The sequence below is a fragment of the Perognathus longimembris genome, chromosome 4 (genome assembly GCF_023159225.1).
Source record: "Perognathus longimembris pacificus isolate PPM17 chromosome 4, ASM2315922v1, whole genome shotgun sequence".
NCBI classification, from domain to species: domain Eukaryota; kingdom Metazoa; phylum Chordata; class Mammalia; order Rodentia; family Heteromyidae; genus Perognathus; species Perognathus longimembris.
The window spans coordinates 90,646,606-90,764,672 of NC_063164.1; the positions used below are offsets into that span (position 1 = coordinate 90,646,606).

At 40.6% G+C, this 118,067-nt stretch overlaps 1 protein-coding gene, 1 non-coding gene and 1 pseudogene across 2 annotated transcripts; 2 read left to right on the forward strand and 1 right to left on the reverse strand.

The window, feature by feature from the left end:
- Positions 1-23,969: 23,969 nt before the first annotated feature.
- Hephl1 (hephaestin like 1) lies at positions 23,970-115,218 on the forward strand. Its single transcript, XM_048345636.1, has 20 exons — positions 23,970-24,143; positions 43,355-43,599; positions 55,344-55,556; positions 56,210-56,389; positions 59,465-59,719; positions 62,217-62,385; positions 65,213-65,352; positions 65,487-65,618; positions 66,215-66,426; positions 69,205-69,355; positions 73,238-73,450; positions 74,170-74,383; positions 79,269-79,408; positions 81,673-81,813; positions 94,018-94,124; positions 96,091-96,313; positions 98,639-98,778; positions 113,793-113,955; positions 114,391-114,459; positions 114,556-115,218. The coding sequence occupies exons 1-20, from the start codon at positions 23,974-23,976 to the stop codon at positions 114,756-114,758; spliced, it is 3,480 nt and encodes a 1,159-aa protein (XP_048201593.1). The 5' UTR covers positions 23,970-23,973; the 3' UTR covers positions 114,759-115,218.
- On the forward strand, positions 54,459-54,565 carry LOC125350983. The gene has a single exon (XR_007210882.1). It is a non-coding gene; the product is annotated as a U6 spliceosomal RNA (small nuclear RNA).
- Positions 83,600-85,479, reverse strand: LOC125350782 (annotated as a pseudogene).
- Positions 115,219-118,067: the final 2,849 nt, after the last annotated feature.

Below are 118,067 nucleotides of genomic sequence, written 5' to 3' on the forward strand. Positions count from 1 at the left end.
CTTCCCCCCCTATGAATTGTTCAGTTCATTTACACCAAACAGTTTTGCAAGTATTGCTTTTGTAGTTGTTTGTCTTTTTTTACCCTGTGTCTCTCGATTTTGGTATTCCCTTTCAATTTCCTAGTTCTAATACCAGTATACACGGTTTCCAATATACTCAGATAAGATACAGAGATAGTGTAGGTACAACCACAGGAAGCGGATTCTTACACTTCAGCCAGCCTCAAATCTCAATCCTTCTAGTCTCTTTCTCCCAAGTAGGTAGGATTACATGCTTGAGCCACCACGCCCCACTTCAGATATTTTGTTGTTGTTGTTGGTGGTAATGAAGATTGAACTCAGGGCCTGGGCATTGTCCCTGAACTTTTGTTCTCAAGGCTAGTGCTCTATCACTTTGAGCCACAGTGCCATTTCCAGTTTTCTGGTGGTTATTAGAGATAAGAGTTTCATGGCCTTTCCTTCTGGGGCTGGCTTTGAACTGCAATCTTCAGAACTCAGCCTTCTGAGCAGCTAGGAATATAGGTGTGAGCCACTGGTGCCTAGCAAGATAATTATTTTTGCCAGTTCTGGGGCTTGAACTCAGGGCCCTGAGAACTATCCCAGAGCTTCTTTTGCTCAAGGTTAGTGCTCTAACACTTGATTCATAGCACTACTTTGTAGATAATATTTTAAAAGTAGAACTTGGGATAAACTTTATTTCTTTTTGATTCTCTGTGCTTTCTAATGTTAGTCTATTAATGTAATGTTATAAAACATTAAAAATAAGATGATAAATAAAATATACAAGTATCAACAATGATTTATTACTTTGTTTTTTCTCCTAATTTAAAAATTAGCATCATTAACTTTACATTTTTAGACTAATTTTTGGAAATTTCCTACTTACAGTCATGCTTTCTTATTCATTGGTGATATGTAAAAACAAGAGTGTACTGAACCCTGCAAACACTATGCTTTTCTTCTACATTTACATACTTAGGATAGTCTAGCTTACAAGTAAAGCACAACAGAAAAGTAACACCAGCTAGTTAAAAAGAATTCCCTGTACTAAAAACTTGTGAATGTGGTCTCTCAAAATATCTTGTAGTGTAATAACCTTTTTTTTTTTTTTTTGCCAGTCCTGGGCCTTGGACTCGGCCACTTGAGCCATAGAGTCACTTCTGGCAGTTTTCTATATGTGTGGGGCTGGGGAATCGAACCCAGGGCTTCATGTATACGAGGCAAGCACTCTTGCCACTAGGCCATATTCCCAGCCCATGTAATAACCTTTTATTTTCTTTCTTTCTTTTTTGCCAGTCCTGGGGCTCGAACTCAGGGCCTGAGCACTGTCCCTGGCTTCTTTTTGCTCAAGGCTAGAATTCTACCTCTTGAGCCACAGCACCACTTCTGGCTTTTTCTGTTTATGTGGTGCTGAGGAACCAGGGCTTTGTGCATGCTAGGCGAGCACTCTACCACTAAGTCACATTCCAAGCCCCTAATCTTTTCTTTTTAAATTTCCTTTTTCTCTTTTGATAGTACTGGGGATTTGAACTTAATCTACGGGTTTGCTAGGTAACTGCTTTCCTACTCTAGCTGTGTCCCCAGTCCTTTGCTTTTATTTTGTTTTTCAGATTTTTTTTTCTCTAAAAAGTCACTTTTTTGTTTCAAAGAAAAGAGCCTCTGATTGCTTTTGGAAATAAAACTCAATAATAATAATTCCTATTTAGAACCCATAAGGCAGTCCTAAGAATTTATCCCATTCAAGTATGCTGTGTTTGGGTTGTTTTGTTTTTATTTTTGTTTTTATTTTTTTATTTTTTTCTCAAATTTTTATTATCAAACTGATGTACAGAGAGGTTACAGTATCATACATTGGGCATTGGATACATTTCTTGTACTGTTTGTTGCCTTGTCCCTCATGCCCCCCTCCTTCCCCCCTTTCCCTCACCCCCCCCCCAGGTGTTCAGTTCACTTACACCAAACAGTTTTGCAAGTATTGCTTTTGTAGTTATTTCTCTTTTTTTACCCTGTGTCTCTCAAATGTTTTGTTTTAATTGGTAACTATTCACTTAAAAAAAAAGTTGAGCTGGGTGCTAGTGGCTCACACCTATAATTCTAGATACTCAAGAGGCTGAGATCTCATGATGAAAGCCAGGCTGGGCAAGAAAGTCTGGGAGACTCTTATCTCCAACAAACTACCAGAAAAATCAGAAGAGGCGCTGTGGCTCAAGTGGTAGAGTGCTAACCTTGAGCAAAAGAAGCTCAGGGAGAATACCCAGGCCCTGAGTTCAAGCCCCAGGACTGGCAAAAAAAAAGAGGGAAAGAAAGATAAGAAGAAAGAAAGGAAGGAGGGAAAAAAGAAAAGAAGAAAGAAAACTTTTAAAATGTGTCCTTCTAGTCACCAAAAGCTTATGCCTCTGTATTCTCCTAGCTACTCAGGAGGCTGAAATCAGATCATTGCAGTTTGAAGCCAGCCTGAAAGGAAAATCCACTAGACCCTTATCTCCAGTTAACCAGTACAAAGCTGGAAATGGAGCTGTGGCTCAATGGTAGATTGCCAGCTTTGAGCAAAAAAGCTAAGGAACAGTGTCCAGAACTTGAATTCCAGCACCAATACCAGCACGTGTGTTTGTGTGTGCACACGTGCACACACACACACACACAAAGTGTGGCCAAGGACCTTTGCTTAAAATTAAGAATGTAGAGGTCTCTTCACACTCATGCATGAATGCATGATCTAGGCAGCAAGTGGCTGTCACTTCTGTATCCTGACAAAGTTAAAGGGCTATGAATGGGCTATGTTCCCAGGGCTTCATCATCATGGGCTTCCAAATAGAACCAAACAGCTCCTTTGTGTCTCTTCTAGTTGCTATAGAGAATGTATGGAAAAACATCTAAGAAATTAGAGCTCAGTCTTCAGATACTTCCTAGTAAAGTTTGTTTTCATAAACCTTTTACTGGGAAAGAGACAAGAGAAGAGCACTGGTCATGAGTGTGCACCTTGAATTTTCACATAACGCATCTAGTCATTGGCTCTAGGGTGAAGAAACAGAGCATTCCTCACATTTACTATTGGTAATTTTTCCCAGCTTCCAGTTCCATCCAGGTTACCACCATCCTGTCTTCCAGCAGCATAGATACTTTTTGCTTGTTCGGAAATTTACACTCAGTTTTACTTCTACCCTTTTGTGCTCAGTATGTGTTTATGACGCCTGCTGTCATTGTGATGAAACATTCAGTTGAATGACTCCTACCATCTTTTGTCCATCTTCTGGCTGAAAAGCATTTGGCTGGTTTTGATTGTGTTATGAACACACTTTTTTATTTTTCCAAGTTTATTTATTGTTATTGTATAGGTGATGTACAGAGAGAGTACAGTTACATTAGTCAGATAAAGAATACATTTCTTTTTGAACAATGTCATCCATTCCTTCACTCTTTCCCAGTTTTTCCCTCCTATCCTAACCCCAAAGTTGTGTAGTTCATTTCCAACACATTGTCTAGTGAGGACCACTGTTGCACATTTGTTCATCCTTTGTCCCACTGCTGACAATTATTATTTTATATGATTAGTTATACATAGCTATTGGTGCCTGTGTAATCCTCTCCTAAGAATATCCTCCTTTGGTGAATGCCTAGAGACTTGCATAATTTATTATGTGCAGTATATATATTTTATCATCTGGTGTGTTGGCCAAAAGGGAACTCTACTACATTGTTGGTGGGAATGCAAACTGGTTCAACCACTCTGGACAGCAGTATGGAGGTTCCTCAAAAGACTAAACATAGAGTTCCCCATGACCCAGCAATTCCACTTGTGGGCATTTATCCAATTGACCATAAACAAGGCTACATTAAACCTACCAACCATGTTTATTGCAGCAGTGTTTACCATAGCCAAGATATGGAATCAACCAAGACGCCCCTCAGTGGATGAATGGATCAAGAAAATGTGGTATGTATACACAATGAAATTCTACTCTTCCATCAGAAAGAATGAAATTATGATATTGCACCATTTGTAAGGAAATGGAAAGGCTTGGAAAAAATTATATTAAGTTAAGTAAGCCAGACGCAGAGAAACATAAGGTACATGGTTTTCCTCATTTATGGTGTGTGTGTGTGTGTGTGTGTGTGTGTGTGTGTGTGTATTTGTGGTATTGGGAGATGGAACTCAGGGTCTTACAATTGGTAGGCAGATGCTCTACCACCGAAGCCACCCTGCCACGTTGGTTTTTGTTGGTTACTTTTAGAAGTAGGTTCTCACTTTATGCCTATGCTAGATTGGGCTGCTATCCTCCTAGTTGTGCTGCCCCATGTTTCTTGGGGTGACAGGAGCACACCACTATATCCAGCCATTGTGCTTCCCCTGTAGCTGGGATAACAGGTGCATACCACTGTGCCCAGGTTTTTATGGCAAGGCTATCTTTGAACCACTATTTCTAGCTCCTAAGTAGTTAGGATTATAGACTTGAACTATTGCACCCAGTTGATTCTGCTGAGAGTAGTCTTACTATGACTTAGGGATACACAAGTCTGTGCTTTGTGATAAAAGAATATGGAATTTGCCAGTGTCCATTCCCTTATTACTCTTAGCATTTGACACTAGTGAGTATGTTTAATAAAGTGATGCTGGAAACACACCATTATTTTTTAGAAAGTAATTATCTCTCTCATGTCCTTTTTATTTTTGCATATTATCCATTGTCAGTTTTGTAATGTTTTGTTAAGTAGGACTGGCATTAATAGTGAGTTGATACACTTCAATATAATTTAACCTAAAACTTTTCTCCATTAAGTAAAACAAAGAGTTCTCTGTATAAATACTAGCATTCTAGCAGCTGTGCCTCAGGTGTTAAGTCTGGGCTTCTCTGGCCATCAATCAAAATAAGTATAGATGGGCAGATCTTAACAGCTCTTGGTAATATGAGGTGACCTGCCTTTGCCCACAGTTAAGAGAAGAGAGCTTTGTGTAACTGAGATCTTTATCTGACCATGAGTCCCTAACTATCAAAACAGGAAAGACAGTCACTGGAGCTACAAAGAATAATACAGGGAAATGTGGGCTGAGTTAGAGCCTGTTAATTAAGCCCCAAACAGAAAGCAACTAACCACCTTGCCATGGGTAGTAGTTCAACAGGCCCATAGCAAATCCTTTACCAGTGACTTCCATAAGGGATCTGCCATAAGACTGAGGTGTTTGGGGTACAGCAAGCTGAAGCATGGGCCCTTTTAAATCTATAGCTTGAGGTCTTCATATGTACAAGTTGGCCTCTGGGCACATGATATTATCAACCCAATGTTGCTAGCATCCTGTTTCTCCAGCACTGTTTCTGGTTAGGTTACTGCTAATAATAATTGTAATAGATTCCAACCAACATTTAGTAAACACCTGTCATGTTCCAGGCTGAACAGTTGGGTAGGGAGAAAAAGATGATAAAGAAAACCTTCCTTGTCCTCAGAGAACCCAAACCATCTAAAGCCCTTTTTTCAGTGTTCTCAGGTTACCCCACATAATCCTTTCAACAACTTGACATCAGATCTTGAAAATGCTTGGGACAAAAACTTCATGGTTTGGATGTCTCTTTGGAGGTTGGAATGTTTGCACATACATAATGAGATTCCTTGGAGAAACCAAGTCTAAATATGAAATTCATTTATGTTCCAGTTATGCCTTATAGACATGGCCTGCTGGTAAGTGTGTACATTAGTGTGCCCGTGCTTTGACTGTGACCTATGACAGGGATCAGGTGTGGAATTTTCCACTTATTGTGTGGATGCCACAGAAAGTCCTGGAGCACTTCAAGTTTAAGAGTTTTGGATTAGAGGTGGCCAGTTTTTGTCCTCATTTTCACAACTAAGGAAACACTTAGACACACCTTATGCATTGAAAATTAAAGAATGCTAGGTATCATGTGAATAACAAATTAAGAAACGTAGCCAGAGGCAAAATAATAGGAACTGGTGAGATTGTAGTAAATAAGAATGTGTTCGCTTTACCTGAAGAGCCTTGGATCAAAGCAAAACAAAATAAAAGCAGCCTTTAAGGACCAGCCAAGAAGTTGAGCACTGAGCCCTAGCGGTTCACACCTGTATTTCTAGCTATTTAGGAGACAGATCTGAGGATTTTGTTTTGAAACCAGCTCAAACAGAAATGTCTGTGAGACTATCTCCAATTAATCACCAAAAAGCCAAAAGTGAAGGTGTGGCTCAAGTGGTAAGTGCCAGGCTTGAGTGAAAAAGCCAAATGAGAGCCTAAAGCCTACTCAGGTCCAGACCTAATATGTGTGTGTGTGTGTGTGTGTGTGTGTGTGTGTGTGTGTGTGAGAGAGAGAGAGAGAGAGAGAGAGAGAGAGAGAGGGAGGGAGAGAGAGAGAGAGAGAGAGAGAGAGAGAGAGAGAGAGAGAGAAAGCGAGCGATTGGGACAGTAAGTTTCTAATTACTACCACATTACTATCATAGTAGTCGCAGCCATCTAAATGATGACAGGAAAGAATATTAAAATTCTCTGAGCTAATCCAGCTTTCATTGTCCTCCTCTCTCCAAAAAAATGGGGCAATACTATTAGCAATGCTAATAAGGCATGTTACAAGTAACAGGGACTAAAATTACATAGCTTGGAATTCATTGATGCAATAGAACAGAAATTATAGAAGTTTAAAATTGCAAAAGAACTTTACAACAGTATAGACACAATGTTATATTAAGGAAGGAATTACTTCAATTTACATTTTGAGGAAGCTAAGTATCAATGGGGAAGAGAATGAACTCAGAACTAAATTCTTGAATAAACACTTTTTTTTTTTCCTTTTGCTGGTATTAGGTTTGAACTCAGAGCCTGGAGTTAGTTTGGCAGGCACTGTACCACTGGAGCCACACTGGCAGCCTTTGAGTAGATTTTTAATGACACTAAAAATGAATTACTTAAAAATACTCAGTCACAAAGAAGCTTGAAGGAAACAAATGAGCACAATCAAATACTATTGAGGACCAAGGTAAGGCAAAGAGAATGCTAGGATCTCTATGCATGACTATAGAGTCAAGCATCTATAGGAACCCATGGAAGTAGAAAGTGCTGTAAAATACATACAGAGAAGAAAATTATGCAAATTTTCTGTATAAACTAGCTTAAAGATTTGATACTATACTTTGAATGTAGTGAAATATAAATTGATGTTTGATGCTGATGGACAAAGCACAGTACCTTATATGGTAGGTGTGCTGGCTCAAGTCTGTAGTCTCAGCAACTGGGGAAGTGGAGATCAAAACGATTGTAGTTTAAGGTCAGCCAGGGGGAAAAAATTCATGAGATTTCATCTCAACTAATAAACAGCTAGGTACCATGGCACACACCAGTCATCTCAGTCACCTGTGAAGAAAAAATAGGGGATGGTGGTCCAGGAAGGCCATGACCTAAATGTGAGACTATATTAAAAATAATTAAAAAGAAGGGGGCTGAGGGTGTGGCTCAAGTAGTAGAGCATCTACCTGGAAAGCACAAGATCCTGTATTAAAACCCCAGGACTTAAAAACAAAAGGTGAAACGACAACAACAACAAATCCATGTTATCTCATCATATGATAAAATCAGCCTTGCTAGTAATTAAAACCAGGTAAATGAAAACAACCAAAGCCACAAAGCCAGTGATAACAGCTTATAATGACAACGCTGAAGGGATGGATTGATTGCATGAGAAATTGTGCATCCCTGCGGTCTCTTGGAGTCCAATCAAGCAATCTCTTTCAAGGACTATAAAAGTTTGCCTGCTTTGATCAAATAGCTCCTGTTGCCAGAAGAAGAGATTTCTTTTCTAATACCAAAATGTTTATAGGAAAATCAATTACAAAAAACATACAGATTTGGGGAGGGGGGAAGGTGGGAGAATAATGAGAGAGGAGGTAACATGTTTGATAAGAAATGTACGCACTGCCTTACATATGAAACTGTAACCCCTCTGTATACCTCTTTGACAATAAATAAATTAATAAAAAGCCATAAAGAAAAATGAAAAAATATGCATGTTATTGCTTAAAAGGACACACATATGAAGGATGAAACGTGAGCAGTCAGAACGTGGAAGTGTGTTCTCAGCTGACCACTGTGGCGTAGACTTGCACATGGGTTGGATGAAGTTGAGAGAGATGTGGGAGAATGATGAAAGTGGTAATATTAATCAAGATGCATTGTACTCATAGACTGACATGTTTAATTGTGACCCCCTTTGTAAAATTACATAGAGATAATAAAATTATACTAAAAACAATCAAACCCATGTATGAACATTAGTAGCTAATATGATTTTGAGTGATAGAGTTTGTTCAATATATAGAACACTGGCTAGTGACCAGGTATTCTGCTTGGTCCTTGGAAATAAGAGATTAAGATGTTTTCATATATACTCATGTAAATGTAAAAAGATTTGAATGTAGTGTTGCCAAAATAAATACAATGCCTAGAATGTAGGAAGTGACTAGCGTGTGTGACAGGCACCATTGTCAGCACTTTGCATACACCTTGAGTAATTGTCCTGGTAAGCCACGAGGACGAAATGATCACCATTTCATTTGCAGAGCAGGAAACTCAGTGAAGAGAGGGCAGAAGTTAGGATGTTCTGTGCTTGCTCCCAGCTTAGCGCAAAAAGGAACAAAGACGTTTCCAGGAAAGGTGGACCCATTCTCTGAGTCTGATGGGAAAGGAAGGAGATGGGCGGGGTTGGGCAAGGGATTCCCAGGAGAGGAATCAGGTTAACAAAGGCAGAGATGAGATGAGGAGCTGCGTGTCACTGTGAGTGCAAGGCCCTTGGGCAGAGGAAACTGTGAACAAGTGTGAGTGTACATTTCCCATGTGGGCCAGCATCACCTCTGTAGGAACTTAACATGCCATCAGAAAAACATTAGACTCCAGGTTATTGAATTTGGCTTTAAGAGTAGGAAGAGAAGAATTAGAATTTGTTATGTCCACGTGACAAATCTTATTGTATGTAGATGGTTAGTGTGATTATTGCAATTTTCTTCTTTCTATGGAGTTTTCTACATTTCTGTGAATCAGGAATCACAGGTTATTTTCCACAGGCAATGAGGTAGAGTATAGACAACATATCCCAATTAATGTTGACCCTGTAAAAAAAAGATGCTACCAGAATTAATATTTCATGTTTTGCATCATTAAACTGTACTTTATTTTTGCTCATAAGGATAATGGACAGTTGACTGAACAATCCAGAACACAGCTCAGAGCCATCAGTATTGAGCAATCAAGAGGAAATGAGGTCAGAGAGATTTTTTCATTTCCTCCCGAACATAGTATCACAGGAACTCATAGCCCCACAGAAGCCAGATTTCAATACACAGGGAGTGCAGGCAACATAGGCGATGGGACAGACTGGAAGCTGTGCTCCAGGAAGCTTCAATCATCTGAACTGCAGGCTCACAACCTCCTCCAACTCCCCGGTGGCCAATTCATAGGCAAAAATCCTGTCAGCTCTAAATGCACTTGCCCAGGTCAATTCTAAAGCCAGGTCCCCACTCAAATTCTGTATAAGAAGTTCCCATGGCTGTCAGAGATCTCCTGCCCTCTCTGTCCTACTTTGCTGTGGAAGCCCTGGCCATCTGGCTCCCCAGCCTTCAATTCTTCAGCCGGTCACGATTTGGCAGCCCACTACTGTGAGGTCTGGAGTCCTCAGGATCCTTGGTGGGATATTTCTGCAGTTCTCTATGATGACTCGAGACTGCAGTGATGGGAACCAAGGCCGCAGACTCCTTCACACCTCCTCTTCTGTCTCCTGAACATGCCTGCTCTGCTACTCCATAGCTTCCATCCCCTGCATCAGCAGAGAGCGCCCTTGTGTCCACAGCCCTGGAGCTGCTGGACAGAGAGGGCAAGCCCAGTGTCCTTAAAGACTTTAAACAATTATTTACTGTTATTGTAAAGATGATGTACAGAAGGATTACTGTTACATATGTCAGATAAAGAGTACATTCCTTTTTGGACAATGTCACCCCTTCCCTTGCTCTCTCCCATCCCCATCCAAAAGTTGTAAAGTTCATTTTCAACATAGTACCCAGTGAGTACCACTGCTACATTTGTTCACACTTTGTCCCTCCATTTCTGTGCCCCGCCCTCACCCTCCCAAAGACAGATAAATGAACAAACAAGACAAAAGGAAATGAAAACAGCAACAAGCTTAAAAAACCACCTCTTTTGTTTCTACTTTCTGGAGTTCATTTTGATAAGTATTATTTTGTATGGTCAGATACACATAGCTACTGCTCCTACGTGAGCCTCTCTCAAGAATATCTTCCTTTGGTCTCACCATGTGAATGCCTAGAAACCTGCATACTTTATTATGTCCAAACTATGTTCATTGCAGCATTGTTTCCCATAACCAGGATATGGAATCAACCCAGATGCCCCTCAGTGGGGCCCACAGCCCGCAACCAATGGGCAGACCTGGCTGCCCAGTGCAACCACCATGTCGACACCGCCAGAATTAATATTTCAACAGATTGCTGTTTTTAAAATTTATTTATTATTATAATTATTGTTATTTATGCCAGTAGTGGAGTTTGAATTCTTGCTTGGCCGTGTGTGTGTGTGTGTGTGTGTGTGTGTGTGTGTGTGCATGCTCCAGATTTGGGGCTTAAACTCAGGGCATGGGCGCAGTCCCTGCCTTTTGTACTCAAGGCTAGCTCTCTACCACTTGAGTCACATAGCTCCATGTTGGCTTTTTGGCGGTTAACGGGAGATCAGAGTCTCACCGACTTTCATTCCCAAGCTGACTTGCAGGCCTTAGATCTCAGCCTTCCTGAGTAGCTGGGATTAAAGGCATGAGCCACAAGCACTTAGCTTAAAGCATTTTTTATAATGAGAAAGAGATGAGAATTATATCTTTGTATTATTTATACTAGAAAAAAGCTTTCCCCACCCCTTCTTTCTTCTGTGTCAGTCCTGGGGCTTGAACTCAGTGCCTGGGTGTTTTCTTTGAGGTTTCTGTTTTGTTTTTGCTCAAGGCTAGTGCTCTACCACTCAAACTACAGTTCCACTTATGGGTTTTTTGTTTGTTTGTTTTAGATGAGAGTCTCAGGAGCTTTCCTGCTGAGGCTAGCTTCAAACACTGATCCTCAGATCTCAGCCTCCTGAGTAGCTAGGATTTGTAGGGGTGGACCACTGGCATCCAAATAAAATCTTTATAAATATTGTGTTGTTTGCCTTATGTTGTTCATTGGTTGACAGAACCAATGAACTACCTACCAATTAATTAGAACTTCAAATTCTCTCAATCTTCCTCTGATTCCACTTTGAGCAAAAGATAAGAAAGATCACAAAAAACTCAAAACAACAAAAATGAAACACCTTTTAGGTGAAATCCTGAGGTGCATAAGTGTGGGTTTGAGGTAAAATCAAAGCTGTGGAGGACGTTCATTGTGGGGATATGATGCAGGAAGCTTTAGCAGAAACCCGAGGAGGATTTCTTTCTTTGAAAGGAACTAATTCATTTATTTAACAAGCAGCTATTGTGTGCTCAACTCTGTTTCAGTCCTTTCCAGGAGCTGAGGCTTCCTTTGGCAGGAGGAAGTGCTTGCACTCAGAGGAAGCACGGGGAAGGGATGCATTTCAGGCTGCCACAGCCCACAGCGCCATGCTGGAGAGCCCCTGAAATCTCCGTGCTTTGTGGGCTTGAAGGCATTCATGGTGGAGTAAAGTTAGAAAGAGGCCTGGGAGGTGAGGCCGCATAGTCCTTGGTGGCTGGAGGATGAGGAGCCTTTTCTGCCACCGAGAGGGTTGGGTGAGATGGTTCATGAACACTGTGGATAGAGCCATGGTGGAGGAGGTAGGGTCTCCCCGCACCAGAATGACTGCGTCCAAGGCTTGAGAGACGTTGAAGGATACAGCGCAACTGTGCATGTGGCAGAGACGGGGGCTCTGCGGTGTTCTGGCCTGGGCTCCAATGGCAGCAGCTGTCAAGGGGGTGGATGTAGGAGGTGCACAGGTGGAGGCTGAGATATAAACGTAGGTGATAGTATCCCTAAGGTTACAGTCACTGTATCCGATAGAACTCGAGTTCCAGTGATCTTATAATAGGAGTCAGTAACAGTAGTGACTACATTCACCGGTCCCACTTCCTTCCCTTTAAAAAAGGATTGAACTCAGCTTTGTGCCCCTAGCCCCAGAGGCCCACTTTGTATTTCTAAGAAGGAAAAAGAGAGACTATTCATTTTTTCCTTTTAGTTATGCAATTAAAGTTTATATAATATAATTATATGAAGTTTATATATGATATATAACTATATAATAACACATATAATATACAATATGAATATATAATATAATAATATATGATATGTTGTAATTATGTTAAATATATAACATTATGCTATAATAATATAATGTGCCTTTACCAGGTTTATCACGCTTGTGTTCTTGGTGTTGACTCCGGCAGCAGGGTTTGCACTCAGGGCCTTGCGCTCACTTGGTTTCTCATTGACACTGTGCACCTGAGCCAGGCCCCCAGTATGGCTTTTTACTGGTTATTTTGCAGATGCAGTCTTGAGGACTTTATTGCCTGGGCTGGCTTTGAGCTGAGGTCCTTCTCTCCTGAGTAGTTTGGATTACAGGGGTGAACTGACAGTGCTCAGGGTCCTTTATTCTTTTTAAAAGACCTTTAGTGTATGTGAGTTTTATCTACTAGCATTTACCACATTACAAACTAAAACTGAGAAGTTAAAAATACTTATTTTCTTTTGATATAGTTTACATACATTTTGTTTGATTTGGGATAGGATGGTTAAATGTTTTTATATATCTTAATTCTATCATCTCATCATGGTATTTTCATACATGTACATATGTAATGTATTTTCATAATATTCACCTCAGTACCCTCTCTATCACACCAGTTCTCGTCCTCCTTCCAAATGCCCCCTTTTCTCATGGTTTTTATTTTTTATTTTTTTGGTGGCCTGTATGATCATAAAAAAATTAAATTGTTATCATAAGGGTAATCTTACCAATGGGTTACAGTTACACAAGTCAGATAAAGAGCACATTTCTTTTTTTTTTTTTCATGTCGTTCTTTTTTTTTTTTCTCAAATTTTTATTATCAAACTGACGTACAGAGAGGTTACAGTATCATACGTTGGGCATTGGATACATTTCTTGTATTGTTTGTTGCCTTGTCCCTCATGCCCCCCTCCCTCCCCCCCTTTCCCTCCCCTCCCCAGGTGTTCAGTTCACTTACACCAAACAGTTTTGCAAGTATTGCTTTTGGAGTTATTTCTCTTTTTTTACCCTGTGTCTCTCGAATTTGGTATTCCCTTTGAATTTCCTACTTCCAATACCAGTAAACACGGTTTCCAATATACTCAGATAAAATTATAGAGATAGTGTAGGTACAAACATAGGAAGGTGATACAAAACATTATCAATAATAGAAACTACACATACACATAGGACGTTGAAAGTAGTTACAACTGTGATATATCACTTGTTTCCATAACATGGAGTTCATTTCAATTAGCATCATCTTATGTGTTTCTAAGGGTATAGCTATTGGGCCTTGTGATGCTCTGCTATGGCTTGCCTAAACCTGTACTAATTATTCCCAATAAGGGAGGCCATAGAGTCCATGTTTCTTTGGGTCTGGCTCACTTCACTTAGTATAACTTTTTCCAAGTCCTTCCATTTCCTTACAAATGGAACAATGTCATTCTTTCTGATAGAGGCATAAAATTCCATTGTGTAAATGTACCACATTTTCCTGATCCATTCATCTATGGAGGGGCATCTGGGTTGGTTCCAGATTCTAGCTATGACAAATTGTGCTGCGATGAACATTGTTGTGCTGGTGGCATTACTGTGATTTTGTTTGTGGGCTTTTGGATAGATACCCAACAGTGGGGCTGCTGGGTCATAGGGGAGTTCTATATTGAGCCTTCTGAGGAATCTCCATACTGCTTGCCAGAGTGGCTGAACCAGTTTACATTCCCACCAACAATGAAGTAGGGTTCCCTTTTGGCCACATCCCCTCCAACAATTGTTATTATTAGTTTTCTTGATATATGACATTCTTGCTGGGGTGAGATGGAATCTCAATGTTGTTTTGATTTGCATTTCCTTTATGGCCAGTGATGTAGAGCATTTTTTCATATGTCTATTGGCCATTCTCATTTCCTCATCAGAGAAGTTTCTTTGTAAGTCTTTAGCCCACTTGATGAGGGGGCTATTGGTTCTTTGCAGTTTTGTTTTGGAAGAAGGTAATTTTTTTAGTTCTGCATATATTTTAGAGATGAGGCCTTTGTCTGTTGAATGTCCGGTAAAGATCTTCTCCCAGTCTGTGGGCTTTCTGTTTATCTTGAGAGCTATGTCCTTTGCCGTGCAGAAGAAGAGCACATTTCTTTTTGGACAATTTTACCCCTTCCCTCGCTCTCTCCCAGTTTGTACCTCCCCCCACCCCCACAAGTTGTATAGTTCATTTTCAGCATAGTGTCTAGTGAGTACCACTGCTGCATTTGTTCACCCTTTGTCCCTTGATTTCTGTGCCCCTCCATACCCTTCCAAAGACAGATAAACAAACAAGACAAAAAGAAAAGAAAACCAAAAGAGTAGCAAAGAAAAAAAGCTTCTTGTTTCCATTTCCTCAAGTTAATTCAATAAACACATAGCCTTTGTGTTCCTCTCCCTAGTCTCTTCCTTGAGGATCACATAGCAAAATAGCTATGCCCTTCTGATCATATCAAATAATATTTATAGAAATGAACTCCAGCAAGTAGAAACAAGAGGGTTTTTTTTTCTCTTTCTTTTTCCAAATTACTTTTATTGTCAAGGTGATGTACAGAGGGGTTACAGTTACATAGATAAGGTAGTGAGTACATTTCTTGTCATACTTGTTACCCCCTCCCTCATTTTTCTCCCACCTTTCCCCTTCCAATCCTCCCACCAGGTTTTTTTTTCTTGGTTGCCATTTTTGTTTTCACTTTCTTTTGTCTTGTTTGTTCCTTCATCTGTCTTTGGGAGGGTAAATGGGACAGAAAAATGGTGGGACAGAGGGGGAACAAATGCAGGAGTGGTCCTCACTAGATACTATGTTGAAAATGAACTATACCATTGTGGATGGGGATAGGAAGGAAAAAGTGGGAGGGAGAGAGAGAGAGAGAGAGAGAGAGAGAGAGGAGAGAGAGGAGAGAGAGGAGAGAGAGGGAGGGAGGAAAGGGGTGACAGTGTCCAAAAAGAAATGTGTTCTTTATCTGACTTATGTAACTGCAAACCTTCTGTATATCACCTTGACAATAACAATAAAAAAGAGGATTCTCCTTTTGTCTTACTGTGTGTGAATACCCAGAGTCCTTTTTAATTTATCATGCCCCAATGTATCTCATGTCTTTAAAATATTTTTATTGCTATTATTTTTAAAGGAATATAAAACTGTTTATTGACCACTGTTCACCATTATTTACAATAAAGTAAACAATGTACAGTTGGGTAACATTCTGATTACTACAAAGTTGTTTCTCTGGCTTTTGTGGAACCAGTAACCCAATACTGAAAACAATTGAGCATGGGCCTCAGGTATATCACTTGGGAGGTGAGTGCTAGGACTCAAACATATCCAAGTATTCTCCTTGGACAAATCAAGAATACATATATGTTGTTGAAGGAACTTCCATATGGAGTGAAAAACTGGCCCAGAATTCAGATGTCACAACTAATGTCCATCTGCAGGTCAGGGGTCCTGAAATGGTCAAGCAGACTGATGAAAGACGGTGAGGAGTGGTGGCTCCATGAGGAGCTGGAGGCATCATAGCCTTCAAGGACATAATGTTCTGACTTTTGGTGTGTGTGTTATTGGAGTCTTTTTTTCCTAACTCAGCATCTCACACTTGCTACACTGTCACTATATCACTTGCGCATGACTCCAACCTAGTTTCTTGCTGGCTATTTTTGTTTGTTTGTTTTGCCAGTCCTGGGGCTTGGACTCAGGGCCTGAGCACTGTCCCTGGCTACTTTTTACTCAAGGCTAGCACTCTGCCACTTGAGCCACAGCGCCACTTCTTGCCTTTTCTGTATATGTGGTGCTGAGGAATTGAACCTAGGGCTTCATGTACACGAGGCAAGCACTCTTGCCACTAGGCCATATTCCCAGCCTGCTGGCTATTATTTTTTTTTTTTGAGATATAAGGTCTCATTTTCTACCTAAGTGTATGCCAGAGCTTCAATCTGACTATTTTAGGCTTCCAGTGGTTACTGAAGTCAGACACCTGCCCCTAGGTTCAGCTTCCTTCCAAGGAGATGGTCTCAGCCTTTTTCTGCCTGGACCAGGCTACAGCTAAGATCCTCCAATGTCAGCTCTCACATAGCACAAAGGGGTTGCCGGGTCTGTGCCACTGTACTCACTTGTGAGATTCTCTTCTCTCATGAAAACTTCTCCCTAGACTGTGATTCCCCTGTTTTTAGTCTCTCATTACAGACATGAACTCCTAGCACTCAATTTTGCTTTATTTTTAATATAGGGTCTTACTCTGTAGCCTTGTCTAACCTCAGACTTACGTTCTTCTGAGTACTGAAATTGTAAGTGTATACCACCACTACTAGCTCCGACTACTATACAGTATAGTATACAGGTACAGTATTTCAGACCAACAACCAGGCTGTCCTGTGAGCTGAGTCGGGACTTGTGAAGGGGTTTTTTTTTTTTTTCTTCTTCTGATTCAAAGCCATCTCACTGGTACCTCTTCCTGAAATACAGGTGCCTCATGCTCTCTTGATTCCTGTTCTCAGCCTGAACTTATTCATGGGAAAAGACCTAATAAACTCCTTCACTGAAGGCAACCACACCAGTGAGAGTAACGCTGTGAGATACTTACATTTTTATAAGTTAGTTTTAAGCCAGAGCAAGGGTGCTCTGATGATAGAATCCATGCATTTGCGATCAGGCCGGGAAGGCTTGGCTGTGCTCCAGGATCCATGCCACATGTATCTACCTGCCTGAGCCTGGCAGCTGGGAGGCAAAGCCAGACTCACCAAGCCCTTTACTACGGAACGGGTGACAGCTTTGATCATCAGAAACACTTCTCCTGGGAATCTACCTCCCTAAGAGGTCTCAGCTAAGTGACTCCCACCTGTAGCTACAGCTCTCCTTTCTAGAAGAAATTCACTTCCTGCAGGCACCCATATCTGGAAGTTGGCTGCCACTGACAGCATCGTTGATAACATGCAACAAGGTTTGCTGAAGAGTTCTGCTCCTCAGGCAGGGTTTTGTTTTTGTTTTCTTTTTCTTTTTTAGAAGCATTGAAGTAGGATTCTGGTAAGTTTACAGAAAAGTGGCAAGCTCCTTTTGGAATGCCTTGCCCATCTCTTCTCCATTCTACGAATCTAGGCACTGAATGTGCACAAAGAACAGCTCTTGTGAGCCTTCACTGGAAGAGTCACAGTATTGGGAAAAGGAAGAGGGGCTTTTCCATCTCCTAAGAATCGAGGGAATCTAGAATCTGAATTGATTCCACCAACCTAGATACTGTCTTGACGTCCAAATGTCATCATCCAAACATCACTCTGGATTCTGTGGCCTCAGACAAGAATGTTCTAAGTCTCTGAGTTCTTTTTTGGTCATTACTGATTTTTTTTTAGTAGAGATTTCTCTGTAAGTATGAATTAGTAGTATTGCAATCAAGATCATTACAAAATAAGTTAAAAGGATCAGGGGAGACTCACTTGTTTTAAGAGAGTATTGAATACATACAATGTTTTATGACCAACAAAAAATCCTGAGAGGTCTACTGTAATGGAATCTGACTTTTACTGAACATCCAGGTAGCTGTCAGAACACTGCTCCCCATTTATGTACTTACGTATATATGCATTTAACCGTGAACACATAGGAAGTCTCAAGAGTTCTTGATGACCAAGTTTAGGGAAGGTGAAGCCACATTTTATGCACACAGGTTACAATGCAGCTGGTTGGGAGATGCGAGCAGAGAGGGTAGAAGGGCATATGTGGGAGGCTGAAGAGTAATCCTGTATCATATGGAGGAGTAAATGAATGTCTCACTCTTTAATCATGGCAACGGGTAGGAGGTAGGTCTTTGGAACCTTTCTAGTTTTTTGTTCTTGTTTTACTCTTTGAATAAAAAGCAGACTCTTGCCATAAAGGGTTCAAAAGTGCTACAATATGCCATGGGAACCTTTGCCTTTAAACCCCAATGCCAAAACTTCCACCCCATACCCTTCCTCTCACAAAACAAACCCAACCCAACCCAATTGGGCTTGAGGGTTAAATAGTCCAGATGTCTGGCTTTAGTATTGCTTGACCCAGGTCGGGCTGCTGGGCTAAGCTGCAGGGCTTGACATCCCTTTTTCTGATATCTTCCTCAAAGGTGTTTCTCTGCTGTTGTCTGAGATGATGTGGGCCTGGCAGTACTGTTAAAGTGGGAAACTCTGAGCCTTGGTCTCTCGTCTGGGATTTTGGGGGGATGGGTGGGTGGAGGAGAGAGGCAGTACAGGGGCCTGAGCTCAGGGTCAAGGCACTCTACCTTATATTTTGGCTCAAGGATGGAATCTACCACACCTCCACTTCTGGCCATTTGGGGGGGTTCTGGTTAATTTGAATGGGAAATTAGAGTCTTGCAGATCTGTCTGCCTAGGCTGGCTTTAAATGGCAATCCTCCATTCTCAGCCTCCTGAGTAGCTAGGATGCCAGGCATGAGCCACCAGCGCCAGGCTGGCCTCTGGTCTTGTCATCCTTTGAAGTATGCTTTGATCCTCTAGCTTATGTACAGGACTGGCCAGGTCATCCAGAGGCTCTACAGCTAGTGTTTAGGACTGTCCCAGGACACTGGCTAGCTGCCACCCTGCAAGGGTGGCCTTATGCCTGGGTAGTCTCTTCTGATGTTTTATTTGCAGGCTTGTGTAAGGTTGGATCATCATAATGGTAACTGGTAATGGTGGGAATACTCACATTGTTTATATGGAGCCCTGTCAGACCACACACTCCCTAAGACTGCCCTGCTTAAACTCATCACCAGCTCAGTCCCAGTGGCTCATGCCTGTAATCCTAACTACTCAGCAGGATGAATTCTGAGGATCATGGTTTGAAGTCAGCCTGAAAATGTCTGCGAGACTCTTATCTCCAATTACCAAAAAGCTGGAAGTAGAGCTGTGGCTGAAGTGGTAGAGCGCCAGTCTTGAGTAAAAAAGCTAGAAGGCAGTGCCCAGGTCCTGAATCCAAACCCCAGTAATAGCATACACATATGCATGCATACATATGGAATCCCCAGAACCAAAACAGCCATCAAGAGACACACAAAAGAGTAGTGGGGACTTAGACTGCCTCCAGAGACTATTGGTTTGTATGGAAGGAAGGGAACATGAGGAGTTTGAAGAAAGAGTGAAAGGGAGATGATTTCCTCTGCTTTTCATTATACCCATGATTGAAGCTTGGCTGTCATGGTCTCTGCTGCCATGGCTTGCCTCAGTCTACAGGGTGAGAGGGGCCATCAGGCACTTTTCCAGTGAGGAACAAATGTCTGAAGTGGATGCTCCTACTGGGCAGGATAGTGGCCAATACCTTTCCTCACAGGAGTCAACCAGTGTCTCTTAGGCACACTCTGGTATTTTTTTGTTCTTTCTTTTGATGACAGAGGGTGGGGTTTCTGAAGGTGAGACTCCATATGTTTTATTCTATCCTATAAAGTCTGAGTGAACTTCAGAGCCACTTCCGGTTACTTCCTCTTGCTCCAAAGGCTTCTCCTGGGCATGGTTGTCAGGTTTTTTTCTACATCATTTGGGCTAAACTTGAACTTCACTCAACTCATCATACTACTTAATTAATGTTTAGAATTTAATTATTATTTACAGTGTGTTTCTTCCAGAAGACAAAGTCTCTGTCCTCTCTTATCCCCAGTTGACAAGACTGGTGTAGCACCAGGGAGATGTTCAGTGGAGTGAATTCATTGTGGGGTTTTGACTAGGTAGAGTGTTTGTTTACATGTATTCTGTTCTGTTAACATTCTATGTCTTTATGTCTTGCTTGTGTTTAAGGAAACCTGTATAGTGCTAATGCTTCCTTCCTTAAGAGTATATGCTGGCCTTGGATTTTATTTTAATACAAGTGTTGTGGTTTTTCTTCCCCCCCCCCTTTTTGTGCCAGTCCTGGGGCATGGGCACTATCCCTGAGCTTTTTTCATTCAAGGCTAGCACTCTACCACTTGAGCCATAGCCCCACGTCCAGATTTTTTGGGAGTTAATTAAAGTCAAGAGACTCACAGACTTCCCTGTCCTAGCTGGCCTTGAACAGCAGTCCTCATATCTTCACCTTTTGTGTAGCTAGAATTACAGGCAGGAGCCCCGATTCCCTCTAATCCAGTTCTTTTAACATCTGTTGAGTGTAGTAGCCTAGAACATGGGCCTCTGACAGAAAGACTAGAGTTTTACCCTTGCTCAGATATTTTAAAGGTGTACAGAGATGATTGAGATGCCTCTTAAATCTCTTGATCTGGATAACAAAATGATGCAAGGGCAATTCCTGGGCTTGAGGATGAGGTGAGGGTGTCTAGAGTTGGGAGCAAGGGTACAAGGGAAAGGTAGCACAGGTGAGGCCAACTCCCAAATCAAGAAATAAGTCACCAATCCCCAAATGTGGAGCAGGGCTGAGACTATTAATAAAATCAAGAGTCCAAAGATCAAGAGCCAAAGACCAGGGGTTGGGAAGTGGAGGTGGGAGTAGCTTCCAAGCTCTGATTTTTTTTTTTTTTTGGTGCCAGTCCTTATGCTTGAACTTGGGGTATGGATGCTGTCCCTGAGCTTCTTCTTTTGCTCAAGGCTACGGCTACCAACTTGAGCCACACTCCACTTCAGTTTTTTGGTGGTTAATTGAAGATAAGAGTCTCACAGACTTTTCTACACCAGCTAGCTTAGAACTCAAATCCTCAGATATCGTCTCATTTGTCATGTGTAGCTGGGATTATAGGTGTTAGCCACTGGCAATTGACTTCAATTTGTTTTAACAAACCTATGAGATTTCACGTGTAGCAGGAAGGCTGTGTAGATGGCTGGTATGACACTTTTTTTTTTTAAAGCATTTCTAGCTTGTAAGAGAGTAAGTTGTAAGCCATCAATCATAAACAGAGATGGGTTGTGTGCCTACTTGAGAGGAAGCACCACAGAAGGAGTGGGCAATGCTGGGGGAGGTGGGGTGGGCATGGCAGGAGACTAGGAGCGGAAGATCCTAGGAGGACTGGGGGCACAAGAAGGTATTTCCTGGGGGAGGAGGGTTGAGACATAAAATGGAGAAGGAGAACACAATGGTGCATTTGGGTGCTGGTGAAGTTTTGTAATGCTCATCTGGACTTTGGGGGTTCATGCCCTTGGTACAAGGAGACTTCTCAGGCTCCTCCAATGAACAGATGCTTGGGAAATCTGAGCTTATATTTCTTTCCAGAGAGTGGGTCTCATTCCGTCAACTGAAGCAGATAGCCGTGGTCTCAGCTACCTTGTTTTCCTTACTGGCTTTGGAGACTTATAAAACGCCATATTTTACCAGTGGTAGGACAGTGAGAAAAAAACCACCTAACATTTCTAAGCCTCATCTTTCTTACCTGTAAAACAGGTCCCTTGACCCGTCTTGAACCATAGCTCTACTTCTGAATTTTGGGAAAGTTAATTGGAGATAAGAGTCTCGTGTATTTTCCTTCTTTGGCTGGCTTCAAACTGATCCTCGAATCTCAGCCTCCTGAGTTGCTAGGATTATAGGTTTGAGCCACCTGCACCTAGCCAATTTCTTTTATTTTGTGAACTTCAGATATCCAGCAAGTGGCACAGCAGTTTTGTTGTCTTAGAGTGAGGAAGACTTTAAGAAAGATTTCTAGAAATTATTTTTATTGTTTTATAGTGAGCTCCCCTTGCCTTTTGCTCCAAAGTTACCAACTCTTTGCTACAAACAGGAGGAATGGCTGGGTGCTGGTGCCTCACACCTATAATCCTAGCTACTCAGGAGGTTGAGAGCTGAGGATTGCAATTCAAAGTCAGCCCAGGCAGGACAGTCAATGAGACTGTCGCCAATTAAGCACCAGAAACCCAGAAGTGAGGCTGTGGCTCAAAGTGGTAGAGCACTAGCCTTGAGTGAAAAAGTTCTGGGACAGCACCTAGGCCCTGAGTTCAAATACAGTGACTGACACTTCCCCCTACAGCCCCACACCCCACACCAGGAGGAATCTCACATACTACAGTAACTGTTTCTTTTTCTTTTTGCTTGGTTTTATCTTCCTACAGATCTAATTTTGAATCAGAAATTGATGTCTCTCCTCAGTGTTGTCACAATACCGTTTTCATAGTCTGAGCAGCAAAGTGACCATTTTCTTTTTTCATTGGTATCATTAATATACGTTGTCTCTCCTAACTAAAGAATTTAGGTGGAGAATGTCCTAATGAATTTTTGAGTAAATCCAAAGCAACGTGCTCTCCTGGGTTATAAACAAAATTTATTCAGTCCAAACACTTCTAATTCATAACTCCTTCCCTTTTTTGAGGCTGTGCTGTGAGCTGTGGATGCCAACAGGCCAAACTCATAGCCTCTTAAGTCAGATAGATTTGCATTAAATAAAAATGTGCTATGGTAATTATCCCACCAGAATTTCTACAGAAAGCCAAATCAAGAAACCAAAGACTGTGAAAAAGTACATTCAGCATATCTTTTATTGACATTAAGATTACCTCAATACTTGTGTTATGGAACATCCATAGAGCAATATATGATTTAAAAAAAAGAATTTCCATACATGAACTTGGTGGGATGCATGGCCTATGGGAGCTGGGGAAGGGAAATAAAGCCAAATGCTACTAGAACTGCCCATCAGCCAATATGCAGGCTGATAAAGTCTCTTGGAGGGTGGGGGTGGGATGAGCACTTTGGCGCCTGCTGAGCACTCGTTCTGTTCTGGCACCTGTGGCAGACACTTGGAAGACATCACCATTTAAAATCATCCCAATAATCTCTCAATCCTATTTCACAGACCGAGACTCAGAGGGATTAAGTGATTCCTCCCTGGCATCAATTGGTAGGTGATGGGGCTAGGATTCAAACCCAAGTCTGTCTGACCTCAAAGCCCAGGGGACTGACTACTCCCTTCGCACAATGGCGATGACTCCAGAGCTCTTGTGGGGATCAGATTGGGTCTCTGCCAGGGTTGAACAAGGTCTCACTCAACATTGAGATTCTAGGTCACAGACAGGTACACAGAATAGCATTTCCTTCACCTTGTAATCCAAAGACTTCCTGTTGAAATTGGTTTTCGTGTGTTTGAGGGGTACTCCTCCTTTATCACTGTCACTATTTAGGGATGATGGCCTGGGCAGTCTCTGTTCCTCAGATTTACTGTGTGTGGCAGGGAGGTGTTCAGAAGACTGGGGGAGTTGGGGGAATGGTGTGATGGTGGGTGAATTAATGCAGTATTAGTGGAGCTTTATAGTGTTGTTAGGAACTTTATAATGTGACTTGATTGTTTCATGTAGCCTTATAAAACAAGCTGGAGGTGATTACATCACTCTTGCCCTCCTGACAGAGACAAGGTCTTCTTCAGTGCCCATACTCCTCTCAAGCCAGCCCACTTTGTCAATTGAAATAAGGTTCTACTGTAATAGGTGCAAAGGAGAGAAGAAGTGAGGGAAAACCATCAGCTCAAGTTGTTCCTGGGAAACATGAGGAATGACTCATGTCAAAGCAGAGCACCAAAACTTTCAGACACCGGCCTGTTTTGCTTGGGCAGTACATGAATAAGCCAGATAGACATTTCTTGGATGGCTGGCAAAAATGTTGTCGTCATAGCAACTCTCCCATCCACCTTGCTCTGCTTACACAAGTAGTCAACTCCTGTCCCAACCCCAAGCTACCAGAGGAGGAGGAGCTGGGCTTTGTCTATTCCTTATTTATAAGTAGCTGGGAGTGAGGGGGAGGGGCGAGCAAGGTTGACTCCTGTGCAGGCTGTGTGCCCAGGTTACATCCACAAATGCCTCGGAAACAGCTGGCTGGCTGCTTCCTTCTCCTCATACTCTTGGCTCTTTCTGGGCTGGCTGGTGCCCTTACCAGAACATACTACATTGGGATTGTGGAAGAATACTGGAACTATGTACCTCAGGGGAAGGATGTTATTACTGGGAAGAGTTTTGCAGAAGACAAGTGAGTGAACTTGGGGTTCTTACAGATTCCCAGATTTGTTTGTTTGTTTTTAACTCTGCATGGGAACAGTTGTATTCCTTGGGTGGTTATAATAGTGGTCAGCTAATTGAGAGCAAGTAATTCATTGGTGCTTGAAGAGTGGTAGCATGGGTAGATCTGTAATTTGTAATAGAAATTTGTCGTTCCATATATTTTTTTGAGTCATCTGTTAACTTTATGAAGAGATTTAGGCACAACTTTTTAAAAAAATAGCTGGTTCAAGAAAATAATAATTTTCACCAGTAACTTCTAGGAGGTTCTGGCCACTTTTTAAAAAATAAAATATATTCTTTATTTGCATTATAAAAGTGATGTCCAGAGAGGTTACAGTGTCATAAGTCCAGTTTTATGAAACAGAAAATTTGGGGTAAAAACTTGAGAACACTGTTAAAACAGTGTTTTCTTAATTGTATTTTTAGAAAGCATTATTATTGGAGATAACTCTGCTGTAGTTAAGTTTCAGGGTTTTTTTGGGGTAATGCTCAAAATTGAGGGATGATATAATAAATCTAGTTTGTCTTTAAAGAGTTTCTTGAGTCTACTTGGAAATGGCTCTTTCTGTGGTGAGAAGTTTAGACTTCCTTGGTTCATGGCATGGTTGGATGAGGTGGCACTGGAACATCATTGCCCCTGTGTTCTAATAATTTTTTTTTTTAGAAAATAGTCCTTCCTTCTTTCTCCCTGTGTGGGTATAGAGTCTTACGTATTTTAGGCTATTCCTCTGAAGTCAGTCACCTCTGTCTCTAGAAGCTGCCATTTGTATTTTTAGCTTGGTGGTTCTCAAACTCTCTTCTGAGTTGATTTAACAACCAGTGTTGAGTAATTGAATGCATGCTTCTTTCTTGATAGGCAGGCCCTTTGCATTTAGCATCCACATTCTATTTCCTGAAAGATGTGGTTTGTTGGTGAAACTTAGGCACTCCTGAGCACAGGGTCTGCCAATAGTTCTTGAAAAGCCAGCTCCTCCTGGAAGAAAGACCTAAGAGCTAGTTGGTTTGGCTAGACAGCTTCATTTCTAACAACAGAGGTGTTGTTAAGTAAAGAACCATGATGTTTCTACCAGCCAGTCTACCAAGGAAAATGTTTCCTGAGGCTTTATACTGGGAAACTTATTGCCTATAGGGTTTTTCTAAAGAAAGCCCCGGATTTCTGTTAACCTCCTATCTTCTAGACAGTGGATGGTAGTGGTTTTAATGTGACAACTGGATATTAGTAAACAATATCCTAAGTTTACTAGGCATAACTAAGAGAAGGGCTTTGCTCTCTCAGAGCATACTAGAAAGTGGTTAGTATGAGCCGCTATGAGATGTTAGAACATTCAAAATGTGTCCATGAGTACATTGAGTATAGTCTTCAAGATAAGAACGATATGGAGCTGCCTTTCTACACACCTGAGTAAAACCCACAGATATTCCATTCACCCCCCCCAATATCCATATCAGCATATCAGTTTGTAAGCATTTATTCTGACCCAGCCATTCCACAGGGACTAGTAATCCACCACTGTCTACAGATGCTACTACTTCCATTTCTCAAACTAGGAACCAGGGATAAATAGTTGCCTGAATTTATTGCATAAATAGCTGCATCAAACTTGTCTCAGGGCCATAGCACCTCCTTCTTTCTTGCTACACTACCTAATTCTTGACTAAGGTGACCCTTTCCTACTAAATTAAACTTTGGAAGAAGCCAGGGATTTCAAAAGAACTCCCTAGAATGCTGTAATTCTTATCAAAGTTACATGTAGTCTTACTTGTCAAATGTCTGAGAGGTGTTAAAAAAAATTGCTAATAATTTGTGGCCAAATTGACAATGTGTGTCTTTTATAGTGTGTGTATGTATGCATATACATATACACATATAATAATCATATATATCTAAGATATATAAATATGCATGTATGTATCTGTTTACACATATGTATCTAATATGATATATATCATATATACTAGATATGCACATATGTATGTAGATGTACAAAGGAGTTTCAATTTAACACGTCAGTTTGAGTACAATGCATCTTCATCAGCACTACACCTTTTGTCATTCTTCTCCATCTTGTCCAAGATACCCTAATACACCTTAATACTCAGGTAGTGCTTTCAGAAAACTACTAGATGTGAAGAACTTCCTCCTGATAATTTTATCTAGAAGGTAGTGTTTCAAAGGAAGTACAATATAATGTAGGGAAATTCTTATATTGATCAAGGAAATTAGCATGATGATGCAAACAGTTTCTTTGGCATAAAATGAGATGAGGTGGTTCTATGTGAGTGAATCCCTGGTCTTGGGAGCAGCTAACAAGATAAGTTGTCACACTAGAATGTCAGTCCCGGCATACAGAGGGACAGTGTTCTTACAGGATTGACTGAAGTCCCTTGAAAGGAAAGCTCAGATAAGCTTACAATGTGTATTAGAAGCTTCTAGTGGCTGTGCTAGGTTGTGGTATAAACCCTTTGATATTTGAGTAAGTATGGCCACCATAGGCTGCTGACTTTGCTTGTGGTCTACAGAATATCCATCACAGTACACAAGAAGATGTCATCAGGGAGGGCCAGATGCAGAGGTAGATTTGTATATTCTGAATTGTGCCATTTTCCTACGAGCAGGAAGGAGCCACTCACAATGATTTAGTCATGCCTCAGCTTCCTGCAAGATGAATTACTGTGTTCTGACAAAATTCTAGGTGCCTTGTATTTCACTATGAGTGGGAAGATCTTGAAATAGGAATCTGGTGATATGGCTTCTAGTTCTTATTCTACTTCAACATGCTTTGTGATATTAAGCATGTGTCACCATTCTCTCTCTCTGAATATCACCCTCCTTAATTTCCTTAATTCAACAGTTATAATCTCTAAACTCATGAGAAATATATTCAAAACATCAACATAATTTTTGAAATAAAAAACCAATCTTACCCTATTTGTTTAAAAAAATCTAGAAAAGATTTTTATAAATGGTGAATGAAAAAAATGAGAAGTGGTTTGCAAATGCCCGGTACTAGGAATTGAAGCTAGAGAGGAGGAACATGGCAATTTTTTTAAAAGTATTTTGTGTTTTTCTTTAACCATACCCTTTTTTCTATTCTTTAAGAACTATCTCCAACTCTCACTTCATGCTTAGAATTTTCCCCACAACTTATTCTGGTCATTTCCCTTCTAGATTGAGATCTCCTCATGAACTTGGTGCAGTATTTTTCTCCTGTCTTTATTACTCTCCAGTTGTTTGAAGACTCCACAGTTCAGCCACCTCCACAGCTAGGGTAGAAGCACCACAATGGCAAGTGAGAGGGTCCCGATATACTTAAGACCCCTCCCTCCCCACACACACATAGAAAAGATTCTATGTGTGGAAATATCCCATGGAGGATGGAACAGCAGGCAAGTATTTGGAATTATCAAAGTACAAATAAGTCACTTTATTAATTTAATTGTTTTGGTTGCTTCAGTTTTGAATAAGAGAAATGGCAAAAACTAGAAGAACAAGAAGGCAAATGTCAAACTAGAATTTGGCAATACAGGGGCTGGGAATATGGCCTAGTGGCAAGAGTGCTTGCCTCCTATACATGAAGCCCTGGGTTTGATTCCCCAGCACCACGTATATAGAAAACGGCCAGAAGTGGCGCTATGGCTCAAGTGGCAGAGTGCTAGCCTTGAGCAAAAAGAAGCCAGGGACAATGCTCAGGCTCCAGTCAAGCTCCAGGACTGCCTGCCCCTCCCCCCCCCAAAAAAAACCCAAAAAAACCAACCACAACAAAAAAGAATTTGTCAATACAAAGACCCTAGTAAATCCTGACTATACAGATGAGATGGAAAATAGCTGAAACCGTTTGACCAAGACTCTATAGCAACCAGATGGTCAATTTGACTTTCCAGAGTGGTATCTTTCCTTGGTTTTATTGTTCAAAACTATAATTCAGATGGTAATCACCAGTATTTTCTTAAAATGTTTTGTATTTCAGAGTTACATTCTATTTATAAATGTTTTCTCCAGCTAAAATACTCCTTTTCCTTCTCCTCCTCCTCCTCTTCCTTCTCCTCCTCCTCCTTTTCCTTCTTCTCACTGGCTTAATTGGGGACACCAGACTTCTGAGGATTGTGTCAGCGTTTTGATCCATTCATGCCAGTCCAGCTCAGGCTCATAAAGTACTTAATTAAGGTGTGGCTGCTTCAGTGGTAAAGCCTGATCTTTAATGGGACCTGAGTGGGGTCACTTTAGTTAAAGCCTTACAAGCAGGCTTCTTTTCAGTAAATGTAGGAGTGTGTGTGTGTGTGTGTGTGTGTGTGTGTGTATGTGTGTGTGTCCCTCATGTTCAGAACTACCTTTGAACATGGGTGGGAATGACCACTGACAGAACTCCAAGTTCATAGGATCTGTGAGAGTGGGTCTACCTTACCATATCTCTGCATCAGTCTAGTTGATGGGAAGGAGACGCTACAGTGGATATGAGAGAGGGACTCATATGTTTCTTTAAAGGAAGAAGGAAGGGCCAATTGAGGGGAAGCAATTGGGTGATAGAAGCTTCTATAAAAATATTTCCCTTTGAAATAAAGGGAAGGATATAATTTCATTAGTAATTGGTCTTAGACAAATGGTGACATTCAAATCTCAACTTCGTTTTACCAGTATTAAAATGTATGTGACCCTGCTGGCACAAAGGTCTCTTGGAACTGCTGTCATATCAGTAAGTGGTGGCTTGAGTTGCCAGAAGTGATTAAAATACAACAACAACAACAACAAAACAAGTGAGGATTTTGTATTTGTTTGAAACAAAATCCAGAGGTTCCTAGCTGGCAGATAGCTGTTATTTATTAGAGGGACTTAGGAGCTTTCTATAATTCTGACACAATCATGGTTTTCATCACGCGATGGTTTTTGAACTCCAGCCATTATCTTTATATTCCAGAAAGGAAGGGTAGAAGGGGAAAGGTTGAAAGAACACAGTTCCAGGTGCATCAGATCTTTCTTGGAAACTTTCTTCGACTTTACTCTGCCCACATCTCTTTGAATTGTCATAGATATAAAGGAGACTCTAAAATATAGCATGTTTTCAGAATTTTATCTTTAAAAAACAATGAGATTCAATTTTGTGACCAAGAAAGAAGATCATGAATATGGCAAGGTAGCTGACTGTCTTCCCTCCTTCCTTCTCCTGTTTTCCTTTGCTTTTTACCAGTCACAAGCACCTTGTAAGTCTTTTTCTTTTCCCACTTCCACAGAGAAAGGCCCCAAGGCCTAGTTGGTAGGATCTGGAGCACTGAGAGACATGTAATAGTTTAGTGCCCTGGAGTGCTTACTATGCTTCGAGCATTGTTCCAAAAGCTTAACTAATCTACTCCTGGCCAAGGACCCAGAAAACATAAGGCAGCATTCTCAGCTAAGTGCAATTAGCAGTGGTCCAACAGAAATACAAAGCAGTCCAGCTTGCTAGCCAAGTGGCGGGCTCTGGCACATCAACAAATTTAGAATTCTTGCTTCACTTTTTAGTCAAGTAATTGAAGCTCTCTTTGCTTTAGTTTTCTTAATGGGAAAATAATGATTATGATACTTGCCTCTGGGGCATATTACTTTGTGTGGCTGCTATAACAAATGACTACAAACTAGGTGGCTTTAAACAATAGCAGTTTCTTTGTTCCTAGGTTTGGGGGCCACAAGATATTGGCAGGGCCACACTCATTGGAGCCACTAAGAGAGCCCTCAGAGTTTCCACTGTCATATTCCTAGGCCTATGGCTGCATCCCTCCAGTCTGTTTCATTAAAAAAATAAAGTAGCTTTCCTATGTCAGTGGGTTTTGAGGATCAGGAGATTTGTTGGAAAGAGACTGTGAGCAGTCATTTTCTTCTTTGTCTAACAGAGCTTCACCAGAAATGATCATAAGTGCCATTGATTGAGCTCTATGCTCCAGGCACTAAACATGGAGCTCTGAACTCATTTAATTCTCATGATTGCTCTATCATGACCACTGGCTTACAGCTCAGAAATCTGGAGCTCAGGGAGCTTAAATCATTTTCCAAAATGGAAAAGTTGAGATTCGAGCAAATTCTATTTCTCCTTCCCTATAGGGATGTGGTTTTTTTAAAGCATAAATTGTATATATTTCTAGTGGCTTCTGTGGAAATGAAGTCCAAAAATGAAGGAACCAAAATCTATTTGGGAGATCAGGATAAAAGAATTTTACAGAAGTAACTAATAACCAACTAACCAAAGAAGGTATTGCTTCTGAGTTCCAATGTGCTATTTCTATCCTTTTGGTCAAGTGACATTTGTTCCAGAATTTTTCTCTGTGAGAAAAAGTTCCTTCTCTCAAGCTTAGATGGTGTTTTGTGTCCTTTATACACGTCTGCTCAAGCAACACCTTCTACTGACATTATTTTGCAGCTCATCTTTATCATACTACCAGACATTCAGGCTCTAGGTTGTATAATTACCACCTAACATAGGAAGCCTTGTCCTAGTATTTATTCTTCAATGCATATGGTTTGATCTCTCAACCAGATAATAAAACAGTAAGACTTGAGATTTAAATATCTTGGCTCCAGTCTCTAGTTTCATATTCCATATACAATAGATGTTCAATAATTGCTCCATGCTGAGTGCTGAGGAAAACAATCCTAGTATAATTTCCAGCTTAAAGATGGAAGGTTGCTGGTGAGGTAGGTACACACATGTGGTAAGCAATGGGCTCCAAATCTAACCAGGAAGTCTCCCCATATGGCAGACTCTTTCTGATTATGGTTAATTTCACCTGCTTTTGGAAGGTACTCCTACCATGTTATTGAAACTCCAGAGTTCCATATGTCCAGTTATGCTACTTGCCCCTGTGTGCTAAAGTAAGAGGCATGGTGAAGGGCAGAGAAAGATTGATTGTATAGCAGCCATGGAACATAGCACTTCAGCACATCTTCAGCCATCTTCAGCTAGCTGTCTTCAAGGATAACAACAGTTGCCTTAAGTTATATTGGGAGAATTAGGGTGGGAGCTGAGAAAGAACTCATAATTAAAACAGTCTCAGATCACAGGTGTGTTCAGAGATGGTTAGAGGTAGTGTTAGGTGGTCTGATGGGCCATTGTATAAGGATTGCTTGGGTGCCACCTTGTTAGATGAAGAGTCACTGGCACCTTGCCAGCATTCAGCTGCCTCCTGGCTTCCAGCCTGGATTCTAGGTGATTGAAGAGGAGAATGGCTCAGCAAAAAAGGCCTGGGCAGGCCTACCCTTTGTCCAGTTTTATGGGCCCAAGTAAGGAGTCAATGTTTCTCAGTAAAAGGCAACTTTTAAACTTTATTTGGTGCTGGTCCTGAGGCCTTGAGCTCAGAGCCTGTGTGCCGTCCCTGACCTTTGTTGTTCATGGCTAGCATTCTACCACTTGAGCCACAGCTTCACTTCTGGCTATTTTATTATTAATTGGAATTAAGAGTCTCACAGACTTTTCTGTCCCCATGTATTTGAATCTCAATTCTCAGATTTAAGCCTCCTGAGTTGCTAAAATTAAAGGTGTGAGCCACCAGCACATGGCAAAAAGCAACTTTTAAGCATCTCTTACAATTCAGCCATTTGGCTTCAGCATGTGAGGTCTAAATTTCTTTGCTGTCTTTAAGGAAGTTGCTAACATGAAACTTCCCAACTTGAACAGATTTCTTCACAGCAGGAAATGGACACTTCTCCATATTGAGCGAAAATGTAGTCTGGGGTGTTCCTGTGGGATTATGATTACTTTGTTCCTTACAAAGGTTGTACAAGTGGCTTTACTGTATCCCAATTGGTAATCTTTTGGATTACTGCCCAATGTGGTATAGACAGATCATAGGGTAGATCTCTGTTTAGATTTTTGAGGAATCTCTAAACTGCTTCCTACAGTAGTTGTAAAACCTTTTGTTCCCATCAACAATGTGTGGTGGCTCCTTTCCCCCCATGCCTGCATCAGCATCTGTTGTTGTTTGAACTTTTGATGAGGATTAGTCTAAAGGGAATGAGATAGAAACTCAATGTTATTTGATTTGCATTTCCTTTATGGCCAGAGATGTTGAGCATTTTTATCATGTATCTACTGGCCATTTTTATTTCTTTTTCCAAGAAGTCTCTATTTAGCTCATTTGCCTATTTATTGATTGGATTTTTTATTCTTTGAGGGTTTAGTCTTTTGAACACTTTGTATATTCTGGATAGATAGTATGCCATTGTCTGATGAGCTAGCAAAGATCTTCTGTCATTATGTAGGCTGCCTTTTCCCATGTAGAAACTTTTTAGTTTGGTACAATCTCATTTATCAGTTATTTCTTTATTTGCTGTACCCCTGGAACATTATTCAGAAAGTTTTTGCCTGTCCTGAAAAGTTTTACTGTTTCTTCTTCTTCTTCTTCCTGCAGTAGTACTATGTTTTCAGGTCTTACAGTGAAGTCTTTGATCCATTTTGAATTGATAATCATACAGGGTGACTGACAGGGATCCAGTTTCAGTTTTCTACATGTCGATATCCAGTTTTTACAACACCATTTGTAGAAGATGCTGTCTTTTTTTCCATCTTATGTTTTTTGGTTCCCTTATGAAATATTAGCTGTAGGTTAGTGAGTTTATTTCTGGGACTTATATTCTGTTACATTGGTCCTCAGGCTTGTTTCTGTGCCTATACCATGCTATTTTCATTATGATAACTCTGCAGTAAAGTTTGAAGTCTGGCATTATTATGCCTCCAGAATTACATTTTATTTTTGCTCAGGATTGCTGAGCAAATAGTTCCCCTCATGGGGGCAACTATTGGAAGTTTAGTAACACTAATGATTGTCCAGCAATGTGAAAAACAAGTCAACATGTAAGTCAGTGCTAAAGTATGTAACATATGTAAAAAATGCTCTGGGAAACCAGTGAACACTTTCTATCCCTCCAATGTTTCTTTGTGCCATGCTTGTGTGTCTTTCCAGATAAGTTATAGGAACATTTTGGGTGTTGGGAGTGTAATGAGGTCATGCCCTGTGACTCCTGGGATACATCCTCCTTAGAACAGATACACCCTGGCACTTTAATGAGGATCCTGAACCTTTGGCATTCTAGGGGTGATAGAGAAGTTTCTGGCAGGGATGAAGCCAGATTAAGAATAGCAATATGCTCATGAGGGTGTGAGTATGATGTGGAAAGTTTCCAGAATGCATTTGCATATGTATGTGTGTGCATGTGCATGCACACAAGTATGTGTTATATGTGTGTCTTTGGGACAATAAGGTAGAGAAGTGTGGAGGGCCTTCTTTCAGACCTAGTTACAGTGACCTATGAATATCTTCATTATATTTTTACCCATCAGCCTAGGCCAAGAATATGGCAATGGAATCTAATCCTTGCTCTGTTTCTACCTCACGGAGTGACCCAGTGTCAGCTATGAAGTGAGGCAACTCTGCCTACTCTGGCTGGTGCTAATTAGGCAGCTTGTGGATGACTCATGCCTTCCTCTGCCTTTTCCTTGTCTTTCTGGTCAGCTTGTTCAGTCAGAAGTTATAGTCAACTGCTTCTTAGCAGAAGACTATAAAATAGTGGTTTAAATATGTTCTTTTTTTTTTCTTACACAAAAGATATCTGGTTTCAGTAAGGCTTTTACCAAAAGAATGACTCTATAGTTCTGAGTCAAGATCATGTATGGGTGTACCTCCTGGGTATAGGTCATCTGTCATGGACCACTTTCACAAACAAATCTATACTGATGCTCTTTTAACAGGAAAATGACATTTTCCATTAATATCTGCTCTATAAAATTTAATAGAAATCTTTATTTCACGGTTCAAAGCACTGATTTAAACTTTCCAACATTAAATGATTTGTATTCCCCATTTAAATTAAACAACATTAAATTAGATTAAGTGTTGTCTTAGGTCTTAGCCTATTGATCTTATCCTCCATTTCAAGTTGAGAGTGCTTTAAATCTCTATGCAAACTAATTTGTCCATTTTCATATTCACTTATCTACTTTTCTTCAATTTGAAAGAGTTTATTGTATTTACAAAAATGTACAGATGGAGTGAGGTTCTAAATACTTAACAATTCTCTAAACATATAGTATAATTTTCATATAAATGAAACAAATTAATAAATTGTGTTCCTCTCAATTGAAAAAAGCAAAAGCGGGATCTAATCCTCAGGGTTCAAGGTTCCTTTTGGTGTTCCTGACCACCGATCCTCTTCTTCATTATGTCATAGTGTCTTCAGTCATTGCTTCTTCCCTTCAGTTATGAATAAAGGGCAGTAGCAAATGGCAAAGTCGTCACTGCCAACTATATACAGACAAGTGACATTGAGTGAGTTCTGTTTACATATCACTGTATGTAATCACCCAAAGCTACAAGTGAGGCTGATGAAAGCAACAGCTTCTGTTATTATACCTCAGGATCAGAGGTCTAGAATTTTTATCCTCTTTATCTTCTTTTGGAGAATGCAGGCCTCTGCCTTACAGAACAAAAGAGCAAGAAATTTTGGCTCAACTAAAAGTGTCCTGAATGTTCACAATGTGCCATTGTCTTACTGGGGGTCTTAGCAAACCAGAGGCTGAGTCTTGGTTCGTGGAGGTTCTGCCCTGGCAGAGATAGAGAGCTGATTGTACTTTGCGGTGCCAATTTTGTCTTCAGGAGGTGAAAATATGTGACTTATTGTTATCCTGCTACTATGTAAGTGAGTCCATGAGTACAGAGTAACTACTTCCATGGTAGAATAAACATGTTAGTACCTTAGTGACGAGACAGCCAGAGCCATCTTTCCAAAATAAAATGTGACTCATTGTTATCCTGTTACTATGTGAGTCCATGGATACAGAGTAGCTGCCTCCATGGTAGAATGAAGATGAGTCCTCTCAAAGCTGCCCTTTTCCTTGTTTCCCTGGCTACCTCTCAGATGTTTTCTCTGCATATATTAATATGAATATTGTTCAAAACCACACAAGAAGAAGGCTGAATCAGATTAAGGTACATTAAATACATGCACAGATATGTCAAAATAAAAATAATTGATATTAATAGAATGTAGAAAGGTATCCCATAAAAGTTTGTGTGTACCAGCTTAAATTTTTTTATTATCATTAAGTGGTTGTACAAAGGAGGTGCCATTTAACAAAGCAGTTTATGAATACAATGCATCTTGATCAGTGTCACCTCCTTCACATTTTCACCCACCTCTTTGACCCACTCCTTCCCTTACTTTTCTTAATTTTGTGGTAAATACAATGAATTATTGACTGCATTCTCTTCCCCTTCATTTGTCAACCTTTCTGCCTTTGACCCAACCTCTCCTCTCACATGTACATAATGGAATTTTACTCATCCATTAGAAAGAATAATGTACCATTTGTAAGGAAAAGTCTTTGAAAAAATTATGTTAAGTGAAGTAAGACAGACCCAAAGAAACAAAGGTTGCATGGTTTACCTCATTTGCGGTAGACAGAATGTTCTTACAAGTAAGCATGTTGGGTGGTATGCAAGTGGTTACAAATGTAAGCTTCTTATTAGTGCCTATACAACATAAAACATCATCATGTATTTACCTAATCAATACCAATTGAAAAACATTTCTATCTTTCAGGTGTTTACTGTTGCAACTATTCTCTGACATTTTAAATAGGATTCCAATCATGTTAATTTCCTTATGCAGGTTGGGAATTGAACCCAAGAGGGAGGAGAGCTTGGGGTGTACATCCTTTTCTGGCCAGGCACATTCTGGTTCCTCCATGAGGGTTCTGAACCCGTGTCATTCTCTTCTGACCTGGTAACTTCCCCACACTGACTTCAAATTAAGCATTAGGCTGGGTTGCCACATCCAAGTGCCCTGGGTAGATTAATAATCTGGTGCCTGGACAGATAAATAGTTCCAGGCTCATTCAACTTGTTCAACTCTCACTTATCAAAGAAGCTGAGTGCTGGGGCTGGGGATATAGCCTAGTGGCAAGAGTGCGTGCCTCGGATACACGAGGCCCTAGGTTCGATTCCCCAGCACCACATATACAGAAAACGGCCAGAAGCGGCGCTGTGGCTCAAGTGGCAGAGTGCTAGCCTTGAGCAGGAAGAAGCCAGGGACAGTGCTCAGGCCCTGAGTCCAAGGCCCAGGACTGGCAAAAAAAAAAAAAAAAAAAAGAAGCTGAGTGCTGAAGAGAGGAGATGACCGGCCAGTAGCAGCTCTCAACTACCCTTGGGCTGGAGCAAAAGGAGCTCACTCTAGGGTTCACTGGAGTAATCCCCTTGGGATAGATTTTGGTGACCACTTGCTTTAGTAGATCTTGGGGCCTTCCCAACTCAAGTACCTAACTAAAGCCTTCTTTCCAATCTCACATAGTACTTGTGCTGGAGAAATTCTGAAAGTTGCAGTTCTCTCAACCTTCAAAGTCATTTCTAGTGAATTTGCTGACTTTTTGCCTCCCTACCCTTCCCTATGATGCGTCTCACTCTTTGCTGATGTTTTAGGGCTCTTCGCAAGTGAGATCCAGCCACTTAACACCTTCATCTGGCTCAGTTGAGTACCCTTGTAGGTACTTGAGCTTCTGAGACCAAGAGTAGTTTTGTTACTAGTGAGTTTGTCCTTATGCTTGATTGTATTAGGTGGTCAGAAAAAGGCTGGATCCTGCTGGTTAGAAAGAGGGAGCTGGTTAGAGAAAGGAAAGAATGACTTTTTAAGCTTGATTTAAAAATCTTGCTGTACTGTTTAGGTGCTTTCCATTTTAATTTCACTACCTTGTAAACCTTAGTTTGTAAATTACAAAGGATGTACATCAAGGTGTCTGTAAACCCTATGTGTCAGCAGGTTCTTGGAAAAAAGCCAATAGTCTTTGGAAGGTATAACTAGCAAAGGTAGATTTATGAGCAAAGATGACTTATGAGAAACTTCTGAGCCGTGTGGTGCATTTCTGAGGCATGTCTACTGGTCCTTTTCTGATGGCTATGAACTGTATCCTGGAGCCAGGAGTCATTGGATACCAACCCAGTGATTGTGGATCCATTATCCATTATCATCAAATAATGCCTTGTGTCATTTGGTTCCAAGAGGGACTTAGTAAATGAACTTGAATAGATAATTTCCTAGTTGTTGCCACCATGAAAAAATAACTCAGTGTGTGTGTTCTGCCAGCAGTGAGGTATATCAGCTATAGAGAGGGCCACACCTAAAGGACTTGGACCATCACATTGCCTGGAGCACCATGGCTATCTGCAGAGAGTATGAAGGGCAACCAGCATCACACGTGCCTCAGGCCTCATTTATACTATAGCCACCTTGTGGGGATTACATCATTCTTCCCATATGATTGATCTGGATCCTGACCCCTGCACTAAGCAATCACTACCAATGATTTGATTTAGGATGCAAGATAAAACATGTTTGTTACTCTGGTTCTAGACAATATTCAAAGCCAAGCATGGCAGCACAGGTTTTTCTGCAATATAGTATGAAATATTATCCCAGATTTAACTTGCCAATCTGAGAGAAAAACTCATTATCCTTTTGTTTGGTTTAGAGTTCAAAACCATTATATACCAACTCACTTTCAGAAACAATTTGCAACAGGCTATTCGGTAATAGGAAACTATGCTGGGCATTAGGGAGGAGAAAATTTTTAGAAGAAGCTTTATGTTCAATAAACTCATAAACTAGAGATGTATGTATCTTCCCTGATAGCATAATTTGTAAAGGACTATTTCAAATGTATGTACAGAATGTATGCACAGGATGTAGTGAGAAGGAAAGAAGGAGAGCTTCAAGTGACATTAAAGAGTTTTTAGCAGGTGAACAATCAAAAAGATATTGAGACATGAGAAAAAGAATGTGTGGAAGTGTTAGAATGCTAAAAGCCTGAGCTTCAAGAACAGAAGAGAAATGTGAGGACCTAGAAACTGGGGCAAAGAGAAAGAAAATGAGGCTGGAAATGATCTGGGGCAGGTTTCTTCAGAGGAACTCTACTATTTTGGTTGAACCTCTGGATTCTTCTCCCACCTTAAATTCAGGCATTCTTATTTCCATCTGCCTGATTCTTCCGGAATCTGGGAAGATTCTCATCTGCTGGATGGATTCCTAGCTTCTTGACATGTTGATCTCCTCCATGTTCCGAGGTGCCTGAGGGATGGACAAAGCCTGCTGAGAGCTGAGCAGCAGGAAGTTTGGAGGCCCTTGTTTCTGATTCATGGGTATACACTTACATTTGACAGTCTCTGAAGATGAGGCCCCTAAAATATCTTTGACTTTAGGTCAATGGTGCTTTCCCCAATCTTAATGAAGATTCTGTGTTTGTTAATACTGAGGTTATCAGACTTGGTGTGGTGCCATCAATAGAGGCTAGGGCAGTGATTAGATTCAATGGGACAGGAATTGAGAATATGACATTGAAATAAAGGGAAATTATGAAATTTACCATATTGGCTAAAAAGGATCCAGATTGGGTATAATTGATGCTACATGGGTAGTAGGGAATGTGAGGTTTAGTTAAGTTCAGATAGCAAGGAATAAAAACCACCAAATCAAACTTAATTAAATGAAGGCTTGGTCAGATGCATAGGTGTAATGACTCAGTCAGTATACAGATGTATAAACATAGAAAGGGCTTAATCCAATGAGCAAAAGTAAATGGAAAAGAAAATCTTATGAGCAGATATGATAAAGAGAAGTAAGATAGGGAATCTACCCAAATTGTAGTTCTTAAACACCTATATGGTCAAATTTCCTTGATCAAGAACCTTAGAGACGGGCTGGGGATATAGCCTAGTGGCAAGAGTGCCTGCTTCGGATACACGAGGCCCTAGGTTCGATTCCCCAGCACCACATATACAGAAAACGGCCAGAAGCGGCGCTGTGGCTCAAGTGGCGGAGTGCTAGCCTTGAGCGGGAAGAAGCCAGGGACAGTGCTCAGGCCCTGAGTCCAAGGCCCAGGACTGGCCAAAAAAAAAAAAAAAAAAAAAGAAGAACCTTAGAGACTTTTAATTGAAATATCATTGCACCTAAATGTCTTAATCCAGCACCCAAATTTCTTCACAGTTCTACTCTCATCAAGTTTCCTGGCTATATAAAGCTTGTTTTCCCCATCTCTACCTGCTAATCCTCTCACCTTAGCATCTTGCTCAAGTTCTTCCTGCCACATGGAGCATCCATTGCCTTTTATTAAATCCTAAATTTCCAGAGCATGTTGTTCTGCTCTTAGGACTCTCATCACTCTCTTCTGTGTAAACACCAATGTTAGCCTCTTCTTGTTACCCATAAACATACTCAGGGACTGTATCTTGTTGCTTTTTGTGTCCTAAACATTTAGACCAGCACATTGTATGCTATGAGCCTTCATCTGTTCTTGAAAGTCAGGTAGTCTCCAGGCTTCCCCACTATAGATGTGAAGGGTATGCACACATGGTCCACTGGGAGGGTTTGTGAGTCACATTGTGCTCTTTTTTTTTTTTTTTCCAGACAAAGCCTATTGCAAAGCCAGGACGTTACACTAGTTTCTTTCCAGAGTAGTCATGCATCTTCCTCAAGGGCTTTCTCTGTTACAGGGACAGAGTCCTAAGTACCTATTGACTTCATTGGTTCAAGCATATGTCTGCCCCAGGGGATGTACCATCCCTGCTTCTGTCTTTGTGTAGAATGGAAACATGGTAAGGTCTCATTAAGAGGTCTCTGGATTTACAGCCTCTCTTGTCAGTGTCTGAAGTTGGGGCCTAGGAGAAGACAAGGGTAGCTGAATCAGGGCATCCTTCTAGGCTTCTGACTCAGAAAGACAAGTCAAAATGATGATCGTGCCCATGCTGAGGAGGATGAGGTGGCAAAAGTTGGCACCAGGCACTCTGGAGAAACCTGGGAGACTAGAGTAACAGTAGAACTCTTCAGGCTGCCATACCAGGGAACAAATCATTTAGGGACTTCTAGATCCAACAGGGTATCCTAAAACCACCCTAGTATTCATTGTGAGCCTGGAATGAGCAGACTGACTGGACTGCTCATTCTAGCACACTCAATTAAAGACACTAGACTTCCAGGTGCCAGTGACTCACACTTGTAGCCCTACCTCCTCAGGGGAATGAGATTGCAGTTCTAAACATGCCTGAGAAGACAAATCTGATAATTTTTTACACCCTAGTATCCAGAAAAAAATGCCAGAAGTGGAGGTATGGTGCAAGTGGTAGAGTGCCAGGCTTGAGTGGAAAATCAAGCAAGAGCACAAATCCCTGAATTCAGGCAAGAGCACAAAGCCCCTTCTCTGTGCTGTCACAAGGACACAACAGAAAAAATCACTGTCAGACCCTTAAGGAAAGGATGAACTACTTTTTTGTTGTAAAGACTTCAGAAAGAAAAGAAAAACATACAGAAAGGGTTTAAGGAGTACTAAAGAATGAAAAAAAAAAACAAGGGCTCACACCAGGTAGGTACTTTGTAACATTTTTAGATGAATTTGATGAATATTGAATTCTTTTTTTTTTTTTTTTTTTTTTTTTTTTTTGGCCAGTCCTGGGCCTTGGACTCAGGGCCTGAGCACTGTCCCTGGCTTCTTCCCGCTCAAGGCTAGCACTCTGCCACTTGAGCCACAGCGCCACTTCTGGCCGTTTTCTGTATATGTGGTGCTGGGGAATCGAACCTAGGGCCTCGTGTATCCGAGGCAGGCACTCTTGCCACTAGGCTATATCCCCAGCGAATATTGAATTCTTAAAAGTATAAACTAGAATAGAAACTATAAGAAATGGGAAGAATTCTAACTACTCAGGAGGCTGAAATTGGAGGACTGAGGTTTGAAGCCAGCCTGGGTAGGAATGCCCTTGAGACTCAGATCTTCAATGAACCACAAAAAAGCCAGTAGATCTGTGGTTCAAGTGATAGAATGACAGCTTTGAGAGATAAAAGCTAAGGGATAGTGCTCAGGACCTGAGTTCAAGACCCAGTACTGGAACAAAAGAAGGAAGGAAGGAAGGAAGGAAAGAAGGAAGGAAGAAAGAAAGAAAGAAAGAAAGAAAGAAAGGAAGGAAGGAAGGAAGGAAGGAAGAAAGAAAGAAAGAAAGAGGAAAGAAGTCCAGGTATAGTAGTGCATGTTTGTCATTTGAGCATCTGAGAGGCTGACATAAGGTTACAAACTTAAGACCAGCCTGGGCAACAAAACAAGGCTTTATCGAAAATAAAATGGGGATGGAAAATGAACAGGGATGTCCAATATGATAGAAGCAATGACATTTGATTAGAGGCAAAAAGAAGTGGATAGTAAGCTTCAAGCTAGTAGAGAACTGACAGTATTCCAGCATACTTGGGCAAGTGCACTCTTGACATTCTTCACAAGCCTCTAGATTCCCTCCAATTGAACCCTCAGCCACTCTGGCTATCCAGAATCAAATCATGGTAGTCTAGAGTGGGGGGGGGGTGAACAGTATCAACTGGTCCACCTGTGTCCCCTGACAGCAACTGTATAATGGGAACTTGGGGTGCTCATAGATTAGGTTGAGTCACTTGCTTCATCACCACACCTGAAACTGAAACTCCAACCAAAGCCTACAGGATGAGAGTGGGAAAGGGTGCTCCTAGACCAAATAGAGTATGGTATTGCACTGCCAGCACTCCGGAACATTGATCGCATTGGATTTCATTCTTCTTTCCTTGGATAATTTCTCTTTGCTCTTTGGAAGCACATGAAAACATTGATTGCACTAGTCAGTCTCCCTTGATCTGTCCAACACCCCAGATCAGATGTCCCCGAACATAATCTGCATTCTCACAATTCTCTCTTCCAGGTCACATCCCTTCTCTGAATTCTTAGTACTGAATACAAAGTTTGACAAGAGTAACACATGCAGAACCTGAGCAGCACGCACAATTGCAGTGTCCCACACTGGGCCTCGGCTGCTCTCTCCCTAGGAGTTTGCAGCTACACCTAATGGCAGCTCTCACAGTAATCAACATATTTTGTTCAAGCAGGGGCCAGTACTTGTTGGTTGGAGTCTTGGACTGAGTGCAGAAGCAGGCTTCACTTTCCCAAAAGCTGGTATGGCTACTGCCAAGTGCAGCCAGTGCAGCTTTATTCTCAGCCTTCCAAATTCTTCCACAGGTCAAGTCCTCCCTTCAACCCTGGGGACCAGAGCACACCTGCTCACATCAGTCCCAGAATTCTGCTTTTCCTGCTCCTTCCATTGCAGTCTTCTCTCCTTTTTGCCTTTCTTCTTTGCCTTTTCCCTTTATCTGACTCTAAAATTAGCACACCACTGTCATAAGAAAGATCTGTAAACACCAATTATTATTCCTCATATTATGAAAACTCCCAGTGAGTCCAGTTCCTTCCTTCTACCCTCTTTCTTTTCCTCCCCCTTTTTCATTCCTTTCTTGTCCTGTGCTAGTACTGAGGCTGGAAGTCAGGGCCTTGCACTGTTGGTTGGCTTTTCTGCTCAAGTCTGGCTCTTGACCACTTGAGCCATACTTTCACTCCTGGCTTCTTGCATGCTAATTGGAGATAAGTCTCTTGGTTTTACCTATTGGGTTGGCTTTGAACCATAATTCTCAGGTGTCATCTTCCTGAGTAGCTAGGATTCCAGGTGTGAAAAACCGGTGCCCAGCACCAAGGATGCTCCAGTGCTTCCAACAGACATTCTAAATTCTTCAACCTGGAATTACCGTTGTCATTATCCATCTACTCCAGGAATTTTTGTGTACTACCTTTCCCACAGTTCACCTTCTCAGGCCAGTGTCCAGCCCATAACCTCCTCCCACCATACCAGCCATGATCCTTCCCCTGTACCATCATGCTCTGTCCTTGTCTAGTGTCTACAGGTGTTCTACAAGCCTGCTTCTTACTTCCTGTTTTGTCATGGGGTGTTTTCTTACATCTTTCCACAGCTACATTTTCCTCCTTTGAATGATTATAATTCTAGAAAAGGTAAGCCTGTATCCCTCAATTATCAAACACATACTGCTCTGTGCAGGTACTTAATTTTCCACGCTTAGGTTGAAACTCTTTCTGCATCTTTCACACAGCACTTAGCGAGGTTCTGGAAAGGCAGCAAGTGCATAGTAAGAGTGGGTTCAATGAAAACGGAAGGAAGGTGTAAGGTTCGGGGAAAGGGCACTGCCACATGGTTCAGGCATAAGTTGAAGCCCCAGGACTGGCAAAAATTAAATAAATAAAATAAAAAATTTAAAAATAGTAAGCCATTAGAGTTTCTCTTGTCATCTCAACGATAAAATGCTTTCCTTTTTACTTTCAGACTTGCAACATTATTTCTGGAAAGAGGGCCCAACAGGATAGGTGGCATTTATAAAAAGGCTGTATATAGACACTTCACCGATGGGACTTATTCCACGGAGATCCCCAAGCCCCCTTGGCTTGGGTTCCTGGGTCCCATCCTGCGGGCTGAAGTGGGTGACGTGATTGTCATCCACTTAAAGAACTTTGCGTCCCGGCCCTACTCCTTGCATCCACACGGCGTTTTCTACAACAAGGATTCAGAAGGTAAATATCGATTCCCTGTCTACGGGGGTGGTACAACACAGTTGCTACACACGTTCATTTGCTTTCTTGTTCTTGCTCTCCAGGGCTCTGTCTCTTCTTTCTCTTCCTCCTTCTTCCCTTTTTTTCTCCGTTCTTGCAATTCTTCATGTTGACACAGAGATGTGGCTGGGACGCCTTGGCCTGTGTGCACCGTGCCAAGCCTACCGTGCCATGCCCAGAGCACATCGGTTTCCTTTTGTGTGTTCAGCGATGCCATGGGCGCACATTCCCTCAGCATCTTGCTCCTGCCCCAGTTGCAGCCTGGGCTGTGGGGTCGAGGCGGTCTGGCTGCTGGGCTCCCCTTCCTTCTGGGATGCTCCTTTGTCTTTCTTAAGCGTTTCCGTAAGGTAGCTTCTGTATTTTTCTCTACTTAAAGAAGTAATGTGAAAATCCCAGCACGTGCACGGTGTTCATTGGCTTTCCACCATTTTAACAAATATTCAAAAGAAATCCATTATTATAAAGGAAGAGGTTTATTTTGGCTCACAGCTTTGGAATTCGCCATCTGTGTCCCCCATTGTTCCGAGGCCCCCTTGTAGTGAGACAGAACTTTGCAGTGGAGAGCACACACGGAACACAATTGCTCCCCTCCTGGCTAAGCCTAAAGAGCCTGGCCCAGAGTCACCCAAAGGCTTGCTTCCAACTCCACATCTGTAAAGGTTCTAGAACCTCTCAGCAGCACCACGCTCCAGCTGTTTACTATGAGAGGAACACTTCCAAACCGGCCTGTGATTGGATGCAATGAGTTGAATGATGCTATACCAGCTGGATTGCTGCACCTGGGGAAGTTGCCAGGCACAGTACCATTAATTCTGATGCAACCACCTCAGTATTAATTAAGGAGGAGCTACTGGAAGTTATTGAAGGTTCCCAGGCAGCCAAACCCGATTGGCAGCTGCCCTACTAGGTCTGTGTAAGCAACCAGAGGAGGAAGCTCTTGAGAATGAACTTGATATTGGGGGTGCCCTTGGTCTTGACCCATTTCCATCACCACAGGGTGGCCAAGACTTGATCATTTGTAATTGTTGAGAATGAGAACAAGATTATCATGCTAGGCAAATCTGAAGGTTTGTGAAAAGGGGACTACTTTAGAGATGAGAACCAAAGGCGGAAGAGGAAAAAAGAGGGTAGAAGGAAATAATGCTCTCCTTTCCACAGTCCCCTGGGAGCCTCCTTCTTTACCTGTGAATTTGCCTCTTCTAGGAACCTCATATAAGTGAATCATACAATATTTATTCTTTTGGATCAGGTTTATTTCACTCAGTGTAATATTTTCAAGGTTCTTTCCTAGTGTAGAATGTGCCTGAATTGCATTCCTTTTTAAAGCATATTGTCTGTAAATATGAATTGAACTAAACCACTTGTAATAAAAATTTTAATTGAACTATCATTTTTATTTATCCTTAACTTTTTTTTTTTTTGCCAGTCCTGGGCCTTGGACTCAGGGCCTGAGCACTGTCTCTGGCTTCTTTTTGCTCAAGGCTAGCACTCTGCCACTTGAGCCACAGTGCCACTTCTGGCCATTTTCTGTATATGTGGTGCTGGAGAATCGAACCCAGGGCTTCATGTATAGGAGGCAAGCGCTCTTGCCACTAGGCCATATCCCCAGCCCCTAACTTTTTAATGTAGTTATACAAGAGGAGTTTAATTCAACATAGGCATTTAAAACATTTTAAAGCAAGTTTGAAAAGGGTATTGGGAGAAAGTACTAGGGGCAATGAGTGTAACCACAACACATTGTATGTATGGAAATACTGCAATGAAACTCATTGTTGTATTGTTAACATACACTAGTAAGATAATTTTTAAGTTTTATAAGCAAGTAGTCCGGTGCCATGGATCATTTAGAAACATGTTAAAATCAGTCACATTAAGTGCTTTCATGGTGTTTTGCCACCATCATTACTGTCTGTGTCCAGGACATTTTCTTATTCCCAAACAGAAGCTCTGTCATTATAGGATATTTCCCCATGCCCTCCTTTCCACAGAACCCTGGGAGCTTCCTTCTCTACCTGTGAATTTGCCTCTTCTAGGAACCTCATATAAGTGAATCATACAATATTTATTCTTTTGGGTCAGGTTTATTTCACTCAGTGTAATATTTTCAAGGTTCTTTCCTAGTGTAGAATGTGCCTGAATTGCATTCCTTTTTAAAGCAACTCTAGTGTACACATATATCATTGTTGCTTTTAATCAATTTATCTGTTAATGGATCCTTGGGCTGGTTTGGTATTTTAAGTAGAAATATGAACATTAGTTTATTAGAGAGCCTTCTGAGCATCTATGAAAGCCACGAGTCCTTTCATGAGAAAAAAATATATAGGCACAGGAAAATTGATCTTAATTTTAAGGGATTCTCAGATGTATGAAAACTAAATAAAGGATACTTTTAATGTTGAGGGCCCATGGAACCTTCTTTGTGTTCAGTCTTAAGTAAGTTTCTCCTACATTAAGAGTCTGTTGACATCAGTTTGATAATAAAAATTTGAAAAAAAAAAAAGAGTCTGTTGACTTTTTCTTAGTTACCTTTTATCAGATTGAGGAAGTAGCTTTCTATTCCTAGTGTGTTAGGACTTTTCAACTTGAGTACTAGATTGTGTTCAATGTGTTTTTGCCTCTATTTGCGATATTTGTCTTTGACTATATTTATGCATTAAATTATTTGATTTGTAACCTTAAGACATTGGATAAATCTCATTTGATCATTGTGTTTATTTTTAAGTATTGCTGGAATTTATTTGCTGACATTTTGTTGACATTTTGTTAAGAATTTTTATGTCTCCAGTCCTGTAATATTTGTCTGTAGTTTTCTTACAATATCTTCCTCTGACATTGGTATCACAGGGCCTTTGATATCTTGTCCCATAGAATGAATTAGAAAGTCTTTCTTCTATTTTCTTTTATTATTATCACTATCTTAAAATAATTGTACAAGGAAACTTCAATTTAACATATCCATTTATGTATACAATACATACTGATTGCTGCCTCTATCATTCTTCTTCCTTCTTACCCCTTTCCTACTCATCAAGTTTCTATTTTCATCTATCTATATTGAATATTATGACTGTATTCACCCACTTTTCCTCTTTCTATTCATTCACCTCTCCCATTAGCCCTCACCTCTAAACCAAGATATGCTTCAGTTTTCTAATATTCTTTTTATTAAATGTTCTGCTAATTGTTCAAAAGGGTTATATCATAGAATCCCACTTCTGTATGTGCCATACAGCAGTCATTTCGATCATGCATGTATGCATATGATTCTGCATGTGTTTACCTATATGTTTATAGTGGTCTATATGTTTATGTGGTCTAACATCTACATATGAGAGAAAACATGTGACCCTTATCCTCTGAGTCTGGCTTAGCTCAACATGATGTTTTTCCAGATTCATCTACTTCCTTACATATGACACAATTGCTTTCTTTCTGATAGCTGAATAAAATTCCACTGCATATATGTTTACCACTTTTTCTTGACTTATTAATTGGTTGTAGGACATTTGTGCTGTTTCCATAGCTTGGCTATTGTGAACAATGCTACAACAAGCAGACATCTGCAGTACCACTATTGCATCCTGATTTGCATTCCTTTGGATAAACAACCAAGAGTGGCATGGCTGGATTATTTTTAACTTTCTGTGTGTATGTATGTGACAGTCCTGGGGCTTGAACTTGGGGCCTAAACTGTCCTTGAGCAGTCCCTGGAGCTTTTTGCTCAAGGCTAGCACTCTACCACTGGAGCCACAGCTCCACTTCCAAAGTTTTTGGTGGTTAATTGAAGACAAATGTCTCATAGACTTTTTTTGCCTGGTGGCTTCAAACCATGATCCTCAGATCTCAGTCTCTGAGTATCTAGGATTACAGGCATGAGCCACCAGTGCCCAGATATTTTTAACTTTTGAGGAATCTCCATACTGACTTACATAGTCTATGAATTTACGTTCCCACTAAAAGTGTATGAGGGCTCCTTTCCCCCCTGCATCTTTGCCAGCATTTGTTGTTCATATTCTTGATGATGGTCTTTCTGAGGTAACAAATCTGAGGGAATCTTGATGTTGTTTTGATTTGCATTTCTTTTACGGAAAGGGATATTAAACATTTCTTCACTTATTTGTTGGCCATTTGTATTACTTCTGGGAAGTTTCTATTTAACTCATTTGCTCATTTATTAATTGGGTTATTGATTCTACAGAATTTAATTAAGAAAAATTTTTTGGTCAGTTGTGGGGCTTGAACTCTGGGCCTGGGCACTGTCCCTGTTCTCTTTAGCTCAAGGCTACCACTCGAGCCACAGCACCACTTCTGGTTTTCTGGTTTAATTGGAGATAAGAGTCTCATGGACTTTCCTGCCTGGGCTGGCTTTGAACTGCAATCCTCAGATCTCAGCCTCTTGAGTAGCTAGGATTATAAGTATGAACCACTGATGCCCAGCAGGATTTACATTTTTAAGCTCCCCATATATTATAGTTTTTAGTCCATGTCAGATATATAGCTAACAAAGATTTTCTCCTGTCCTGCAGGTTGTCTTTACAGCCCAATGAGTACAGACTTTGCAATACAGAAGCATTTTAGTTTTTTAAGCTTGAGCCTTCTGTTTTCTGAACCATTTTTACAAACAATTAGTATTATTTCTTCTTTAATAATTGATAGAATTTATACTTCAAACTACTGAGACTGGGTTTTTCTTTGGGGAGAGATGTTTAATTATTAAACGAGGTTTATTTTTTGACTTGTATTATTGTTTTTTACTTCTTCCTGAGTCAGTTCAAAGTCAGTATACTTTGAACAAATTCATTCCCTTCTTCATATACACATTTCTCCTCTGCACTTTCAAACAGAAGTTTAAAAAAATACATGTGTCTCTGGGCACTGGTAGGTCACACCTGTTACCCTAGCTACTCAGGAGGCTGAGATCTGAGGGTGGAGGTTTGAAGCCAGCCCAGGAAGAAAAGTCTGTAAGATTCTTTTCTCCAATTAGCCACCAAAAAGTGGTGGAGCGGTGGCTCAAGTGGTAGAGTGAGCAAAATGCTCAGGGACAGTGCTCAGGCACTGAGTTCAAGCCTTAGTATAAGCACACGTGTGCATGCGCACACACACACATATACTATGTGTTTAAGGATTTGCCACTTTCATCTCGTCTTATATTTGACACTATGTTGTTTCTAATATTTCCTTCTGAGCAATGTTATCTTCATTTGTTAGGTGTGTCCTCTCTGATTTTGGCATTTTGTGCATTCTTTCATTTTTTGCACAGAACAGAAAAAATTTTCTGAATTTCATTGATGTTTACAAGGCAGCTGTTTTGTTTACATTTAGTTTACATTTTTAATATTATAAATGCTTTTTGCTCAAATATCTGCCACTTTATTTATTCTGTTACCTTGACTCTAGATTTCTCCTGTGGTCTAGTTTCTTAAAATGAAAGCTTAGATCATTGTAAGATTTTTCACTTCTACTGTAGGTGTTCAAAGAGCTAAATTAACTGTTGCACCTGTATATCATAAGTTTTGACATGCTTTATGTTCATTTTAATTCACTTTATGTTCATTTTAATTTCACTTGTGTTTTCTTCTTGGATCCATAGATTATTTAGAGATGTAGTTTTATTTCCAAATATTTAATTGCTTTTAAATTGATTGATTAATGTCCAATTTAATTCTATCATGTTGGAGAACATATCTGTATATATCAATCCTGTTAAATTTATTTAGATTTACTTCATGCTTATCATGTGGTCTGTCCTAGAGGATGTCTGACATACTTTTGTGAAGAAGGTATATTCTGATATGGGTGGGTGGAATGCGGTGTAAGTCAATTAGGTAGTATTGCTCAATAGTGCTGCTCAAGTCCTCTACTTCCTTGCTAATTTTCTGTCTGGTTGTTTCATTGGTTATTGAAAGTAGAAAACTGAAGTCCAAAGCAAATCTGTAGTTGAGTTATGCTTTCTGCTTTGCTTTGACAAATCTCATTTTGTTGTGATTCTTTTAGACCAACTTAATGTATTTGTGGATTGTTCAGATATATATTTGGGTGTTTTTTATTGGCTAATTACTTTCTTCATGCCTTCTGTCTTTTTGTTCTTCTGGTTGTCCTTTACTACTTTCACTTTAGTGCACTATTTAAATTTTTCTGTTCATTTTTTAAAACCTAGATATCTTTTAAAATTATTTTTACTATCTCCCTCATTTTCTCCCACCTCCCCCTCCCTTCTTCCCTCCCCCTCCCCCTTCCCCCCCCCATGAGTTGTTTACACCAAATGGTTTTGTAACTATTGCTTTTTGAATGGTTTATCCTTTTATCCTTTGTCTCTCAATTTTGGTATTCCCTTTTCCTTCCCTAGTTTTAATACACGTATATACAGTATCCAGGGTACTAAGATCAGATACAGTGATAGCAGAGGTAAAACCACGGGAAGGGAATACAAGAGAAAAAAAAAAAAAGAAAAAAGGGCATTGTTTCACATGGCATGCTGAAAATAATTACAACAATGATATACCACTTGTTTCCATAATGTGGAGTTCATTTCACTTAGCATCATCTTATGCGTTCATACAATTAGGCTATTGTGATCTTCTGCTATGACTAACCTAAACATGTACCAATTATTCCCTATGAGAGAATAGCATCCATGTTTCTTTGGGTCTGGCTCACTTCACTTAGTATGATTTTTTTCCAAGTCCCTCCATTTCTTTAGGAATGGGGCAGTGTTGTTCTTTCTGATAGAGGCATAGAATTCCCTCGTGTATATGTACCACGTTTTCTTGATCCATTCATCTACCGAGGGGCATCTGGGTTGGTTCCATATTTTAACAATGACAAATTGTGTGGCGATGAACATAGTTGTGCTGGTGGCATTAGTGTGTTCTTGCTTGTAATCTTTTGGGTAGATGCCCAAAAGTGGGGCTGCTGGAAAACCTAGATATCTTTTATTCATTTTTCTATTGTGATATGTTCATGCATACATGTAGTTTGCTTCATACAAATCCACTCCCTTTACCATATACTCATACCTTCTCTGAACTTTTCAAATATTAGGGTGTATGTGTATGTGTGTGTGCACACAAACATGTGCATGCTCACAGGTGTGTGCCAGTCCTGGGACTTAAATTTATTTATTTTAACCTCCTGTAAAGATTTTAATATTTGGCTTCTGTATATGGAAAAATGTGTGTGCAATATGTATAAAATGTAATTGTTTTGCCAATTTGAAAATCTCATTTAAAATATATTTTATTGTTATTTTAGAGGTGATATGCAGAGGGATTACAATTCCATGAGTCAGTCAGTTAATGAGTACATTTCTTTTGAACCATGTCTCCCTTTCCCTGGCTCTCTGTTTTTCACTTCGGTCCCCACACACAAGATATGTAGGTCATAGTGTCTAGTGAGCACCACAGCTGCATTTGCTCACCCTTTGTTCCACTATTTCTGTGCTGGATCTTCAATTTAGGTCCTGAACCCTGTCCCTGAGCTTTTTTGACCAAGGCTGGAGCTCTGCCATTTGAACCACAGCCCCACTTCTGGCTTTTTTTTTTCCTGGTGCCTGGCCTTAAATGGCAGTTTTAAGTTTCAGTATGGTGTGTGTATGTGTGTGTGTGTGTGTGTCTGTGTGTCTGTGTGTCTGTGTGTGTGTGTCTGTGTGTAAGATCCTTCAATCCTCTCTACCTGTCAGTTTCCCTGCCTTTCCCTGCAGCAATCCCATGGCTACTGTGCATTTGTGATCCCCTTCTAAGAATATCCTCCTTCAATCATACTGTGTGAATGTCTAGAGTCCTGTATGCTTTATCATTTCCAAGTGCATTTTTTTTGTCTTTTATCATCCAATGTGTTTACTTGTAGATTTATAGGCACTTTCTAGTTACAACAAATAAGGGAAACCCTGTACCCTATGTTTCTTTGAGTTTGGCTTAATATAATTTTTTCCATTTCCTTATGAATAATACGAGATAATTCTTTCTGCTGAATGAGTAGATTTTCATTGTGCATATACCACATTTTCTTGATTCATTCATCCACTGAGGGGCATCTAGGTTGATTCTATAACTTGGCTATGGTAAACAATGTTTCAAGGAACATAGTTGTGCTGGTAGCTGTAGTGTGGCCTGGTTTGTGGTCAATAGGATAAATGCCCAGGAACAGCTGGGTCATAGAGAAGCTCTATGTTTAGTCTTTTGAGGAACCTCCACACTGCTTTCCAGAGTGGTTGGACAAGTTTACACTGCCACCAACAGTAGTGGTGTTCCCTTTTGGTCACATCCCTGCTAGCATCTGTATTGTTAGTTTTCTTGATAATGGCCATTGTAACTGGGGTGAGGTGGATCTCAGTGTTGTTTTGCTTTACATTTCTTTTTTGGGGTGGGGGGCTGCCAGTCCTGGGGCTTGGACTCAGGGCCTGAGCACTGTCCTGGATTCTTTGTGCCCAAGGGTAGCACTCTACCTTTTGAGCCACAACGCTACTTCTGGCTTTTTTGTTTATGTGGTGCTAAGGAATTGAACCCAAGGCTTCATGCATGCTAGGTGAGCACTCTACTGCTAAGCCACATTCCCAGCCCCAATTTGCATTTCTTTAATGGCCAGAGATGTTGGACATTTCTTCATGTGTCTATTGGCCATTCTTACTTCTTCTTCTGAGGAGTCTCTCTTTAAATCCTTAGACCATTTATTAACTGGGTTGTTGTTTCTTTGAGGGTTCATTTTGGGGGGGCAGTTAATTTTTTGAGCGCTAGGTATATTTTGAATATGAGGCCATTGTCTTAGGAACAGTTGCATTAACTTTGGCCATCTCTCTCTACCAGGCGTCCTTTATGGGCAGCTGTGTTGTGTACTTGCATCCACTGGACTTGCATATCCAGTTTTTTGTTTTGTTTTGTCAGTTGTGGAGCTTGAACTCAGGGCAGGGAAGCCAGCTGGAAGGCTCCCACAGAAGCCCATTGGAGAGATGATGGCTGTTTGAATGAGAGTTATGGTGGTGGGAATGGGCAAAATTGGGTGAATTTGAGGACAAACAGGTCCTGATTATTTGGAAACTGGAAGGGAGGAGGAGAAAGAAGATAAGAATATTGTCTTTACTTCTGATTTAGCAGGCAGTAGCTGAGGATCACACCAGGCAGAAGGAAATTTTGCTCTTACAAAAGATTGCATTTGAGATCCCTTGATGTTTACAAGTGTAAATGTACAGTACATAGATATCTGTGCAAAGTTCAGAGATAATGTCCAGGATAAATAGTAAAAGTAGGAATTATGTGTATGTTGCTGACTTGTAGTACTGTGGTAACTGTGCTATCAAGTGGGTGGGGGGGTGTATTGGGTAGAGAAGGAAAGAGACCATATTTATTCCTCTATCAAGTTAGCTTATTTATCAAGATAGAAAGTAGCAAATCCTATTACTGATTAGCTTAACTTCAAGTAAAAACAGTTTTGTCAAAATATTCTCACTGATATTTGATTATGTTGTCAAAGACAATGTAAAAACTATTTGAAAAGGGTTTTTGTATCTTTTGAAAATTGTTTTCAAAGGCATTGAATATATAATTTATTACAATAGTAAAGAATATATACATATATGGGTTTTCTTGAAAATACTTAGGACTTAGTATCAGCAAAAAGTTCTATCTTAAGGAACTGATACATTTCATTAAGGGCAGAAAAAATATTTAACCTAATTATGCTAACTTAATATATGTTAAACCTTTATCTAAAATATGTAATCTAAGTATAACCAGAAATTCAAACCTGCATTAATCAGAAGGGCTTAAGCTTATTCCCTGCTTTTTCCAAATCAGTTTTGTCTAACTTTATTTCTAGAGGTGTCATTGACTTCAGCTATTATGTAGTTAATAAGCTCAATGTAGAAAATTATTTACATTGTTTTCAGAACGTAAAAATTATTGACAATTACTATATAAAAGTCAATAAGCAAGTGTAACAATGTTCCATACACTCATGAATAATTTTGATGGAAAGTCAGGTATAAAAACTTCAAATCTGGCTCAGTCAGTCTAGCAGTGTTAACTTATCTGTAAGTGGTCAGTACCTTCCGTGTGGGGTAGCTTTAGAGAATAAATGTGTTAGTACACACAAAGCACCTACTAGATTTGTACAGTAGGGGCTGAACTGTTTTTTTGTTTATTTACTGGTATCCTCAAAACTCCAAATTATGCTTTTATGGGAGGATTTGTTTAGAAAGTAATATTCTAATTTTTTAAATCATACCTTTACCTCAGTTATACATGCACTTACTGTCACATTTGAAGCTGAATTTCTAATGTCTCTACATTCATTAGTATGTGGTCTATACCCAATTTGTGCTGTTGAATGAATTAGTGGTAAATGCATGCGAGAATGAATGGTAAATAGGCCTGGACTGTGTCCATCTTTCTTGGTCACTCATTTTCCCACCTTCATTTCAGCAGCACCCTAACTCTTCTCAGTCCTTTGGAAACCATCTTATCCACCTCCATTATGATGCTTCTCATAATTATGATGTGCACAGATTGGTCACTTGCATCTATGTAGGTGGTTTTCACACTATTTCTAGTGGATTTTCATTAATTAAAAACATTTTGCTGGGCACTAGTGGCTCATACCTGATATCCTAGTACTCAGGAGGCTGAGATCTCAGGATGGAGATTCAATGCAAGCCCCAGCAGGAAAGTCTGTGAGACTATTCTGTCCAATTAACTACTAAAAGGCCACAGGTGGAGCTGTGGCTCAAGTGGTAGAGCACTAGCCTTGAGCAAAATTAAGGCTCAGGGACAGCACCCAGGCCCTTAGTTCAAGCCTGAGGACCAATACCATAAAAAATAAAAAGATTTGTGCTCGCTTCGGCAGCACATATACTAAAATTGGAACGATACAGAGAAAATTAGCATGGTCCCTGCGCAAGGATGACACGCAAATTCGTGAAGCGTTCCATATTTTTTATGCCTCTATCAGAAAGAATGACATTGTCCCATTTGTAAGGAAATGGAAGGACTTGGAAAAAATTATACTAAGTGAAGTGAGCCAGACCCTAAGAAACATGGACTATATGGTCTCCCTTATTGGGAATAATTAGTACAGGTTTAGGCAAGTCATAGCAGAGCATCACAAGGCCCAATAGCGATACCCTTATGAACACATAAGATGATGCTAAGTGAAATGAACTCCATGTTATGGAAACAATTGTTATGTCACAGTTGTAACTACTTTCAACGTCCCATGTGTATCTGTAGCTTCTATTATTGATGATGTTCTTGTATCACCTTCCTGTGGTTGTACCTACACTATCTCTGTAATCTTATCTGAGTATATTGGAAACCGTGTATACTGGTATTGGAAGTAGGAAATTGAAAGGGAATATCAAATTTGTCAGACACAGGGTAAAAAAAGACAAACAACTCCAAAAGCAATACTTGCAAAACTGTTTGGTGTAAGTGAACTGAACACCTCCTTGGGGGGGGGGGGGAGGGAAAGGGGGAGGAGGGAGGGGGGTATGAGGGACAAGGTAACAAACAGTACAAGAAATGTATCCAATGCCTAATGTATGAAACTGTAACCTCTCTGTACATCAGTTTGATAATAAAAATTTGGAAAAAAAATACTGGAAGCTGAAAAAAAAAATAAAGAGATTTGCCTCAAGTCCCATAACAAACACACTTAAATTCACTGATTATTAGAAAACTCTGGTGGTTTGATGATACCTTATCTTTCCTTGGAAGGAGCTTTATATCCAGATGGAACATCTGGAAGGAACAAGGATGATGACATGGTTTCTCCTGGCAAGAACTACACCTATGTGTGGCCAGTGAGAGAAGAGTATGCACCTGCTCCTGCAGATGCCAACTGCCTGACCTGGGTGTACCATTCTCACATTGATGCTCCGAAGGACATCTGCTCTGGGCTAATTGGACCCCTGCTGGTGTGTAAAGAAGGTACAGTGCCTCCCCACTTCCAAGATTCTCTTCCCAGGTAACTCATGTGTAGAAGGAAAATCAGATTCGGGTCCAGTTTCACTTGCCTTCCTTGTTCCACACAGAATATACCTCTTTCTCTAAACTTTCTTTAGCATTCTGGAAATTCCTATCACATGGATGATGGCTCTAACATCATAACAAAAGGCAATATTTCATATGCTGCTCAAGAGTCACAGGAGCATTCTGAAATGTATCTGATTCATATTTATAAAATAACATTCCACAACACTATTTGCCTAAGTGTGAAAGTTTTCATCAAAAGACCTGAGACAACTTCTGCTTCATTATTACAAATAGATACTAAGTTTGCCACGTCACTCCGTAGTAACTAACGTAGTGTGTCTGTATTGTCAATAAAATCTACCTACCTAAAGGCAGCGAGGTTTCCCAGGCTACAGTTGTGGATATTTCTTTGTTTTATGACTTTTCTTTTATTCTGAAATTTCTAACAAAGCCCTTGTTTTTTGAGGGGGTTTGGGGTTATCCAATTATGTTTAGCCCTTTGAACAAACTTCAGGTCTACCAAATGCTGTTGGTTAGGAAGAAAGCTCATTTTAATTTAGCTCACCTTGAACTTTCATCTTAATCCACTCTCTGAATGAACCCTGTAGGTATGCTGAACAGATACTCAGGCACAAGGACTGACGTGGATCGAGAATTTGTTATAATGTTTACTCTTGTGGATGAGAATCAAAGCTGGTACCTTGATGAAAACATAAGGCATTTCTGCACAGACCCTGACTCTGTTGACAAGAAGGATGCTGTTTTCCAGAGAAGCAATAAAATGCATGGTGAGTGTCTCTCAGCCTCTCCAGTGTGCCAGTGCCTCCTGAGCCATGAGATACTTCAGGAGGCATGCTAAACCTTGTTTTTCAAAATATATAATTTAGTGATAACAGTGGTTTGAAGTAATATGAAGAAGATACAATACATATTGGAGTCTAAACAACCTGCAGCACAGTAGATACAAGGTAAATTGAGCATGATGGACATGGTTGTGGTATAGAAAATGGAAGGATTAGTGTTGTAATTAGGAAAGACTTGATGGATGAAGTAATCCTGGAGAATGAATTCGATTAGATTGACATAACAGAGAATGGAATCACCATCACATAATAATTCTGTGTTTTATATCCTCTTGCCTTATCCAGCAACTATTTCACAAGTGGCTGCCAACTTTTAAGAATTATGCTATGCATAAGGTGTAAAGGGACACTTGGAGAATTTGTAATGCTATGTTCCCAGGCATTCTTTAAGCAAAGTTTTATGGAGCAACCAATGTACACCAGACTTTGTATTTGTTCAAAAGTTCTATAATTATCCTTGTAGTTGAGACATAAAACTTACTTGTGGTTGTTCTTTACAATGGTGGCTTAATGCAACATTTTAGGATGTAAAGATTAAGCTCTCTATTTCCACTCTTTCTGGAAAGCTTTAGAGGACATACAGGAAATCTTTAATGCAAATATCCCCCTTCATTTAGTGTGAAATTACATTTTAGAATCATCCTGAGGCAGCCTCAATGTTGTCACAAAATCCTATGAGGAAGGAGAGGAGTTGTATACCCCCACCCCCACCCCGCCTCATTTTATGAAAGAAGAAACTGAGGTCAGCTGAACATTAAGTACTTGCCCAAGGTCCAAGTGATCATTAGTTCTGAGTTTTTGAGATAACCTGGGAGAGACATCCCATAACAAATAAATTTTAATTTGTCAGTGCTGGATTGTAAAGTACACCAAGGCATGGCTATCAGTGCTTGTGCTTCCATCATAGCACATGTTGTCGTTGTCAGACTTTTCCTCACTGTGACAAGTGAACAGAGAAACAGTGTTCAGAAGTTTCATCCCATTATCAGTTGGCACCATGGCTTGGGCCTAACATGAGGCAGAACATCATTATGAAATGGAACCACTGCTCACTTAATGGCAGCCAGGAAGCAGAGAGAGAAAGAAAGTGAGCTGGTACTCTCTGGGTTTTGGGTTTTTTTCCATTTGAGCCCACAGCCTTTTGGATGATGCCACTCATATTCAAGGAGGGTTTTCTTTCCCCTTAGTTGCTGTTCTATAGACAATTGACTTTGGAAACACCCTCACAGACATACTGTGCCCCAAAGCTTGCTTCACTGCTCTCCTAGGTATCACTCTGCTCAATCAGGTTGACAGTCAGGATAGTGTCACACATGCTCTCTTTTTCTTCCTTCTGACAATGTTTTAGCGTCCCTATGTATAGTTGTACTTTGAAAATATGTCAGGAGGGAAGGCAGTGAGGGAGGGAAGAGAAATAGGAAACAGAGAAGAAAGAATAAAATAAAAATTCAAGTAATTAAAAAATTGTTTTGCCTTCCTGTGGTTGTACCTACACTATCTCTGTATCTTATCTGAGTATATTGGAAACTGTGTATACTGGTATTAGAACTAGGAAATTGAAAGGGAATACCAAAATCAAGAGACACATGGTAAAAAAAAAAAAAAAGACAAACAACGACAAGAGCAATACTTGCAAAACTGTTTGGTGTAAATGAACTGAACAATTCATGGGGGGGGGGAAGGGAAAGGGGGAGGGGGGAGGGGGGAATGAGGGACAAGGTAACAGACAGTACAAGAAATGTATCCAACGCCTAGCGTATGAAACTGTAACCTCTCTGTACATCAGTTTGATAATAAAATTTTTAAAAAAATTGCTGTGACCAATTTTTAGTTCTAAATGAGATTGAAAATGTCAAAAATTGTTGATAACTGCTTAAGTATAGTGAGGGTTTAAGACTCTGACTATATAATCCCCTATCCTCTACCACGTATTCTTCTGGAGTAAAAATGTCCAACATAGAGGAATAAACCATACAAACAAATACAGACTACATCTTAAAGACAAACCAGCCTGCATGCAGAAGTAAGTGTTTGCAAACAATCAGTCCTTCTTCGAGACTGGCAAATGAGAACTTGCCAACTACAAGGGGAGCAAAAAAACCCTAGTTTATGAACAATGCTAATCAACACAGTATTATTGCTTAGTTTATTCAAATCCACTAAAATGGTTTGGAAATAATTGTGCTCCCTATATCATTATTATCCTAGTAACAATAGCTTCTAAAACCCTCAGTTGGGATTTACTCAAGCTTTGGTAAAGTTGTAGCTGTCATTTAGATGATAGCATTCAGTGTTGGACTTATGACATAAGCTCAGGACTTCTACCTTTATAACAGCTATAAAATATTGCCTTACCTCCTTGCCTTGTGTGTGCTAGCATGTGCAAATGTGTATGTGAGAGAGAGATGGAAAGAGAGAGAGAGAGAGAGAAGGAAAGAGAAAGAGAGAGACAGAGAGAGAGAGAGAGAGAATATACTGGGGTTTGAACTCAGCATCTGAGTGTTGTCCCTTAACTTTTTCTCTCAAGACCAGTACTCTACTACTTGAGTCACAGTTCTACTCTTGGCTTTTTAATGTTTAATTAGAAATAAGAGTCATGTATTTCTCTGCTTGGGCTGGCTTCAAACCTCAATCATCATGTCTCAGCTTCCTGAGTAGCTAGGATTACAGGTATAAGCTATCAGTACCCTAGCTCTCCCTGCTTTTGAAAAAATGTGTAATGTAAATGTGTGGGGGGTGGGCAGAACTTCTCCATAAAACATTACAATGATCTGCATTGGCTTTCCAAATTAATGGTGTGTCAGTCTTGTTTGCCCTTGTATGGGAGCCTTTTCCACTAGTGTTATTTTTAAAAAATGTGTAATGTAAATGTGTGGGGGGTGGGCAGAACTTCTCCATAAAACATTACAATGATCTGCATTGGCTTTCCAAATTAATGGTGTGTCAGTCTTGTTTGCCCTTGTATGGGAGCCTTTTCCACTAGTGTTATTCTTCTTTCAGCCCTCAATGGATTCCTTTTTGGAAATTTCCCCGAACCCGACATGTGTGTTGGTGAATCTGTGTCCTGGCACTTGTTTGGAATGGGGAACGAGATAGACATCCATTCCATCTACTTTTATGGTAACACCTTCATCAGCAGAGGGCATCGGACTGATGTTGTCAACCTGTTTCCAGCCACTTTCCTGACAACAGAAATGATAGTTGAAAACCCCGGGAAGTGGATGATTACATGCCAAGTCAGCGACCACCTACAAGGTAAAACAGGACAGAGGACCTACAATGTGCTCACAGTGGGGCCACAAAGCCACACAGTCACTGCTACTTGCCCAATGCTTGCTGATTGGCAGATTCTTATATGTATTACAAGTACATAAGTATATACCAGGTCTTTTTAATTGAAATACTGCTCACAGACAATTATCAATCATGTCTCTATGAACAAGGAGGTGACTGAAAAAACTGATGAGACTTTCAAAAGGACTTACATTCTAATAGCAAGACACAGTTAGACATTTACAAAATGGGTAAAATGTGAGACCCAGTGATTGCTCCTAAGCTGAATCTTGAAATGTAGGTAGGAAGTGAATAGGTGACTGGAAATATTAAATGAGAGTTTAGCACTGAAAAAGACTTCCTAGATAATCAGGATCAATTCTCTCACCATCCTTAAGACAACACAATAAATTCTTATTTAGCTGGACCAAAAGATAGGTTCATGCTGGAGAAATAATAAGAGAGAAGCCTAAGGAGGCAAATTGGGCCCTTATGTTTTTAACTCTCAGTGGACTCCTCTTTGGAAACTTTGAACCTGACATTTGTGTTTGTAGAAAGGCTCTGATTAGTGAATTAAGGAGGCAGAACTGTGTGGGGGAGGATTCTCAGGCACACTAGTTACACACTATAGTCTTGGAAAGGTTAAAATGACCTACTTGTCACCAGATGCTGGCTAAGAAGTGCTAGAAGCATCAGAGCTACAGAATATAAAGGATTTATATCCCTGGATGGCCAGGGATGTTTTGATGGCATGGTTTTGTTCCTGTCAACGTTGCACAACAAATCTCAGTATTCGTTATTTCGATTAAATTGAACTCAACTTAAAAGTTAATCCGCTAATACCTTCCAGAGGAAGACAAGGATGAACAAGATAAAGTTCTGATTTTTAATCAATTCATTAATTAATGATTACCAACATTAGGGCTGCTATGCAGCCTCTAGATCTTAGCTCCCTAAGTAATTAGGATTACAGACATGAACCACAAGTCTCCAGCCAGGGTTAAATCTAAGAAGAAATGTTTTTGACCTAGGCATTCCAAATATAAACTTAAAATCAAGACAATGATTTGAGATTAATAATATTTCTTAGTTTGGCCAGTAGTAGTGAATGCCAGTTGGTGTTTATACATTCACTGATATCCATTATTACCCAAATTTTCCATGCCCTCGGGAAACTTAGTAAATATAGGAACTTAGTAAATATAGTCTGTAATCACATTTGGGGATACTGGCATTGTGTTTTAACGCATATATACCCTCACTATTTTCCATACCCTTATATGACAGCGTGTATAATTTAAAGAATAAAATCAATCTGGTACTAGTTCTCTGTAGTTTGCTTTTTACACCTACTAATACATCAGAAGAATATTTTCATGTCAATGAAAATGCCTATAATAGGGACACTGTACTTTATTTAACCAATATACCAAATGCTTAACACTTGCATTTTACTTTTTTTTGTTTTGCTACTAAAAACAGTTCATTGTTGTGTTTTCACTCTGAACATTTCTTTACCAAAACTTCTTCTTCTTTTTTTTTTTTTTTTTTTTTTTTTGCCAGTCCTGGGGCTTGGACTCAGGGCCTGAGCACTGTCCCTGGCTTCTTTTTGCTCAAGGCTAGCACTCTGCCACTTGAGCCACAGCACCACTTCTGGCCTTTTCTATATATGTGGTGCTGAGGAATCGAACCCAGGGCTTCATGTATATGAGGCAAGCACTCTACCACTAGGCCATATTCCCAGCCCCCTTAGCAAAACTTCTTGATTCGGAATTCATGGATCCAAGTTTAAGTTTTTAGAAAAAAAGCCTATGGCCACACATTGCTAAATTCTGTTTTTAGAAGTAGTTATTCTTCCAGCTATCATGTGTGAGCACACCCTTCCCTCTACTTATATGCCCACACTGAGAATTATTAGTCCTTTGTGTTCTTGAGCTCTTTTTACTTGATTTGACCGGTGTGATTTATTTTATTAAAAAAATCCATTTATGTCTTTGGACAGAAATGTTTATTGGAGTGTTTCTTTTCTTTATTTTTAGTTTGTTACTTAGCATATGTTAATTGTACAGAGGAGCTTATGTGGTATTTCCATGATGCATATAATAGACTCTGATCAATTGACCTCTTCTTTCCTACCCTTTGCCATTTTTACAAATTTAATGGATTTTATTGTTTGACTTTCTTATATGCATATAGAGGACTTAAACCATTATCTCTGCCCCCTCATACTCTCCTTTCACCCTTTCAGTGATGTTGAGGATCAGACTTAGCTCATGCAAACACTTACCCCTGAGCCACATCCCCAGTGATTCACATATGCATCTTTTGTCCTATATGTTGCACAATTTCTTTCCTCTCACTATTATTCTTTGTTTTTAACTTTGCATGTAGTCTAATTTTCTGCATAAAAGTTTTAAATGCTTTTCATTTAAATGTTTTTTCCTGAACTTCATTGACTCCTTGGCTTGTGTTTGTACAGCTGGTATGTTGGGGCAGTACAATGTTGGTAACTGCAAAAGTGATATTCCTCACCCCAAGATGAATGGTCAACAGAGGCGCTACTTCATAGCAGCTGAAAAAGTTCTTTGGGATTATGGTCCTCAAGGGTATGACAAATTCAGTGGTCTTCCTCTAAATGCCTCTGGCAGGTAAGCTCTTTGTGCCGGTCTCCTAAGCCCTTTGTAAGAGAGGCCTGTAGTAGGTTCTTCACATGATCTTTCTTGTATTTCAGGCCCCACTCTGATGACCACATGCCACATAGATGGCACAATGTCACTTCTTGTTTTTAACTTTTTGTTTTATTTTTATTGTTATTATAAAGGTGATGCACGGAGGGGTTACAGTTATTTAAGTCAGATAATGAGCGCATTTCTTTTTGGGAAATTTTGATTATCACCTCTTAAAAGTTCTTAATAGAAATACTTATGAGAATTGGCAGTGTTTATTTCCTTAAATCATTTATTCTTTCTTCAAACATTTCTTCAGTACCTAGTGCAAACTAGAGTGCAAAGTCCCATTTGGAAAACTAAGAGTAAGGCCACTGTGTGATTCTTTTTCAGTGGGAGAAATTCTTTTATAAGTGTAGATGAGTTTCTTTTGATTAATAACATCCCATCACTGTCCTTCAAGTGTTCCTTTCCTCCCTGTCCAACAATATGTCATTTGTTCCTTGAAGTTCCAGAGTCATAATTAATCATTTTTTCTTGGTTCCCAAAGCATCTAGTATTTTTCAAATTGAATCTTGAAATTTATGTGGTGTGAACTCCTGTGATTTGCAGAAGCATATGTGATGATGTCTACAAATGCATTAAAATGAACAATTGGATGCTAAGAATGATTACTACTTCCCAGCATCCTACTTAAGTCTTCTTTTTGTAACCAATACTGACAACCTTTACTTCTTTAACTATGTATTTCATTCATCCATTCTGTTCATTCATTCATACACACACACACACACTTCCACCAAACTAATGTGCCTGAAACTTGCATAAAGAATTTCTGTGAACCATACATAAAACCTTTTCATATCAGTATTCTCTATTGGTGAGCATTTCTTTATAAACAAAATAAGAAGAATGAGCTTTTATTATTATTATTATTTTATTTATTCTTTTGCTGATCCTGAGGTTTTAACTTGGGGCCTGGGTGTTATCCCTGTGCTTTTTATTCAAGGCTATTGCTCTACCACTTGAGCCATAGCTCCATTTCCATATTTTTCATGGACTTTCCTGCCCAGGCTTGCTCTGAATCTGAATCTGAGGATCTGGATAGCTAAATAGCTGGGATTGCAGACATATGCCACTGGAGCATATGAGTCCACTGGAGCATAGTGAGTTCTAGCTTTTTAAATAATTCAGAACCCTTCCAGAATTCCAAAGTGCCTTCTAAAAATGAAAACTTAAAGTACATTCAATCAGTATTTAGTATGGTATATGAAAGCACAATGAACTTTGTGGCAGGAGAGATGAAAAGTGTCTAAGACAATATCTCTGCCCTTATGTGGAGAAGGGAAACAGAAGACAACTTTACAAGTTTTGAGTAAGAGTGAGTTTGCTGGCTATTCAGAGACAACAAAAATAGCCATAGATCACTGCACACAGAAAATGGGATTTAAGTAGGATCTTGTAGAATCACAGCATTTATATAAGTGAACAGTGAAAGCAGGGGAAGTTTAGATGTCGGGGTTAATGCAAAGCATGGTTATGTGGGAAAGATTGATTATCTTACAGTGACTGCAGTGGTTATTTGCATAAAGAAATAAGCACTTGGGCTGGGGATATGGCCTAGTGGCAAGAGTGCTTGCCTCACATACATGAGGCCCTGGGTTCAATTCCCCAGCACCACATATACAGAAAGCGGCCAGAAGTGGCGCTGTGGCTCAAGTGGCAGAGTGCTAGCCTTGAGCAAAAAGAAGCCAGGGACAGTGCTCAGGCCCTGAGTCCAAGCCCCAGGACTGGCAAAAAAAAAAAAAAAAAAAAAGAAAGAAGCACTTGGATAGATCAATATAGAGAGAGCCTTGTAATAAACTAGACATTGATCACAAAGGTTTTTTAATACTTTAAAACTTGGATTGGCAATTAGAAGCAATTGAACATTTAAGGACAGGTAAACAATAGTGCTGGTGATCTTTTGGATATTAATGTTGTGGTAATGTGTACAATAAGAAAAAATTGAATAAGCCAGAGTGAGATGAAGGTGCAGAATATGCAATGAGGGGGTTTGTATAATGTTCCAAACCAAGGTGATGAGGCATCAACTGGGCTTTCGGATTAGGAAGACAAGGAAAGAAAAGATTAACAAAGCATGTTGAAAAGGAAGGGTACAGAACTAATGGAGTGAGGATGAGCAAGATAAGGGGATTAGATAGAAAAAGAAGAGAAAGACAATGTGTGACTGGCTGTAGGAGTGGTATTGCCACTGGTGGAGGGGAGGGAGTTGAGAGGTAATGCTAGTCAGAAGTTACGTTACTGTATTTTGCAATTCTGAAATTTGATTTTTCATGAATATAGTTTATGGATACTTCCCATTAATTAAGTGGCTTGATTAACTAGGCGCTCCATTACTTAATCATGCCAGATACCACAAATCCCACCATATGCAGAGCATATTCACACTGATATCATCAGCAAGAGATCGAGGGCTGCTTGCTCAGCAAAGAAACCTGTTAGCTCTTTATTACTTTGTAGGACACAGTTCTGGGGCTCTGACATTGGTAAGTAAGGAGTTTGCAGTAACTTATTTGGCTGCTGCATTCCTCGGGAAGGGAATACCACGGTCAAGAGAGAAATGAGCTTGATCACTTCTGTAGACTTTTAAGGCTGGTTGACTCTCCCTGGGAACTTTGTTGAAGCTGACTTTTCTGGGGAGATTGATGGGTGAGTGGGATGGATTGTTATCATTGAAGATCTGTCGTTAATGCCTTCATGGATGTGTCAGGATGTGTGTTCAATCATGTTTTGATGTCATTTACAGAGACTCTGCACTCTACTTCACACAAGGAGAACACAGAATAGGAGGGCGATATTGGAAGGCTCAGTATATAGAGTATGTGGATGCAACCTTTACTCAAAGAAAGAGACCCTCTGGGACAGAAGGCCATCTTGGAATTCTTGGTACAGTAAAACCATCCTCGTGTTTGGAGGGGTCATGCCTTACTGGGGAATAATCATCTCCACAAAATGACTCATCCCCTCATGTTGACTTCCTTTTCTCTCACTCACTTCCTTCCCCTCTCAAAATTTTCTAGGCCCAGTCATAAAGGCAGAGGTAGGTGATACCCTGCTAGTGACTTTTGCCAACAAAGCTGACAAGGTCTACAGCATTCTACCCCACGGTGTGCTCTATGACAAGGCATCGGATGCGGCACCAAACTTAGATGGTGAGTCTCAGCCTAAGCCTAGAGAGGTGTTTTCTGCAGGGCTGAGTAGAACATATTTCACATAGAAGGCACTCAGTGATGTCTCATGCACTTGCATTTGATTGTTGACGGGACTATATCACTCTCTTAAAGTTTGCTGTCGGGGCTGGGGATATGGCCTAGTGGCAAGAGAGCTTGCCTCACATACATGAGGCCCTGGGTTCAATTCCCCAGCACCACATATACAGAAAACGGCCAGAAGTGGCGCTGTGGCTCAAGTGGCAGAGTGCTAGCCTTGAGCAAAAGGAAGCCAGGGACAGTGCTCAGGCCCTGAGTTCAAGGCCCAGGACTGGCCAAAAAAAAAAAAAAAGTTTGCTAAGTCTGGTATTGAGTACAAAATCGTGTACATTCTACAAAGTAGATAGTCCTTTGAGTTCAGGTTCTACTTCATGTAACAGCAGTCTGTGGTAAGCAGTCAATCTTCCCTGGTGGGACTTGTAAGAGAAAATAGATCTCCTTCTGCAAGGCGCGCCAACGTTGGAGAGAGACACCAGGATGAATCCAGCCTGTGCAGAGTTTGCTGTTGACTTGAGTAACCATTTTATTTGTCCCCTTAGGATTTCTGAAACCTGGGGCACACGTCAAGCCTGGGGAAACCTTCACATACAGATGGATGGTGCCTGAAAGTGTCAGCCCAGCAGCTGGTGATCCACCCTGTTTGACCTATCTTTACTTCTCAGCAGTTGAGGCAATCAAGGATACAAGTGCTGGCCTTGTTGGACCTTTGTTAGTCTGTAAAAAGGGTGCTCTCAATGCTGACGGCACACAGGTACGTCACCAAATGTCACCAGGTATTATACGGGGGAGTAGACCAGCCATGTGGCCAAAGATTAGAATCTGTTACAAAAACACTAGCTCTTCTTTCCTCTTCAAAGTCATTCCCAAATAATGAGGGTCTTGTTTATTTTTTGCAAACTGTTGACCTAAATTTTCAGAGTACCCAAGGCCCACCCAGGATTGTTGCATTTCTATTTCTTGTTGCTTTGATTCTGGAATCTTCAGAGACCCACATGAAAAGCAATTAAGATCCTTCTTGTTTGACAATGTTTCTCAAAGTTTGCCCTAAAAAAGTTGGACCTTTTACATATTCTGTTCAGATACTGTAGATCAATTAAATCATAATCTCTAGGTGATTCCAGTTTTCAGCCAAAGCTGGTAACCCCTGTAACTCAGCATTGAAAATTGGAAGTTAATTACAATAGCTGAAAGAATGTTCGTAAATAATTTCCTATTAGAGACTTAGGATTTTGCACCGATTAGCAGTGAAAAGTACAAAATTTCAAATGTCCTCTACATGATATTAAGCCTATTTATGAAAAAAGAAAAGCCTACTTATCCAAACCTTTATGTCACCAATTAGACATTATAAGGAAATTGACGGAAGCTGTGATGTTTTGTAATATTTGGCATTGTAAAGACCCAGTTTAGAGCTCAAAGGAATTCTAGATTTCGATGACACAAGGATCTTGGGCTATCAGTTCCATGCAAGAATGAAAAATCCTAGAGATGTCTATTTCATGTGTAATGCTTGAGTATTTGCCCTGCACCTCAATAGTAATATAAGACAACACAGAGTGTACTTATTATGGTAGTAGGTCAGAAGAACTTATCACTCCAAGCATCTGTCTTTCCCAGTACATTAACTTGTTTCCTACTAATTAAATACCTGAGCCAAAAAATAAAGCACTAGAAAGTATTTGTAAAGTAGTTTTGATTTTTTCCCCTGTTGTACTTATTTAGTGATGAATTTTATGTTTTTCTAGATGTTTCTGTCAAAGTTGTTGTTTTGTCTAAGTCAAATATTATTTATGGTGAGATTAGTTATATGTGATGCAAGAAAAACAAAAAAATCCTGCAACCTCCCTGAATCTGAAAGTTTTTTCAGAAAGAAATCCATTTCACCAGATTCAAAGTTATTTTCAGTTCAAGAAGTAACCTACCTACTATGTATCAGTCTTTCTGCAGGTCAAAACCTACTCAGGCCTCTTCTAGGCAGGTGAAAAGATGAACAGGGAAAGATGTATTTATATATCTTTCTAGTAAGTTTTCATATGGATTGCATAGACTATGGCCAGGTGATGTAAAGCTTTCTTTCCCTTTCCTTTCCTTCCCTTCCCTTCCTTCCTTTTCCTTCCCTCCCCTTCCCACTCTCTTTCTCACTCCTCTCCTCTCTCCCCTCCATATCGCCCTCCCTCCTTCCCTCTCCCCTCCCTCTACATTAGAAGTCTGCAAAAGAAAAGGGAGGCAAACTATGTGTGTATCAGGACATAGGCAGAACACAGCAAATTCCCCTAGCTGCTTGTGAACTTGGCCTTGTTTCATAATACCAAGGAAGAAGAGTGCAGGGATGTAGCTGAGCGGCAGGCAGGCACAATATCACTGTAAGGACAAAAGAACAATCACATAGCATTTTTGAGGTACCTCTATGCCAGGCAGCAGAATGAAAGGCAACTTGGATGGGAAACATATTTGAGATGGAAGACATCAAGTTACAAAACATATATCACCTATTTGGTGCAGCTTGAAAGAAAAGTGTAATCTAAGTTTTATGAACTTATTATTTTACTCACAAATATGTATTGATCACCTGATTTTTCCAGGCATTTTTCTTGGGCCTGAGGGTACAGAGAGGAATTAAAAACTCCAAAATTGTCTCTCCTGCATACAGCCCATATTTCAGTGGGAAAAAAATAAAAATAAGTTTATAAGATATAATTTCAGGTGGCAATAAATGCGACAACTATAACACGAGTGGGGTAGAGTGTGAGGCAGAAGATGAATGGCAATTTATTTTTTTTCTCAAATTTTTATTATCAAACTGATGTACAGAGAGGTTACAGTATCATACGTTGGGCATTGGATGCATTTCTTGTACTGTTTGTTGATGAATGGCAATTTAACATGAGGAGCTCAGGAATGGCCACTCTGAGGAGTGAGCTAGGGAGGGGACTCTTTGAGGAGGGGAAACAGTACCCAAAAAGATCCCAATGCAGGAATAGAGCTGGTGTGTTGCTGATGGAAGAGCAAAAAAGGCAGAGTATCTTCTGAAAGCAAGGAGGAATAACATAAAATGAAGTGAGACAGAGAGGTTGAGGACAGAGTATTGGAGGTGATACTGAGAAGCTGTCAGAGAGGTGTAGCCTGCAAATGGGACTAACACAGAGCAGAACGCCTTCTGAGCAGGGATATCATGACTGGGAAGAAATTGAGAATGATTGAAGGGAGACAATTGATGGAGATGCATTGGACTCGTAAATTGATACATTGTGCTGAAATCCCCCTGTACAATTACTTAAAAATAGTAATTAAAAAGGGGGCTCCAAAAAGAAGCTTTGCATTGAATGGGTAAGATATAATAAGAAAGGCACATTTCCGGGATGTCAAGCCAATCCCTCAGTCATGCTCAGAATACTGATTTACAAAATGACTTGGTGAATCTGTAGCTCATGTTGGTCATTGCACACCCACTTTGTCTTAAATTTGAAAATGAAACATGCTATGAATTCCACAAGCTGTATGTTTTGTGTATTTCTTTTTTCCTCTGTAGAAAGGAATAGACAAGGAATTCTACTTACTGTTCACAGTCTTTGATGAGAATCTGAGCAGGTATTTTGATGAAAACATTCAGAAGTTTGCCTGGCATCCCTTCAGTGTTGACAAAGAAGAAAAAGAGTTTGTTAACTCCAACCGAATGCATGGTATGATAAATGGCTTTCCCTTCTAGAAATAAGAAGTGTAATGGAACTTGAAATGAAAATATTTGTGATGTTTTAATTATCTTAATTTTTGTTTCTTGGGTATTGCTCTTGGTCTCACAGGAAGTGATTTTATATCTTCAGCTTCACAGGTCATCTCCCACAGATATGGTAAAAACTTTATTTTTTCCTGTTGCCCATGACTTACACCTATAATCCTAGCTACTCAGGAAGCTGAGATCTGAGGATCTCAACCCAGCCTGGGCAGGAAATTCCATGAAATTCTTATCTCCAATTAGTTACTAAATAAAGAAAGCCAGCAGTGGCGCTGTGGCTCAAGTGGTAAAGCATTAGCTTTAAGCAGAAAAGCTCAGGGATAGCACCCAGGCCCTGAGTTCAAGCCCCAGGACTGGTGCACACACACACACACACACACACACACACACACACACACACACCTACCTTACTTTTATTTCTAAAACACCTTAATCAGCCTTAGATGAAAAAACAATACAGGATTTGAAGTAGCAAAGTCACAGTACATCAGAAAGGTAGAAAATTACTGATGAAAGTCTCCTTGGGTTTGTAATAACACCCAACTTGATAATGCAAGAAAGGAGATAATTATACAGAGCAAAGTATCCCTAATCAAGTATGTAAGAGTGACTACTTAAAGTGCTAATTTAGAAAATACTAACAATCTCAGATCTTCCTTTGGGAAAAATTACTTAATTTTCCCCGTCTCTGTTCTATAAAATATTACAACAGCAAAGTCAGAATTTGTGACTGAGAGGATTCTCATTGGTTTAGGGCAGCTACTTAAGATGACAGAATAATTAGCAAGAAGTCAAAATGAATGCCTGTGAAAGAGTGCAGTTGAGAAAAGTGCTAAGGCAAGTATTATCATGGGTGTGAAACTGCTCATTTAAGGACTGAACACATCTATTTAATCACTACAGGATTTTACTTCATTGTCACCTCTTCCATCTCTCCCCCATCTCTCCCAACCCTCTCCATCCCTTCACATTGTCAGGTTCCATTTTCACACATGCACATTGAATATTTTGATTTTTCACCACCCCCTTTCTCTCTCCATTCATTTGTCCCCCTATGATTGACTCACCCTCCCAAGGACAGCACATGCTCTAGCTTTCTGGTATTTTTTTTTAAAGGAGTCTTTAAAAACACATTATGAAAGAATAATAGCCCCCATGTACTTGTTCAAAATACATGGTATATGCCTGTGGAATTGTCACAATGAAACCTCATATTATTCATGTATGGTAACTCAAAAATAGAAAAACAGATCTACAGTTGTTTTTTTGTTAATGTACAAAAAAGAAATAGCCCCAACCTTCCTCCCAGAATAGGAAGCCAAAACAGTCCAAGGTTACAGTGACCCACAACAAGCAGGTCACAAGCCCCCATGGTCCTCATCCTCATATCCAACAGAGCCCCTCCAGGGCAGGATCTGGAAGCAGGCGACTTCCAGTACCATCGTCTAGGAAAAGCTTTCTGATCCCTGGATAAGAAATTTGTATCTGTAGTTTGTAGAAGATGGTAAAAGAGGGACCCACAACTAGAGCTGAGCAAACATGGTAATACCTTAATGGGGAAGTTAAATTGTAAGATAATTATCATCAGAGAGACCTTTATGGGGAAAAATTAAACTGATTGACCACATCAAATTCAGTTGCAACCTGGTTTGGTGATATGAAACTCATTTTTAATTTTTTACTAGTTTTAATTTTTTAACTAGTTGTACAAAAGAGTTGTCATTTAACAAATCAATTTATGAATACAATATAACTTGATCAATGTCACCTCTTTCAACATTCTCATTTTCACATGTCATTTTAGAAGCACGGTTAAGGAAAAAAGGGTGTCCAAATTCAGATTTCACATTAATTATAAATTAAATTCTAATGCTAGCCTTGCTTTAATAGGATAGGAGGAAGAAAGTAACAAAACAAAAGAAACTGGCCATAACATGGCACAGTACTTTGGGTTGCATGTACTTATAGGACATGTTTGAAAGGGGTTTATTCACAGAATCAATACAAGATCTAGAAAATAAAGCTTTAGGCAAAAGTTTAAAATCAAGAAAATATTCTCTACCAAATGCTAAACTAATTAAGACCAGCCAGCCAAGTACTAAATTTATTAAGACCTGTATTTACACTAATATTTTTTAACATTTGATGAGCAACAGTTTAGGTCATTTCTATGAATAGTCCTAGATTTAAGTATTCTTAGCCAGCAGTCACAGAAACAAAAAGAACTTTTTGACAAGGGGCTTATTCCAGAAGCCATTCATGTCTATAAACATTGTTGTTGTTGTTTGTTTGTTTGTTTTTTGCCCAATATGGGCACAAGTAGGGGTTAGGTAGAGATAGATATCTCTCTAAGGGACGATGATGTGGAGACATAATTATGTATACTCACCTATCAGACATTGCTATTTACCCCTACAGAATGGGAATGTGGTTTCTAATTTCTTCCCAAGACTTTAATCTAGATATAGACACGGTCAATAGATTGGGTTGATACAAAAGGTAAATTCAATTTGCTACACTGGAAGCACAGATGTCTTTATATGTAAGTTTTCACCAAAGACACTTCAAATGAACTGAGATATATTTCAATCCCCCAAACACTGGAAGTGAGAGGAGAAGGAAGGAGTATGGAAATATAATGAAGGCTGTGAACTTGTTCAAAGTACATGGTATATGCCTGTGGAATTGTCACAATGAAACCTCATATTATTCATGTATGCTAACTCAAAAATAGAAAAACAGATCTACAGTTATTTTTTGTTAATGTACTACTCCCACACCTCCCCCAAATCACTCTCCACCCATCAAACATGTGCCAATCAATGTTAACTGATTTTCACCATGTTTCACCATTGTTAATTCATTTTCACCATGAAAATAAAAGGATATAAAACCCATGAAATCGATCATGCCTGATAACTCCTAGAATGAAATGTGAGGTCATAGGCAATTGAAGATCTAGCAGAACTGAGTGAATTAATAACCGAGGAAGAGATATTTAACAAGGGAGATGCTAGATAGCAACTTCCAAAGAAAAGGGACTTTATACCAAAAGTTTTAAAAATGAGTATGGAGAAGCAGTGAAGTCATTAATGTTTGTTACATGCACCCTTACTGAGACTTGAACTCGGGATTCTTGCTCACTTGGCTTTTTCTCTCAAAGATGGTCCTCTACCACTTGAGCCTGAGTATCACTTCCAGCTTTTCACTGGTTAATTAGAGATAAGAATCTCATAGACTTTTCTTCCTGGAGTTGGTTCTGAACTGCAATCTTTAGATCTCAGCCTCCTGAGTAACTAGGATTACAAACATAGCCACCAACTCCTGGCAATCAATATTTTCACAAGGATGATGATCTTCACAGTCTGAAAAAGTGGAGTGGGACATATCATGCCATGAAACAATGTGTAGAAAAATTATTCACAAACAACCTGACTTTATTCCTTATTTATTCTTTTTTTTAAATTAAGCAGTTGTACAAAAGGGTTTCAATTCAACAAGTCAGATTATGAGAATAATGCCACTTGACCTCATTTACTCCTTGTATATATGTCATTAAATTTTTCTTCTAACTGTACTGTATTTTTATTATTGTTATTTTGCTAGTTTAAATGGGTCCACCCTCTAGCTTTTCCATCCAGATTTTAGTAACGTTTCTTTAATAGTTTTTATTTTCTAATAACAAGGATATTCTGGACACCACAAACACACTTGAAACCTTCCCCTCTCCCCCTGCTTCATCATGTTAGTAATCTCTCACTAAGGCGGTGTATTTTCAGTACGTCTACATACACAGAAGGTTCTGACTTTTCTTCTTGCTCCTATTTAGCTATCAATGGTTATATGTATGGCAACCAGCCAGGCCTCACCATGTGCAGAAAGGATAGAGTTTCCTGGCATCTGATTGGAATGGGCACTGACACGGACATGCATGGAGTTTATTTTCAAGGAAACACCATCCACCTCCGAGGCACTCATCGTGATTCCCTGGCTCTGTTCCCTCACATGTCCACCACAGCATTCATGCAACCAGACAATGCAGGTAAAAATGGCTGGCCTAGCTAGTGACCAAATTCCAGTTCTTCCTCATGGAGTGTTCTCTCAGAAGAAATGGATAGGCTTCTGACACTTCAACAGTTATAGAAGCAGAGTTTTCATTCAAATTAGAAGAGTCCCAGCTATTCTCGTCCAAACACCTGGTGCAAAGGGCAGAAGAGATTATATCCACGAAGCAGATGCAGAAGCCTTCGAAATTATTCCGCCATACTAATCCTAGGTGCATGCTCTTGAGTCCATGACAATCTCTGAGAAAAGGAATTTCTTACTCTCTTGAGCATGAACATCATTCTAGTGGCTGCTCCAATGCGTGTGGATGCTTCTAGGTATTAGAGATGTAGATGTAGTCCTAACTGTATTGAGCCTTGAGCTTTAAAACCTTCGCTTAAGAGCTCCCGCCACTAGGGGATCTATAATATTTGCCTTGTAAACTTCCTGTTCTGTTAAATCTCTCTGTTATAGAATGAGTGAACACTTACGAATAACCTAAAAACACAGTGTCATTTCATTTATGTTTTAAAAACACTCTTTAAGACCAAAGCGAGGAGAGGATTGAGAAGCAGCTAATTTCTTTCCGTTGGGGTCTGACTTTGAAAGCATTTCCAAGTCAACCCGACTGGCTTGGATGGGGATGCCCACGCGGCTTGGTGCGGGCCCCGCTGCCCGCAGCGGCCGCATCGCCTGAGGCTTCCGTCCTCCCCGCAGGTGTTTTCAAGGTGTTCTGCTCCACCTTGCACCACTTCGCCCGGGGCATGAGTCAGATCTACGAGGTCAGCAGCTGCGGCCACAGGGACCCCGCGGAGCAGCCCTACGGGATGCTACGAACCTTTTTCATCGCCGCTGAAGAGGTAGAATGGGATTATGCCCCTAACAAAAACTGGGAGTTCGAAAAGCAGCACTTGGACGCAGGAGGGGAAAGGTACCTGGGGCCGGGGACGCGCGTGCGCGCTGCTGCCAGCGGGCTGCCGGGGTTCTCCGCGCTCCGGGCGGTGCGGGCTTTGCCTGAGCGGGCGGGAGGCGGGCTCGCGCCCACCTTCCCCTGGAGGGGGCGGGCGGCCGTCCGGCGCCAGTTTCTGCGCTGGCGCCGCGGACAGGGGAGCCGAGCGACTGTCTTTCAGTGAGCGCTGAGAGAAAGGAGTCCTCCGTGCCGGGAAGCTGGGAGATGAAGGGCCAGAGGAGGGAGGGGGCAAGTGGATCTGTGGAGAGGACGGATCCCCGCACCGACGCGTGAGGGCGCGGGCGCGGGGGACGGGACGAGCGGCCGTGGTCTCGGGAGAGATCCCCGAGCTGGGAAGAACGCAATGCCCTCTCGGTGTCGGCACCGGAGACGTCTGCTCTCCCCACCCTCTCCCTCAGAACAGGTCCGACGCGGGGCTGCTGGCCGAGGGGTGAGCGGTGGTGCACTGTGCGCCGGTCCCCGGCGTAGGGCCATGCGTGCGGGTCCCGCGCGCGGGCTGTGCGTGCTGGTCCCTTGTGCGTGCCGCCCACCCCATCCCACCCCGTGCACCCCGTGCACCCCGTGCACCCCGTGCGTGTCCCCCACTCCCCCGTGCGTGCCGGTCCCGCCTCGAGACGTGTGCGTGCCGGTGCCCCGTGCGTGCTGGTCCCCCCCAGTGCGTGCGGGTTCCCCCTCCCCCCGCGGGCCGTATGCGTGCATGGTTCCGGGCGCCCTGCTCTGGAGGCCTGGGAGCCTTAAGCCCCCGGGCTCAGGACTGCGGTCCCAGCAGACTGCAGGCCTCCCCTCCGCCTCCCACGCTCCGCTCCACGAGGAAGCTTGGGAGCAGAGTTGAATTGCGGGTCGTGGCTAGATCGGGAATTGAACGGGAACCTTGTGAGGAGGCAAAGCCATGTGTTGTTGTCCCCGCAGCACAGTGCGTCGTAGTTCTCCAGTTCCTGTTTGCTTATTTTTTCATTGTCCAGGTGATGTACACAGGGGTTACAGTTAGGTACTGAGTACATTTCTTCTGAATAGTGTCCCCTCTTTTGTTTGCTTTTTTTATTTTGGGGGGCTTACAACTTGCCGGGGAGGAGCTCTGTTCCTGAACCGGATGTCTAGCACTTGTACGCTGTGTATTTGTAAGATAGAACCCACTCGGGATGGCTTGTACTTAAATCCTCCTATTTCTCTCCTTATAGCTGGGGCGACAGGAAAACGCAACACCCCACATTTCTGATGAAGTGGGATCTCATAAACTTTGAGCTTGGGCTTGTTCCAGCCTGTCCTCCCTCCTCAGCCTCACTAAATACTCTAAGGCTGCTTTTGTTTTGAGGTGTTTATGGTTCCTGGGGAAGAGAGAAGGTAACAGTGCCACCCAATGGATAGACGGAAAAGAAAGAAAAGAAAAAGAAACACTATTTTGAAGATTGCATTTAGGACAGAAGAATTTCAAATCAATTTGTTAATCTAGACACCCTTCTGGAATCCTAATGCTACCAGGAGAAGCAAAAATGACGCTAAAGCAGTAGAAAAGGAAGTGAATACTAATTTGGCTTTCTATAAAAATGATTGCAGTATTAATTAGCTACCATCACCAAATAAATAATTGTACAAAGATTTTCTCATGTATATAATCTTAGCCTACAAGTGTATAAAAGATCCAGCGTTCAGTATTTTCTTGTGACTCCTTTTCACTTCAATTTGAAGCCCCCATACTTCTGAATGACCAGGCAGGTCTAGTACCGGGCTCTGGGACTCTGTCCCAAGTGACACTAGAAAATAGAGAATGCTGATGGAGATGTGTAAATTCCATAATTATGCTTTTCCTGCCACTCTGATTTTCACTCATGAATAAATACAAGAAAAGACAGATAAGAACATGTTTACACGTTCAAAGTTCACCAAATTCTGTAGAAAAAAAAAGTCAGTACAGAACTGAAACAGCTTTTTCCAGTAGCACATTTACAATCTCTCTATAGATAGAAATCCAAGGACAAATATCTCTCTACACACATTTTCTGTGCATCTACCTTTTGTTCCAATGCCATTGGAGCACACATTAGGAATTTGGACGACTCTTGATTCAATGTCTGTGACATTGGTTTGTTTATGAGACATTATCTTCATCAGCGCAGGCCTTCTGCCATAACTTCAGTGTCATTAAGAGCATCTGGGAAGGCCTCAGAACCTTAGAAAGGAGCAGGTAGATTCATCTGCACAATTGCACAATTCTAGGAGACAGTTCTGTGAAAACAAGTGTGTGTGTGTGTGTGTGTGTGTGTGTGCGCCAGTACTGGGGCTTGAACTCAGGCCTAGGGCTCTCTCCCTTAGTTTTTGAACCACAGCTCTATTTTTTGGCTTTTTGCTGGTTAATGGTAATAAGTCTCACAGACTTCTGCCCAGGCTGGCTTTGAACTACTATCCTTAGTTCTTAGCCTCTTGAGTATCTAGGATTATAAACACAAGCCATGGGCACCCAACTATGTGAGAGCAAATCTGAAAAAAAATTAAGTTGCTGCATGCAGAATAACATTCCATATTGCTGAGCTTGTGGACTGACATGTGTACAATTGAGCCACATTATTATGGATTTCTCCATAATAATCATCAGCTATTGAGCAACCATTTGGGAGCATTTGCTCAGATTTTACAAACCATATATAGTTTGATCCCCACAATGTACTTGACCAATGCAACTAACTTTCCCCCAAAATTCCATGTAACGTTCTCATGATGACAAAGGACTTAATTAGTGATTAATATGCTCCTAGCCCATTGCTGGGCTTCTACCCAGAAAAATCATAAGCCAGGATACCATAAAGACACCTGCATATTCATAGAAAAATAAAGCTGGGAAACAGCTGACTCCAAGGTCTGTGTTGGTCAAAACCACAAGTATTCATAGAGCTCCTTGGAAAACAAAAGTAAAAGAAAAATCTCTTCCTTTCTAAAGCATACAGGCTAGATCAGAGGTGATGTTCTAGGCATTTTGCAAAGCATTGATGAAAGAGTGCAGAGGAAGAGACAAGAAGAAGCAGAAAGATGAGAGATTCACCATATTTTGGAGATAAAATAGATTTTTATTTTTCTAAAACTTATTTTTTTAATATTTTTCATTAGTCTTTTATTTATGTGGTACCAAGGAATTGAACCAAGAGTCTCATGCATGCTAGGCAAGCACTCTACGACCAAACCACGTTCCCAATACCCTGAAACTTATTTTTTATTTTTTGCCAGTCCTGGGCCTTGGACTCAGGCCACTTGAGTCACAGAGCCACTTCTGGCCATTTTCTGTATATGTGGTGCTGGGGAATTGAACGCAGGGCTTCAAGTATACGAGGCAAGCGCTCTTGCCACTAGGCCATATCCCCAGCCCCCTGAAACTTATTTTTAAGCTAAAAATTATATATTATTATATACAATTTATATATTGTAACCTTGTGGCTCTTTTGAAGATATTTAAAATTATAAGAAAAACCTAAAGTGACTGATAAGGTGAAATAAAGTGTCTCTCTGTCTTCTTGCTGTGGCTCTTCCAATGTAAAGCCAAGGGTCCTTTTAGTTGGGCATCTGTGGCTCACACCTCTAGTCTCAGCTACTCAAGAGGCTTAGATTTGAGGACTGAGGTTTAATAAAGACAGGCTGAGGAAAGAGTCCTTGGAATTCTTACCTCTAATTAATCAGCAAAAAACAGTAATGGTTTGTGGCTCAAGTGGTAGAACACCAGCCTTGAACAAAAAAGCCTACTAAGAAGAGACACCCTGAGTCACAGTGGCAAAAATAAGCATCCTTTTAAAAGTCTACTTTGTGTCATGGTTTTTACATGTGTGTGCTTTATTTTGGTGATATCACTGTTTCAGACGCCTACCTCCCATTCCAGAAGCAGTACGCCCTGTCTGGCGTTTGTGTTTGCAAGTATGCAGGATTGGGATGCACCTTACAGAGAACATGTGTCCACTCAGAATGAGTTATACTACTGTTGGCTGTGAGTTCAACATTAATGAGTTGTCATCATCATATGTTAAATGAAATGTCTTTAAACAGCAACACACACTAGTTTTAACAAAGTTAAAGTGATAACTTTCTAGAATTTAGCTGCGAATAACAAAAATCAACTGTAGATACAGGTTTTTTTGTATGGGATTACATGCACAATATGAGACCTGTAAGCTCTCTTAAGATCTTTCAAAGTAGAAAGGCCCAATATAGTATATAAAATGATATCTGTGAAACTGGAGAAATTCAGAGTGGTAGAGAAAAGTGTTTGGACATGCACGTGTGTGTGGGTGTGTGTGTGTGAGAGAGAGAGTTTAGCTAGTGTGAAACAGAGAAATCCAACTTCAGGAGCCCTAGCTTGGCACTTTCAGCACTCCCAATTATTACTCTTGTCCCCCCCACTCCCCAGTCTTGGGGCTTGAACTGGAGGCCTGGGAGCTGCCCCTGAGCCTCTTTGTGCTCAAGGCTAGCACTCTACCACTTGAGCCACAGCCCAACTTCTGGCTTCTTCTGAGTAGTTTATTGAAGATGAGTGTCTCAGAGTTTCCTGCCCAGACTGGCTTTGAACCACAGTCCTTGATCTCAGTCTCCTGAGTAGCTAGGTTTACAGGCATGAGCCACTAGAGGCCAGGTCAATTACTCTTTAGAGCAATTATTACTAAGAGTGGGTTATGGGTTTCCCTTATCAGAACCTGAGAACCAATTTCTGGCCTTCCTCCCTGAGAGAGGTGCAAATGTCCAGCTCTCCATCGAGACCCTCATTATAGCCAGGCTTCAGGAGCTTTGCTCTGAATTATCCCCAGATTCCTCAAAAATATTTGAAGTTTTTCTCCCTTCTGACAATCTAAATTTCTGATGCTTCTGTTTGCAGACATGGAGATATATTTATGAACCACACTGAAAACTGGATTGGTTCTCAGTACAAGAAAGTGGTTTACAGGGAATACACCAATGGAGAATTTGTGGAGATCAAAGCCCGACCACCTCGAGAGGAGCACTTAGAACTCCTGGGTATGGCAGATTTCAGTGTGCACCATCAGCCCCAAGCATGAGTGCACACATGCGTGTGCACATATACACACACTCCTGTAAGGAGAAGGGACAGGAGGGCAGAGTAGCATGACTTTATTCATCAGTGTGCAATATCTTCTCACTCTGCCATCATTAGGAATCATAATGTAAACCTGGACCACACAAAGAATACTTGCAGTAAGATGACAGAGAACACACTGTCAGGTATCTACATCACCAGGATTCTGACACTTCTTGAACCATGGGTTATCTGACCTCTGAAGAAAAGGTGTTGATTCTGCTAGGCAGCTGGGTGTACTGCCACACAGGCCTGGTTTGGTTCTAATCAGCGAAATGAGAGAAGTAAACATTTTAATTTGAACAATTGAATGTCTCAGAGAACCTGGAAAAATATTTGCATGATTTCTCTAAGGTTCTGGATTATCCATGCACAATGCCATACTTCTCACATGATATAAAAGAAGTATGATAAAACAGGAAATGCTGATGCGGGATGAGTGCCAAGACTGAAAAGTCTGGTTTCAGTTCCAGAGGCCCTGACCCCATAAATTCAGCTTTGACTCAGCTGTCTAATACTGCTTTTCTGCTTCTGAATGCATGAAGTAACTTGCATACAGTATAACTTTACAGTATACTTGTCAATATTAAAATCAGGCTCCATGACGCTCAGCTTGAAAAAATATTAAATGCTCCACCCACCTTCCTCCACGCCTCCATGGTCTATGAACATTTGACATGCAAGCTTGTTTATCTCACCAAATGTGTCATCCATTTGAGCCATGGGTGTCCATAGAGCTCTGAAAGAACACTGTTCTTCTTGCCAGGGGGGCTGGGTGTACTCCCAAACCTCCTTCCTTTGTCCTACTCAGTGAAAGGAGAGATGTAAGGGACTTCATCAGTGGCATTTGAGCAGCCTTCAGCCAGGGAGTGTGAGGCCCATGCACCTACCTTCTGCAGCACATGGAGAGACCCGGGCTTCTATAATAGCTTGAGAGCCCACATAAGGCACACTTTTACTCAGCACTGCTTCCTGTATCCAGTTACATGGTAACATAGACAGTATTTGTTCTTACTTGTCAGTACAATAAGGTGTATGCAGTTTAAGAAGCAATAAAAATGTGAAAAAATACTTTATTATATGCAAATTCACACATCCTCATGTCCACATTTACTGTCTAAGTTTTTGGGTGGGGATGGGAGCTGGGACTTGAACTCAGTGCATCATGCTTACAAGGCAGGTGCTCTCCTGCTGAGCAATGCCTCCAGTGCTCTTTTTAAGTTTTATCATTAAAAAGTGCTTTTCAGAAACTTCCTGGTTTATGATAAAAGTTTTCTTCTGAATATAGTAACATTGCAACAAATTTTTTATTTATTAATACTTTTAGTAATGTTTCTCAGAAAAGCACAACCAGAATGGTGACTTGGATTAGTGAAGAATGGATAGATATTGCTAATCACCAACTGTGAGTGTCTCTGTGAATGTAGGATACACCAAATGCCCAAGAAAAAAGCCTCAGGGATCTGGTCTGAAGTGCTTTTAAAATGGGAGCCTAGTCACCATGAAGCCATGTCTCGTTCAGACACAAATAAGGCCTCAAGCATGTCTTTACAACGTAGCCACATATCTAACACAGAGAAAGCATTCAACCTGCAGTAGTGAAATCACTGTGCTGCTCATAACTCAATAGGCAAGCACTTTTAGTTCAAGCTTACTTTTCAAAACCTTTTAATAAAATTATTTCCTGGGATCATTATTATATCATTATATCCATTTGCCAGATACTAAGCAGTTGCATACTTACTAAAACTTTATACACAGGAAATTACAACACAGTGTGGACATCATGTTTACATAGCTTTTCTTAGAGATGATTGTCCAGTGGTAGCAAAAAGTTAACCATTTATCAAATAGTATATTTCAATACACTGAAATAAGCACTTTACAAAGATTGTTTTATTTTATCCTTGCCACAATTCGGTGAGAAAAGTACAGATGTGTCAGGTGCCACGACTTAGCCAAGGCCTCCCAGTAAGTGAAGGAAGCAGAGCTGCAACCCAACTTGATCCCATATACTAAACCCTGTATGATATCTATGAAACACGATACAATATTGTCCTCTAAAGGATGTGCACTGATGTTAAACTAAACTTTATTTTATTCTGCTAAATGGTACCTATATTTAAACTACACTGACATGGGAAAGAACAACAGTAATGCACACAGGCCCGTGATCTGCCTTTAGGACCAATGATTCATGCTGAAGTGGGAGACTCCATCCTGATCATATTCAAGAACAAAGCCAGCCGGCCCTACTCCATCTCTGCCCAGGGTGTGGAGGACACAGAGAGCGGGAAGCGCCTCCAAGTGCCTGTTACAAAGCCAGGTCAGTTATTCCAGAGGTCAGCTCCGTTCTTCCTTCTGTCTTTGCTTTACTTTCTTGTTATTGTAAAGGTGATGTACAGTGGGGTTACAGGTAAGTCAAGTAATGTGTACTTTTGAATAGTGTCACCTCTTCCCTCATTTTTCTACCAGTTTTCCCCTCCTCCTTCCCCTCCCCCACAACTTATGTAATTCACAAGTTATGTGTAGTGAGTATTACTGCTGCATTTGTTTACTCTTTATCCCACCAAATTTCTGTCCTCCATCAAACCCTCTCCCAACAGATAAACTTTCATACAAGACAAAAGCACAGAAATAAAAAAACAGTGACAAAGGAGGGAAAAAGAGCAATAAATAAAGTATACAACATCTTGTTTTCATTTCTTGGAGCTCATTTTGTTAAACATAATTTTTTTACAAGGACACCAAACATACTTTATTAGCACAAAGAAGCAGCCATAACAAGGCCCAGCAAGCAGAAACATACATTAGCAGTCAAAGGATTAGTGTTGCATACAAATATAGCTTTTCTTTTTTGTAGCCTTGGCAATAGCCATAGGGATATTAAATAACCTTCTGTAGCAGCTGGTACGGAAACTAAGAAGCACTCACCAGCAGCACAGAACACATTAATAACAAGACAAGAATGGATTTGGCTACTGTAGTGCAAAGTGTCTAGGACAGAACTGAAGAGTCAGTTCAATACTAAGAAGCAAACACTAGAACTTGGCACTCACTAGCACTCACTCAAACTGTATTATATACTATTCTAAATGACAAAAAAGGTGCTAAGTAAAGTTATTTACAAATACAATGGTTGTATAGTACCTTTAAATCTGCGATTTAGGTTTCAGATTTTCCATTAAGAATGAACTACACTGAAGTTCTATAAATTATACTTAAGCAATTCAGCTATGAGAGCTTACAACAAAGAGATAAATATTGCCATCCAAATCATTATAGTTTAACAAATCTCAACAGCAACAACCATTGTAGTTAGTTACTATTGTCTGACTTTGTATGGGCATCTTCTAGTCTCATTTTCTTCATCATTTATAACCTTGTTATGGACATAGGAAAAGACCCAATCTTAATGAAACATTTAGACCTCATATTAACACACACACACACACACGCACACACACACACACACACAATTGCAACAGCTATTTCAAATGTCTATTTTAAGTTGAAGCTTTATTAAAAAATCAGTACCAAGGACCTTTAAATAAAATTAAACTATTATCTTTCTAATCTGAAATTTTAAGAACTATTTAGAAAACCTGGTCTACTTAGCAGTACCTTTTGCAGAAGAGAAAAGGAAACTATAAACTACATCCACACTTAAGTGAGCTGCACTATGCCCTTGTGGCCAGAAAATTGCATGTTTTTCCTAAAAGGGAGGCAGTCTACTTATTTATTTGTTTGCTTGCTTTTGGACTTTCAAAGCTGGATTTATGGTAACTACAAACATCACTTCTTTGGAAGGTTATAGAAAAATTCTTAGAAAAAATAATTTAAAACATTAGTCACACTGCTGAAATACTCATCCAATAATTTGTTCTTTGGTAAGAAATAGAACTCTTCATAGCAAATGGCCCAGAGTTGCCTCATTCAATTATTACAGCCACTAAAAACCAAACTGCTAGCTAAACCGACAAATGTTTTTATAGGCTCACTGAAGACTAGCTTTATCCTGCTGTTGCAATAGACACCACTGTCAGTGTCACAGCAGATGGCCACTGACAGAGGCCACTCATTCACTAAGCTGACCTCCTGTGCGAAAATCCTAGCACTGACACTGTGCTTCCAATAGGTATACTGTCTAATGCACATAAAAGCAGACCTAGCTAATGCCCTTTGGGGTCAGAAGAGTTTACTTTGCCTTGATTGGCTCTCATTCTAACCAGCGAACACTAACCTTTGGCTTATAATGATACTCTTCTAGGAAATCCTGTAACATTGATGGCAGAGGGAGCCCATCAATTCCATCATAGATGGTGCACCTGCAGATTACTGCAGGTATTCCTGGGGTGGGAAGAAAAAACATTCCTGTTCCACAAAGACCCAAAACTGCATAGCAGATATACTGCAGGCTGAAAGGAAAGGTCCTATTCAGTGATATAGTAAGCAGTGGTTCAAAAAACATGCAAGAACTGGGATCCTTATAATGTTCTACAAGTCCTGTTACAGTGGAGGAGTGAAACACACATGGGTTGTGGGCATCCAAACTGAAGTTGCGATTCCACTGTTCAATTCTGGCATGCAGGGATTGTTGTAGCAGTGGAAGCTCACAGAGAAGAGGTAGTCTTCTTGTGCTGAGTCCCTGAGCAAAAACGTGCCTTCAAGTTTCCCTTCGAGAAGTGCTTCTGCATCATAACGGTCCATCATCCCCCAGTAACAGGGATTCCCTGTGATCTGAAGCAGATCTGGCACAAGGCAGTGTATGTAATCAATCTGTGTATGGACTTTCCATGCACCCTGTCTGCTAATGTGGGTATGACTGTCTCCAGACACTTGGCATTGCTTCTGCCTCCAGAACTGTAAACACAAGGTGGTTGTGTCCTCTTCTGAGTCACAGTTAACCTTGTGGGACTGCAGCACTGTCCCCACTTACTTCTGTCATTCCAGGAGCTAACTTTGGTCCCAGTTTGTATAATGGATTAACCTGTGCCGTAGCTTCAAATGTATGTATTTGTGCATTGGGGGGGGTGGTCTACCCCTTCTTCAATACAAAATACAAAATACAAAATACAAAGCTGTCTTCTCTCTCGAAGTCTGTCTTCATCTTCTTTAGAAACCAAGGATGGATCAAATGTATCAATAAAGGTTGGGTGTGGGCTCACAGGAGCTGTATGCCGTTTTTGAGCTAAATCTGAGCCAGCAGGAAAAGGACATTTCTCCAACATTAATTCAGAGAAATGTATTTTCCTTTTGTTGGAGAAGAGTGGCTTTGAATGCTTGCTGTAAGTCCTCATTGGGAAACACAGGCCTACAGTGTCCTGCAACCTCTGTCTCAGCAAGCAGCTCCCAAGGGCTCTGCTGGAAATACTGTCCATATCCTGCACAGAGCTGACTCTGTAGCGCAGCTCTTACCTCTGAAGTCTACTTCGAGTTCTACCAAACTTTTCATCAGTATCCAATGAACTTTGGGTCTTTGTGGAACAGGAATGTTTTTTCTTCCCACCCCAGGGGGCATGTCCAGAGTAGGAATCTCTTTGAGCAAGCCTTGTTCCTGGGGCAACATATGAGTCACTGTCCTTCTCAATGCTTATTTCAACAATTTGAGGGATTTCTACAGCACAATTTTGGTTTCTCCTTGAGGAATTCTTTGAGAGGCTTAATCCCAGTTGTAAGGCCACATTTTCTTGAAGCGGCTGCTTTGCTGCTGAGGAGATGAGTCTCCCAGACTAATGTTTTTCTCTTTGACAGACAGACATACGTTGCAGTTCATGTCCATGCTTTCACTACGGCTTCCTCTCTCATGACCAAAAAGATTCTGACACCTGTACTTGAAGTTATTCCACATTTTCCCCACTTCATCCATTGATTATAAAATCAATATCTCCTTCCCGTTGTATGCTCAGTTAAGACATCTTAAAACTTCTATGGAATATGTACTCCAATTTTGCAGAGCCTTTTTCCAACCAGAAAAGCAATTCTTCAGAAACGCCCCCAAGAGCCTACTGCGTGTAAACTCCCACTATGCACCACACAGTGCTCACGGGCTCCTGGGCCGGGCTTGCCTTCCTCTTGACCCACGCGGCCCATCCCAGCTCCAGGGCTGGTGCTGCTTGCGCCTGGGTGCGGAGGCGCGGGCCAGAGGTGGCCAGCACCAGGCACAGGCACCAGGGCGAGGAGGACAGGCGGCCGCTAGCCGCGGGGTGGGGCGGGGCGGGGGCAGGCAGCCGGTCGGGTGACCATGGGGGACACTCACTCGCCACGGCACCTGCGGGCGGACGGCAGCGACCCGGATGGTGGTCACTGAGAGGGTCAGTCTCACCCCCATTCACTGTCCAGCTGGCTCAGCCTCGCCTCATCTGGACCGAGCTTGGGGACCCCAGCTCGGGCCAGATGCCCCCGCCAGCTGCCCCTCTTCATTCTCTTTGATAAACATAATTTTATATGATCATATGCTCATAGCTACTGACCTTTGTGATCCTCTCCTAAGACTATCCTCCTTTGGTCTCACTGTGTGAATGTCGAGAGTCCTGTATGATTTTTTCATATCCAAATGTATTTTTTTCTTTTACCATCCAGTGTATTTACTTGTAGATTTATAGGCACTTTCTAGCTACAACAGATGAGGGAAACCATGCAACCTATATTTTTGGGTCTGTTTTTACTTTGCTTAATATAATTTTTTCCCAAAAGTCTTTCCTTTCCCTTACAAAATGTATAATATCATTTTTTCTGATGGAAGCATAGAATTCCAGTGTGTATATATACACCACATTTTCTTGATCCATTCATCCATTGAGGGGCATCTGGGTTGATTCTATATGTTGCCCATGGTAAACAATGGTGCAATGAGCATGGTTGTGCTGGTGGCTTTAGTGTGGCATTGTCTATGGTCTATTGGATAAATGCCAGAATTCAGACTAAGTCATAGAGAAGCATCTCTAGTCTTTTGAGGAACCTCCACACTGCTTTCCAGAGTGGTTGAACAAGTTTACAGCCCCAACAGCAGTGTAATTGCATTTCTTTTTGGCAACATCCCTGCCAGCATCTGTTATTATTAGTTTTCTTGAAAATGACCATTCTTGGGCTGGGGATATAGCCTAGTGGCAAGACTGCCTGCCTCGGATACACGAGGCCCTAGATTCGATTCCCCAGCACCACATATACAGAAAACGGCCAGAAGCGGCGCTGTGGCTCAAGTGGCAGAGTGCTAGCCTTGAGCGGGAAGAGGTCAGGGACAATGCTCAGGCCCTGAATCCAAGGCCCAGGACTGGCCAAAAAAAAAGAAAATGACCATTCTTACCGGGGTGAGGTGGAATCTCAATGTGTTTTTTTTTTTTTTTTTTTTTTGGCCAGTCCTGGGCCTTGGACTCAGGGCCTGAGCACTATCCCTGACCTCTTCCCGCTCAAGGCTAGCACTCTGCCACCTGAGCCACAGCGCCCCTTCTGGCCGTTTTCCATATATGTGGTGCTGGGGAATCGAACCAAGAGCTTCATGTGTAGGAGGCAAGCACTCTTGCCACTAGGCCATATTCCCAGCCCCTCAATGTTGTTTTGATTTGCATTTCTCTTATGGTCTGAGATGTTGGACATTTCTTCATGCATCTATTGGCCATTCTTACTTCTTCTGAGAAGTCTCAATAGCTTGGTAAGAATAGGCCCAGGGACCAGTAGAACAGAATAGACCACCCAGAAATAAATCCACAGACATATAGCCACCTAACCTAATGTTTGACAAGGGAGCCAAAACACAGGATGGAAAAAAGACAGCCTCTTCGACCAATGGTGCTGGCACCAGAATCAGTTCTAAATGGATCGATGACCTCAATATAAAGGCCAGAGACTGTGGAAATATTACAGGAAGGACTAATGTAAACAATCAGGCTCCTAGGCACAGGTTGAAACTTCCTAAGTAAAGATCCAGAATCACAACAAATAAAAAAAGTCTACATAAATGGATTGCATCAAACTGCAGTTTCTACATGGGAAAGGACATAGCTAGCAAGATAAATAGAAAGCCCACAGAATGGGAGATTTTTACTTGCTTTGCATCCCACAGGGCCTCAATTCTGCTTCATTCTAACAGGGACCATATATTCTTTGAGCAGTTTTAGAGAACTCTAAGTGTGTTTCATCATTCCCCAATCACCCTGGTTTGAGAAAATTATTCTTCCAATGACAAAGTCTTAAGAAATTTCTAGTGTTCCATTAAGGACTTCACAGAGTCAGAAGAAATAACAATGGCCAACACATATTGAATGGTAGCCTTGTCATGTTCTATACTTTGCATTTAAAATAAAACAAAGAGGACATAAGGTTCTCATTGATCCATACAACAATCTGGCAAGGAAGAAACTAACATTTTGTTGGTTTCAACACAATTGATTTTAATATCTGTCCTTATGCTATTTGTTACTAAAAAAAGAAAAACATGCTGCCAGTTAAAACTTAATGTGTTACAGATTTCATGATGCATTCAACGTTAAATAATATGAAAATTTTGCATTCATGATTGAGTAAATATGTGATGGTTATTTTATTTTATAAATAATTGAAGCCCAGAGGGGTGAAGAACTTGGCCAAGCCCTATATTAGTAATGGTGCAGCTTCAGTTTGTTTGGCTCCAGGATCTGATTTCTTTTTTTATTTTATTGTAAAGATGATGTACAGAGGGGTTACAGTTACATAAGTAAGGTAATAAGTACATTTCTTGTTGAACATTGTTACCCCCTCATTTTTCTTCCCCCTTTCTCTTCCCCCTGACAAGTTGTAAAGTTCATTTCCAACATAGTGTCATGTGAGTATCACTGTTGTATTGGTTCACCCTTTGTCCTTTGTCTCACCATTTTGTTACTCCTTTTCCCTTCCCCAAATCAGATAAAAGCATTTTCAAGACACAGGGTACCAAAATCAAAACCACTGACTACAGGGGATAGACCAAAGGAAAAAATAAGAAAGAAAAAAGAAATAATTTCACACAGTACATTAAAACTACCACCACCAACAACAACAAAAAATAACCCTCTTGTTCAGGATCTGATTTCCTTTATTTACCTTAAGGCGATTAAAAGTTGGGTTGGAGGGCATAAAAGATAAGACTGAATCATTTCAGAATAATGCAATTACACATAATAAAATTTGAAGGGATAAATTTTTTTTTTAAAAATCAGTGGGACTGGGCTGGGATGTAGCTCAGTGGCAAAGCGCTTGCCTAGCAAGTGCAACATCCTGAGTTCAATCCCCAGTACCAAAAAAAAGGAAAAGACAAAAAAAAAATCAATGGGACTGTTTATAAAAGTTTCAGAGAAGGGAAACCTGTGATGACTAATTGACTAGGCAAAATTAAGGAAAGAGTTCATTAGATAAAGATGTGTAAATGAGTTAGAACTTGTTGTGCTTTTTAGAATCAACATACTTTATGTTGCAGAGTACTTAAGCTTCATGGGTAAGATGAGCAGAAGGTACAGAGAGCTCCCATATACCTCCTGTCCCACCCACGCATAGCATCCCGGTGCTAACAGTATTCCCCAGCCAGAGTGGTGCATTTGCACACACAGTTGCACCACACAGAACAATTTCACTGCCCTAAAATGTATACTCAGTCTATCTCCCCTCCCTTCTCCCTTCATCCTGAGTGACCACTGATCTTTACACTGACTCCTTCATTTGCTTTTTCAGCCTTTTCAGGTGAGCTTTTTTCATTCAATTACATACATTTTAGTTTCCTCCATACTTTTTCATGACTTGATAGTTCCTATCTTAGTACTGAATAATATGCCATTGTGTGGTTGTGTCACATTTTATACACTCAGCTACAAAAAGGACATCTTTGTTGCTACCAAGCACTTTATACACTCAACTACGAAAAGAACATCTTTGTTGCTACTGAGCTACTATGAACATATCCATGCAGATTTTAGGATGCAAATAAATTTTCATCTCCTTGGAGTAACAACTACTGGATCATATGGCAAGAATTTGTGAGTTTTGTTTACTATTTTTAAGAAACTGTCAAACTGTCTTTCAAAGAGACCATATCATTTTGTATTCCAATGTCCAATGAGAGCTTCTGTCACTCTGGTACTGTTTGATGTTTTAGACTCTGGACATTCTAACAGGTACATAATAGTAACATACCATTATTTTAATTTGAAATTCCCTAAATTACATATAAAACATTTTATATGATTATTTTCCATTTGTTTATCTTTCTTATCTCTTATATCCAATTAAATACAAATAAAAGCCAGAAGTGGAGCTGTGACTCAAGTGGTAAAGGGCCGTGAACACAAAATCTCAGCAATAGTGCATAGACCCTGAGTTCAAGCCCCAGGACCAGTATCACACAAACAAACAAAAAGAGTGTCATAAACTTTCCTGCCCAGGTTTGCTTGAACAATGGTTCTCAGATCTCAGCCTCCTGAGTAGCTAGGCTTACAGGTGTGAGCCACTGGTGCCTGGCCAGAGTAGAAGTTTATAACTTTAATGAAGCTCAATTTATCAACAGTTTCTTTCATAGATTGACTTTGCTACTGCATCTAAAAAGTCATTATCACACCCAAGCCACTTATGTGGTTTGTTGGGTTTTTTTTAGTAGGAGTTTTATAATTTTGAATAATCGTTTAGGTCTATGTCAATTTTGAGTTAATTCTTTAAAGGAAGATTTTTGTCTAGAATTGTTTTTCTCTTGCTCGCTCTCTCAGTCAGTTAGTCATGGGGATTAAACTCGGGGCCTGGGTGCTGTCCCTTAGCTTTTTCTGCTTAAGGCTAGCACTCTACACTTTGAGCCACCGTGCCACTTCTGATTTTCTAGTTAATTGGAGATAAGAATCTCACTGACTTTCTTTTCCCGGAATGGCTTCAAATTGTGATTTTCAGATCTCAGCATCCTGAGTAGCTAGGATTACAGGCATGAGCCTATAATTGGCATTTGCTAATTCAACAAAGATTTAACAATTATATATATATAAGTATTTCTGTTTTGGGTCCCTCTATTTTTTTCATTGATGTATTTGTCCATTCTTCTGTCAATATGACAATTTGATTTCTACATATCTTCTTTTTATTATTTTATTTTTGATTATCATAATTACATATACTTATAGAATAGAATGTGTTTCAATATCTGCATACATACTTATGCATGTTAATGATCAAATCAGCATAATTACCATATTAGTCATGTTGAGTATTTATCATTTCTGTGTGTTGATATTATTCAAAATCTTCTCTTTTAACTATTCTGAAATATAAAATTCATCATTGGAAACTATTGTCACCCTACTGCACAATAGAGCACCCAAGCTTATTCCTCCTACATAACCAACTTCTCCCCACCTACCTTCTTCCTAGTAGCATATCTAGAAGGTAAGTAGTGCCAGTTCTACTTTGTTCTTCTCTTTTAATATTGAGTAGGCTAGTCTAAGTCTTTTACCTTTCCATACAAAATTTAGAATCAGAGCCAGGTGTCAATGGCTCATGCCTGTATTCATAGCTACTCAGGAGGCTGAGATCTAAGGATCACAGTTCAAAGCCAGCTCATGCAGGAAAGTCTATGAGACTCTTATCTCCAATTAACCACCGTAAAACCAGGGGTGTTGTTGTGGCTCAAAGTGATAGAGAGCTCACCTTGAGAGAAAAAGTTCAGGAACAGTGCCTTGGCCCTGAGTTCAAGCCCTACGATTCCCCCACCCCCCAAAATTAGGATGGGTATATTGGTATCTACAGATAACTTGTCAAGATTTTTATTGTCTTTGACTTATGGATCAACTTGAGAAGAAAAGGCATCTGGACATTATTGAAATTTTGTCTCCATAAACACAGAACATCCATTTAGAGTTCCTTGTTTATTTTTCATCACAGTTTTTATTTTTTTAGTTTTCTTCTGTTATCTTGCTCCTTGTAGTAGATTTGTATCTACGTATTTTTTGGGGGGAGGTTCTAATACAAGTAGCACTGTGCTTTAAATTTCAAATTTTTCTGATACATAACCAAGTATTGGCTTTTGAATATTAACTTTGCATTCTGTTATTAATGTGGCTGCTTATTAATACTAGAAATACACAGATGAGTATGTCCTGTGCAAACAAAGACAGTTTGATTTCTTTGTTTTCAATCATGCACATCTTCTTTCCGTTCCCTATTGATTGCGTTTGGTAGGACTTCCTGTAGGAATGTGGAAAGCATATTCCTTTCCTGATCCTAATGGGAAATTTTCATTATTAAGCATAATAAAGTCATTTTTAATTTGTTATTGTTATTATAAAGGTTATGTATTGCAGTTACCTCTGTAAGGTAACGAGTAACCTTTTTTGGACAGTGTCATCCCTTCCCTTGCTCTCTCTCAGTTAAGTCACTAATTTTTAATGGTCAATAAAGCTCCAAGATATGGAAACAAGGGGCTGGGAATATGGCCTAGTGGCAAGAGTGCTTGCCTCATATACATGAGGCCCTGGGTTCGATTCCTCAGCACCACATATACAGAAAATGGCCAGAAGTGGCGCTGTGGCTCAAGTGGCAGATTGCTAGCCTTGAGCAAAGAAAGAAGCCAGGGACAGTGCTCAGGCCCTGAGTTCACGGCCTAGGACTGGCAAAAAAAAAAAAAAAAAAAAAAAAAAAAAAGATATGGAAACAAAAGATTTTTTTTGTCAGTTTTTAGTTTTTGATGATTCTGCCTTCTGTGTGGTGTATTCACATGTACATTTTTGGAAGGGTTAGGGGGAGGGCACAGAACTCCATGGGGAAAGGGGTGAAAAGGTGCAGCCATAGAGCTCACTGGACATTGACAACAGTGAACTACACAATTTGTGGGTGGGGATGGGAGGGAGGGATTGGGAGAGAGTGAGGGAACAGAAGAAACTGCATCCAAGAAAATATACTCATTACCTGACTCATGTAATTGCAATCCCTCTGTACATCACCTCTATGATAGCAATAAAGTAAATTAGTTAAAAGAAAAAAAAGGCAACACCACCAGGAGGGGAGAAAAGCTTCTCATCAGGCATCAGTGAAGGCTTTGGGGAGGTTGGGAGAAAGCTAAGGTTCACCCCTAACAAGCTGCCACTCCTTCATGGGAAGGGCTGGGAAGACAGAAGTCTTCCACAAAGTGAAGGTCACAGGAGCAGGGAGGAGAATAAACTAGAGAGTGTAAAGAAGCACTTTTTTTCTATTCAGACTTAGGAGATAGTCTTTAAAATGGTTCCTGATAAGATGGAAATGTTTGAAAAAAAAAAAAACCAACAAACCAAAACAACAGTGATTGGAGGGAGAAGGAAAGAACAGCTCAGGAAACTCAAGCAAGTAATGAAAGAGCTACCTGAATGAGAAAGGGAGAGAACAAACATCATAAGAAAAGGAAGCAGTCCCTGTGAAATTTCTCCTTGTTAAAGAATTCTGTAAACATTTACTGAGCACCTTTACATTTATCATTGTGCTGGTGGCTGGGCAAACAGTGAATTATTACTTTAGTAGTGCCACTTCTAAAGCCACTCAACCTGAAGAAGCTAAATATCAGTTGTCAGTTACCAAGGTAAAATGGATTTTCATGAGACATAATGGAAACAAACTTGACCTACAGTTGTATCCCTCCCCACTGATGTGTTCATAAAAACTGGAGCAACACAATATGTACCCATTCCTTTTTCTTTGTGGCACACATGCTTAGCCACAGGTTTGTTCATTCTGATGGGGTGGGGATTGGACAGGATCATTCAAATGAGATATTAATTTAATTGTACCCTCTATCTGGAACTTTGGCAATATGATTGTTTTGCTGATTGATCTAGATACATTAGTGCCGCCTCTGTGTAAGGCCCTGGGTCAGCCAGAGCAGGTGCATTTATTTATTTCCTGTCTTCAAAGCACCATCCCATGTATTTATTTATTATTTTATTTAGCCCTCACAACAATCTGATAGTCAAGAGAGCTAACCAAGTTTACAGGGAAGGAAACTAAATGTCAATGAAGTTAAGTATCTTGTCAAATGTTTGTTAAAAAGTACACAAAGGCTGAGAGTTCAGTCTAGGTTTCTCAGATTCTCTGGGACTCAAACTGGATTTTACCTTCATCATATCCTATACCCCCAAGCTTTTAAGACATGGGTACCTGAAACAGAGACTCAAGATGTTTCTGATTTCAGTTAGTCTTATGCATGACTTGAGCAGAGCTGGTTTCCAGAACTTCCTGATGATTCCCATAAGAGGCTTAGGCAGAGCCACTTGTTGACAATCTCCTGAGGATAGGTAGCTCTTGGGAAAGAGATATGAACATATAGAAGAGGAAAATCAACTACAAGTAATCACTTCCTAAATACATAGTAGTTCACAGTAGGAAAAGGAGAGAAGACTGGAGTCTATGTTGTCAGATTTACTATTTCCTTATGAAATTGTAGAAATCAAGATCTAAGTTTAAAGACTATTTCTAATGTATGGATACCATGGACCAAAATATATGAAGACTTGCTTGTGTTTCTTCAGGTAACTCACAGGGGTAACTCTAACAAATTCTTTCATTACTTCTTTGATTTCAGGAGAAATAAAAACGTACAGATGGAATGTCCCCAAAAGATCAGGTCCAGGGCCCTCCGATCCCAATTGTATTCCATGGGTTTACTATTCAACAGTAAACTTTGTGAAGGTAAGGAGGAGAGAGCACTACATCTGTAAAGTGACTGTTGAAATCATTGCAACTGTAGTGGGCATATGAGAAGGGGGTACAACTTAGAGCTGGGGCCTCAAACTAGAGACTACTGGCCAAATCCATCCAGGCTCATTTACTAACATTGTCTGTGGTAAGTTTTCTAGCCATTGATTTGAACTAAGGAAGTAAAAGTCAAAACCCCATTCGATGAACAAATTTAGATACTTACAAGGTAATGTGATACAAAAGAAGATATGTGAGTAATAAGAAAAGTGTTTCACAGTATAATTTGTTCATGGTTTGGGATGTGGAAAATCTGTTAATTTTAAAGGATTTTCAGGGTTACCAAGGATCAGGAAAAGAAAACACACTCCAAATATAGTAACTGCAATAACAAAACTCTTTGAATGATAAATAGACTAAGAAGTAAAAGGCAAAGATTCAACACTTACAGAGTTAGGTATGTGTATGTAAAACAACTATAATTGTTAATTATATATCATAAACCAAAGTTCAAGTTAAAGTCATATCTGCTATGAAATGTAAATATTTCCCATTATTAAAAAAGCCAAAACTACTTCAAGAGAAGGACACAGGAGGATTCTATTGTTGATGTTATCTTTAAAGTTCTAGATGAATTTCCTGTGGCATACTCTACATGGTTACTGTATATGATTTTGTATATATGCCTACCTGATCTAGGGAAGGGAAAGAAAAATGAGGGTGTAAGATATTACAAGAAATGTATTCACTGCCTTATTATGTAACTGTATCCCCTTTTGCACAACACCTTGTCAATAAAATTTAATTTAAAAAAAAAAAGTGAGGGCCTAAGCCTGGCACCAGTGGCTCAGGCCTGTAATCCTAGCCACTCAGGAGACTGAGATCTGAGGATTGCAGTTCAAAGCCAGTCTAGGCAGGAAAGTCTGTGGGACTCTTGTCTCCAATTAAAAACCAAAACAGCCAGAATTAGAGTTGTGGTTCAAATTGTAGAGTGTTGCTTTCAGCAAAAAAGTTCAGGAACAGTCCCCAGGCCCTGAGTTTGAGCTCCAGTACTGGCAAGCACACACACACACACACACACACACACACACACACACACACACACAAAACTGAGAGATCATTTTAACCTTGCTCTTAGGTATTAACTGACTTGAATTAATGTCCTGGACAGTACTAGAATTTAAGAGACAGGCTTACAAATTATAATTATGGGAAACTTAAAATTATTTGTTTATTCATTCACACATTCCTACAAATGTTTATGTACTTATGATATGCCAATTATGCCATTAAAACTATGATAGATGGAATTCTTCTCTGGAAGAAACACATGCCTATGAGGAAAGTAGCAGATGCCTATGCTTAAGACTGACTTTAATGAGTTGTATGGTGTAGAAGGTCCCACAGAAGCCTCTGGGCAGAGTCTAAGAAGAAGAAAAAAATAGATAAGTCTGAAAATAGAAAAGTAGAAAGTATGTTTGGGAAGTGTTGAAAGTCCCATTTAGCTATCATGTAGAATCCAAAAACATGTAGTGAGGAAACCTAAGTCAGAAAATGCCATTAGATCCTATGGAAGGCCTTTAAGACCTGCTAAAGTTTTGAACTTTATTCTGTAGGCATGGAAAGTCACTGAAGACTTCTAGCTATGGGAGTGATGAGACTAATCTAATGGTGGTCAACAGGATGAACTGACGGGCTGAACCAGAGATGAGAGAGGAATGGTGTCTAGATTCTAATACTAGAGTGGTGACAGATGGAATGAAATATAATCAAATATTTAGGAGCTCATCCACTTTTAACTTAATTTTATTTTCAAAATGATCTTTAAATAGTTGTACAAAGCTGATTCAATTTACCATGTCAGTTTGTGAGTACAATGTATCTTCATCAATGTCACCCCTTTCATTATTCTCCCCATCATGCCCGACCCACTTTTTCTTTTTCTTTTTTTAAATTTCAGGATACATATAGTGGTTTGATGGGTCCTCTGATTACATGCCGAGAAGGAATATTGAATGAAAAAGGAAGAAGAAGTGATGTTGATTATGAATTTGCTCTTTTGTTCTTGGTATTTAATGAGAATGAATCTTGGTATCTGGATGACAATATTAAGAAGTATCTCAATAAAGACCCACGAGGTTTTAAGCACACTGATGACTTTGAAGAAAGCAACAAAATGCATGGTATGTCAGTGATTTTCATTGTTAAATTAAGGCCATAGGAATTCCTGTCACTACAGGACCCTTGACCACTCTCTCTGAGCTTTTCCCCTTTTCAGGGCCCCAGAACTCAAGAAAGTTCTCCAAAGTCAATCTCTCATTAGAGAGCAAACCAGCCTAGCCATTGGTCATCTGGCAGCAAAGTCACTGAGGCTTTGAACCGACTGTTCAGGGGCACCTATCTCTGAAAGATCGCTGTAGAGATGTTAAGCTATGAAGAAGTCATTTATTTAAATGATTACTTGTTGCTATACTTATGTGTCTACATCTTCATATTACATATCTATATCATATATGTACATATCTATATCATCTATATTTGTGCATATATGTATATATGTATATGCATGCTAAGACATGAATCAAGGCCTAGATGCTATCCCTTGTTTTTTTGTTCAAAGAAAGAGTGCTGTCATTTAAGCCACAGTTGCACTTCTGGCTTTTTGCTGGTTAGTAGGAGATGAGAGTCTCACAGACTTTGTGCCAAGGTTTGAACCAAGTTCCTCAGGTCTCAGTCTCCTGAGTAGCTAGGATTACAGGCTATAGGCATGAGCCACTCACTGGTGCCCACTATTGATATATTTTGTAGGAATCAAATAACTAATGCTTGATCAAATTTAAAGATTGGGTTTTAATTCTCTTGAATATGAAAACTGCCAACTGATTTGTTGTTGTTGTTGTTGTTGTTGTTGTTTGCCAGTCCTGGGCCTTGGACTCAGGGCCCAGAGCTCTGCCCTTGGCTTCTTTTTGCTCAAGGCTAGCACTCTGCCACTTGAGCCACAGCGCCACTACTGGCCATTTTCTATATATGTGGTGCTGGGGAATTGAACCCAGGGCTTCATATATACGAGGCAATCACTCTTGCCACTAGGCCATATTCCCAGCCCCCCAACTGAATTTTTTTTAATCTCCTTTTTAATTCTGGGTAATTTAAGGAAATTTGTTCTGGAAGGAATAATGTGTTCAAATTGATATATCCATAATCTCTCACTAAGACCTAGTTGTGCATGTACACGTGTGTGTGTGAGTGTGTGTGTGTGTGTGTGTCTGCGTGCCAGTCCTGGGACTTGAACCCAGGGCCTGGGTGCTCTCTCTGAGCTTTTTTGCTCAAGGTTAGTGGTCTACCATTTGAGCCACAGCATCACTTCTGGATTTTGACTGGTTAATTGGAGATAAGAGTATTATAGACTTTCCTGCCCAGGCTGGCTTTGAACCTTGATTCTCAGATTTCAGCCTCTTGACTACAGGCTAAGATTATAGGCATGAGCCACCAGTTCCTGGCTTAAGACCTAATTTTGAAGATGAGCATTGTCCATGATCACATAGCTAGTTGTTAATATAAATGAGAATGTAGTAGCCTGGTTCTTCATTCAGTCATTCTTCCCTCTATTTGTTTTGCTAGTCCCTCTTAAAAATTTCTTAGCATATTCTCTCTTTTGTAATAGTTGTCATCTACTTGTATGTATCATGATGCAGAGAATGAAGAGGTAGTAGAAGTGGAGGGATAAGAGTCACTATCATATAACTGTCTTTAGTTATTAGGTTCTGGGTACAGCCTATGTGAAAATCTGCTTTTGGAGATTTAGAAAGTAAAACATTACTGAAATGGCTTATAATTCACCCAATGTTGGTTTATATATACTGGACTCTTAGTGGCTTAGTCTACAAAGAATTCTACCATCTACAAAATGGTATAACTGGCTTCTCACCAATAAATGCATAATCTACTTCCTAAATAGGTTATGCAAAATAACAAGTAAACATACAACACTACCAACCAACATTTAGCTTGGGGAAAATAAGCCTACTGAGATTTCTCATTCCTAACTCTCACTGTGCAAAGACTCCTTGATAATCTGAAATTTGAACCTAGTATGGTGGGGTTATTGGTTAGTAGGAGTGAGATTGTTAACTGATTATCAGGTAGATAAAAAATACCAGTGATTTAAAGACCTTGAACTGCCCAGGTGCTAGTGATTCATCTTTAACTACTTAGTAGGCAGAGTTGTGAGCATAGCAGTTAGAAGTCAGTCCAGGCAGGAAAAGTACTGGAGACTCTTATCTCCAATTAACTCCTCAAAAGCCAGAAGTAGAGCTGTGGCTCAAGTGGTAGAGCACCAGCCTTGAGTGAGAAAGCTGAGGGACAGTGCCCAGTCCCTCCGTTCCCACCTCAGTTGTGTGTGTGTGTGTATGCACATGCACATCCACACACATCTTGAACTATTTTGAAAATCAGATTTAGTAGTGTCTTCTCACTGACCAGGAGCTATTTTGTTTTCATCTTCTTAGCCATTAATGGAAAGATTTTCGGAAATCTCCATGGTCTTATAATGAATGAAGATACAATGACAAACTGGTATTTGTTAGGAATAGGAAGTGAAGTGGACATACACACCATCCATTACCATGCTGAGAGCTTTCTTTTCAAGGTAAGTATAAAGAAAATGCTCTGTAGGAAACTTTTTGAACTAGCAGATTCAATGTATGTCCATTTGAGAAAGAATGATACTTAGAAAGAAAGATATTTAACAATAGAAGTTATGGTTTCACATGGCATGTTGAAAGTAATTACAACAGTGATATAACAATCGTTTCCATAACATGGAGTTTATTTCACTTAGCATTATGCATTCATAAGGGCATAGCTATTAGGCTCTTGTGATCCTCAGCTGTGACTAGCCTAAACCTGTGCTAATTATTCCCTATGAGGGAGACCATAGAGTCTATGTTTCTTTGGGTCTGACTCACTTCACTTAGTATAATTTTTTCCAAGTCCTTCTATTTTCTTACAAATGGGGCAATGTCATGCTTTCTGATAGAGGCATAAAATTCCATTGTGTATATGTACCACATTTTCCTGATCCATTCATCTACTGAGGGGCATCTGGGTTGGTTCCATATTTTAGCTATGACAAAATGTGCTGCGATGAACATTGTTGTGCTGGTGGCTTTAGTGTATTCTTGTTTGTGGTCTTTTGGGTAGATGCCCAAAAGTGGGGCTGCTGGGTCATAGGGGAGCTCTATGTTTAGCCTTCTGAGGAATCTCCGTATGGCTTTCCAGAGTGGCTGAACCAGTTTACATTCCCAACAACAATGAAGTAGGGTTCCCTTTTGGCCACATCCCCTCCAACATTTATTATTGTTAGTTTCCTTGATAAAGGACATTCTTATTGGGGTGAGGTAGAATCTCATTGTTGATGATACTCTTGTATCCCCTTCCTGTGGTTGTACCCGCATTATCACTGTATCTTATCTGAGTACATTGGAAACTGTATATACTGGTATTATAACTAGGAAAGTGAAAGGGACATTGAGAGACAAAGGATAAAAAGACAAATGACTACACAAGCAATACTTGCAAAACCATTTGGTGTAAACCAACTGAACAACTCATGGGGGGAAATGGAAAGGGGAAGGAGGAGGGGGGGAAATGAGGGAGGAGGTAACAAACAGTACAAGAAATGTACCCAATGCCTAACATATGAAACTGCAACCTCTCTGTACATCACTTTGACAATAAGTAAGAAAAAAAAATAGGATACATCCCTCTTATGTAATAGGTTGTATCCCATACATCCAAATCCAACTGGTAAGAAAAATCTTCAATAATTGAAAAGCACATTCATTGGTGGAAGGTAAATAGTACACTTTACATGTTTGAACAGAATTTAAGGAAACTTAAATCTGTTAAGAAAGACAAGCAGTATATGGAAAGAGCAACAAAGGGGATTATATCTTATTAAAGTATGATGTTTATGTGTCAGAACTAGTATATTGAAGCTTCTTTATAATATTAATATGCACTACACAGTGAATGACAAAAAGGGAAAATAAATAGGGGGTAGGTATCAGTAGGAAAGACAGAGAAAGAGGATAAAATAAAAATGGTCCAAGTAGTAGTAGTAGTAGTAATAGTGTGTGTGTGTGTGTGTGTGTGTGTGTGTGTGTGTTTGAGAATAGAATGAGATTGTTTGAAGTGACAAAAGGGAGTAGGGAGAGTAAGAGATGGGCCAAGTATCATCAGAGGACATTGTATTCATGTATAAAATCCCTTTGCACAAGTAATATGTGCTAAAAATGTAGAAAAAAACAGAAAGCTATAAACAGAAAAAAATAAAGCATTTTCATGGAAATTAATACTTTAAATCAAGCTAGTCTCCTTTTTGTGCTAATTGTATTCAGCGCTATTTTCTTTTCTATTATTTTTAAGTTAGATGTCAAAAATTTCAAAATTATCACTTTATATTAAGTTTACACATAATAATACAAGAATTAAATTTTATAAACAGAAAAAGTATGTATATTTTCTACTGTCTGCTGTACAACTTGTAATACAATTATTTTTCAAAATAAATAGATCTATTGATGTCAATAAACAAAAGAAAGAAAGATATTTAGAAATCATGCTCATGAGGGTCTTAAATGAGAGAGTTGAACAGAATAATGTTATTATACCCTTTGTCTGGCAGATATTTCTTTATGTGTGTGTATATTTCTTATAAAAATATACCTTCTCTGAACCTTGGATGAGAGTTTTCTCATCAGTTTCATGTCCTGGTCCTCTCATTTTCCCCTTTTCCCTTTCCTGCTCCTATCTTTTCTTCATGACTAGTTAGCAAAAAAAATGGCTTTACCCAGGATAGAAGAAATGTTGAGCTCTAGCTTGAGCCCCCAATTTTCCCTTGACTTTTGCCCTAGAGAGTTGGGTGGGACTACCTGTGACCTTCTGCTCTCTGGCATTGAGTTATACTTTATGGGTGGTGCTGGTTGTGTAGTAAAACCACCTGGGAAGCTGACTGACAGGCCCTTCCCCAGATCTGCTGAATGACTATTCAGGGATAAAGTCCAAAGAATCTGTCCATCTCAGGTCCTCAGTGCCATATAAAGAAAATAGAAAATAAGAACCATATGTAATTTGTATGGAAAATAGAATCAGGCATACAAGAATAGGCAGAAATGTAATCTAGTATCTAATATTATTCTTTACACCTCCATACATTTCAAAGGACCATCAGTTATCAATTGTATTGGCAAATACAGTAATTAGACTTTCACATTCACATATTAAATGGCTATGCTGATTTTTGGAAATTGGCCTTTTAATATACATCTAAAATAAATTTTAAAACTTTTAAATGTTATAGGAAGTAGCATATACAAGCTTTATAGTGAAAAAGACAGGAAGAATAGGAGTTTGAGTTGAACACATAGTTAGCAAGAAACAATATCAACAACAACAAAAAAAACCCTGAAGAGAAGGAAGTGCTAGTCAAAGAGTAAAGTGCTTGAGTCCCATGTCTCATACTACAAAGTTATAAGAATATACAAGTTCATATATGCATATGTAAGTGTTAAAATTAAGGCAGTGTATGAAATTCACCATATTTATTGTATGGTTCTGTTTTTCATAAACAAAAACTTATTCATTAAATCAATACCAATCAGAACAATGCTTCCATTACCTCTCAAAGTTTCTCCATTGTCCCCCTTGTGTCATCTGTTCATGCTTAGCTGCTGTGATTTAAATATATCCTCCAAATTTCAGGTACTGGAGACTAACTTTAGCGTCTTGCTTTGTTGTGTGGGTGTTTCCTTCTCCAGCTTTTTGCCATGGGATGGTATGGCAAGAAGGCCATCCTAAAATACTAATCCCCTGATTTTGGACTGTTAGCTTTGAAAAACATAAGGAAAACAAAACCTCTATTGCCCCGGCCTGCGGGGTTTCGTCAACAGGAGCCCGAGGGGGAATTGACCTGAATGAGAGACAAACCAGACACAAGGAGGGAGACCAAGACAGGATTCTGATCAAGGTCTCAAACTTTATTTTCGCAGGGCAGCTTATATAGTAATCAGCAAAGGGTAACTCACACAGACAGGGTCATTAGGTTGCTAGGTTACAGAACCATGGGATGGTCCTTCTCAGGACAGGGACTGAGTAAAGTTTACAAGGTTGTTAATTAAAACTAGACAAGATGTTAGGCTTAACAGGCAAGGTTGTAAAAGCATCAAACATTCTTATCAGCTAAGACTTATAGTGTCTTCTTGTTAGAGCATGACAAACAGTGCCAGATTTTCTTATCAGTTAAGTTTTATAGTTTCTTTAAGTTACATCCTGACAGCCATTTTGGCTCCCAGCATCTCCTCCCTTTTTATTATAATTAAGAGGCCAATTATTACTTTGGTGGGGGTGGAAGGCCCAGAACATAGCCAGTGCTTTAGAAGACAGTTTTTGTACAGTTATATCGGGAATGGGGGCATTAACCCATGGAAGGAAGTAGGGACCCATCCCCCTAAAGTGTTTTAATGATCCTTTTTGAGGGGAGAGGATTTTAAACGGATCCAACCTCTATGCAGATGGGTATGCTTCCACGAGCCCGAACGGCAATTGTTTATAGCCCTCGCCGGCAGATACCGCTAGGTTCTACCCTCCCATAGGTGCCCATGGCATATGTGTCTAGCCGGTCCGGGTTCCGGCTGCCTTGGAGCGCAAGGCTCTCTGTCCTGGCCACACAGGTAGCAGGACACAGTGACCGAACCGCTGTTGTCCTGCCTTTGGCTGGCCAAATCCAGCCTATGATAGTGAATTTGAAGGGGTTTAGATGCAAGGGAGTCAATTTGCTGTTTTACAAAGCTCATAATTCTATTAAAAATACAGGGGCCGACAGCCACAAAAATTAACATTCCAAGCAGAGGGCCTAGTAAAGGGAGAAGATAGGGAAGGAGTCCGTTCAGTCCGGTCCACAATGGGCTGTCAAACAGTTCTTGCCTCCGTTTGATCAGGTCCTCCTGGAGGCTTTTGACCTTGTCTCTAAGGATCCCAGATTTGTTGGCATAAAAGCAGCAGCGTTCCTGTAAAGCTAAGCAAATCCCTCCCTGTTCTGCAGTAAGTAAATCCAGTCCCCTCCTGTTTTGTAGGACTACTTCAGCCAGGGAGTCAATTTGATCTTGAAGATCGTTTATGGTGCTGGATAGTGCCTGAACATCCTCTATTAATTGATTAGACAGTTTTGCATAAGAATGTACAGCTACTCCCAGGCCTGCAGTTCCCGAGCCCAGGGCAGCAGTTACACCTAGTCCTGCCAAAAGGGGTATAAGTTGAACTGCTCTTTTCTTTCTTCCTCCTATCATATCAAAACTAGGAATGGGTAATGGTTCACTACCTGGAACAATGTCTATGTCTGGAAGTAACAAAGCAACCACACACAATCCGGTCCAGTTAGCAGGAAGCATAGAGAAAGCCAAGTTTCCTCCACATACAAATATCCTTCCTTTTGGGGGGCAAAGGGGGCTTGTGGGAGAAGAATAATTAGTTACTTGTAAGCATTTGCCAAATGAGATCAGGCCCACATCTATATCTAGGCTATTATTTTGGAAATCACCATATATGCAAATAGAAAAATTACCAACAGGTTGTATTTTAAAAGGCAGACTTGGACTGCAAGTAAGATTGTTATCTGTAAAATTAATTAAGTTATCAGAGGGAATAGCAAGGGGCATGGGCGTTCCTAAAGATATGCATAACCAGCAATCATTAGCCAATTCGGGGTTGGAAGTATTTAGGATGTTAAGTGTGGCCTTTAGGATATCCGAGGTATGGACATCTAGATTTGTTTCCTTGGGCCTTGGGAGGGCCAAGGGGTGGTAATCAATTTTGGGGTAAATTTGTCTTTCTAGTTCCTCAAGCCTTTTTTGTACTTCAGCTTCTCTAATTATATCTGTAGGTCCTCCTCCATCAGAGATATGAATAGGGGCTTTAGTGGGCCAACAGGCATCAGCACCTGGGGTGCCCATGCAGGAGGCTTGAGTGTATTTATTGTTGCCCACTACTTGAGGAAAATTGGACCAATCGCCTCCCTGAACTGCCAGTTTATTTTTTTGTAATATGGCAGTAAAATATCTTTTGCCATCCGTACCAGTGCATTCCTGTACAGTGGAATAACAAGAGGAGTGCATTTGGGTAACATAGCTACAACTCTGGGGACATTTTCCAGGAATACCATTATTGGATGGTATAATTTTTGGTTTATTGATGCATATCCATTCTTGTTTTCTAAAACCTCCTGCATTACTAGGCTCCATCTGAAGGTATGCAGTGCTAGTGCCACAGTCAACAACATTAGTATATCGTTTAGGAATGGTCTTAAATCGTCCTCCCTGACACTCACATGGGGGACCAAAAAGGGCTTTAAGCAATTCTTGTTTGTTTATCGGGGCCCCCAATCCAGCATGAGTTGTGAAGGGCAGGGCCAACAGGATTGTTGTTATAAAGGTCCAGGTCATTCCTGAAAAAGAAAAAGGTGTTCTCAGGGGATCATGTTTCCCTGGAAGATAGGTTATGATCAACAGGTTTAATCAAACGTTCAGGAAGCCAGCGTGCTGCACCTTCTTTGTTGTCAAATATACAAGCAGACCCTCGACCCCAGATTAATACAGGGTCCGGGCCTTTCCATTGAAAGGTCAGTGGATCTTTCCACATAACAGTAGCATAATTATGAATTGTTTGTGGATGCCAGAAACGATCGGCTGCAGATTTTCCATTAGCGTCTAAAGTTAAGAAATTAATGACAAACAAGGCATGATGAAGAATATTTTTGGGGGATCCTTTTGTGGGGTAAAATTCCCCCGTTTTTAATTTCTGAAGAGTATTTTTAAGAGTTTGGTGAGCTCGTTCAACAATTCCTTGGCCTTGAGGGTTGTAGGGAATGCCAGTAATATGTTTTATTTGTAATTGGCCACAAAACTGTTGAAAGTTTTTCCCTGTATACCCAGGGCCATTATCAGTCTCAATAAGTTTGGGCTTTCCTATGACTGTTAGACAATTAAGTACATGGGCAATAACATTTTTAGAGGCCTCTCCAGTGTGGAGGCTGGCAAAAATAAAGCCACTAAAAGTGTCAATAGTGACGTGAAGATATTTAAGATTACCAAAAGAAGGGACGTGGGTAACGTCCATTTGCCAAATTTCATTAGGGACCAATCCTCTGGGGTTGACACCTAAGTGAGGGATTGGTAAAAAGGTGACACAATTGTGACATTGTTTGACAATTTGTCGTGCCTGCTCCCTGGTAATATTATAGAGGAGGCGCAGGGTTTGGGCATTAAGGTGATGCAGAGAGTGAGCTTCTTTTGCTCGAGCTATAGAGTCACATTCGATCAAAAGGGCAAGTTGAGTTGCTTGATCAGTTACTTTATTGCCTGCTGTCAAGGGCTCTGGGAGACCAGAGTGAGCACGAATATGTCCTATATAAAAGGGACAATGTCTAATTAAAATATGTTGTTGGATTAAGGAAAACAATGGAGTGGCATTTGTAGTTGGTTTAATATAGGATACTGTTTCAAGTAAGGGAATGGAGTGGGCAATATAAGCGCTATCTGTATACAAATTAAAAGGAGTATTAGGTAACTGAATAAACACTTGTAAAACAGCAAAAAGCTCAACCATTTGTGCAGAGCGATAAGGGGATTGTAGGGAAGTGGTTTGGTTGTCAATAGTAAAGGCTGCCATTCCATTTGAGGACCCATCAGTAAACACCAGGGAAGCGTGGGAAAGAGGTTGACGAGAAGTTTGAGTGGGGAAAACAAGGGATTGGTATTTTAAAAATTGGAGGAGTTTATCAGCAGGGTAATGATTATCAAAGATTCCTTGAAAAGAAATGCAAGACACCGTCCAAGTGTCATCATTTTGCATTAGCCACTGAATCTGAGTGGGGGAATATGGCAATATTATTTTATAAGGGTCTCTGCCAAACATTTTTCTGCTATGTTCTCTTCCAACTTTAATTAGTTCTGCCACCCAGGTGGCATAAGGGGTGAGAACTTTAAGCGGGGAGGCAGGTAAATGAACCCAAAAGAGGGGTCCCTCTTGCCAGAAAACTCCAGTAGGTGTAAAGCTGGTGGCACAAATAATAAATTGGAGGGGTTTATTGTAAGAAATAAAAGTTACTTGTTGATTTGTGATGGCAGTTTCTACTATCTTTAAGGCCTCTTGGGCGGGGGTAGTTAGTGACCGACTAGAGGTTGGATTTGGGTCCCCTTTAAGGATGTCAAATAAAGGCTTAAGTTCACCAGTGGTTAGTTTAAAGTATGGCCGAAGCCAATTAATGTCTCCTAAAAGTTTTTGAAAATCATGCAAGGTACACAAATGAGAAGTCTTAATCTGTAATTTTTGACTAGTAAAATAACAATGACCTAAAATAAGACCAACAAATACTTGCCAGAGTTCTGCTGTAACACTTAGAAAACAGCAGACTGAATGAGATCCATGTGCCATCAAATCAAATCATATTATTTAACCTTACCTTACCAGCAGGTGGAAGAGAACACAAATGAATAACAATCAAGAGGGCAAAGGATCAAGACAATGTAAAAGTCTCAGCTTCAGTGGATCCCAAGTGGCTTATGTCTTACATCCCGAATCAGTAGGCCAGCAGGAGGGATGGGTTGGATCTGGGCAAGGCTGTAGTGGCATCTCTGAGTCCCCTGGATAGATTGTCACACCTTCTTCTGGGTTTCCTGCAAATTTCTACACAGACTGGTTAAAGACATTTGAAACCTTCCAGTATTCCTTGGTTGTTTACCCTGAGTACTCTGGCTTTTGTTGGCTGGTGCCCTACTGGTTTAAGCAGGTTGACAACTTTAAAAGATTTTAGAAGGCTTGGGCCTTTAACCATCTTCTTAGTCACAAAATCCACAAAGACCAAACGCCAACAAAGTCTTCTCTCTGCAGCAGCCACGGCAGTTTCTGAGACATGGGGGGGGCGGGGGGAAGATACCAATGCTTCCCCAATGCAACCCTGTGGCCACCAAACACAACTCTGATGCTTTTAACCTTGGAGTAAATCTTGGTTGCAACTCTGTCATGATAGGCCTGCTATAAATCCAACTCTAATCTTGGGAGGGGGTGGGGCAGAGCTGGGCCTGTCAAAATCTTTACAGGACTCATAGATTTCCTGAACAGTTTTCCATGAAAGAGAGAGAGAGTGAGGAATCAGTGAAACTAGGCAGTTTGGGAGCAGACTGTGGAGGCAGCTTCCTGTAGCCACGGACTGCCACAGTCCACACAGCTAGCGCAAGTGCATCTAGCACATATGTCGACCTGAATCCTATAAAGCAAAATATTAATCCTGGGTCAGGAAAATACAGGTTAGCAGCCACATTTGTATACTTGTTTTAAAATGACTCTTGTCCCTTGATCTTAAAGAGTTTATGAGAGCACAGAAAAGAATGGAGAAGCAAAATCTTAATCTATACCAAAGAATTGTCAGGATTAGATGTACACTTGACTTTTAACATAGATAGAAATAAAGAATAAAACACTGGTTTTACATCAAGGTACTTATATCACGTGCTGTATATTAGAACTTTTTGGAGTTTTTCTTAGATACACTTGCTTGCACCCAAACATGGGTTTAAAACCTGTTTTTTTTTTTGTTGTTGTTGTTGTTTTACTTTTACCAACAGACATACAAACAGACAGACAAACAGACATACAGACAGTTGTGCACAAGCTTTGGGGCGCGCTTAGAATTGTTTTTTAATTGGCCATGTAAATTTTCTGGAATTCCAGTAGCAAAATGATATTATTTTGCCCATATTTTAGAACCACGTGGTTAGAAAACAAAAAACTTTTTCAGCAAACAAAAATTTTCACAGATTATCTGAGAAGCCACATTTTGAGAAAGCAGTTTAGCTCCAATGAGGAGCTGAAATGGGACACTATGACCAGAGAAGGTCCAGGAGATGGGAGACAGGGCATGAGCAGAAAGAACACAGACATGTGGCAAGGCATAATGGCAAAGGAGCTGGTCAGAGCCTTAGCAGGCTCACAGCAAGACAGCTTCACCTCCCAGCATTTGAATTGCAAGGCACCTTTGAATTGCAAGACCACAGTTCCAGAGTTCAGGGTGGGCTTCCACCTCCAACCAATTCTATTGTCCACCATGTGCTGAATGCTAGAGAAAACTTAGGATTTAGCCAAACAAGCAGAATTTAATGCAATCTCCAAACTTAACAAACATCAATAACAAGAATAAAAAACCTTTCTTTGTGTCTTTCAAAACAGATGTTAAACAAACATTGGTACATTTGGAAGCTAGTACCAGCCCATCACATATCACAAGCAGGCAGGTAGGCAGAGTTTAGAGAGAGGCAGAAAAAGAGAGAGACAGAGAGAACTTCGTCTGCCCAAGCACTCATAGAAGTTAAATAAAATATTCCAAATTTGTAAGGCTGGGCTCAAACTTGAGCAGCTTTTAGATTGTGCTCCTCCCATTGTAGAGCACTCGGTCAGGAGAAGTTACCTCAGTGGTGTTAGCACTTCCCTAGCCTCAGTAAGACGTCCGATAAAATCACTATACGGCTCATGGGGCCTTTGTCGAATCTTGGCGAGGGAGGTGATAGCAGATCCCTGAGAGGGAAGGCTTTTCCAGGCTTTAAGGGCTGCATGCTGAATTTGAACAAGCAGACCCGGAGGAAATTTAGCCTGCTTTTCATTAGTATTAAATGGTTTATCGCCTAACAATTTTTCTATGGTCCAGGATTTAGAATGGCCACCAGCAGACATATTGCGTCGGGCTATGTCCTGACATCTATCAGCATAATCAGCTTTCCATAGGAGGAAATCGCCCCGTGTTAGGGTGGCTTTGGTCAGCATGGCCCAGTCATTAACTGTAAGCCATTCATCACTTAGCGATTCTAGAAGGGAGATGGTAAAAGGAGCAGTAGGGCCATATAAAGAAACTGCATTTTTTAGTTCCTTAACATGTCTGAATTTGAGGCGGCGGTATTTTTGAGCTCTGATGATCAAAGCCTCGCTGTCCTGTTCCTCCTCTGAACTTTCTGGCTCTCCTGTCTCTGATACCTCTTTTTCACCCTCCTCTTCACCCTCTGCCTCAGCCTCCTCTTCCTCCCCCTCTTCAGGTTCCTGAGTTGGAGTCTCACTGGGGGTATTCTTTGTTGATTTAATTTGGGAGCAAGTCACAGGGAAGGCGTGAAGAGTTTGTTTAGATTTCGGCTTAGCTTTGCTTAAAGAGGTGGGAGGAGATGTTAACTCTAAGTCAAGATCTCACAACTGTTTAAGTAGCTGAGACCTTTCCTTTTTGGCTTGAAGAAGGGCTTTTAAGGACTGAGCCTCCCAGGAGAGTTTAGCTGTTGCTTGTCTGGTTATTTCCTCAAGATCGGGGGAATCGGCAAGAGTGGGAGCACAAAAGGAAGGTGCTGTATTATAAGGAGGTGGCCGTGTGCTGGAAGCGGCCAAGGGGGGGGCCAGTCAGGATTATGGTATTTGGCTGCCTCCTCCCCTAAAGTGGCCCTATCTCCCGGTGGCTAAACCAGAGAGGGCCGGGTAAATGGACTTTGGGCCCCTAGGCTGGGGATCACTGCTGACTTCAGGCATGGGAATGGAAACAGAAGGACAAGGAGACATAACAGAGGGAGGGCGGGGCCTTATAGCAGGCTCCTTGTGGAGAGAAGCCTGGCTCCCTTTGAATTTTTCTTTTAGGAAAGTTTCACTATCCTCAACTACCTTGGAAACATCCGCCTGATAATGGCGGACTTGTAGAACCTCATGTATAAGATTCCAATAGGAGAAGGCCTGCACAGGTACCTTCTTGGGACCAAAAGTCTGACAATAGTCTTTAAGGCAATCTCCAACACGACACCATCTTTTTTTATCTATCGTCCCTTCTTGTGGGAACCATGTACAAATATCTTCCAAAAATATAAAAATCTCTACTAAGTCTTTTTTCTTAACCCGTACTCCTCGTGCCTTGATAGAGGCCTTTAGCCCCCGGAGAAACAGCTCACACTTGCTGAGTGTTTGTCCCATAATTGCGTCGCCTCTCTTACCTCACGGATCTGTATCGCAGATGGGCATTTCTGCGGTGATCTCAGTGCGGATCTTCACTCACCGGCTGGGTGGCGATCCAATGAATGGTGCAGCTGCTCTATGAGGTCGACGTTCAGACCAAACTCCGTTCCTCGAGCCCCACGTTGGGCGCCACTCTGCCCCGGCCTGCGGGGTTTCGTCAACAGGAGCCCGAGGGGGAATTGACCTGAATGAGAGACAAACCAGACACAAGGAGGGAGACCAAGACAGGATTCTGATCAAGGTCTCAAACTTTATTTTCGCAGGGCAGCTTATATAGTAATCAGCAAAGGGTAACTCACACAGACAGGGTCATTAGGTTGCTAGGTTACAGAACCATGGGATGGTCCTTCTCAGGACAGGGACTGAGTAAAGTTTACAAGGTTGTTAATTAAAACTAGACAAGATGTTAGGCTTAACAGGCAAGGTTGTAAAAGCATCAAACATTCTTATCAGCTAAGACTTATAGTGTCTTCTTGTTAGAGCATGACAAACAGTGCCAGATTTTCTTATCAGTTAAGTTTTATAGTTTCTTTAAGTTACATCCTGACAGCCATTTTGGCTCCCAGCACTCTATTCTTTATAAATAATCCATTTTCAGGTATTCTATCATAATACTACAAAACACACTAATCTCTACAGTTTTGTCTTTTCTGAATGTTACATAGAAATCACTGCTTACAGTATCCTAAATTTGGCTTATTTCATTCAATATTGGTATTTGAATCTATTCTTTTTATGTGGTTTGTTCCCTGCAGTGGTTGAATAGTATTCCATTGTATGTAACTACTGTGGTTCATTCTTTTTTTTTTTTTTTATTAATTGGACATAAATTTTTTTACAAGGTGTTGTGCAAAGAGGGTGTAGTTACTTAGTAGGGCAGTGTGTACATTTCTTATGATATCTTACAACCTGTTTTTCTATTGTGGTTCATTCTTATATTCTCCATTAAGGAACATTTGAGTTGTTTCCGGTATTACAGTGAGTATAAATATTTGTGCATGTTTTTGTGTGACTATACGTTTTTCACATCCCTTCAGAAAATATGTAGGAATAGAGTTGCTATGCCATATAGCTTTTGAAAGAAACAAGCCAGGTGCTGGTGGCTCATGCCTGTAATTCTAGCTGCTCAGGAGTCTGAGATATGAAAAATCTCAATTTGAAGCCAGTCTGGGCAGGAAAGTCCACGAGACTTTTATCTCAATAAACTAGCAAAAAACTCAGAAGTGTAGCTGTGACTCAAATGGTAGAGTGCCAGTCTTGAGCAAAAAAAAAAAGCTAAGTGAGCATAAGAGGCCCTGAGTTCAAACCCCAGTGCTGGCAGTAAAAGAAAGACAAAGAAATTAAGAAATTAAGAAAAGAAAGGAAGGAAGGAAGGAAGAAAGAAAGAAAGAAAGAAAGAAAGAAAGAAAGAAAGAAAGAAAGAAAGGAAGGAAGGAAGGAAGGAAGGAAGGAAGGAAGGAAAAGGAAGGAAGGAAGGAAGGAAGGAAAAGAAAGAAAGGAAGAAAGAAAGAAAGAAAGAAAGAAAGAAAGAAAGAAAGAAAGAAAGAAAGAAAGAAAGAAAGAAAGAGAGAGAGGAGGGAGGGAGGGAGGGAGGATGGGAGAGAGGGAGAGGGAGGGAAGAGGAGAGGGAGAGAGAGAGGGAGGGAAGGAGGAAAGAAGGGAAGGAGGGAAGGAGGAAAGAAGGGAAGGAGGGAAGGAGGAGGGAGTAGGGAGGAGGAAAGGAAAGGAAGGAAGGAAGAAAAGAAAGGAAGGAAGGAAGGAAGGAAGGAAGGAAGAAAGAAAGAAAGATGAAATTAAGAAAGACTAAAAGAGAAAACAAAGAATATCAATGAGGTAGATTCCCAATAGAAATATATGAGAATCTCATTGATTCTATATCTATTTTAGCACTTGGTACTTTTGGTTTTTATTGATTTTTTTCCTTAGCCATTTCTATAATACATGTAGTAGTATCTTGTTATTTATTTATATTTTCCTAATGGTTAATAATATTGAGCATATCCATGTATCCCCATGTGTAAATCTTCTTTAGTAAAACAAATTTTATTCCCATTTTTTATTGATTTTTAATTTTAAATGTATTTTAACTGATACATGAAAAAGAAATCATATGTATTTGTGGGGTACTGTATGATATTCTACTCACATATACATTTTGTAATGTTCAAGGCAAACTAGAGATATCTATTTCCTCAAGCATTTAACACACACACACACACACACACACACACACACACACACCACTTTTTTTTTTTTTTTTTTTTTTACAGCTATACTGGAGCTTGAACTCCGGGCCAAGGCATCATTCCTGAGCTGTTTTGCTCAATGTTGGCACACTACCACTTGAGCCACACCTCCACTTCTGGCTTTTTTCTGGTTAATTTGAAGTACTGGTCTCATGGACTTTCCTGTGGGGGCTGGCTTCAAACCATGATCCTCAGATCTCAGCCTTCTGACTAGATAGAATTACAGTCATAGCCAATAACATTTGGCTTATTTACCCTCCCTTCCTCCCTCCCTCCCTCCTTCTCTCTCTCCCTCTCATTCTTTCTTATCGATTATGGGACTGGAACTCAGGACCTGAGCACTGTCCCTGATATTTTTTGTTCAAGGCTAGTGCTTTGAGACACAGCACTGCTTTGACCACAGTGCCACTTTGAGTCACAGTGCCACTTCTGGCTTTCTGGTGACTAATTGGAGATAAGTGTTTCATGGACTTTCCTGTCCAGGCTGGCTTCAAATTTCGATACTCATATCTCAGCCTCCTTACCACTTCTTAATGGTAAAACAAAAACTTTTAAAATTCTTTCTTCTAGATTTTTGAAATATTCAGTATATTATAGTCTAGAATCAACAATTGGGCAATAACACACGAACACTCCTTACTTGTAGTTAATTATGACTTGCTCCCCATTGACAAACCTTTCTCCAGATTTCTTTCCTCCTTACATTCCCAATCCCCTTCTACCTTGTGAGATCAACTTTTTCATATTCTACATATGAATGAAATCATGTGGCCATGGTTCCTCGGCTTATTCCTCAGTGCCTGGCTTATTTTATATAATTATTTCCAAGTCCATTTGTGAATTTGAAGCCCATGACAGGATTGCAGCATCCTTTTCCTGTGGCAAGACAAATTCCAGTGTTAGATGTACTGGAATTTGCTTATCAGTTAGCAGTTTATGTATATTAAGGTTGCTTCCATTCCTTGACTATTGTGAGTAGGGCTGCAATAAATGTGACAGCACAGGTGTCTTTATGACCTATTGATTCCATTTCCTTTGGCTCTCTAATCATAGTTGTATTAATGGACCATACTGCAGGGCTTGCGGGGGGGGGGTGTAATTTTTTGAGGAAATTCTACACAGTTTTCCAGTGGGGTCATTAGGGGCCAGATATGTTCATTTTATTGATCTGTTCTAACAACTAGCTTTGAGTTTATTTTTTCCTATTCTGTTTTTGCTTTTACGTATTCTTGCTTTTTGTTATTTCATTCCTTCTATATGTTGTGTTATTTTGCTTTCCCCCCCCCCCCCCCGTGGTGAGACACAAGACGTATTTTTTCAATCTTCGCAGATAGATAAGTCTTACAGAGAAGATGTGTATGATCTCTTTCCCGGAACCTTCCAAACCATTGAGCTGTTTGCGGATCACCCAGGGACTTGGCTCCTGCACTGCCATGTGTCCGACCACATCCACGCTGGCATGGAGACCACCTACACAGTGCTCCGGAACATAGGTACTGTTGTCTGCCAGCGGTGCTCAGGGATGGCCCCCAGCTGCCCGTAGCCCTGGGAAGCAGGCAGTGTGAGAAAAACGACCTCGAGGAGCTCAGTCGAGTAGGAGACAAAGATGCGCCATCAGGCAGCTCCAAGGACGCGCGCTTTGAGGGTGGGAGAGCAGGATCCAGGGGCCGGAGGACGAGGGCATGGCTAACACTTGAGAGATGGGAGCCAAGGTTTCAGGCTGGAAGGTCAGGACGCAGAGCCCAGCGAATGAGCAGAAGCTGGGAACGTTGGGGTCCTGGCACCAAGTAGACCAGTGAGAACCCGAGAAAGATGGCAGGTGGCCACGGGGCAAGACCATTGCTGTCAGAAAGACATGTCTCATGTCTCCTAGGAACGACCTTCTCTTGTTTCTAAAACAACAGACCTGTCTTTTTCTTTCCGCCCAGACAACAGAGTTCCATACTCCACTAAGTCCCCAGGAGGAGCATCGCACCCCACCATGGTGCCCTCTGATGGTAATGCCGCCCTCTCCTGCAGCCTGTCCGCCCATGCCCCAGGGCTCCCCTCCCGAAAGAGGGGCAGGGTCTGATGCTCCACTTTCCTTTTCACAGAACCACCTGGCCACGAGGAGCTCTACTTCTTCGGCAAGCATCTGGGTCCCAGAGGAGCCAAGGCCACCTTGGTCATCCTCTTCATCGTGGGGCTCCTTCTCCTGGTTGCCACGGTGATTCTCCTCCTCAGACTCCGTTCCGCGAGAAGGCAGATGGCTTACCGCGAAGTCCAGTCCTGTGCTCTGCCCACAGACGCCCTGTGACCCGTCTGGTCCTCAGCGAGGAGGAGCCAGGCTCCTGGCCTGACTCCGTGCAGCCACCAGGAAACCAGAGCAGGCTTCGTCCGCCAGGGAAGGCGGACACTGCGTCCTGGACCAGGGTTCTGACCCGCCAGAGCATCAGCCAGAGCAATTTGCTTTCAGTTATTTATTTTTAAATGGGCTGTGAATAAACCTCAGGTATAAAGCATTCAGGAAAAGGAGAATGCACAGGACTGGGAGACGCCTACCCTGACACTGCTCTCTCAGTGAATTTGCTAAAGTAGAGATCCTCTGAAAAAAAAAGTTTCATACTCCATGTTTTGGAACTTTCATTTATTATTTTCTTTTCATGCCAATACTGAGGGTTAAACTCAGGGGCTGCTGCTCTTTTTGGCCTTTTCACTAGGAGCTGGTGCTCTAACACTTAGTTGAGCCATGAACCTCCACTTGCAGTCTTGCTGGTTAGTTGGAGATAAAGAGTCTGGTGGATTTGTCCCTGCAGGCTGACTTCTCACCTCTTTCCTCAGATCTCAGCTTTTTAAGTAGCTAGGATAATAGGCTTGGGTCACTCATTGGTGCCAGGGTTTTCTTGTGTGTTTTTAAAAAATAACTTTTAGACTCAACACTTTTCTAGCTGTTTGTAGATGAACAATTTAGTTACAGTGCCTCAGACATTTATCTAATAGCGCTGATTGTCAACACTGTTGCACAAAAATTTCCTTCATTTTTCTAGGGAAAATAAGTTTCTGAGGAGTTCACTGAAAGGTGTAAGTCAGCATCTATCTGCTGATAGGTCTAACCAAATGAATTTTCTGGAGGCTTTATTCACTTGTCCTGGCCTATTCTTTACTCTAAATAGCCTGTGCACAGTTAGTTAAACAAGACAAAGTAATGTGTTTTTTTTTAATTAAATTGCTGCTGTTTTTATTCAAACCTGTAGAAATACTTGAATGTTTACAAATCACTTCATGTTACATGTTTTTATAATATATTTCTGCGGCAATGTCTGTGTTTTAAAAAATCAACTAGAGTAAATTCATATTTCTGTTTCAGACTGTGGAGGTACAATCTGTGAAGTAGAGATAGCTTGGTTTCCCACTATGAGTCAGACTTCCTGGGAGTTTCTTGGGCTCTCAGGGCTCTCCGTAATGGGTGGAGCTTCAAGTCTGTGCCTGAATTTTGAACCTGAATTTTCATTGAGTTAGGGAGAATCTTCCTAGGTCTCCATTTCCTACAAAATAGTAAGTCTTATCATGTGAGGAACAGAAGGTGAAATCTGTCAGTATGGCTGACTGGTTGGAAAAAAAGATCTTTCAAAATCCTAATTTCATGCTTGAGGGGAAAAGAAAAGTGAAAAGGAAAGTATAGGCTAGAAAAAATCTTAATGATATTTTTTTAAACCATTGCATCAACTTTAAAGATAAGCATTACAGTTTCTAAGATTTGCATGCAAAAGAAAACTGCAGAGCAACTAAACACAACCTACCAGGAGGCAATGTACTCTCTTTGTAGGCATGTGGATGTCAGTGCAGACTGAAAAAAGCAACATTGCTTATCATCAGACTTGAGAACTACCCTCAGCTCAGGCAAGTTGTCTCCGGTGCTAATGCCAGATGAGGGTGATATTAGTCTTAGCAGTGGATCATTTGAATGTCAAAGTGAATAAGTCAGACCTAGTAAATACTCGGTGGAGGTACCTTTCATACTTTTCATCTTCTTCTTAGTGAGGGGAAATGGGTATTGATAGCAGCAAGTGCTAACATTTCTATTTAATTGGGTATTGGATCAAACAGGGTACTCAAAAGATTTTGAATTCCATCCTGCTAACCACTGACTGTGATGTTGTGGGATGTGTTCCATGTTGTTCATTCATGTGTAGGCTGTCATTGCATAATAATAACTATAGTAAATACCTTATTTATTACTCACCTTTAGTAAAACAACAAATTATTTAGTTGTAAGATTTTTCCTTTTTCACTTAGTTTATTTTTTTAATGGAAACAAACCAATAAAGTAGTTTTATTGCATCATTTCTCTTTTTAATAAAGTTTCACATAAGATGGCTATTGGTACTTTTTAAAAAATTGTCTATCATGAATATTTTAAAATTATATCCTTGTTATCTATAAGTAGATGCACAAAGGGAATACTATTCAATATGTCAACTTATGTGTCAATGCATCTTGATAATCATCACCCCTTTCATCGTTCTCCCCATCCCTTCACCTATCCCTTCAATTTTTCTAGTTTTATAGAATATACATTCAGTATTATGACAGAACTCTCATAGTGCTTTTGTTTCTTTCTCAAAATTACCTGTTATTAAACAAGGGGGAGGTGAGGGAAGGAGTAGTGAGAAGAGAATCATCCTTCAAGTATTTATCACCACAACTATGGCAGTTATTTATACATCTCCCAAATCATGACTCTCCAAAGTTACCTTCTCAGATGGACCATTCCCTTCCATCTCAAATCCACTGAGCTGAGTCAGCTTTCTCTCTATTTACTCCTGTCTCTCCACTTAGCCCTAGAACACATCTCTTCTGACTTTTTCAGACTTAATTTTCTCCATTAGCAGTTTTTCCCTTTGCATCATTCTATGCAATTGCCGGGCTAGATTTACCTCCCCTGGTGCGGGATGCTAAGCTTACTCCCTTATCAGTGCTCCCCTTTTCACCCTCTCCCCTGGGCACCCGACCAGCGGGCAGCCAAGGTGGAACAAAGGGACACGGGCTAGTCTAAGGTGCATGTGGCCGAAGGAGATCCCTTTTTCCTCCCTCCTTACCCACCAAGGAAGCCAGGTGCACATGGATCTCGGAGACGCTTCGGAGAGCAATCCAATTTAATCGGGAGGGGCTCACAGTAATATAGTAGTGATGACTAGGATTGAGCATGAGCTGGTGATAGGCTGGCGAGTTTGTCCATCCAAGAGCAGCTCCCAAGGACCTCCCTCATGGGCTAACGTCACTTCCCATAGTACTGCCCTCTGGGCAAAGCACTCGAGAAAAGGGAGCGAAAAGGGAGCACATGTGCTTGCTGGCGCAAGGTGGGGGATGGTCTCAAAGCTATCCCTTCTGGTTCCGGACCCAGAAGGAGATAGGTGTGGCTCACTTCCACACTGCCCCAGGGCTGGGGGAAGGGCGGCATCTCGGGAGCGCTCTCCTTGCCCTTTCCCCCCTTAAGGCCAAGATGAATCCCCAACATGTAATCATCAGCTGTGTTGCCTATTAAAAATGGACAGCAAAGAAAGGGCTGTCTCCCTCATCTTCATAACCCTGAAACCCAGTCTTTCATCCCTTAATAGCAGAAAGA

Coding starts and splice junctions, on each gene's coding strand:
- Hephl1 (XM_048345636.1), top strand. CDS start 23,974: ATGCCTCGGAAACAGCTGGCTGGCTGCTTCCTTCTCCTCATACTCTTG. Junction 79,409..81,672: donor GGAGCACTTAGAACTCCTGG/GTATGGCAGATT, acceptor ATCTGCCTTTAG/GACCAATGATTCATGCTGAA. Junction 94,125..96,090: donor CAACAGTAAACTTTGTGAAG/GTAAGGAGGAGA, acceptor TTTAAATTTCAG/GATACATATAGTGGTTTGAT.